Raw genomic sequence first — 121,896 nt, 5'->3', positions numbered from 1 at the left:
CCCAAACTAAGAAGTAATCAATACTTGGCCAGGTGGCTCAGTGGATAAAGTGTCCCGGCGCTCTGAGGTTGCGAGTTCAATCCCCAGTCAGGGCATGTACAAGTAATCAATGGGTACACGACTAAATGGAACAGTACACAACTAAATGGAACTAAGTGGAACAACTAGTTGCTTCTCTCTCTCCTTTGCCCTCCCTCTCAAATCAATACATTTTTAAAAATTTCCTCCCATTCTTAAGTGCCCTATCACCCAACACCAGCTAGCCAGTTCCACTCCCGAAAAAAACTGCTACCACCTTGTGCATTTATTTTTTCAAAGAACATTTTATCTGTTTATAAATCAATGCGTAGTTTTTTTCCAGAGTTGCAATTCCCAAAGACAGAGTCCCGTAGCAACATTATTACTGCTATCTGAATATTACAGAGGCAGAAGCTGAGACCTAGGGAGCCAGGATGAATGGCCTAAGGTCACACAGCAGGACAATCGAGGGTCTGAGTCTAAGAAGGGCTCTGACCTGGGCGGGCTCTGGGGCCCTGCTCTCCCTTTGAAACCTTCCCAGTATCCCCTTTGTGTTTGTGTCACTCTTTCCCTCCCCCCCTCCTACCTCTTCCTTCCCATTACTTCTCTTTCTATTTTAATCACTAATTCTCACCCACCAGAGAGTTGCTATATTTGAATCAGAGGTGGGAGGACCTTAAAGATGGAATCCAACTCCCACACATTACAGATGGGGAACCTGAGGCCCAGAAAGTCTCCACACATGCTCGGATTTCTAAGTTCAGCCTGTGCTCAGCTGTTCCCTTCTCCCTCACCCCCTCTACCTGCCCAACTCCCTCTCACCCTTGCACCCTGCAGAAGGGATCAAAAACACCTCATCAGTCTGCACCCTGCCTAGCAACGCCGTAACAGTCAAAATGTTGGCCCTGCTACCTTCTCTACTTTCCTGTGGCAGACAACATCTTACCCACCAGCCTTCCAATCTGCTGCTGTCTCGCCCCGGCTTACTTATTAGCTATTTATCCTTCGGTCGTGGGAGCCTGATCCCAAGCGCTCACAGCTTCTCCCTCATCTTCAACTTCACTGTCTCCCTGGCTAGACCGTGAGCTCCATAGAACAGCGCCTAGGCTTGTGTGGTGGTTCACCAAAGTCTCCAGGGTCTGGCGCTATGCTCGATTCCTCCACCGCAAGCACGATCGGCTCGGTGGGTCTTTGATGGAAGGATGAGTGAACGAGCGTTCCTGGCAGAGGAAGGCGTACAATTGAAAGCTGTGTGCAGGTAATAGCAACGATTCCTGCAGGAATACATTGAGGTGAAGGCAGAAAGTAATTGGGAGAAATAAAGTTAGGATATTCTCAGGGGCCTAATAAGCGCATCTTTGAACACCTGCGCCAAGCTCCGCGCTGAAGAAACACACAGACCTAGCAGGGCGCAGGGCCCTGATAAATAGTCCTGTGGAGATTCTCAGCATTTGAGTCTGGTGAAAGCCACGCCCACTCCCAAATCCACAGAAGCACCTACACAGCCTATTCTATATAAAATTTGGAGTGAGCCACAGCCCCCAGAAGCCCAGCCAGCCAAGGGCCACGGCTTAAATATCCCTAGTCTAGCGGGAGCGAGAACAATCAAATGAGTGCTCGGAACGCGAGCCAGGCCACGGCATTCGTGAGGGAGGAGCCGAGGGTTTCAGAAGTCACGGGGACAGGGACTTGGAGGCAGGGAAGGGACGGCGCTGTGAGGTCCTCGGGTCAGCTCGTCCCGCTTTCCACGCCACAAGAAGCGGAGCAAAGGTTTCAAGGCTGGCTCAGAAAGATGACGCAGAAGGGTGCGCGAGGCTCCGCCAATACACGACTGCCTCTACTCTGCCCGGTGCATTGTGGGGCTTAAAGACACCAGGAGGATCTTGGGCCTCGCGAGCGAGCGAGATTCACGCGGATGACAGAATTGGGCGATGAGAGGCTGGTAAAGCTTCACCTTTTCGGAGCAAAGCCCCGCCCCCTGGCTGTGATGGGCCAATCCCAGGGCCGTCATACCCTGGCTGCGGTGGATTGGTCGAGGGCTCACATGACCCAGCGGACAGCCGGGCACATGACCAAGCCGAGTTCTCTGCCACAAGCACGTGACCGAAGTGGCGGCCTCTGTGAAGCGGAGTTTTTTTTTTGTTTTGTTTTGTATTTTTCTGAAGCTGGAAACGGGGAGAGACAGTCCGAGAGACTCCCGCATGCGCCCGACCGGGATCCACCCGGCACGCCCACCAGGGGCGAGGCTCTGCCCACCAGGGGGCGGCGACCAGAGCCACTCTAGCGCCTGGGGCAGAGGCCAAGGAGCCATCCCCAGCGCCCGGGCCATCTTTGCTCCAATGGAGCCTCGGCTGCGGGAGGGGAAGAGAGAGACAGAGAGGAAGGAGAGGGGGCGGGGTGGAGAAGCAAATGGGCGCTTCTCCTGTGTGCCCTGGCCGGGAATCGAACCCGGGTCCCCCGCACGCCGGGCCGACACTCTACCGCTGAGCCAACCGGCCAGGGCCTGAAGCGGGGTTTTATCTGCGGGAAAGGGCTTGAGAAACCTAGACCGCCCCCCAAGCCGAGGTTCCGGACGGTCAAGCTCGCGGACTGCCGGCCTTCCGTACCGGCCTGTGCACGCGGCCGGCCGCTCGCTAAGTGAGAAGCCCGCCCGCCCACTGCGTCCCGGGTCTGACGATCAGAATGGTCTGGACCTCGGTTCCCTCGCCAGACACGTGGGCACAGCGTTGCCGGAAGACCACGGTGTCCGGACGCCTGCGCGAAGCAGGGTGCCTGGAAGTGCGCTGCGGGGTTTGGAGCGGGGACGCCGCCCCAGCTGCTCATAAGGATCACCGTGAATCCGGTGGTGGAGCGGGGCAGAGCCCCTGGCCTTGGGCTGACCTCAGCAACCAGTCGTAGATAGTAAGGATGGGGCGGTCCCGCACCTTCTGGGAGCGGGGTGCTGACTTCTACCTTAGTGAACGTGCAGCGGCAGTCTGGATTCAATAGCGTCCGCGAGGCCCAGAGACGGAGCGAGACTGCGCTGACGCTGCACAGCCTGGCAGTGGAGGAGCCAGGGTTGGACCGGCTAACCCCGCAGACCCTCCGCCAGGTGGCCCTTGCACCCTGAGAAGTAAGGGTGGACGGGCCAACTGGGAGCACCCGCCACCTTTCGGTGCGTAGTCACCCAAGCCCGGATGACACACTCTTTCCCTGCGGCTTCCTGCTCAAGATTTGGTCGCTGGAGAATGGGGCCAGCAGCTTCCCTGTCTCCGCTCCCCGCCCGGGCAGAACTCTCTGGTGTCCTGAGCCTCTTGCAGTAGGGGCGGGAGGGTGTCCGGCAGCGCCAGGAAAAGAAGAAGCTGAAGAAGTGAGGAGTTTGGAAGCCAGAACTGGAAAGAGGGGATGAGAAATGTGCAAAGGCACAAAGAGAAGCCACCATGCACAACTTAGTTTGTTCACTTCAACTTGGGGTGGTGAACACACAATACAATATACAGATGATGTGTTCTAGAATTGTACACCTGAAGCCTGTATCATTTTATTAACCAGTGTCACGCCAATAAATTCAATAAAAGGGTTTTTTTTGTAAATTTAACAAGTACCTGTTAAACATGGACTAGGTGCCAGCACTTTTCTAGGCACTGGGGACCTAGCATGAAAGGAGAAGTTGAAATCCCTGCCCTCATAGAACTTACTTTCTAGTGCAGGAAAGAAGGTAATATTCAGACTGTATTAGAAATCGTAAGTGCTTCTGGGGAAAAACTAAGACTGGGGAGAGGGCTTGTTGGGAAAACAGCTGTGGTTAGGCTGGCTGGCTTGTTTTCTGGCTGCAAGCAGTTTGCATGATTAGTGTGTGAGCATGTGGCTACAGGTATATACTTTCCCTCCTGGTCAGTTTTCCTGAACACTTGCCTGCCACCGTGAAGGGCCCAGTTTTCACCTGTTCACTTGCCCACCTTTGCAAGAATCCAGTAAATGGGAATAGCCCAATGCCTTTCAGCTCCACTGTTCTGTGGTCTGCCCGGATCCAATGTGAACCTGCCTGGACTCGACCACCAGTATTTCCAGGATAGGAAAGGTCTAGACAGGCGTCCCCAAACTACGGCCCGCGGGCCTCATGCAGCCCCCTGAGGCCATTTATCCGGCCCCCCGCCGCACTTCCAGCAGGACCACCTCTTTCATTGGTGGTCAGGGAAAGGAGCACTGTATGTGATGGCCCTCCAACGGTCTGAGGGACAGTGAACTGGCCCTCTGTGTAAAAAGTTTGGGGACCCCTGGGAGGTGGGGATACATTGGCATAAGGGTCAGGTGAGGCCTTCCTGAGAGGTGATTATGAAGGAAATGGAAAGACATCTAGGCTGAAAGCACAGCATGTGCAAAGACCCTGGGGTGGGCAAGAGCCTGCAATGGAGTGTGAGTTTGAGTTGTAGTAGCATTCAGAGACATAAATAGTAGCCACAAAATGGACTTGAAATGTATTTCTCAGATAAGGCCATCACAGGGTTCTATGACAGCCTTCCCACCACCATCCCCTGCAGGTTTTTACAGTTCTTACCAAACTGGACACACCCCAGGCTAATAAGGCAGTATGTCCTCTACTCCCAAAACCTCAGGCCCCACTGGCACCTCCATCAGCCCAGGGAAAGGCAGCAGCCCCTGCTCAGGGTCCTAGCACCCAGCCATCTTCCTTCCACCTTGCTTCTCCCATCCCTGATCCCTGCCCAGCCTGTGGAATCTTCACGGGGAAAACCTGGCTCAGACTGGTGCATCTTCCTCTGCACCATTCACGGCCCACATCTCGGTGCTCCAAGCCGCTGCACAGGATCCATGCCGGTGCTTAGGCGGCCGAAGGGGATGAAATCACCGCACTGCATTTCCTGGTTTAGGGCTGCACACACATGTGCAGTTTCCACAGCACAGAGGGGACTGCAGCTCTGCAGACGGCATGGCCAGTTCAGAACTCCCTTTCCCAGCGTCCCAAAGCGACCTGCCAGCCCCATCAGCACGTCTAGTCCCTCGGCTCCTGGTCTGGCATGTTCATTGAGGGCAGAAGATACGAAATCTTACCTCCTGTGCCTGCAACTTCTGCTGCAGCCGTCAGAGGCAGATGAAACTGTTGGCAGATTCCTCACATTTCTTAAAGATTTTATTGATACTAGAGAGAGGAGAAAAAGATAAGGTGGGAGGAGCATCAACTCTAGCTGCTTCCCGTGTGTGCCTTGACCAGGCAAGCCCAGCGTATCAAACCAGCGACCTCAACCTTCCAGGTCAGTGCTTTATCCACTGCGCCACTACAGGTCAGGTAGGACCCTCACAGTTAATGATGAGGCTCTATGCCACTTCAGTATGAAAGTGAACAATATGATGCCGCATTAGGGCACTGAAACTAGCACGTTGCCATTGCACACGAGGGATTTGCTGAAAGTTAATAACTTGGTGCCACATCAGACACACGGGTCTTTGACCCACTGTTTTGTGGAGAACACAGTGAGGGACTTGCCAAAGCAGTGATTTACTCCATGGCCATGGGAAGTCTGAGACAACTTCATCTTCTGGTCGATGGAGTTCTAGTGTTTTTCTATCCATAGTTCTGAAGCTTCCATGATGCAGGATTCAGGGTCCTGGTCACATCATTAAGCTGTCTCTAGGACAGCAGTGCATTAACCCTCTAGGCCCACAGTGGTCAGCAAACTCATTAGTCAACAGAGCCAAATATCAACAGTACAACGATTGAAATTTCTTTTGAGAGCCAAATTTTTTAAACTTAAACTATATAGATAGGTACATTCCTTATCGAGGTAGCGCCCACACGTGGTATTTTGTGGAAGAGCCACACTCAAGGGGCCAAAGAGCCGCATGTGGCTCACCAGATGCAGTGTTCTCACCAGGGCTAGGGCCACTGGAGCAAGTTAGCACAGATTGGGTGGCTCAAACAATAGGAATATACTCTCACACAGTTCTCAAGGCTAGACATCTGAGATCCAGGTGTCAGTAGGGCTGGTTCCTTCTGGAGACTGAGGGAGACTCTGTCCCAGGCCTCTTTCCAGCCCCTGGGGTTGCTGGCAACCCTTGGTGTCCTTGGCTTGTAGTGCGCGCTCTTCCTCCCGATGTGGGTCTGGGTGACTGGGTCCAGGTTTCCCTCTTTTTAGAACACCAGTCATTGGGTTTAGGGTCCTGCACTAATCTAGAACGAAATCTCATTACATCTGCAAAGACCCCATTTCCAAAGGTCGCACTCATGGGTACCAGGGGTTAGGACTTCAATATTTTGGGAGATATAATTCAACCCACAACTCACAGCTTCCCAAACCTCCAGCTGCCCCACAAAGCGACTCTTTGTGAGGGAGCATCAAGGGCTTTGAACGTTCATCGCCTCTACTCGGTCTTGGGAATAAAGGGGATGGGGTCCAGCCCAACCAGAGCGCACGCGGTGGCCTTTGCTGGGGACACAGGCAGTTCTTACATAAGAGTAGGGGCAAGGGCACTGCCAGGGGTTTAGAGAGCCTTTGCCAATGGGAGGGCGGCGGGATACAGGCTGGGGCACGGGCTACCATTTTTCTCTGGCCATCACCAGGGCTCGCCCTGGACGAATGACTCAGATGACCTTGGGAAGGTGAGCTCTGTGGCGCTACCGGGATGGTTAGGGAAGCGGGTGCGGGAGGGGCCTCTTGCAGCGGGAGATTCCGCTGTGCGTGTCCTCCTCTGGGCCACGAGAGGGCGCCAAGAGACTGCTCTGTTCCTTCACGGGGCGCTTCCCCTCCTGCTCGGCAACTGCCCGCAGCTGGGCTCATAACCTCCGGGAGCTCTTACCCTGACCTGAAACAATGGACTGGGAACCGAGACAGAAAATGGGGTAGATCCTGGGAGGAGCTGCACCAGAGAGCACCCTGTAGCCCAGTGCCCTGGGATCAAACCCTGTGCTGGCTGCGGCTGGGAAGGTCAAAATCCAAAGTGTGCACTGTGAACTGGCCACTGCTGCCACAGCCAGCACCTAATTCCTTGGGGTAAGGCACTGGGTTCATAGTCATCACCAGCACCTTGCTGGGAAATGAACCCATGGAAAAGAATGAATGAGTGAATAAATGAGTGAATTGGCAAGCCCAGTGTGGAATTTGGAGGGAGGGGAGGGGCAGTCCCAGGCTCAGAGTCTGAAAGCGCTGGGCCAGCGAAGATTCCGCTACGGCGCTCTGGCCACCCGGGTTGGGATGAGGAAGGGGAAAGCGGGGGATGCAGATGCTGACCCAACTTGGGCTTGAAGAGCCACCAGCTCAGAACTTTAAAGAGAGGGGTGGGGGAGGGGATGCGGTCTCCTCCGTGGAGACAGTTTATCTCTAATTTCCGTTAAAATGCAAGTGCCTCTTGAGCAGCCACTTTCATCCCCTGTCAAGTTAGAACGAATCCCGTCTCCAGCACCCCCTGCCCGCTGCCAATTGAAAGACGATTTCACTGGGGACAGGAGACAGCTGAGATGCCAAATCCAGCAAACCATGGGAGCACCAAGTTTGGGTGGGGGGACCACGGACCACGTTTCACCCAGGGTTGACCGGCCGGGGGCATGATGGACGTAGGGGACACCAGAGGGGCACCTCACAAGAAGACTCTGTCACCTTTCAGCCCAGAGTAGTCTGGCCAGCCCCCAGGATAGGAATTTAGAGTGCCCAGCACCCTGTGTATGTACAGTAGCACTCAAATCTATGTTGACCACTCATTATTATATACAACAAACACCTTTAGAAAACAGAGAGGCCTGTGTCCTTCTAGATTGGTCAATGTAAGAATCCTTGTGGATGGATTGATTGCTCAGGCTCTCTGACTTCCAGCCCCTTAGAAGAGATCAACACTTCTAGTGTCTGCCTGTCATACAGGGCTGCCAATCCCGGGGCTGCCAATCCCGGGGCTGCGGCCCTGTTGCTCTGGCCGGGGGCCAGGTTGCAGATGCCCGAGTCGCTCGGCTTCTGGAGCGGCTGTGTCTCCAGGTCGGTGCTGACTCACGGTGCAGCTCCCAAGCAGGCTGTCCCTCTGCCAGGTCGCTGCTGGATTTCTGGGTCTCAGATGGTATGAGTCCAGTTTGGACTTCACTGACCTGCACCTAACAGAATTTCCTCTTCGTCCCTGTTCCTACCCCAAAGGACATGGGATGGGGGGACCTAGGAGGGTGCCTAGCACTGAGTGAGCACTCAGGGTTAGCTGGTGGTGGTGATATTATTCATTACCGTTATGATTATAGCATAAACTCATCATAGATGCTTTCACTCTTCCTGGAAGGTTATTTCGATCTGCTTGGGCTTATTACCCAAGGGTGGACTGCAGGGCAGGAGGATGGGGTATTCTCTTTCCTCCTCCATTAGCTCCTTAAAGACAAGAATCATCTGATTAATCTTCATGTTCCGGCAGCTGCTGGAGCCTTCTGGTAATTGGGCAAGGATACTTTTATGTTTCAAAGTTTTCCAAAGATGATTTGGGGAAATCAAATCATCCCATCATCTTTCCACCAATCAGGACTCAGCTCTCTGACTGTGCACTTGGATATAAAAATAACACCTTTGGCTTCCCTTCCTCCACACAGTTTAAGAAGCAAGTTATGAATCTGAACTATCAAAGGCCACTTAAAATAAACTGTCATCTCTAAACCGAGAATGTGGGCCACCTGAATTGTGGCTCTAATGTCATTTCAGTGGAAGGAAGGAGGTCCAGGTGGATGGGAGCTGGGGGACCCTTCACCGGCAGGCCTCTCAGCCCCCTGCCTGTGTGGACTCGGGTGCTGAGGCCTAAGAATGACGGCGCCAGCCCCAGCTGCCAGTGCAGCGTCACTGTTCTAGGTGGATGCCCTCACATGGTCTCCCTCTTGGTCCCCCCATCCTGGAGGGAATTATGTCATTAGCAGCCCAGGACCCACTGTTAAGGTGTCCTCTCCTGGCTTTACCTAACATTGCCCCTGCAGTCAGGGCTCCAGCTGCAACCTTCAGGTCCTCTGCCTTTGGAGAGGCTACTTCCTGGGCTGGGAATGCCCCCTGCCAACCTCCCGTTTCCAGTCTATCCACGTGACACGTGCCTGGTACACGCCCCACATCTCCTCCACTTCTGATACATGTCCTGAAAAATGTTCTCACTTTCTCCATGGATATATGAAAACATATGTCATGACTACATATTTTACTACTTAATACATTGTAGTCATTCATTCGTTCAATGAAAGAACACAGGCTAAAACGATTAGAACAATGTCGGGCACAAGCAAAGTGCTCAAAACGTTAGCTATCTTCATGAACACCATTCATTCATTCATTTGATATTTATGGAGTGTCTCGGTCCTACGTTGTTCGCTGTGGCCGCAGTAATAAACAAGACAAAACAGAGCCTCTTGACACCGCACCCCAATCTACGCGCCGAGTGCCCATCTTTAAGGATTTGAGGTGCGGAGACGCGAGGGTCCTGCCCAATGTTAGGACTACAAGTCCCAGAAGGCTGCACGGCGGCATCGCCGGGGCCCACCGGCGCGCGTGCGCAACGTCAGGACGCCAGGGCCACGAGCGGGCGTTAGTGGCTGCAGCGGGCGGCCGGCGGGCGGGGCGGGGCCGGCGGGCGGTGGTCTTTAGGGCGGAGCCGCTGCCCACTTGTCTCAGTCGGCCGCGGGCTAGCCGCGGTCTGCGTGCGGCACCCGTTCTTCTATAGCTCGCCCGCTCTCTCGTTCTCTCGCTGTCGCGCGCACTCTCGGCCGCTTTCTCAGCGCTGCCTGCGGGTCCCGAGCGCGGCGTCATGTCGGAGCCCGGGGGCGGCGGCGGCGAGGACGGCTCGGCCGGCCTGGAGGTGTCGGCCGTGCAGAACGTGGCCGACGTGTCGGTACTGCAGAAGCACCTGCGGAAGCTGGTGCCGCTGCTGCTGGAGGACGGCGGCGAGGCGCCGGCCGCGCTGGAGGCGGCGCTGGAGGAGAAGAGCGCCCTGGAGCAGATGCGCAAGTTCCTCTCCGACCCGCAGGTCCACACGGTCCTGGTGGAGCGCTCCACGCTCAAAGGTGCGGCCGACGACGCCCGCGGGGCTGGCTCCCGCCGCACCGGCCCGGCCCGGCCGGAGCCCCGCGCTGGCCCTGCGGGTGGCGGGAGGATGGGGCTGCCCCTGTGTCGCCGTCGCCCACAACAATGGGGTCGCTTTGTCTGTCGGGCCTTCAAGATGGCCGAGTTGGGTGGAGACAGCGTCTCCGGGGCCGAGCGCGGCGGGCGGCGGGCGGAGGCCGCATCCCAGCCTCCAGTGTCACATGAGCTTTTAGGTTTCGGTTTGCGTCCAGGCCAGCCCGGCTCCGGAGGGATGTGGCACTGGCAGACCCGCGGAGCCGTGGGCAGCCTGGTTCTGGCCCCTCCGGGGTCCGGGCGGAGGGGGGCGTCCAGGCAGTCGCGGCTGGAGGAGCGGTGGCGCACGGGCCTCCCCGCTCCTCTCCGTCAACGGCCCCGTCCCCTCCCTTCCTTGTGCGGACCCGGATGTGACAGGGCTGCGAGCCGGGCATCGCTTGAGGGTGAATGGCGTGCACAGGTCTGCCTGTTGGTCCTCACAGCGTCCATGCAGAGGACCAGTGGGAGTGTACCTCCCCGTGTCACACGCGAGGGAACGGATGAGGCTCAGGTGAAGTGAGCCAAGGTCACCAGCTATTCCTCGCCCATGAGATGCAGCGGCTCAGTTTCCAGTCGCTAGTCATACCTTATAATGTGTGTAATGCTTAGATGATCCTAATGATGACCTTGTGATATTTGAGTCTATTTTACAGATTAAAAAAAGAGAGAGAGAGAGAGAGATCCAGGTTAGGCAGCTAATGGGGAGAGGAGGCAAAAGGTGACCTCTCAAAAGCAAGGCTAGGTTGTCTTGAGAGTGGAGCTTGCCTTCAGGGAGGGTTTCTCATTAACTCTTTAAGACCACTTGGTAGAATACAGTGACAGCACGCATGGGTGTGGCACCGTCTGTCTGGAAACCCAAGGATGGAATTCAAGTAAATCTGAAGGTAATTTCTGAAAGGTTGTGTGTTGTCTGAAAATGTTCCCCAGCAGCATTTCATAACCTCCCACAGCTGTATGGTTCTGTCAGTAGGAGAGCCTATGCTCTTGGCCTCATCTGGACACACACTTAATGTTTCTTTCTGATAATTTGTTTCTTTCAAAGGCTAGTGTTCTCAGGAGAGGCTTCATTGTAACCTCTGCTTCTGCAGGAGGGTTGGAGGGTCAGATTGTGTGAAAATATTTTTTTTGGATCCCCACAGAATGTAAAGCAAAAAAGCCATTCAGCTGTATTTAGAGTTTTCATGAGTTAATGTTTCAGGTTTTCTGTTTTGATTGGCTTTATGTTTTACTGAATGGAAACCCACTAGTGTCTTTATTTTTAAACAAACACAGTTAACTCATCTACTCTTTTTTAAAAAGAGTGCATAGTCATGGTAGAAAAATTTAAAGTATACAGATAAAATTATAATCACCTGAAATCCTTCAACCCAGCTATCACCACTGTCAGCATTTTTGGTGTCTGTCTTTCTGGTCTTTTTTCATCGAATACACATTATTAAAATAATTTTTAATCTGTGTTGTTTAATTTATTGTATTTTCAGTAATTTGACCTTGGTTAATTCTTTTTCTTCTTTTTTTTTTTTTATATTTATTGTGTTGACATGGTTTCAAGTCCTTGGCTAATTCTTGATTATATTTTCATTGCACTGTTGATGTATTGAAATCAGTGATTTCTACATGAGGCTTCCATTTATTTCTTCTTCTTTTTTTTTTTTTTTTTTTTTTGAAAAAAAAATTGTGTCGTTCTTTGCTTCTAAACTGCTTGCTTGTAAGTAATTCACTTTTCTTAAACATTTTAGGATTGGCCTTTGCTAATTATCTGGTGGAATCCTATTTCTCTAGTATGCTTTCTAGTTAATGCAGATCCTCTATCCGTGACTTCTTGATGGGCACATTTTCCTTTTTCAGCAAAATGAATAACCAGGCATCCAGCTCTTGGCTCCATAATGACTTGCACTTTTGAACGTTGACTGAGGAAAGAGAATGTCTAAAATTGAAACCCTATCTCATTCCTACATTTATAAAAATTCCTTAAGTATTTCAAGTAATTCAGTCTGTCTGTAATTTATTTTTCACTTACAAACATTCTCTAAGGAAAGATGATGTGGTCCTGTCACCCTTATTAGCATCCTGGCTACTCTAGCGTAATTGAGATACAAGTACAGACCCAGATCAAGTGGTAGGAGTGCTTTTTTCCAGGTGGTTTTTATGAGTTAGTGTTGGCATTTGTACATTTAAGCAAATATGAGCATTCAGTAGTAACTACAGTGACAAGGTAGGCTTGCATCATAATATGGAAAACAACTTTGAATTATTTAAACTGAATAAAGACCACCACCAACAATGAAATCATAATTAATTTAATGAACTGGGCAAATTGCTTTTGTTTCACCCACCTACCCACCCCCATATATTTTTTTTATTTTATTTTTTTGTATTTTTCTGAAGCTGGAAACAGGGAGGCAGTCAGACAGACTCCCGCATGTGCCCGACCAGGATACACCTGGCACGCCCACCAGGGGGCGATGCTCTGCCCATCCCGGGCATCGCTCTGTTGCGACCAGAGCCACTCTAGCGCCTGAGGCAGAGGCCATGGAGCCATCCCCAGCGCCCGGGCCATCTTTGCTCCAATGGAGCCTTGGCTGCCGAAGGGGAAGAGAGAGACAGAGAGGAAGGAGAGGGGGAGTGGTGGAGAAGCAGATGGGTGCTTCTTCTGTGTGCCTTGGTTGGGAATCAAACCCGGGGCTTCCACACGCCGGGCTGATGCTCTACCACTGAGCCAATCGTCCAGGGCCTAAATGTAAGTATTTTATTAAAGTACAGCATTACTTAAAATGTAGAATAAAGTTGTGAATTTAATAGTTTATTTTGATAGTGAAGAATTGGGGCCCTGTCCAGTTAGCTCAGTTGGTTAGAGCGTTGTCCCAAAACACCAAGGTTGTGGGTTCAATTCCCCAACAGGGTACACAGGAAGTGACCAATGAATGCACAACTAAGAGAACAAACGAATGCTTCCCCCACTCCTCTTCTTCCCTTCCTCTTTGTGTCTCCAAAATCAATTAAGAAAAAGAAGAATTGCAGAGTTGGTGGGAAAGGGAAAGTTAAACTGTAGCAGCTCCTTATTTTAAAAAGAATCTTTCTGTAATCCCTGGTGTGTGGAATACTGTTTTCCTTTTCTTTTCTGAACATAGTGTTCTTCTCAAATTGTGAACAGATGGGGACTCGTTACTGAACAGGGGTTTTACCGTATTGATGTTTTGTAGCACTTTTCCTCAGGGGCATTTTGGTTGTGCTTTCACGTTAGAGGTTGGGTGGTGTAGACAGAACAGGTGACGGGTGCTCCAGTTTGCAGAGGGGGCCTGTGTGTGGACTCCAGCTCCTTAGTGACTAGGTTGAGATCCGGTGCTGTGCTGTAGGTTTTATTTTTGTTTTCGTACTCAGGTCTAAAACTTGAATTTAGAAGTTTAAGCCTGAAGATTGTGGCTGCATTTTGTCCGCAGCAATTCTGTGCTTAGAATTCCAGTCTTCCCTGAGGTACCTGGTTGAGGGGATCTCACCTCTTCCTCAGACAGAGGTGGCTCGTGATTGGAATCTGAAAGCGGGCAGGTGCCTTTTACAGCACTCAGCTTCTTAGGGCTATGATGGTCTGGAAAGTAGTGTGGGGAGTGTGTGTGTGTATTTTAAAAAATTGTTTGTCTGAGGACAAATTTCCCAAAAAGATGAAGAAATACAGTAGATTGATGACTAAAACGTGTTAGTGTTTGGTCTTTGCTTAGCCACCAAAATGGTTAATAAAATAGTTAATAAGTTAACAGGGAGAATTTTCTTTTCTTTTTTTTTTTTTGCATTTTTCTGAAGCTGGAAACAGGGAGAGACAGTCAGACAGACTCCCGCATGCGCCCGACCGGGATCCACCCGGCACGCCCACCATGGGGCGACGCTCTGCCCACCAGGGGGCGATGCTCTGCCCATCCTGGGCGTTGCCATGTTGCGATCAGAGCCACTCTAGTGCCTGGGGCAGAGGCCAAGGAGCAATCCCCAGCGCCCGGGCCATCTTTGCTCCAATGGAGCCTTGGCTGTGGAAGGGGAAGAGAGAGACAGAGAGGAAGGTGCGGCGGAGGGGTGGAGAAGCAAATGGGCGCTTCTCCTGTGTGCCCTGGCCGGGAATCGAATCCAGGTCCTCTGCACGCTAGGCCGACGCTCTACCGCTGAGCCAACCGGCCAGGGCCTAACAGGGAGAATACTCTATGGCCGCTTGCTGTCTTGGCATGTCGGTCAGGAGTCCAGCAACCTGGGCTCTTACTGTCCTGGTCCTGTGCTGCCCTACACCCTTTATAGGACATATCAGTCTGCAGCAAGACAAGTCTGAGTGTGCAGTGTAGCATAGTGAATGAGATTTATGTACAGAAAATAAAACATTATCCTCACTTCTTTTTAAAAATAAAGATGGATAGAAATGGTTCATCAGCATCATAGACCATCTGGCTCACAGCAGCAGAGAGCTAGTCCCACCTCCTCTGCCCTGAAGGAGGAAATTGAAACCCAGATTTTCAGACCCAGTTAGAAATAAGATGTTTTGGGGGGTTTTTTGTTTTTTTTAATTTTTATATTTTATTTATTTATTTACAGAGACAGAGAGAGGGATAAATAGACAGGAACAGAGAGAGATGAGAAGCATCAATCATCAGTTTTTCGTTGCGACACCTTAGTTGTTCATTGATTGCCTTCTCATAGGTGCCTTGACCGCGGGCCTTCAGCAGACCGAGTAACCCCTTGCTTGAGCCAGCGACCTTGGGTCCAAGCTGGTGAGCTTTGTTCAAACCAGATGAGCTGGTGCTCAAGCTGGCGACCTCGGGGTCTTGAACCTGGGTCCTCCGCATCCCAGTCTGACGCTCTATCCACTGCACCACCGCCTGGTCAGGCAGGAATAAGATATTTTAAGGAGAATTCAATTTTTTGGTATTTATTAAAATAGGAATGTTTGTTTTCATTTATTTCATATCAATAATTTCTTTTGAATTAGTATTAGCCTTAAAAAATATTAAATCTTGAGTCCCTTAGGCATTGTAGGTTACTGGTTTTTCAACTCCTTATTTTTTTTCTGGAAATATCAAATGAACCCCAGCTTTACATTATGTACAAGTATTATGTGAGGTTTAACTCTCCCTTCATATTCCTAAAAATATTGTAAATGGAAGTGTTCGGGTGGAAGAGAAAACTGACTTTCTTACCAGTCGGTAACATTGTCCCAGAGCCCAGAGTGGTTGTGGCAAAAAGGGTGGACATTGAGGTGACAGGAGAAAGCACCAGAGACCAGAAAGGGAAAACTAAAGTCACCACCTGCGGGAAAAAGTGAAGGACATATATGATAGTAATTGGCCAGAATCATGGGATGGTGGCATGGGTTTTTTTCTATTGTTTTGTTTTTAACTTTTTAAAAAATTTATTGATTTTTAGAGAGAGAGGAAGGGAAAGAAAGAGAGACAGAAACTTCAGTCTGTTCCTGTGTGTGCCCTGACCAGGGATCAAACCTGCAACCTTTGTGTAGCGGGACAGTGCTCTAACCACTGAGCTATCTGTCCATGGTGGCTTGTTTTTATTTTAAAGGAGAAGAAGATGAAAGACAGAGAACCAGAAACTTGTAACAAGTAATTTGGTAGTGTGGGCGGTCCAGAGAAAAGTCAGGACTGGCTTCACTCCCAGATGAGGAAGAGACTTGCCCTGTGGCTGGAGAAGGTTAGGAGGCAAGCATGCGGGAGGGATGCCCACGGGGCGGCCGCACCTGGCCCTTCACCAGCTCGCTGCATCCCTTTTCCAACTGCTCATTCACCGACTCTGTGGGAACATCACCAGTCTGCCCGAGACAGGTAGTTTGAGTCTTAATTAAGGTCACTGAATGAGCACTGTTTTCTGTTTCATTAAATGAGCCATAATACTTACCTGATTTTCACAGTATAATGACACAAATCACTTGTGGTTTGAAATAAACCAGTCCTTCTTTCAACAGGAACATACACAGATTAGTGCTAAATGACACTTTGAACAGCTCTAGAAATTTGGTAGACTCTCAGAGATTAGCCAAAGTCATGCCCACAGGTTGCTGTCACGGGTGGCCCAGCACTTCCTATCCTGGTACTTGGGTTCTGTGACTGGGTTAGCAGGCAGTGCAGGGGCCATCTTTGTGTATCGACTGATGCTGGTCAGCACCATTAGGAAACACTCAAATTTTACTGAAAGACATTACCTGATAAAACACAGTTTGTGTTTGTGTATAAGCTTCTAAATATAGCAGGATTAATAGCCTTTTTGTTATTAAGAATTAACTATCAAGTGTCTTTTTCTCCTCTGAACAATTTTTGATGTTTCTGCAGAAACAGAACGTCCAATTATTGTTATTTGGAAGATGAAATCATTTTCAGAGAGGCAAAAAGGTTAAATTATTTGATGGCAGTTTATAAAACAATGTTGCAGATTAACTCTGGGAAGTCAGACATACTCAGACTTCATTTAATCTCTGGTGGCGCACATAGGAATTTTTAAAAATGAATCCAAAATGTATTCTGTGAGTGATTAATAACTTCCATTAGTTATTGCTATCAGGAGAAGGTAGGACTTTACAGAGCAGTTGGAGAGGACCCATTCGCATGTCGTTGTCTGGGGATTGTGTCATCAGGTCCCTGGGCCCCAGCCAGGCTCCACTGCACTGCAGTGTCCGGTGTGGGGCCAGCCGCCAGCAGGGCAGTGACTCATCGCCTGACCCGGCCGCTGCCCCGCCCCTTAGCCCAGTCTGCGTTAGGAAGTGCAGGCAGTGCCCTTAGTGCTGCCTCCAGTCAGTGTCATTTTACTTGTATAGGTGATGAATCTTCAGCCGGGAGGAAGAAATGATTCAAAGTTACATTCCAGGTTTTAAGTCAGTAATTTCCTTTGGTGATTCTAGAATATTACTTTTATTTTCTATCTGTTGGTTAAAAGTTGTTTTAGTCGTGTATTTTATATAAATTATAGAGCAATATAATGGAAAGTTTGGGAAATTAAAGGAGAATAGATTCCGTAATCCCACCACCCCGACAGCTGTCTTAGTCGGGCTGTTGCCTACACTCTTTGTCCAGTTGCTTGCATGGTGCAGGTTGCGGTCACGCGTGGGGTTGGTTTCAGACAGTATGATTTATATTACCTTGTGGTATATCCACATTTCAGTAGTTAAGAAAACTGAACTGATTTGTTTAGTTGATTTTTTGTTTTGTTTTTTTTTAGTCATTTTAAAAAACCAGTTTGTAAGTACCTAGCCCCCCCTTCTCTCCCCTTCCTAAAATTATTCCAGAAACAATATTTTGAAAAAGTTATTGCCTTATTGATATGGTAATATTTTATACACTTTAGATGTGGATTTTGTCTCATCTTAAAACTAATGAAGCAGGTAGAATTTGCTCAGGCCCTGTACCCTCAGATTTTCTAGTTTTTAGCACTTAAAGAAACTGTATGGACTCAATGGTAGAGCATCGGCACAGTGTGTGGATGTCCTGGGTTCGATTCCCAGTCAGGGCACCCAGGAGAAGTGACCATATGCTTCTCCACCCCTTTCCCTCTCCCCTTTTCTCTCGCTTGTCCCCTCTCTCCCTCTCTCATCCCCTCTCTTTCCCTCTTGCAGCCATGGCTTGATTGGTTCAAGCACATTGACCCTGGGCACTGAGGATGGCTGCATGGAGCCTCTGCCTCAGGCACTAGAAATAGCTTGGTTGTGAGCATGGCCCCAGATGGGCAGAGCATTGGCCCCAGATAGGAGTTGCTGGGTAGATCTTGGTCAGGACACATGCGGGAGTCCATCTATCTCCCCCCTCATCTCACTTGGGAAAGAAAAGAAAAAGCAAGAAAGGAACTGTCTAGACCACTTGATCTAATACCCACTCTGTCCTCTGCTGCCCATTTCACACCTCATGAACTTTTTTTTTTTCTTCTTTTTTTTTTTTGTATTTTTCTGAAGCTGGAAACGGGGAGAGACAGTCAGACAGACTCCCGCATGCGCCCGACCGGGATCCACCCGGCACGCCCACCAGGGGCGACGCTCTGCCCACCAGGGGGCGATGCTCTGCCCCTCCGGGGCGTCGCTCTGCCGCGACCAGAGCCACTCTAGCGCCTGGGGCAGAGGCCAAGGAGCCATCCCTAGCGCCCGGGCCATCTTTGCTCCAATGGAGCCTTGGCTGCGGGAGGGGAAGAGAGAGACAGAGAGGAAGGAGGGGGGGGTGGAGAAGCAAATGGGCGCTTCTCCTATGTGCCCTGGCTGGGAATTGAACCAAGGTCCCCCGCACGCCAGGCCGACGCTCTACCGCTGAGCCAACCAGCCAGGGCTCACACCTCATGAACTTGAAGGCCAGAGGAAGAAAATGACCTTCCCAAGAGCACATAGCTAAGTCTACCACCTTTGCTGTTACATCATGGTTTTAAAGTGAAGTCGAACCATGTATATATCATGTTAACTGATAATTCCTTTTTCTAACAGAGGTAGTCTGGGTAATTTGTCATTGCACAGATAATTGGACAAGGGCATTTAGGCCCCTAGTGCGTTAGTGCAAGATATAGAGGTTTGGGTTATTTCCCATTCTTATACATCTTTTATTTTCATTTTTCAATTTTGATTTTTAACTATTTAGAAATTTTGTTCACATGTAACTTGAGCTATCTTACTATTAAATTCAGTAAGCTTTTAAATGGCTCCTGGGCGTGGTGTTCACTGTGTGGCATCCAGCAAGATTCCCGCCCGTCAAGAGCTCACAGGTGGGGAGGAAGCCACATTCGGAAGCTGACCCCAGGCAGGATCTGTAAGGTGCTGTAGGAGCAGAGGGGAAGGCTCGGTGACCTAGGGTGCTTCTTAAACAGTGTTCTTGGTGACGGAGGGACCGCCTCTGTCGAGGTGACAACCCTGGGCTTGGAATCACAGACTTCTGAATTTTTACTGTGCCTTTCTAGCCCTGTGTCTCTGTGTCTGAGGGAAATTTGCTTCCATTCCTCACCTGGGAGACAAGGATGGGGATAGTCATGCCAGCCCCGTAGGACTGTCATGAGGGGTCAGGTGTGATGTACCTAAAGTAAAGTGCCTGTCACATAGCAAGTGAGCAGAATACATGGGGTGGTGGGTGGAGGTGACTTCTGTGTCTGGAGCATGGGGACAAGACTGGCCATAGGATAGGATGCACCACCCAGCTCTGCGCAGCTCGGGGGAGGGCTGGGAGCATTGGCCATACCACCCAGCTCTGTGACAGCTCAGGGGACAGGCCGGGAGAACTGGCTGTACCACCCAGCTCTGTGACAGCTCAGGGGACAGGCCAGGAGCAATGGCTGTACCACCCAGCTCTGTGACAGCTCAGGGGACAGGCCGGGAGCACCGGCTGTATCACCCAGCTCTGTGACAGCTCGGGGGACAGGCCGGGAGCAATGGCTGTACCACCCAGCTCTGTGACAGCTCGGGGGACAGGCTGGGAGCAATGGCCTTAGGACGTACCACCCAGCTCTGTGACAGCTCAGGGGACAGACTGGGAGCAATGGCTATACCACCCAGCCTCTGTGACAGCTCGGGGGACAGGCTGGGAGCACTGGCTGTACCACTCAGCTCTGTGACAGCTCGGGGGACAGGCTGGGAGCAATGGCCTTAGGACATACCCAGCTCTGTGACAGCTCAGGGGACAGTCCGGGAGCACCGGCTGTACCACCCAGCCTCTGTGACAGCTCAGGGGACAGGCCGGGAGCACCGGCTGTATCACCCAGCTCTGTGACAGCTCAGGGGACAGGCCGGGAGCACCGGCTGTACCACCCAGCCTCTGTGACAGCTCAGGGGACAGGCCGGGAGCACCGGCTGTATCACCCAGCTCTGTGACAGCTCAGGGGACAGGCCGGGAGCACCGGCTGTATCACCCAGCTCTGTGACAGCTCAGGGGACAGGCCGGGAGCACCGGCTGTATCACCCAGCTCTGTGACAGCTCAGGGGACAGGCCGGGAGCACCGGCTGTATCACCCAGCTCTGTGACAGCTCAGGGGACAGGCCGGGAGCACCGGCTGTATCACCCAGCTCTGTGACAGCTCAGGGGACAGGCCGGGAGCACCGGCTGTATCACCCAGCTCTGTGACAGCTCAGGGGACAGGCCGGGAGCAATGGCTGTACCACCCAGCTCTATGACAGCTCAGGGGACAGGCCGGGAGCACCGGCTGTATCACCCAGCTCTGTGACAGCTCAGGGGACAGGCCGGGAGCAATGGCTGTACCACCCAGCCTCTGTGACAGCTCGGGGGACAGGCCGGGAGCAATGGCTGTACCACCCAGCCTCTGTGACAGCTTGGGGGACAGGCTGGGAGCAATGGCCTTAGGACCTACCCAGCTCTGCACAGCTCAGGGGACAGGCTGGGAGCAATGGCTGTACCACCCAGCCTCTGTGACAGCTTGGGGGACAAGCTGGGAGCAATGGCCTTAGGACGTACCCAGCTCTGTGACAGCTCGGGGGACAGGCCGGGAGCACTGGCTGTACCACCCAGCTCTGTGACAGCTCAGGGGACAGGCTGGGAGCAATGGCCTTAGGACGTACCCAGCTCTGTGACAGCTCGGGGGACAGGCCGGGAGCAATGGCCTTAGGACGTACCCAGCTCTGTGACAGCTCGGGGGACAGGCTGGGAGCACTGGCCGTAGGACGTACCACCCAGCTCTGTGACAACTCGGTTAATACCGCCCACAACCCAGGCGTGCCAGGGCCGCCCAGTTTACAAAGCACAGAAATGGAGCTGTAGAGAAGTTAACCCCCTTGTCCAAGATCACCAGCAAAAATGTGACCAGGTCAGGAGTCAGAAAAAATGGGTAGGAAGGGAAATATAGGTAGAACCAATTCAGAATTAGAAATGTTGACAGGACTGTGATATGCTACTTACTGTGTTTGCAGAGGATGTTGGTGATGAAGGAGAAGAAGAAAAGGAGTTCATCTCCTATAACATCAACATAGACATTCATTATGGAGTCAAGTCCAACAGGTGAGTCGTATGAATGCACCTCAATCTCAGTTCTGAACTTGAGAAAATTAAATGTCTTCATTGACACAGATGAAGACATTAAAGAAGTACTCAAAAGATTTCTGCTCTATAAATTTAGTATATTTGATTTCATGAATTCACATTAAGAGGATTTTCAAAATAATATAAATTCCACAGTATTTTTACTTTAATCTCCATGTCATGGCCCCATTTTAGGTTTGACTTAATGTACTTACCATATCTAATACCACTCTCAGATTATATCTGAATTTTCATTACTATAAATAACTAGGGAACATTCTTAGATACAGGTGTGACTCTTTGTAGGATAAATCTCTAAAAGTGTTAGAGGGCGAGATGCAATGCATCGTTTTGAGTGCCTGTTACCAGATTTTCCACTGTCCAGAGAGCTGATGCCAATGTGTACTCCAGTAGACCTGTCCAGATTCAGATATGTATATGGTACGGTTGATTCTGGATTGGCTTTTAAAAACTTTGAATAATTTCAAGCTTACAGAAAAGTTTCATGAATAGTAACGTAGAACTCCCGGGTGTCAGTTAACATTTACCACGTTTGCATTCTCACTTTTCTCCTGCACCACTTGAGAGTTGGTTATAGATAGTCTGCCTCTTTCTCCCTAAAAACTTCAAGGTAGCCCTGGCCGGTTGGCTCAGCGGTAGAGCGTCGGCCTGGCGTGCAGAAGTCCCGGGTTCGATTCCCGGCCAGGGCACACAGGAGAAGCGCCCATCTGCTTCTCCACCCCTCCCCCTCTCCTTCCTCTCTGTCTCTCTCTTCCCCTCCTGCAGCCGAGGCTCCATTGGAGCAAAGATGGCTCGGGCGCTGGGGATGGCTCCTTGGCCTCTGCCCCAGGCGCTAGAGTGGCTCTGGTCGCGGCAGAGCGACGCCCCAGAGGGGCAGAGCATCGCCCCCTGGTGGGCAGAGCGTCGCCCCCTGGTGGGCGTGCCGGGTGGATCCCGGTCGGGCGCATGCGGGAGTCTGTCTGACTGTCTCTCCCCATTTCTAGCTTCAGAAAAAAAAGAAAAAAAGAAAAAGAAAAAACTTCAAGGTAGCTCCTAAGAACGAGGGCGTTTTTATTCTTAGCCTCAGTACAGTGATCAAGGTCAGGGTATGCCATGCTGGAGTACTGTTCTGCAGGCACCATCCATGTTGGCGTGTCTCCTACAGTCATTCTCCCATGGTCCAGAGCTTGTTCTGTGTCTGTCTGTCTGTGTCATCCTTTTTTGTGTCTCTCATGTCAGCGACATAAGTACAGACAGACTGGTGGTCATAGGGTCAGCCCTCCGCTGGGTTTGTCTGATGCTGGTCCATGATTAGATTCTGGTTGTACGTTTTTGGCAGGAATTCTGTTGCAACTTTGTTCTTTCTCCATGTGTCCCATCAGGAAGCTTCTTGACTTTAGAATATATTAAGTGTCACGTATAAAGTACTGGCCTGGGAACTAGAAAAGTCAAATAGTGATTTTCTTAAAGGTATTAATTCAACCAGCTTTGAGCATCTGCTGTACATAAGATATGGCAATAGGTATGCAAAGAAATAAAGCCTAGACCCTGTTCCCAAGAAGCTTGAGGTCTTTTGGGGGGAAGACGGGATCACACACCTGACTGTAACACTTGACAGACTCTCAGAGGTGGGGACTACCGTGAAACACGAAGGTTAGTGAGATTGCTTCTGATTAGGGAAGGTCCCTGTGGAAGAAATAATGCAGGAATTGGGGTTTGAGGCTTATTTGGAGTTTTCAGCAGCTGAATATAGATTTTTTAGCAAAGGCACAAAGGCACATAACACATTTGGAGAAGGGGACATCTAGTTAATAGTGACTTGGGGTGGGGAAAGGGGTGCACAGCAGGATACAACTGGGAGAGTGTGGGGGCCTGGAATGCCCATTTTTACCCTAACCTGCAGCTAACTTTGTTTATTCAAGTTGATAATGTGACTTAGTGACATATGTGAATGATACAAATTAGTATAAGACCAAATGTAAGTATATATGGCTTTTAACTTGCAGTTGCTAGGGAGGTTAGTTTTAATGAGGCCAAGGTTATCATGTAGCCCGCTTATGAGACAGATGACCTTTGCCTGGTTTCACGGTCCCATGCTACAACCATAATCTCGATTTGATTAGTGCTTATGTAAATGAATAAAGAAAGATAAGCACTGTGTTTCACTGTTAGGAAAACAGTTTATTCTATTAAGGATTTTTGAATAGGATTTTTAAATTGAAACGTTCCAATGAAATTTAATTTGCAACACAGGGAAGACTACAGTTATCGATCCTTTAGGAAGGAGACTTTCTGTTCTAGTTTCCTCTGCTTTCTCGTAGCTTGGCGTTTATTAAGCGCGCCCCAGTGATTGACGCAGACAAGCCCGTGTCCGCCCAGCTCCGCGTCCTGACGCTCAGCGAGGACTCACCGTATGAGACCTTGCACTCTTTCATTAGCAATGCTGTGGCACCTTTTTTCAAGTCCTACATCCGGGAGTCCGGCAAGGCAGACAGGTAAAAACCTTCTTGTTTGTTTGTTTGTTTAAATCAGATTTCCTGAATGTTCACAAGACACTGGGAGATGACCTAACATTCAGGACTCAAGAGGGTAAAGCTAACAACATAGAGGATATAAATCCATTGCGTTAATAAGATGTATGTCATTAATATTGTACAGACCTGAAACAAGAGCATGGTGTTGGAAACCAATAGTGCACTAAGGACTTTTGTTGTTGTTTTAAATTTTATTTATTGGTTTTTAGAGCGAGAGGAAGGGAGAGAGGCAGATATCAGTATGTTCCTGTGTGTGCCCTGGCGGGGGATCAAACCAACAACCTTTATGTATCAGGAAGGTGCCCTAACCCACCGAGCTGTCCGGCCAGTGTGTTAGTGCACTAAACCCACCAAGCTACCTGGCCAGTGTGTTAGTGCACTAACTTTTGAGATACTTTCTGTCTTCACAGGGATGGTGATAAGATGGCTCCTTCTGTTGAAAAAAAGATAGCAGAGCTTGAAATGGGACTCCTTCACCTGCAGCAAAACATTGAAATCCCGGAGATCAGCCTGCCAATCCATCCAATTATCACCAATGTTGCAAAGCAGTGCTATGAACGTGGAGAAAAGCCGAAAGTTACCGACTTTGGAGACAAGGTCGAAGACCCGACTTTTCTCAATCAGCTACAGTCTGGAGTCAACCGCTGGATCCGGGAAATTCAGAAAGTAAGAGCACAGCTTGAAAGTGTGTGTGAGTGCTTCTCCTCAAATCGGTGAGAAAACTGGCCTGAGACTTTGTCAGTGAGGTGGATCCTGCAGGGACTGGGGGCCATTCCTGCCTCTGGTCCCGGGACCGCCCAGCAGGGGCGGCTAGCCCAGGGACGTGCGAGTCTGTGTCCTCGCCCCGGGAGCGTTCATCTCACCTCTCTCTGACCTCTGCGCTCAGGTTAAACCACTGACCACTGATAGGCAGGAAATCTACTGGAAATATGAAAATTAAATGCTAATGCATGTGTTTACTTAACAATACTTGCCTACCTTTATTTATTTAGTTAGTTGAATCTGTTGGGGTAACACTGGTTTACAAAATTATACAGGTTTCAGGTGCCTGGTTCTACAACACATCTCTACACCGTGTTGTGTGTTCATCCCGCAAGTCAGGTCTCTGTCAGTCACCATTTATCTCCCTCCCGTCTCCTGTTGAACAATGAATATTCTCCCACGTGACTACGTTTACAGGTGACCAAGCTTGACCGCGACCCCGCCTCAGGCACCGCCCTGCAGGAGATCAGCTTCTGGCTGAACCTGGAGCGAGCGCTGTACCGCATCCAGGAGAAGCGCGAGAGCCCCGAGGTCCTGCTGACGCTGGACATTCTGAAGCACGGCAAGCGCTTCCACGCCACCGTCAGCTTCGACACCGACACGGGTGAGGCGCCTTCCTGGCTGCTTCCGGCTGTCCCCTGGTCCTGGGCAGTGAAGGGGACGTTGCCACATAGCCTCCTGTCCCAGGGTTTTGAGAACATGTGAGTGTGGATGGCCACGGGGGTCCCAGCCTGTCGCCCCTGTCCCCTGGGCCTGGGCAATGAAGGGGACGTTGCCACGTAGCCTCCCGTCCCTCCCAGGGTTTTGAGAACGTGTGAGTGTGGACAGCCACGTGCTTCCCTCAGCAGGCTGTGGTTTCACTGTGGAGTCAGGCGTGCTTTAGGCCAGTGGTTTCCAGCCTCGGGCCTGGGGACTGTCGCCTGTCTGCCAGAGTTTCATCCCAGCCCGCAGGAGAGTGAGCCACCGATGTGTGGAGATTATAGACCCCCACGAGCTTAGGCAAATTTGCTTATGCTCAGGGTGCACCTGTCTTAACGATCTCCGAGATAATCCTCCCGTTTTCACCGGCCCGGGTGTAAAAAGAGTGTGAACCCTGCTCTAGACAGTCCAGGCAGGAGGCCGATTGACACGAAGCAGAAGTTACTTGCCCACCGGGCTGTGGACAGGCCGCCGCTCAGTACTCTATCTTCCCCTTTTACCTGCTCCGCCCTCTGACTGCTCCCTCCCTGTTCTGAACGTGGGCGCAGGGCACTATGTTCTGCGTGGGCAGCAGTGTGAGCACGCAGTAGGCAGCGGGCCTGGCAAGGGCCGGGCACAGCCACGTTCCCGTGCGACTGTGCCCACCGGGGCCTGGGAGGGCCAGCATCGGGGCTGCAGCCGTGGCCGTGCTCTTGCCCTCCCGCCAAAGGGCGCGCTCCCGCGTTTCCAGTGTTAGAGGGGAATCGGGTAGAAATCATCTCACTGGCCACACAACACGTCGCCTGAGCATTTACTAATGCTGAAAAGTAAACATGGAATTTAAAAAACTTTTTCCATTGATCTGAGGTGGGGGCAGGGGGAGAGAGAGAAGCATCAGCTCGTTCCACTTGGTCTCCCATCCAAGTACTAACCAGGCCCGACCCTGCTTAGCTTCCAAGATCAGACGAGATCAGGCACGTTCAGGGTGGTATGGCTGTAGACATCTCGTTCCACTTGGTGTTTCGTTTAGCTGTGCACTCATTGGATGCTTTTCCTGTGTGCCCCGACCGGGGATTGAACCCATAACCTTAGTGTGCCAGGATGACGCCCTAATCGGTGAACCACCCAGCCAGAGCTACCTTGAAGGGTTTTGTAATACCTCTGAAGCCTTTTTGTATTTTTTTTTTTCTGAAGCTGGAAACGGGGGGAGAGAGTCAGGCAGAGCCACTCTAGCACCTGGGGCCGAGGCCAAGGAGCCATCCCCAGCGCCTGGGCCATCTTTGCTCCAATGGAGCCTTGGCTGCAGGAGGAGAAGAGAGAGACAGAGAGGAAGGAGAGGGGGAGGGGTGGAGAAGCAGATGGGCGCTTCTCCTGTGTGCCCTGGCCGGGAATCGAACCCGGGACTTCTGCATGCCAGGCCGACACTCTACCACTGAGCCAACCGGCCAGGGCCTAGATTTCTTTCTAACACTTTAAAAAAAAACACCTCATGCCAGAGGAAGTAAAAAAATTGATTCTGACCCAGGTTCTTCTGTCATGTCAATAACACATCTAACTTGAGCCATGGGTATAAAATTGTAATATTAGTGTTTTTAGACATGATATCATTCTAATTTCTCTAAACTTAATTGTTATTAGAACATTCAGATAATATAAAAAGCAAAAAGATGAAATGTGAGAGTGTCCCCCACAGCCGTTAGTGTGTGAGTTGACGGAATCTCTTTAACAAGCAAAAGGGAGGCGACACCAGGCTCATCCCATTAGTGACATAGCTTTTTTTTTTCTTTCAGATATTAAACAATTTCTGTGTCACTAAATCTTTAGCAACATCAAAATGTTCTGTCATGAGGACTCATTTTGGGCCCCTTACCTAGTATTAAGCCTGGACGGAATATCCTGTAGTTGTATTACTGTTTAATTGAGGCAACATTGACACACACCGTTATGTGAGAGTTGTATTACTTTATATGAAAACCACTGTCTGTCTGTCTGAATCCAGGTCTGAAACAGGCGCTGGAGACCGTGAACGACTACAACCCTCTGATGAAAGATTTCCCTCTGAATGATTTGCTGTCTGCCACTGAGCTGGACAAGATCAGGCAGGCTCTGGTGGCCATCTTCACCCATCTGAGAAAGATCCGGAACACAAAGTACCCCATTCAGAGGGCGCTACGCTTGGTGGAGGCCATTTCAAGAGACTTGAGTTCTCAGTTACTCAAAGTACTAGGCACCAGAAAGCTAATGCATGTTGCTTATGAGGAATTTGAAAAAGTACGTTTCCATCTGTCAAATACCAATCTCGGGGGCCCTGAGATGAAACCGAGCTTTAAAATAACAGGCGTCCCTTCTGAAATTACACCCTAGGTCATGGTCGCGTGCTTTGAAGTGTTTCAGACTTGGGATGATGAGTATGAGAAGCTGCAGGTGCTGCTGAGGGACATTGTCAAGAGGAAGAGGGAAGAGAACCTGAAGATGGTGTGGCGCATCAACCCCGCGCACCGGAAGCTGCAGGCGCGCCTGGACCAGATGCGGAAGTTCCGGCGCCAGCACGAGCAGCTGAGAGCCGTCATCGTCAGGGTCCTGCGGCCCCAGGTGTGCTCCCACTTGGGGGATCCTCACGCGCGGTCTGTTAGTGAGCCCCCTTTCTTTTTAGAATGAACTAGTTTCCGTTTTGCACTGTTAACACTTGTTCTTGTTAGTACTTCCGAATCAGTTTTCAAGTTGCTGCCGTTATCTTCAGTGTTCTGTGTCGCATACTTTCAGTCCAGGTCTTGAACAGTTTCCATCCATTCGTTCTCACTCTCAAGCTGCATGGACGTCAGGGCCAGGCCGGCAGGACTCTAAACCATAACTCACCATCGAACTACATAGCTTTGTGACTTGGACACATTCTTTAATTTTTCTCCAGATTCCGCATCTGCAAAATGTGGTGGACAATATTCCACATGCCTGAGGTTTATTAAAGTAACCAAATGATTCCTTTTCTTCATACGTGCACTTTTTTCTCTTCTCATCTCAACTTTCTCTTCTCCTCACCAGTGCTTCTCTTCTCTTACGAATCCCAGCCCAGAAATGCAAGGTGCATTGAAATTTCTAGGTAGCGGGGTTGGTAAATGGGTATGATAAAGCTGATATACAGCAAATGTTGATTGACTGAGTGTTAACTAAAACCCTAGGTAGGGGTGGAGTTGTTCAGGCCATAATTCTTTCAATCCTCCTGTAGTTGGAAAATCTTTGTAATAAAACATTAGGGGAATCCCAGTCTAGAAGTTGTGCTGTCTAGGAAGCTTCACACACTGATTGGGGTGCCTTGTGCCTGGGAGGCACCCCAATCCTCAGTAATGAACCCTCAGCACCCGTTCACTCGGTGTGGTACCAGTGTGTGTGTAGTGCGTGCTGGCATGAACGTTCACCTGTGTTGTGCTCAGGAGCATTTGGGGACTAGTGCCAAGTCCTCTAGCTTAGGGTTTTTTCCTTTCTTTTTCCATTGATTTGAGGGGGTGGGGAAGTCAACTTGTTGCACTTGATTATTCCATCTACCTAGGGCTTCTGAGCCCCTTTGCCAGGCACCTCCTCTCGTGCATCATTTATTTAAAGAGTGTTATATATTCTTTCCTTCTTTTTCTTTTTTCTTTTTTTTTAAGACAGGGAAATGAGAAGCATCAGCTCATAGTTGTGGCACCTTAGTTATTTATTGATTGTTTCTCATATGTGCCTTGACCGGGGGCGACAGCTGAGCCAGTGTCTTCGGGGTTCAAACCTGAGCCCTCAGCTCCCAGGTTGATGCTCTATCCACTGCACCACCACTGGTCAGGCCAGATTTTCAGTCTAGTAGGGCTCATTGGAGTCTCCGGTGTGGGTGTAATTTCCCAGCGCAGCCCTTCTCAGACTCCCGTTCCCGGAATCTTCCTTTAAATGTGGTGCTGTTCTCCCAGCAGCAGAGCTCCAGGTTTTCCTGCCTGGGCTTAGGGTGGGAGCCCCTCTCGGTGGGAGCCCCTCGTGCCGACACCCTGAGCCCACTGTCCTTGCCGGTGTGGCGGCACCGTGGGGGGAAACGCTGGCCAGGTTGCTGGCCGCCTGCAGTTCTTTTCCACTGTCCTGAAACAGGTTTGAACAGTTCTGTCCAGTGTTTGTCGTCATGTCGCCATTACCAGGAGACCTCAGAATGTCTTAAATGCTTAAAATGCTTACATTTACAGAAGTTATGACTCAGTAATTTATATGTTCCTCCATGAACACAAGATAACAAGATCTAGCCACAGGCCTAGTACCATAACTCTAAAGCAGAGACGAGCGTGAGTGAGACTTCGGGGTAGGACAGCTGCAATGTGATGGGTGGTGCAGACCGGTGACAGAGTCGGACAGCTGCCAACCGCTGTGACTGTCGCATTCGTAATTGTAGGACGTGATAAATTTTATACAGGGGATGATAAAAATAAGGCTTTTATTTTTCCCAAATTCACAGACTGTCTAGGTTTCATCCGAGACATCATGGACCCAGGTCAAGACCCCGCCTAGCGCTCTGGTCCTGTGGGAGTGGCTGTGAGCCGTGCAGGGCAGTCTGGGGCTCTCTGCTCGCTCCCAAAGCACGTGGGTGGAGAACTGAGTGGCGGACTCTGGTGTTCCTCCAGCTGTCCCTCGGTTGTGTACTTATCCGTAGGTTACAAATTAAGGTTTTAAAAATCAAAAAGGGAAACTACGTTGGACCCTGAGTTTGTACGTAGCACTCCTGTGAATTACTGCACTTTCATGGGCAGTTGAACTGCCGACTAAACATTGCAAAGGGAAATAGCAAAGCCCAGGTTTCAACACGTGTTAATTTTGCTTCGTAAGCAGAGAAACTCCGTTGTCAGATCTGCATAGTGCAGAGTGGAATGCACTCCGTCGTGATTTACTGGCTTTGTTGAGCTGTGGTTGTAAAGGGTCAGGTGTGCAGCAAAATACCAGTCTTCACCGGTAACCTACTGTCACGAACCCTTCCCTTCCCCTCAGGTCACGGCGGTCGCACAGCAGAATCAAGGGGAGGTGCCGGAGCCCCAGGACATGAAAGTAGCCGAGGTTCTCTTCGATGCTGCCGACGCAAACGCTATCGAGGAGGTGAACCTCGCCTACGAGAATGTCAAGGAGGTGGACGGCCTGGATGTTTCCAAAGAGGGCACCGAGGCGTGGGAGGCTGCGATGAAGAGATACGACGAGCGGATCGACAGGGTGGAGACCCGCATCACAGCTCGCCTCCGCGATCAGCTCGGCACCGCCAAGAATGCCAACGAAATGTTCAGGATCTTCTCCAGGTTTAACGCGCTGTTTGTCCGGCCCCACATCCGCGGAGCCATCCGCGAGTACCAGACCCAGCTGATCCAGCGCGTGAAAGACGACATCGAGTCCCTTCACGACAAGTTCAAAGTGCAGTACCCGCAGAGCCAGGCCTGCAAGATGAGCCACGTGCGCGACCTGCCGCCGGTGTCGGGCTCCATCATCTGGGCGAAGCAGATCGACAGGCAGCTGACCGCCTACATGAAGCGCGTGGAGGACGTCCTGGGCAAGGGCTGGGAGAACCACGTGGAGGGGCAGAAGCTGAAGCAGGACGGCGACAGTTTCCGCATGAAGCTCAACACGCAGGAGATCTTTGACGACTGGGCCCGCAAGGTGCAGCAGCGGAACCTGGGCGTCTCGGGTCGCATCTTCACCATCGAGAGCGCGCGGGTCCGGGGCCGCTCCGGGAACGTCCTCAAGCTCAAGGTCAACTTCCTCCCTGAGATCATCACCCTCTCCAAGGAGGTGCGGAACCTCAAGTGGCTGGGCTTCCGGGTGCCGCTGGCCATTGTGAACAAGGCCCACCAGGCCAACCAGCTGTACCCCTTCGCCATCTCCCTGATCGAGAGCGTGCGCACCTACGAGCGCACCTGCGAGAAGGTGGAGGAGCGCAGCACCATCTCGCTGCTGGTGGCCGGCCTCAAGAAGGAGGTGCAGGCCCTGGTCGCTGAGGGCATCGCACTGGTGTGGGAGTCCTACAAGCTCGACCCATACGTGCAGCGCCTGGCGGAGACTGTCTTCAACTTCCAGGAGAAGGTGTGTTCCTGGGCGGGAGCGTGGCGCGGCCACAGCTAACGGACCACGCCAGTCCCCCCCGTCAGCGTGCGGGCTTGTTACAGCAGGGCTGTGGGAGCTGACAGGGAGGGGCCCTCTCACTCTCCGCGCTGTTGGATGGGGTCGGGGCTTGAGAGAGGCCGGCCGGACGCCCTAGCTGAGAGCTCAGTGGAGGGATGACAGACGGATGCAGGAGGCGGGCAGGGAAAGGAGAGCTCGGTCACTGCTGTCTGGACGGCGGGCTCTCCACCCTGCTGTTCTCGCCCCGCCCCTGCTGCCAGGCAGCGGGGTGTCCAGGCTGGGGCTCCAGGGCAGTGAGCACATTTCACTCCCTGCTCCCAGACCTGCCCTCAGGTCACCCCTCCAAGAGCAGGAGGGGGTGGGGGGACAAGCCGACAGTCTCCATACATTCCCTCCCTCTCACTCCAGTAGGATCAGCTGTTTATGGAAGACCTCTGTCTCAAGCATTTGTTAATTGAGAATAAGTAAAATTAACAGGTGTTTTACAACTGAATACCCTTTCCTTTAGGTGGATGACCTGCTGATTATTGAAGAAAAAATAGACCTGGAAGTCCGTTCCCTGGAAACCTGTATGTACGACCATAAGACTTTCTCAGAGATCCTGAACAGAGTCCAGAAAGCCGTGGACGACTTGAACCTACACTCGTATTCCAACCTGCCCATCTGGGTCAACAAGCTTGACATGGAGGTGAGAGGGGGCCGTGGGAGGAGGGGGCCGCAGGAGGCCGAGGCCCGTTCTCTGCGTCAGCGTAGGGTGGTCCTGCTCCATATGCCCACCAGGTTGTTACTGGGAAGCTTTTCATAAGGACAGAGCTGTGTGGTGCTCACGGTACTGGCCGCTGTTCCATGGGGGAGGCAGGGCGTGTGAGGGAAGGGAGAACTCTCTGTTCCCGGGTGTGTGACAACCTGCTTGTCCTTCCTGCCCTCCTAACGTAGGGTGTCCTCCAGCCCCCCCCAGGCATTCTTCTCTGGTAACCTGCCCTTCTCCACCACACACGTTACAGAGAGATGCCCAACAACAAACACCGAGTCGAGGTGTGGGAAGTGGGGTTGGGGCAGCAGAGAGAGGATGTGTGTAGCGTACTTGTCACCACCCTTGGCTTTCTGTTTTGTTTTTGTTTTTTGATTTTCATTTATTGATTTTGGAGAGGAGAGAGAGAAAGGCGGGGGGTGACGGGAGAGCAGGAAGCATCAACTCATAGTTGCTTATCGTATGTGCACTGACTGGGCAAGCCCGAGGTTTCCAACCGGCGACCGCAGCATTCCAGGTTGACACTTTACCCACTGCAGCACCATGGGTCAGGCCCACTGGCCTTCTTGTTGGTGGACATCCCTGACAATCTCAGGAAGGAGGATATTTCCAAAGCTGTTTGTGGCTCATAGCTTTTTTCTTTCCTTCCCTTTTAGACCAAGTGGATAGACCAGTTGCAGCGTGTCCACACAGTGGGCACTAACAGCTAGCAGCCTCACTTGTCTGGGCCCACAGCAGGTCCTGTTTTCACACAGCTGCCCTCAGGGCATTACCCAGGGAGGCTGGCTCTTCCCACAGACAGACATCCTGTTGTAGGACAACTGTCTCACTCTGGATCAGAGAGGAGACTTTGATCATTTACTTGTGACAGAATGGCCGCTATGTAGGGTGACGGACTGATAATGGTGACCATTTCGCAATACATACAAATATCAAATCATTGTATTGTGCCGGAAATGAATACAACGTTACATGTCACTAATGCCTCAGTAAAAAGGAAAAGGAAATGGTTGACCTTCACATTATAGTTCTCCACTTTTGTCAGCAAGGCAGCCAGGCAGGAAAACACTTGTGAGTTTTCTATCATATTAAATACCGAGCCCTGCGTTTGTGTTCGTCTCCTTGTCCCCGATAAGCTTGGAGGACCAGTGGGCCGGCCCTCGGGAGGAGGGCACGGTCAGCCCCATGAGGCGTCACCTGAGCTGGAGGACGTGTGGAAGTGAGGCTCAGTGCAGCAAGGGGGTGGCAGTTAGTGACGCTTGATCTTTGGCCTGACACCTCTGCCTTCTGCTTACTGTGCTCTGGGAGCCGAATTGTGGAAGAATCGCTGTTCTTCAACGCTCCTTCCTCCCTCTGTAGATTGAAAGAATCCTGGGTGTCCGCCTGCAAGCTGGCCTGAGAGCGTGGACCCAGGTGCTGCTGGGACAGGCTGAGGACAAGGCGGAGGTCGACATGGACACGGATGCGCCGCAAGTCAGTCACAAGCCTGGCGGGGAACCCAAGATCAAAGTGAGTTTGCCAGAGCATGCCGTCTGCGAGTAGAGACACCTAGAACTGGCTTCACCTGCTCTGTTTTCTTTCTTTCAATGCTTAAAAAGTGTTTTCATTTTGGATATTATAGATATTTATCCCCAGAGCATACATTTTAACATACTGAGATTCAGGAAAGCAGATGAATGTGTCCGAGTGCTAGAGCCATCCGGTGGAGATGGGGGGCTGGGGGTGTTCCTGATGAGGTCCGGCACTGGTGGTGACGGGGACGTACCGACGGTGGGCCTGCATCCGTGTCACCGAGCCTGACAGCTAAGGCCGGCCTGTGTCCCCACTTCAGTGTCACTGGCCTCTCAGGGACCATGGTCACTCTGTCAAGAGGTCATCACGTACCCCACATCAGATGGAACTTCACTGAGCACCGCGTGCGAAGGTCCTACCCTTGGACATATCAGCCTTCGGGGCGCAGGCCCCAGACACGGCGTGTGGACAGTCACACCTGGTCAGAGAGCCGCGCGTGGTTCACTGAAGTGCTGTAGCTGAGGGAGAGGGTGACGCATCGTCACCATGTTGTTGAACTAGATTGCTGAGCGAGGCATGACCTCTTCCCTTCGCAGAATGTCGTTCATGAGCTCAGAATAACCAATCAGGTCATCTACCTGAATCCGCCCATTGAAGAGTGCAGGTACAAGCTGTACCAGGAGATGTTTGCCTGGAAGATGATTGTGCTGTCTCTCCCCAGGATCCAGAGTCAGAGGTACCAGGTGAGCCACCTGACCAGGCCGCCCCTCGGGCTGTCTGTGTGCTTTGTTCTCCTGGTCACTTCCCACTTTGTCCCTCCTGTGGTCCCTCCTGGGAGTGACCCCTCACCCTCCAGCCATCTGGTCTCCCTGCCCCTTGGCGGTGCCTACTGCTCTGCCAGCGCTGTTTGCCCGGGGGCACCGGACTCCACCCCGCAGGTTGGCTTCCCAGCCCAGGAGAAGTGAGAGCTGCAGGACCGGAGGGCACACTCCCTTCGGGATGCACTTTTTCTTGGCTCTCTCGGTTCCCTCCCTCCTTGCTGGCAGGTCCCCTCTCCTGGTTCTTTGCTTCCCCTCATCCAGCCTCTCGCTGTCCAGGGAGAGGTCCTCCCCACAACTCTGCTCCCTCCGGGCGTCGGCCTCAGATGCCAGCTGTGTGCTGCCAGCTCCAGGCCTTCTGTCCTGCTGCCCCCGTGGCCGCTCCGCCGGGCCCTCTGATGGTCGTGTGGACTGGGCGTCTCCCGTCCCCTCCCTCAAGTTTGCTCCTCCCCAGTCTTCTTAGTCCCATCCTTCAACTCGCTCAGGCCCAAAACCGTGCGTTCATTCCTGCCCCAGCTCCCGCGAGGCCCCGTTCTCTTGCTCAGAAGACTGCGTTTCCCTCCTGACTGGTCTCTGTCTGCCTTGCCCCTAACACCTGTTTTCTGCACGACGGCCAGAGTCGGGCTGCATGCTGATCCTGACACTGCTCCTCCCAGGGCCTGTTAGTGGCCTCCTGTCCCTCTGAGCACAAAAGCTCGTGTCAGCTGCAGCTTGCTGGGCACCACGTGGTAGTGGCGTTTGCCTCCCCCTTGCCGGCTCCGCTCTGGCCACACTGGACTCTTGCTCGTCCTCACATGCCGGGCAGACTCTTGGCACTTGCTGATCTCTGCTCGCAATCCCTGGTGGCAAAGTTCACATGGCTCTCTACCTCCCTGCTGGTCTTTGCCACAGTGTCCCCTCCTCACTGAGGCCTTCCCGGACCTCCCCTGCCCCACACTGCTGCCCTCCGCTTTCCTACGTTTCCTTACAGTACTTCTCAGCATCCAGCACCCTGTACATTTCCCATTTCCCATTTCCCCAGTTGTCTCTCAGAGGCTGTTATCTGTTGATTGTACCCACAATAGTGTCGTCAGCTCCATGAGCCAGGCTGGTGTAAAGCTTTGGTTGTGGTCACGTCACCTTGGACGCTGCCCTCAGGGCCCCTCTCAGAGGAGAGATGCCGCCCCTGGGGCCCACTCTGGGGCCGGCTGTCCACTCCTACGGCTGGCATGCTCTCGGCCATGTTGTGCCAGTGGTGATGCCATGTCTTCTAGCTTGTGGTTAATCTCTTCCTTTCATTGGCTTGACGAATTAAATGTAACTAGGCTTCTGGCCTCCTGTGACTAAGTAAGCGGATGTTCTCCCTAAACGCTGTTTTCGTTGTGGGCTGTTCTCCCGTTCACTCTGAGAAGTGGCGCTGAGATGAACAGTCCTGCAGACACTTTTGTTCGCGGTCATCTCCGGCTTTGCTTGGCTAGGTGGGCGTACATTACGAGCTGACTGAAGAAGAGAAATTCTATCGGAACGCTTTAACACGGATGCCCGACGGCCCCGTGGCCCTGGAAGAGTCCTACTCCGCAGTCATGGGCATTGTAACTGAAGTCGAGCAGTACGTCAAGGTGAGAAGCTCCAGATTCCTCCTTTCACGCGTAGCAGTGTGCGCTGTGGGGAATGTGGAGGTGCAGTGTGGTGAATGTGGAGGTGCAGTGTGAAAACCGACTGGCACCCGACTGTGGTCTTTGTCTGCAGGTTTGGCTTCAGTATCAGTGCTTGTGGGACATGCAGGCCGAGAACATCTACAACAGACTCGGGGAAGATCTCAACAAGTGGCAGGCTCTCCTGGTCCAGATAAGGAAGGCCAGAGGGACGTTCGACAACGCAGAAACCAAGAAGGAGTTTGGACCGGTAGTCATAGATTACGGCAAGGTGAGAGCCCTGCTGTCTAGGTGGAAGGTGCCGGGCGTTCGAAGGTAGCCTCTCTCTCTCTCTCTGACTGAAAGGAAGTGGGAGTGCGGACATCCGCTGAAAGAATGGGCGCTCTGTCTTGTGCTCACTCACCTGCAGGTGCAGTCCAAGGTGAACCTGAAGTATGACTCTTGGCATAAGGAGGTTCTCAGCAAGTTTGGGCAGATGCTCGGCTCCAACATGACAGAATTCCACTCCCAGATCTCCAAGGTAAGGACCCGCACCCCGCACCCGCCAGTGTAGGAGTCTGCCGGCTGACCTGGGCCCGAGTTACATTCTCTGTTCTCTCAACAGTCTCGCCAAGAGCTGGAGCAGCACTCCGTGGACACGGCCAGCACCTCCGACGCAGTGACCTTCATCACCTACGTGCAGTCTCTGAAACGGAAGATCAAGCAGTTTGAGAAGCAAGTTGAGGTGAGCTCTAGGAAGAGTTCAGGTTCTCACGGTGCTCTGACTCGCCACCAGCCCCGCAGGCGCATTGGTCGGGCGCTGCATCCCAGAACACCTGTGCTGTACCCCCATGTGCTTGTTAACGTGCGGGCACAGCCACCCAGGCATCTGCAGTCTGAAACGCTGTGCAGGTGATTCCTCTGCATATGAGGTTTGAGAACCTGTGCTTTTTGTCTTGTAAGGTCTTTTAGTTGTTGATCATCAAATCGTCAACCTTGAATTTCCTTTCTGTGATTTGGGAGGGAAGGTGAAGGACAGCTCCAGGGCACAGTGACCCTCATCGCCCTCTGGGTGCAGCCGGGTGCAGAGCAGGCGTGCCAGGACGGTTCTCTCTGGTGACCACAGCACTCCGTGGGCCTCTGGAGAAGGCACACATGTTGCTGTCTGTCCTGTAGCCACTGTGGTTCCCGTCACAGGCTCTGATGGTGGTTTCCTTACTGTTAAAAGGTAAACTGAATTGTTTCCTTAATAACTCTCAAAGCTCTACCGCAACGGTCAGCGCCTGCTTGAAAAGCAGAGGTTCCAGTTCCCGCCGTCCTGGCTGTACATCGACAATATCGAGGGCGAGTGGGGCGCCTTCAACGACATCATGCGGCGGAAGGACTCGGCCATTCAGCAGCAGGTGGCGAACCTGCAGATGAAGATCGTCCAGGAGGACCGGGCCGTGGAAAGCCGCACCACCGACCTGCTGACCGACTGGGAGAAGACCAAGCCTGTCACAGTGAGTCTGGCCCCGCCGGTCCCGCGGGTCCCTAAACCAACCACACGGTCTGGTGTCTTTCTTTCGAACTAAAAGGCATTGCCGTGGTTTAGCTTTCTAGTACTGAAGACTTTCTCTTTTGCAATTAAAAAGCAGTACTTAGAGATAGTGTAGTTGAAAATGTTAATAGCAGGTTCAGCCTCTCAACCCAGACCCTTCCATGACAAGCCCCTCAGTCAGGAGCTGGTTTTAAAGATCAAAGTGTTTCTGCTCTGAAGTTATCCTCTTACTTAATGCACTCAAAAATAGGAATTTAATTCCTCATGGGCGCAGGCAGAGTCTCACGCTGCTGCTGGCTCTGTGCCGTGGAAGGCCCCTTCTCTGTCATTGACATCACAGTTGTTGGCCTTCTCTCCCCAGAACCTTCCAAACCCGGTCTTCTTGGCTTGTCCAGTATTGGTCGAGCTCTGACTTGGTCCTAGGAGTCACATCGGGCATGGGGGTACAGTAGTGAACAAAAAGGACAGGAGTTCTCTCCCGTGAGAGACGGATAAGGACAGAGGGCAGGGAAGCATGGGTTTTCAGTCATGGTGACATGTGCCGTGGGCAGGGCGAGGGCCTGGCGAAGGGGTGCCCATGGTCCAGCGCTGTGTCGGGGAAGGCCGTGCAGGAAGGTGCTGTGTGTGTGGAGCCTGGACCTGGGCGGTGGGCACGTCATGCGGGCAGCCTGCAGCCGGGTCGGCTGGGGACACGATCCCAGGCCAGGTGAGTGGGTGGCGGCAGAGCCAGTCCTGTTACTCATTTAGGAACATAACACGTATAAACCTGGATAAGAAAGGTATTGAGTACCCCGAGTTAACCTGGTCTTGTCGTTGGAGGAGGCCAGTTTTCCACACCAGGCCTGGTGGCCAGTGTCGCTGCCCACCGTCTGCTAGTCCCAGAGGTTCCTTGTCTGTATTTGATTTGGGTTCAAGGAGCCCTTGTCTTAATATCGTCTCAGAAGCAAATTAAGTGAGGGATGAGTATTGATCAGTAGGCAAGGTTCTCTTCACCAGAACCTGACTGGCTCTCACCACCTCCCCTGTTGGTGACGTGTTGTGTTGGGACCGTCACTGGTGTTTCCCGTCGCCACTCTGAGTCTTCGCCATGGAGGGAGGCATGTCACGGCGCGAATACTGGCGCAGAGGCCACCCGTGGGTCGGTGCCTGGTTCTCAGGCCTCCCCGGAGAACCGTGTGACAGCTGTGTTGGGGAGGGTGTGGCTGGCTGTCCCAGGGGCCTGTCCCCTCAGATCTCAGATCGGGCGTGTCAGCCCTTCCTCTCCCAGGCCCCCACCTTCCTCGTTTATATCTTCACACGTCAGGTGTGGCGTGGACGTTGCACTCGCAACGTGAGTGTGGTGTGAGCACAGGTTTCTGGAGCTCGACAGGCTCCCCGGCCCCAAGGTCTGCCTGTCTCGGACCCGCGCTGCAACTCTGCGCTGTCTGCTTTCAGGGCAACCTCCGGCCGGAGGAGGCGCTGCAGGCGCTCACCATTTACGAGGGCAAGTTCGGCAGGCTGAAGGACGACCGGGAGAAGTGTGCCAAGGCCAAAGAGGCCCTGGAACTGACGGACACGGGGCTCCTGAGCGGCAGCGAGGAGCGCGTCCAGGTAGGGGCCCTCCGAGGTGGGGGCAGGAACGCGGCTCCTCGTGCCGACTCGGCCCGTGACTGGCCACGTCCTGACGCGGTGTCCATTTCTAGTCTCACGGCGGCACCGTTCTCACTCGCAGGTGGCCTTAGAGGAGTTGCAGGACCTCAAAGGCGTCTGGTCCGAGCTCTCCAAGGTGTGGGAGCAGATCGATCAGATGAAGGAGCAGCCGTGGGTGTCTGTGCAGCCCCGGAAGGTAGGCCTCCACAGGGCAGGTGCTGTGTCCCCTCGGACAGTGCATGGCACACTGGACTAGAGACTTGTGCACCAGGAGCTGTCGGGAGTTCTCATGACATCACGGGTCACTCCTCGTGTCATTTTCCTTACCCTTCAGCCTAACATAAAACTCCTTCTAAACCCATTTTTTAAAAACACTTAATGGAACGTTGCAAACTTGGTGGTGTCTCTCTTGGCAGCTCCGACAAAACCTCGACGGCCTCCTGAACCAGCTGAAGAACTTCCCGGCGCGCCTGCGTCAGTACGCGTCCTACGAGTTTGTCCAGAGGCTGTTGAAGGGCTACCTGAAGGTAGGTGCCGGGCTGCGGTGGCCATGCGGGCCCCCGGGAGCTGCCCTGGGTGACTCTGCCGGCTCTCTCCGCAGATCAACATGCTGGTGATTGAGCTGAAGTCCGAGGCCCTGAAGGACCGCCACTGGAAGCAGCTGATGAAGCGGCTGCACGTGAACTGGGTGGTGTCGGAGCTGACCCTCGGCCAAATCTGGGATGTCGACCTGCAGAAGAACGAAGCCGTCGTCAAGGACGTGCTGCTGGTGGCCCAGGGGGAGATGGCCCTGGAGGAGTTTTTGAAGCAGGTAAATGATAGGACACTTCGGGTCATGAGTCAGGCCGTCACACAGATTTGAGCTCTGTAGAAAGGTAGCCTCCTCCATGGTCCTTTTTGTCCCTGGAACACTTGGTTGCTTATGTAGCAGGTGAATGCCCACAGTGATAACGTGCTTCCCTGGTTTTAATCCAGATAAGAGAAGTGTGGAATACTTACGAATTAGACTTGGTCAACTATCAGAACAAGTGTCGCCTGATCCGTGGCTGGGACGACCTCTTCAACAAGGTCAAAGAGCACATCAACAGCGTCTCCGCCATGAAGCTGTCTCCCTACTACAAGGTATCGTTGTCAGAGAAACTCCTTCCCTGGCCAGAGCTTCCCCTGCCCGGTCACTAATGCCTTCTGAGGACAGGTCCCAGATGCCTGCTGTTCAGACTGCAGCCCCATGCCTGGCCAGACCTTAGCCGCATTTTTAGTGAGTTCTGCCCTTCCTGTGCTCGGAGTGAAAGCTGAGGGGCTGAGCCCTCCCTTGCGTCTGCCGCCAGGTTTTCGAGGAGGATGCCCTGAGCTGGGAAGACAAGCTGAATCGCATCATGGCCCTCTTTGACGTGTGGATTGATGTGCAGAGGCGCTGGGTCTACCTGGAAGGCATCTTTACGGGCAGCGCCGACATCAAGCACCTGCTACCCGTGGAAACCCAGCGTTTCCAGAGGTGAGGCCTCGGGCAAGACCGGACAGATGGGGCTGGGGGCCGGGCCGCTCCCCACCCCAGGCTGACCTCACTTTCTGCCTGATCTGTAGCATCAGCACGGAGTTTTTGGCGCTAATGAAGAAAGTATCCAAGTCTCCCCTTGTGATGGACGTTCTGAACATCCAGGGGGTGCAGAGGTCCCTGGAGAGACTGGCGGACCTGCTGGGGAAGATCCAGAAGGCGCTGGGGGAGTACCTGGAGCGCGAGCGCTCCTCCTTCCCCAGGTGAGGCCTGTCGTGTGGAGGCGGCAGCGGGCAGCATGTGGAGGCAGCGGCGGGCGGCGGACAGCATGTGGAGGCGGCAGTGGGCGGCACTGTTTTCTCCCGGCCCCCCTCCTGGGCCTGCACGGCACTCACTTTTGGCAGCTAGGGTTTTGGTAAAGTCCTTTCACGCACTGGTTCCTGGTGACAATAATTCTGGACTTTCTACCTGGGGTTGGTTTACTGAGCTTCCTTTAGCCTCTCGTCCACCCTCCAAGGCAGATCGCACCTCCTAACAATCCAGTTCTGGTTGTTTCCTGAGTGGCACCTCTGCCTTTCTGAGTAGCTTGCTTCCTGTGCATTAGACAGGTTTATAAAGAACGATCCATGGAGTAAGGCGAGTGCGGTGAGAGGTCTGGAGGTCCTCCCCAGCGTCCTGTCGGCGGGGGCGTGCGTTCTCCGGGCGCGTGCTGCCGGGCGCCTTCCCTCCCTCCCTGTGCAGTGGTGCCGGATTCCCCTCGTTTGTCTACACGGAGCGTTTTAGGAATTTGAATGCTGTTTTAATTCTAGGTTCTACTTTGTGGGTGATGAAGATTTGCTTGAAATCATTGGAAACAGCAAGAATGTAGCTAAATTACAGAAACACTTCAAGAAAATGTTCGCGGGCGTGTCGAGCATCATTCTGAATGAGGACAGCTCCGTCGTGCTGGGCATCTCGTCCCGCGAGGGAGAGGAGGTACAGTGCGCCTGTGCTTGAGGCTCAGGAAGCTTCTCTCCTGTTGGCACGGCCTAATTCTTACGTCTTCCTTCAGGTTATATTTAAAAGCCCCGTGTCCATTACTGAGCACCCCAAAATCAACGAGTGGCTCACACTGGTGGAAAAGGAGATGAGAGTCACACTGGCCAAACTTCTGGCTGAGTCTGTGACAGAAGTAGAGATTTTTGGTAAAGCAACTTCCATTGACCCCAACACCTACATCACCTGGATCGATAAATACCAGGTACCGGGGAGAAGCGGGCAGGCCAGGTGGGGCCGAGGGGAGGCGAGGCTCTGAAGTGACCCTCTTGGACCCGCGTCTCATGTGTTTCAGGCCCAGCTTGTGGTGCTGTCGGCCCAGATAGCCTGGTCTGAGAACGTGGAGACGGCGCTGAGCAGCATGGGCGGCAGCGGGGACGCGGCGGCCCTGCACTCGGTGCTGAGCAACGTGGAGGTCACCCTGCACGTGCTGGCCGACTCCGTCCTCATGGAGCAGCCCCCTCTCCGCCGGCGGAAGCTGGAGCACTTGGTTAGCCCCCACCCCCACGTCGGGCTCTAAGCCTTCCACCCAGGCAGTGGAAGCACACTTACGAAGTGTTCTGAGTGCACGAGGGAGGACTCTGGGTGGCACACGATGGCCCTGGGGTGGGTGCGGGGCTCTGTGTCCCGCTGAGGAGAAGCCGGGTCATATGCACGCACCGTCCCGTAGAGGGGGTGCTGCCCTGAGCAGGGTCTTCCACTCGTCACCTCCTCTCAAGGAGGCGCAGAGGCAGCAGGCCTGGAGCTCACACAGCTCTGAGCTGGGTCCCCAGTGGCTGGGCTCTGCCCCAGGGTGCAGCAGAGACTGGGGACAGAGACAGTTGTTCTCCCGTTGGGGTTTATGCTGATTGCGGAGTTTTGACCAAGCGCGGTGTCTCCGTGTTCACTGCTGCTCGGTTCTGTGCCATTGCCCTGCACGGATAAGCCTTTCCGAGGGTGCCTTGCGTCCTGGGTGTGGTAAGGACAGGCCCAGCTCTCGTTCGCTCTCCCAGCGGTTATCCGCACCGCACAGAAGGCTCTGCTCTGCTCTGCTCTGCTCTGCTTGGGGCGGACAAGCTCTCACAGCGGTCTCTCTGCAGATCACAGAGCTGGTTCACCAGAGAGATGTCACCAGATCCCTGATCAAAAGCAAGATCGACAACAGCAAGTCTTTCGAGTGGCTCAGCCAGATGCGGTTCTACTTTGACCCGAAGCAGACAGACGTGTTACAGCAGTTGTCAATCCAAATGGCAAACGCCAAGTTTAACTATGGCTTTGAGTACCTGGGTGTCCAGGACAAGCTGGTCCAGACGCCCCTCACTGACCGCTGCTACTTGACAATGACTCAAGCCCTGGAGGCCAGGCTGGGCGGGTCCCCGTTTGGTAAGTTATTCCACAAACCTGGGTGGATGGTGTTCCACAGCAAGTGTTTTTAAAGATTAATTGAATGATTTAAATGCATTTCTTAATTATATAGCTACTGTTCTAAAAACTTTAAATTTGTTTGCATTTATGACACACACTGTTTAAAATGAATTGCTTTACAATTATCTTGAAGCTGAAGCCAGGTTTCCCACTGAGGATCGCTCAGGTGCTGTGTGCTTTCTCTCACGTGACAGGGCCCGCCGGCACCGGGAAGACTGAGTCCGTCAAAGCCCTCGGCCATCAGCTGGGGCGCTTCGTGCTGGTTTTCAACTGTGACGAGACCTTTGATTTCCAGGTGAGGCACTTTGCAGATTCACCCAAACTCCGCGGGCCCAAGAGCCAGGTGGGGACTGCCGTGCTCGTGCCTCTCGGAGCCGTCGGCCACCGCTCTGAGGGGCCTCGGAGGCCTCTAGAGACGGGTGTCGTGGAACCCAGCACATGCACTTTGATGAGCTTCCTGTTTTGAGTCCTTCCTGTTTTTTTCAAATGTTTATTTTATTGATTTTAGAGAGAGGAAGGGGGAGAGAGAAAGAGGCAGAGGCACAGGAACATGGCTCTTTCCTGTATGAGCCCTGACTGGGGCTAGAACCGGCAACCTCTGTGCTTCAGGACGATGCTCTAAGCAACTGAGCTATCCAGCCAGGGCCAGAGCTTTCTCTTTAGTGTAACTTCTTAAAGCAGCAGTTCTCAACCTGTGGGTCGCGACCCTGGCTGGGGTCGAACGACCAAAACACAGGGATCGCCTAAAGCCATCGGAAAATAAGGCCATCAGAAAATACATATTTATTATGCAATACATTTTTAAATAAAATATGTATTTCCGATGGCTTTAAGCAACCCCTGTGTTTTGGTCGTTCGACCCCCGCCGGGGTCACGACCCACAGGTTGAGAACCATTGTCTTAAAGGGTAGTTTCTTAAAGAAATGGTTAGTACCTGTAGCTGGTAATAAACAAATGTTACAGAAAAGGTTTTTTACAACAGAAAGGGACAGAATAAAGATAACAGCTCTGTCATCAGGACGGGGGCACAGGTGGAAAAGGTGTGATGGTTCCTCCCGTACACCGGGGGTCACTGTTGGTTATGAGGCACTGGCTGTGGTGCACGGGCCCTCACCTCCCCTGTGAATTCGATTTCATCCTCATGGCTGCCTGAGGGGGAGGCACTAGGTCCCCACTCCAAAGATGAGCAGCCGTGGGTTCCCAGGTGGGACTTGCCCTGCTCAGGGTCAGACATCACCAGAGTCAGGATTTGAACCCTGTAAAGCCAGCGTGAGGCAGCTGGGTTAGCCCCTTCCTTTCTTCCCGTTTCAGGCAATGGGACGCATCTTTGTGGGGCTGTGCCAGGTGGGAGCGTGGGGCTGCTTCGACGAGTTCAACCGCCTGGAGGAGCGGATGCTGTCGGCCGTGTCCCAGCAGGTGCAGTGCATCCAGGAGGCCCTGCGGGAGCACTCCCACCCCAACGTCGACAAGGGTAAGGCTTCCCTCCTCCCGCACACGGCCCTCAGCACGTGGGGGAGGCGCCCTCTGCCCTCTGCCGCGTCTGTGATCACAAGCGGGAGGGCATTTGATCAGCTCCCAGGACTCGCTGTTGCAGGCAGGGTGGGGAGTCCGGGGGCAGATGGCAGGGAAGACCTGGGGTGGCTCCCCGTCAGCAGCCCATCGAGCGGCCCTGAGCCCCTCCCACAGTGAGGGTGGGCCTGCGTGGGCCCTCCGTGCCCCCCTCGCCGCCCTGGGTTCCCTGGCCTCCCCGGGCCCCCCTCGCCTCCCAGGGCCCAGCCTCCCAGCCGTCCCAGCCGTCCCAGCCGCCTGTTGGGCCGCGTTCTTCCTCGAGCCTGGGGAAGGAGCGCCACGATAGCGCCTGCGGAGAGGCCGGAGGGCGGTCTGCAGTCCTGCCTGTGGGCTACGAGGCCGGTGGGGAAGTGGGTGCTTTGTCATTTGAGATTTTTAAATATATATCTTTCAACATCATGAATCTTAACACCCTCATCTGATTTTCAGCCTCTGCCCCCATTACTTGTGAGCTGCTAAACAAACAAGTCAAGGTGAGCCCAGACATGGCCATCTTCATCACCATGAACCCTGGCTACGCAGGCAGGTCCAACCTGCCCGACAACCTGAAGAAGCTGTTCCGGAGCCTGGCCATGACCAAGCCCGACCGGCAGCTGATCGCCCAGGTCATGCTCTACTCACAGGGCTTCCGCACGGCCGAAGTCCTCGCCAACAAGATCGTCCCCTTCTTTAAGTGAGTGGCTCAGTTACTCCTCGTCACCTTCCAGCCCGCGCTAAATGTGCCCATTTATCTGTTTTATTTTATTTTTTTAAATTTTTAAAATTTTTTTGTATTTTTCTGAAGCTGGAAATGGGGAGAGACAGTCAGACAGACTCCCGCATGCGCCCGACCGGGATCCACCCGTCACGCCCACCAGGGGCGACGCTCTGCCCACCAGGGGGTGATGCTCTGCCCTTCTGGGGTGTCGCTCTGTTGCGACCAGAGCCACTCTAGCGCCTGGGGCAGAGGCCAAGGAGCCATCCCCAGCGCCCGGGCCATCTTTGCTCCAATGGAGCCTCGGCTGCAGGAGGGGAAGAGAGAGATAGAGAGGAAGGAGAGGGGGAGGGGTGGAGAAGCAGATGGGTGCTTCTCCTGTGTGCCCTGGCCAGGAATCGAACCCGGGACTTTTGCATGCCAGGCTGACACTCTACCACTGAGCCAACCGACCAGGGCCTGTTTTATTTTTTTAATGTGCCTCTTAAAGTTCACCTCTGATTACAGCACATCTTTCCTCGTATTCTCTGATTTCTTGACGTTTGATGCGGTTGTTACTTAAGTTCACGTCGTTTAGAGGCCGGTTTCTTTTCTAGGCTGTGTGATGAGCAGCTGTCCTCCCAGAGCCATTACGACTTTGGGCTCCGGGCTCTGAAGAGCGTGCTGGTGAGCGCAGGCAACGTGAAGAGGGAGAGGATCCAGAAGATCAAGAGGGAGAAGGAAGAGCGAGGAGAAGTGGTGGACGAAGGAGAGATTGCCGAAAATCTGCCGGAGCAGGAGGTGTGTCTACGGGCTCTTCTACCCACTGAGACCTTGGACACTGTTTGATGACCATGTGGGCGCTCTCTGTGCAATGCACCGGAGCTGGGGTGGGCAGAGAAGACTGTCCACACAGAGGACGGGGCTGTGAGGGGTGTGCCAGGTGGGCCCTGCAGGAGAGGCGTCCCTGCAGATCCGGCAGTGGGCCTGCAGGGACTGTGTCCGCCCAGAGGGTGGGAGTGTGACGGGGCTGTGCCCCGCAGATCCGGCAGTGGGCCTGCAGGGACTGTGTCCGCCCAGAGGGTGGGAGTGTGACGGGGCTGCGCCCCGCAGATCCGGCAGTGGACGTGCGGCCAGACCCCTGCCCTGGAGCTCAGCCCCTTCTCCCCACGCAGATTCTCATACAGAGCGTCTGTGAGACGATGGTGCCTAAGCTGGTGGCGGAAGACATCCCGCTGCTCTTCAGCCTCCTGTCAGACGTGTTCCCCGGGGTCCAGTACCACCGCGGGGAGATGACCGCACTTCGAGAGGAGCTGAAGAAAGTGTGTCAGGAGATGTATCTGACGTACGGAGACGGGGAAGAAGTCGGCGGAATGTGGGTGGAAAAGGTAACCAGATGGTTCTGTGGTCGGGAGCTTCCACGCCCTCGCCGGCTGCAAGGAGGATGACTGCAGAACTCCGCGGGCACGGAGACCCGTGTGACAGAACTGTCCTCGAGGGCTGGGGCACCTCTGCCGGTTTATGCAGATTTGCCCCTAAGCCAGTTTGGACTTTCTTTTTATTTATTTATTTGTTTGTTTTTTTTTTCATTTTTCCGAAGCTGGAAACAGGGAGGCAGTCAGACAGACTCCTGCATGCGCCCGACCGGGATCCACCCGGCATGCCCACCAGGGGGCGATGCTTTGCCCCTCTGGGGCGTCGCTCTGTTGCGTCCAGAGCCATTCTAGCGCCTGAGGCAGAGGCCACAGAGCCATCCTCAGCGCCCGGGCCATCTTTGCTCCCATGGAGCCTCAGCTGTGGGAGAGGAAGAGAGAGACAGAGAAGGAGGAGAGGGGGAGGGGTGGAAAAGCAAATGGGCGCCTCTCCTGTGTGCCCTGGCCGGGAATCGAACCCAGGACTCCTGCACGCCAGGCCGACGCTCTACCGCTGAGCCAACTGGCCAGGGCCTGGTTTGGACTTTCTTAACTTGCACTTAGAGATAGCAACACTTACCTGAGAGTTTCACTTACACCCATAGCTGTTCTCTGATAAGGCCGGCTAGAGGGTGCTGACAGTGGAGAAGGTTTGTGCCGATGGAAGCTGTTCCAGGACTGTGCAGTCCTGTGGATTAACAGCGTAAATCTGACCAGCACGTGACGTGCGTACTACAAGGTTGGCCTTGTCCTTCCTCTGGGAGGTTCACTTAAGGAAGTGTTTCGTTCACACAAGCTGTGTGTGCTGAGCCTCAGGTGGCTCTGCTGCATTAAACCAGCACTCCCCATGGTCTCTCCCCTTCTCAGAAACCTGTGTGTCCTTTTGGGGAGCTGGTGAACATCTCCTGTCCCACAGTTCCCCCTCTTCCTGGTTTAGCAGAGAACTCCCCACGGTGTTGTTAAAACTGTGGTAGATGTGGCCTCTGCGAAGTGTCTCTTTTTAAAAGATTTCTGTGCATTCCCTTAAGTTACACCACACATCTCTCTCTGGTTACCGTGGGACGTGGCTAAGAACTGGCCGCCTCTCTCTGGAATGGTCATGGTGCTGGTGTCCGGCCCGCAGGTTCTCCAGCTCTACCAGATCACCCAGATCAACCACGGCCTGATGATGGTGGGGCCCTCGGGCAGCGGGAAGAGCACGGCCTGGCGTGTGCTGCTGAAGGCTCTGGAGAGGCTCGAGGGCGTGGAGGGCGTGGCCCACATCATCGACCCCAAGGCCATCAGCAAAGACCACCTGTATGGCACCCTGGACCCCAACACCAGGGAGTGGACGGATGGGCTGTTCACGCACGTGCTGAGGAAGTAAGTGCCCCTGGTCGGTGTTGTATCCCAGTGAGCGTGGGGCTCGGTCCCCGTCCCCTCAGCGGTCCGTGATCCTGCAGCCAGCGCCTGAGCCCATGAGCGGACCCTCGAGGGTCTGTCTCGGGTTGAGTGTTCCAAGTCTCAGCCCCGAGGGTCCGTCACGGGGTGAGTGTCCTGTGGCCCAGATCCCCCAGGGTCCCAGAACCCCCGAGGGCCCATCACGTGGGAGCGTTCTGAGCTCAGCCCCGAGTGGCCTGCTGTGCCCCTCCCGCCAGGATCATCGACAACGTGCGAGGCGAGCTGCAGAAGCGCCAGTGGATCGTCTTCGACGGCGACGTGGACCCTGAGTGGGTGGAGAACCTGAACTCGGTGCTGGACGACAACAAGCTGCTCACTCTGCCCAACGGCGAGCGCCTCAGCCTCCCCCCCAATGTGAGCAGCCCCCCCCCCCCCCGTGTCGGTGTGGGCCACGGTCTATGCCGGCAGCAGGTCCCCAGGGTCTAAGGGAGCGACCGTCAGTCTGCGTACCAGATGTTGTCCGTCCCCATGCCCACGAGGACGTTGTCAGAGGACTTGACATAACTGCCCACTCTGTTGAATGTTTGTTTTTACAGAGACAGAGAATTAGAGGGATAGATAGGGACAGACAGACAGGAACGGAGAGAGATGAGAAGCGTCAGTCATCAGTTTTTCGTTGCGACACCGTAGTTGTTCACTGATTGCTTTCTCATATGTGCCTTGACCGCGGGCCTTCAGCAGACTGAGTAACCCCTTGCTCGAGCCAGCGACCTTGGGTCCAAGCTGGTGAGCTTTGCTCAAACCAGATGAGCCTGTGCTCAATCAAGCTGGTGACCTCAGGGTCTCGAACCTGGGTCGTGTGCATCCCAGTCCAACGCTCTATTTACTGCATCACCACCTGGCCAGGCAACTCTGTTGAATGTTATGCACACTCATCCCTTCCTGCAGCCCCAGAAGGTGGGGTACAGTCAGGATCCCTGAAGCTCTCATGCATGAGGTAGTGGATGGGGAGTTTTCAGGCTGTCCTTTGGGAGGGCCCTTGGTCCGGGTCCTGGACGCCCTGGCTGCAGGTGAGGAAGGCAGGGGCCCGGCGTGGGTCTGTGCTCATCCTCACCCCAGTGTTCTTGAAACACTGTCATGTGTGGGCCCTGCTCCAGGTGCTGAGGGCACGGGAGCAAGCAGCATAGACAGGACCCTGCCATGCTCGGGCGCACAGCCTGACAGATGGCCAGGATGCATGGTGACGTGCTGAGGAGCGTGTGCCCTGGGAGAGGCCGTCAGTGTTGGCAGGTGGAGGTCGGCCGAGGCATCACCGGGCAGGCGGCTTTGGTGGAGATTGAGGGGGTGAGCTCTGGGCTCCCGGGCATTCTGGGAGAAGAGACGGGGCCAGAGGAGCAGTGGGTGCACCCGGTGTGCGCGGGGCCGACTGGGGGCAGCTGGCTGGTGTGGCGTGAACTGGAGCAGAGGTCTTGTGAGACCACAGAGACACGGGCACAGTCAGGTCAGGCTTTGGGAGTCCATGTGAGGACTGAGCTTGCCCACTGGGTGCGTCAAAAGCATGAGAGAGACTGGGTTGGGATGATGTCACTGTTTGTGGACAAAGACCCCTCTGGCTGTGGTTTGGACAGTTGAAGGGGGCAGGCTGGGCCAAGGGGACCTTTGGAGGCTGCGTGGTCCCCTGGCGCAGCCATGGGGGTGGGCTGGAAGTGAAGGAGTTAGGGGGTGGCCGAGTAGTGATGTAAGTCGTATGGCCAGGATTTCTCGATGCACTAGATAGAGGTGGGTGTGAGAAAGGAGTGGAGTGTGGCCCAAGGTGTTTGGCTGGAGCTGCCTCTGTCACACAGACTCAGTGGCTATCACTTTAGAATCAGCCATGGGTGCTAGTGCCGGTCCGGAAGTGCACCCCCTCAGGCCCCTCTTGATCTGACTTGTCAGGATGTTTTCTCAGAGCTCATTGTCCCGTGGATGCTAACTGTTGTCAGAACGTGACCAACCCGGAGGCATAGCACCGTGGTGGGCCCTGGAGTCAGGCATCTGGGCTGAATCGGGGCCCCCTCGTCTGTGGCACGGGGACACTGCGGGCCTGCCCAGGCACTGGCCAGGGCTGAGTGGGTTCTGCCAGGAGTGCTAACCAGGGTCAGTGGGTGTCCACTGCTGGCGTCCCCTTCGAGGGAGCTGTGGCCTCTCCCCCGAGAGCCGCTGCTTCGGGTGTCACTGCTGTCCCCACCTCACGTGTCTCCTGCCCAGGCTCTCTCAGGGAGGAGTGACGGCTGTTGCAGGGAGGTGAACCATAGACGTTTCTACATTTAATTAGATTTAGGCCCTGGCTCAGTGGGTAGAGTGTCGTCCCCCCAGGCAGGGATGTTGGAGAGCAGCCAGTGAGAGCACAACTAAGTGGAACGCCTGATTGGAGCAATGAGTTAGTGCTCCCCCAATCAAAAATTAGATTTAAGTGGCCCTTTCAAGTGTTAGAGTTTCAGTCTCCAGGTTCCTACCAAACCTGCGTCACTCACTCTGCTGCGCGTTTCCTCTCGAGGTGCGCATCATGTTCGAGGTGCAGGACCTGAAGTACGCCACGCTGGCCACGGTGTCGCGCTGTGGCATGGTCTGGTTCAGCGAGGACGTGCTCAGCACGGACATGATCTTCAACAACTTCCTCGCGCGGCTGCGCAGCATCCCGCTGGACGAGGGCGAGGACGAGGCCCAGCGCCGGCGGAAGGGCAAGGAGGACGAGGGCGAGGAGGCTGCGTCCCCGATGCTGCAGGTACGCAGGGCCCGCGTCTGCGTGTTGCCCCCCAGCACGCATGCACACACGCCGCGCGTCTGGTCCCCGTGGGCCCCGAGGTGCTGACGGGCAGTCACTCCTCTGCGGAGGCCGGTGTTCTCTCGAGGTCTGTCTCACACTGGCCCCTAAGGAAGCCCGGCTGCCGCGGCTGCCGAGGGGCCGACCCAGGAAGACGAGGAGAGCTCTCAGTTCTCTCTCCTGCTGCCGACAGATGGAAGTCTGCCCTTCAGGGTCGGTGTGGGACCCAGTGCTCCTGGGAAGTGTGATGTTTGAGAATGAGGACTGGTCGCTAGACTTTATACTTCATTTTTTAATCCAACATTTTTTCTCCAGAGGTCACATGACTCTGGGCTTCGGTAGACAGGACGAAAACGCCCAGCTCTGAAATGTGTTCGCGGCATCTCCCCTCTCTGGCAGATCCAAAGGGACGCGGCCACCATCATGCAGCCGTACTTCACATCCAACGGCCTGGTCACCAAGGCCCTGGAGCACGCCTTCAAGCTGGAGCACATCATGGACCTGACCCGCCTCCGCTGCCTGGGCTCGCTCTTCTCCATGCTGCACCAGGCCTGCCGCAACGTGGCGCAGTACAACGCCAACCACCCGGACTTCCCCATGCAGGTCGAGCAGCTGGAGCGCTACATCCAGGTCAGGGGCCTTCCGAAACGGCATGCCCAGGGCCGTGCGCTCTCCCCTTGGGCGGACCGGGGAAGGGGCGCCTGGTGTCCCACGTCCAGAGACGCAGTAGCCACTCTCGGGACCAATGTTGCCGTGAATGTCTGGTCTGTTGTTGCTGAAACTCCACAGAAGACAAGTTTTGCTTCCTCCTTCCACAGCGGTATCTGGTTTACGCCATTCTCTGGTCCTTGTCTGGGGACAGTCGGCTGAAAATGAGGGCAGAGCTGGGCGAGTACATTAGAAGGATCACGACTGTGCCCCTGCCCGCTGCCCCCAACATCCCCATCATTGACTATGAGGTAAGTGGGCCGAGGGCACCCCCCACTCCCCCCACCCCCCGCCATGTTGCTCTACGTCATCCTGGAGTGGCCTCACCGTGGACTTGGCCCTGGCCCTCCACTCCATAAAGGCAGCTTCTCTCTGTAGTGGTATGCTGTACCAGGGGCACAAAACTGAGTGTCTCGTCAGAGAGGCAGCACGGTGACCATGCCCCGTCTCTGTGTAGGTGTCCATCAGCGGAGAATGGTCGCCATGGCAGGCCAAGGTGCCACAGATTGAAGTGGAGACACACAAGGTGGCGGCCCCTGACGTTGTTGTACCAACCCTGGACACAGTCCGCCACGAAGCCCTCCTGTACACCTGGCTGGCCGAGCACAAGCCACTGGTCTTGTGTGGCCCCCCTGGGTCCGGCAAGACCATGACGCTTTTCAGCGCCCTCCGGGCCTTGCCTGACATGGAGGTAATGAGGCCGGGAGGTGGGCAGCGGGGATGTGGGTGGGTCGGTCCTGCAGTAGTTGATTGGTCTCTTCCCTCTAAAGGTTGTGGGCCTGAACTTCTCCAGTGCCACCACCCCAGAGCTCTTGCTGAAGACTTTTGATCACTACTGCGAGTACAGGCGCACTCCTAATGGGGTCGTCTTGGCACCCGTTCAGCTTGGGAAGTGGCTGGTGCTGTTCTGTGATGAGATTAATTTGCCAGACATGGATAAATACGGGACGCAGAGGGTCATCTCCTTCATCAGACAGGTGTGCTTCCCTCTTGAGCCCGTGCTCCCCACGTTTCTCGTTCACATCTCCTAATGTGCCCCCTCCTGCTTCCTTCAGATGGTAGAACACGGAGGCTTTTACCGAACCTCAGATCAAACCTGGGTGAAGCTGGAGAGAATCCAGTTTGTCGGGGCTTGTAACCCACCCACGGATCCTGGGAGAAAGCCCCTCTCTCACAGGTAATACCCTGCTCTGCCGATGTCACCAGCCTCCTCAGTTCTGGTGGCTTTAAACCCAGCAAGACAAAAATCTGGGTCTAATTATTAGAAGGTAACAAACTGCTGACATCTTGGGGTCCCTGCCTGGCTGCAGGATGGGGGCACACTGGGAAATGACAGTGTTGACCTCTGAGCAGTGGGTAACTGCCCAGACCTATTTGCAGGACTGTGTCCGATCCATCTTTGCCTGATTCTTTTTCAAGTATTTTGCATCTGCTGTTATGTATCAGACCCAGGCCTGAGCAATTGGCCTGTGTAGGTGGGCACATCGCTCCTCGGGACTGGGCCAGGGCAGGGCGCTGCGCTGGGCGCACCACATCTCCTGGCGGGCTGAGCTTGGCTGCCTTTGCGCAGGTTCTTGCGCCACGTGCCAGTGGTGTACGTGGATTACCCAGGACCCGCCTCCTTGACGCAGATCTACGGCACCTTCAACCGGGCCATGCTGCGGCTCATCCCATCACTGCGCACGTACGCGGAGCCACTCACCGCCGCCATGGTGGAGTTCTACACTATGTCGCAGGTAGGCGGCGTCTCCACGCTTCTGGTCGCGGAGGGTCTCTGCTAGAAGTTGGAGCTGTGGTCAGAGCCCTGTTTACCCAAGAGCCTTTCTCCAAAGTCTGTCACCCAGGCGGCCCCTCTGCACAGGTGCTGGCTGCACACGTTTCCGTGCTGCTCGCTCCTGGCTGTCTGTGTCTGCACACTGCACGTGCACCAGCATCCTCTTTGCAGCTGGGACTATGCTGTGCAGTCTCTAAATGGACATGTTCACTCATCTCAGCCAGACAGACGTGCAGTGTGACCATTCCTCTGCAGTGTGTAGGGACAGCCGATTGTCACATGCCTCCCACCGCCACCTGCAAGGCCTCTGCCCACAGCCTCGTTAGCATTTTGAATGTTTATTACACACAGCAGTGTGCCCACTGCATGAACAGAGTGGTTGCCCTCTGCATCTCCCATGAAGCCTCCCCCTAGCCCGCCCCCTCGGGGTTGTGGGGAACCGCCCCCGGCATGCTGCAAACATCCCGTTTTCACTTGCTCTTCATTTTGTATAATTGTGGGGTTTTGCTACAGAATTTTTAACGTCATTGTAAATCTTTAATTGTTTCTGCTTTTAGTTTCAATCCTGTTTTTAATTGGAATCATACTTAAGAAGACTTTCCTTCCCTTAACTTAGGAATTATATTTTAAAAATGTTTTCAGAGGAATTTTCTGTAGTTTCATTTGTTTTTTCAATATAAAATGAGCAATTTGGATCTGTGTTCTGAATACTTGTCCAGTTGTTCCAACATTATTTTATTCATCCTTAAGTGTTCCAGGGTCTAGATTTAAAAAAAAAAAAAGTAAAGTTTTTTTAAACTATTTTATTATTTTCATTTATTGATTTTTTGAGCGGGAGGAAGGGAGAGACAGAGCACACACATAGATTTGTTGTTCCACTTATTTACACATTCATTGGTCAATTCTTTTTTTTTTGGTAAGTAAAAGGAGGGGAAAGAGTGAGACACACTCCTGCATGGTCCCAACCAGGATCCATTGGGCGGCCGCTGCTTGACTCAGCCAAGCTATTTTTAGTACCTACGGCTGATGCTCGGACCAACCGAGTTATCCTCAGTGCCCGGGCCTACACTCGAACCATTTGAGCCACTGGCTAAGGGAGGGAAAGAGAGAGAGAAGGGGGAGAAGGAGGGAAAGGGAAGCGGATGGTCACTTCTCTTATGTGCCCTAACCAGGGATTGAGCCCAGGACCCATACGCTCGGCTGACACTCAATCCTCTGAGCCATTCAGCCAGGGCCCATTGGTTGATTCTTGTTTGTGTCCTGATCAGGGATTGAACATGCAACCTTGGTGTATCAGAACAAGGCTCTAACCAACTGAGCTGTCCCGGCCAAGGACTTAGTCTCATTTTTAATATAAAAATTTTATTTAGGCCCTGGCCGGTTGGCTCAGTGGTAGAGCGTCGGCCTGGCATGCAGAAGCCCCGGGTTCGATTCCCGGCCAGGGCACACAGGAGAAGCACCCATCTGCTTCTCCACCGCCCCCCCTCCTTCCTCTCTGTCTCTCTCTTCCTCTCCCGCAGCCGAGGCTCCATTGGAGCAAAGATGGCCCGGGTGTTGGGGATGGCTCCTTGGCCTCTGCCCCAGGCGCTAGAGTGGCTCTGGTTGTGACAGAGTGACACCCCGGAGGGGCAGAGCATCACCCCCTGGTGGGCGTGCCGGGTGGATCCCGGTCGGGCGCATGTGGGAGTCTGACTGTCTCTCCCCGTTTCTAGCTTCAGAAAAATACCCCCCCCCCAATTTTATTTAGCATTTGATCTTTTAACCATTTTTCATGCCTTAAGGTATTTATTGTGCTTTTTTCTCCTCTTAATTTGTTGATTTTAGAGAGAGGAGGGGAGAGAGAGACAGGAACATCAATCTGTTCCTTTATGTGCTCTGACCAGTGATCAAACCAGCAACTTCTGCTTTGGGAAGATGCTCTAATGAACTGAGCTACCAGCCAGGGCCACGCCTTAGGGTATTTACATGTGATTTCCATTTCTCTGATTCCCACAGGAGAGATTCACTCAGGACACACAACCCCACTACATCTATTCACCCCGTGAGATGACCAGGTGGGTGCGCGGCATCTTTGAGGCCCTGAGACCCCTGGAGACTCTGCCTGTGGAAGGCCTCATCCGGATCTGGGCGCACGAAGCCCTCCGTCTCTTCCAGGACAGGTGAGGCCAAGGACCCCGTTGGTGCCATGCGCCCCCGCCCCCCCCCTCCCCCCCGGTCCTTACGCCCCTCTGAGTTAGGGTTGGCGTGAGGCTGTGCTGGGCGTGGAAGGGACTGCGGCAGCAGGGGCCACCTGAGGTCTGGGAGTTGGTCACAACTGCCCTGGCAGAATGGGTCCCTGTGCCCTGTGAGTGCCCACCACGGGGTACCTGCGACCTTGGGGAAGCCACTTGAACCTCTTCGGGTGTCGAGTGGGCACCGCACGAGGTAGTTACCCGTGATGACCTGTCAGAGCGCAGAGTTCCTCGTGAGAGTGAGTGCCTTCCGACAGCGGCCTGGGCCAGGGTCGCCACAGCCGCTCCTCCTCGTCCCAGCCTCCTTGCCTCGCAGGGTCGGCCGTGAGCCTCCGGGACACTGGTCTCCCGTTGACTGCTGGCCACTTGTGTCGGCTCTCATGAGCCTCCAGTGTCCCTAGTTAAGTGACCGGCACTTAGGGGAGGGCATTGCTGGTGTCGACGGTGCAGGGTGTGTGGTCTGAGTCACAGTGAGTATCAGTGAAAAGCTGAGACCTTTTATCTTTTAAGGAAACTTGAAAGTTGTTGACCTTGTAAAATCAGAACCTTTTTCTTGCATTCTTTCTGGTTCTGTACCACCTTGTTTTTACCATAAATTCTCAATTTTTGTGGTTCCTGCCCTGTCAATTTTTCTTAAACTTCTGATCTTATGTATTTCAGCACTTTTGAGTCCTTTACAGAATTTTAGGTATATTTTAGGTTAGTAAGAAAAAGGTAGAGGTGTGTTATTTCAGTAAGCATCTGGTAAACAGTAAGTCTTTACTGGCCTGCTCCTAATGCAGCAGCCAGTTTCCTACCCGGGGAAACAGCAAGTCGTCGGGGACATGTGCCCGTGACAGGGACTCAGGCCGACGGAGGAGAGGTGCCGCGTGGGCGCGGGCAGGGCCCTGCGCCTGGTCAGCCTGAGCTTCCCGGTTGCCCATCAACAGCGGGGCTGGGACAAGCTCCTCCGGCCCCCGGTCATCTCCGGTGTGGGGGGCTAGCGACTCCTCACTCTGCTGGGCGAGCCCAGGTGGATAGCCGCCTCCAGACTGAGACAGACGTATTTGGCCATCACACCTGGGACCAGGTGTCCTGTCCACAGGTGGCTATTCTCACCCAGGCTGTCAGGTCTCCGTCTGCTGGTCACAGACCAGTGTTCGGGCCAGCACCCCTGTTCCGGGCCCCCCGGGGCCGCCTGACCACGAGCCGGGTGTGAGGTGTGGGGCAGCGCGAGGGCACGGAGCCCGGCGGCCCTGCCGTCCAGCGTTCCACCGCTTAAGATGCAGTCTTTTCTGTTGACATGTGAGCTACCTTCACTCTCCCTTTTTTAATTAGAAAAAGTTTGAGCTATAATGTAATTTTCAGAGATCCCCCAAAATACGAGGTAGTTTTGCTTAGGTTTAAATGTAGCCATAGCAGTTATGTGTCTTAGTTCTGATTGGCTGCAGTCACTACCTGACCTGCCTGTCCAGTGTCCCCTCGGGGCACCTAGAGGTCCCCACACACCTGTGAGGGTAGTCATCCCCACGTGTTTGCTCTGTTGTTTACAAGCCTTGTGCCTCCAGAGCTGTACACATTGCAGAGCCTTATTTCTGTCCCCTCAGTGCCCTGCGATACTCAGGACATTTACAGTAAATAAGCTTGCCTGGCCAGTGGTGGCACAGTGGGTAGTGTCGACAGGACGCCGAGGTCCCAGGCTCAAAACCCTGGGGTCGCTGGCTTGAGCAAGGGGTTACTGGCTCGGCTGAAGCAATCAGTGAACAACTAAAGTCACGCAACTACACGTTGATGCTTCTCACCTCTCTTCCTTCATCTCTTGTTCCCCCCTTCCTGTCTTTCTTGCTTAAAAAAAGAAAGAAAAAGCTTAGAAACTAAATCATATTTTTACTTTTAAGTTTAACATGAGTAAACCTATTTGAGGGAATTGTTTTAAGTGTCCTGGTGCCACAGTTCTGAGGGTTTTTAATTTAATAGTAAAGTTCTGGATTGCTTAAGCCATCTTGAGTTCAGGTTGTTAGGTTTCCGTATTTGTAGAAAATGAACATTTCTGGTAAGGACTGATCCCAGCCCTTGGCGTCACCTACAACACACACAAAACCGGGGGTTTCCTGCCCACGGCCTCGGGACTCAGCTGCTCTCCTCCCGACAGGCTGGTGGAGGACGAGGAGCGACGCTGGACGGACGAGAACATCGACATGGTGGCTCTGAAGCACTTCCCCAACATAGACAAGGAGAAGGCCATGAGCCGGCCCATCCTGTACAGCAACTGGCTCTCGAAGGTGACGCGCTCCCCGGCAACGCCCCTCCCCCGCCCAGAGTCCACACGAGCTCCTGACGCGTCTCCCTGAGCTGAAGTGTGCTGTCCAGGGCTGTAGCTGCACGTGCGATGGCGGGCTCCTCCACGGTCCCGGAGTGGCCCTGTCGCCTGCCCACCGTGGTGACTCCGGGCCAGCGGGTGTGGCTTCAGCGTGTGTGTGCCCACTCACAGCGGGTCACTGGGTGACCTGTGGGAAACTGGTTCCAACACTGATCCTGAGCGCAGTGGTGGCCAGCGTGGCTCTGTGGCTCCAGGTCATTCCCTTCTCTGGAAAGGACGCTGGACCTTACCATGCGTCCCGCTGGCAGGCCGCCCCGCCCCAGGCGTGTGGGGGCTCAGTCCGAGCGGGCCAGGCGAGTGCAGAAGCCCCTCGGGAGCGGGCTCGGAGGCCCCTGCGGGTCGGGAGGGGCATGCCGGGGGCGGGGCGGATGGCTGCGGGAGACCCCAGGCTTGCTCGGCCTGCGACACTGTTCTTTCACCTCCAGACTTGGTCCTCGCCCTCCTGAGTTCATGGGCAGCAGCTCCTCCCAGTGCTCGTCTTTGACTAGAGTCTCTTTTGAAAAACAAAAGTTCTTAAAGAAGTTTCACTTGAAGTTCATACTTCGTGGGTAGTTGTGTGTGTGAAGGGAGTCGTGGGCGCGTGCCCCCCGTTGTCCTGCTCTGTCTGTGGGCGACTGTCACGACAGGCTGCCTTGAGTGCACGGTCTGTGCCAGACCTCTGTCTGTCCACGGGGCCATGTGGCACTTCCTATGCCGCACAATTTGCCTGCAGGGATCGCCAGTTTGGCAGGCGACGTCCTCGCACCGGTTCTTCCATGGGGACAGACTGAGCCCTTGGCCTCTTCTCTTCCCGGTGACGTGTAGAATGGTTTGTCAGGTGGCAGCCAAACTGCAGCCCCTGGAGACTAACTGGGATTGGCTGAGTGCTGTGTCACTTTGGACAGGGGCGGTGCTTTCTGCCCTGCCTGTGGTCCCCTCGTTCGTGTGGGTCTGCTGTGCTGTCACCAGTGAGAGTCAGTGTCTTTATAAAGACCTCCCGTGTTTCACCTCCAGCCCCGGTTAACTAACACTTTCATTGCTGTTTGTAAACGATCTCTCCTTGCACTTTTAACAGCTCTTAGTATACGAAGTGTTGTTGACTTTGGTATAATAAGAATGATGACTTCTCCTCAGTAACTTCTCGGGTCTCACCTTTCTTCTGCAGGATTACATCCCAGTGGACCAAGAAGAGTTGCGAGACTACGTCAAAGCCAGACTGAAAGTCTTCTATGAGGAAGAGCTAGATGTCCCCCTGGTCCTGTTTAATGAAGTGCTCGACCACGTGCTCAGGATCGACCGGTGGGCTCCTTGTCCCCACTGCTCTCGGTTAACTGCCTGTGCCCACCCCCACCTCAGCCCTCCCTGCCAAGGACTCCCCGCTTTTCTGTCCCACGCCTGCCCACGGAGCAGCCCCCCGCCAGCCCCCAGCTCTGCACGCCTGCCGTGGTGGCAGCCCCTCCACCTCCTGCTACCCCTGCCCCTCCGCGTCGTCTGCTGTCTGGAGGGCAAGGCCTAACTTTTCACTGACCTCTGCATCCCACTGGACCTGGTAGATAACAAGTGCTTACTCTACAAGTTCAAGTTAAACCCATTAGAAATGTCACAGACTAAATCCTGGGAAAGTTCAGGACGTGAGTGTCAAAGGGAATGCAGCATAAAAGCCTTAACATGTGTTTTTTCTGATACTATTCCAGAATATTCCGCCAACCCCAGGGCCACTTGCTTTTGATTGGTGTCAGTGGAGCAGGAAAGACCACGCTGTCCCGTTTCGTGGCCTGGATGAACGGTCTGAGTGTGTACCAGATCAAGGTGGGTCAGCTTGTAGCCTTCTGACCCCGGCCGTGGAGTCCTGACTCCTGTGTGCAGCCCCCTGCGTGAGAGCGGCCTAACCTGCCCGCTGCTTCCGCAGGTCCACAGGAAGTACACCGGGGAGGACTTCGATGAGGATCTGCGGACAGTGCTGAGACGCTCCGGCTGCAAAAATGAAAAGATAGCGTTTATAATGGATGAATCCAACGTGCTAGACTCCGGATTCCTGGAGCGAATGAACACGCTTCTGGCCAATGGGGAGGTAGCTCAGTGACCTGTCGCCGTGTGTGATGTGGTGTGTGGTCCGGTTACGGGGACCGATCGGGCACGGTGCTGTTCTGTTCCCCAGGTCCCCGGTCTATTCGAAGGCGACGAGTATGCCACCTTGATGACGCAGTGCAAGGAGGGGGCGCAGAAGGAGGGCCTGATGCTGGACTCGCACGAGGAGCTGTACAAGTGGTTCACCAGCCAGGTCATCCGCAACCTGCACGTCGTCTTCACCATGAACCCGTCCTCGGAGGGGCTCAAGGACCGCGCGGCCACGTCCCCCGCGCTCTTCAACAGGTACACACCCGGCCCGGCTGTGGGTGGGAGGAGTGTCCTGCCCAGGGCGCGCCCTGCTCTCGGTTGCCGTGCTGAGATGCGGGCACGTTCTTCAGGTGTGTGTTGAACTGGTTTGGAGACTGGTCCACGGAAGCGCTCTATCAAGTTGGCAAAGAATTCACCAGTAAGATGGACCTGGAGAAGCCGAACTACATCGTGCCCGACTACATGCCGGTCGTGTATGACAAGCTGCCACAGCCGCCGTCCCACCGGGAGGCCATCGTGAACAGCTGTGTGTTTGTCCACCAGACTCTTCACCAGGTGCGTGACAGCTTCACCTGCCACAGAGGTCACTTCTGTCTCCTTAGGTCTGTCGCCCACATCCATTCTTCATGGCACTGCCCTCCTCCTTCCTCTAGGAAGCGCTTGCCCACTGCTGCCGTGCATCCAGGCCCTGTGCTGTCTAGACCAGAGGTCGGCACGCTGTCTGTAAAGGGCTGGGCAGTAATATTCCAGGCTTTGCCGGCAGGCGGGCGGGTCTCTGGCGCAGCGACTGGGCTCTGCTATTGTAGCGCAGAAGCCTGCAGTTAGCAGGTGGGCAGGTGGGCAAGCTGTGCCGCCCCAGCTTCGTGTACGGGTACACGGTGGCAGGAGCTCACCTGCCATGGCTGCTGGCCCTTGCTCCAGAGCTGCTGGCCGTCTGCTTCCAAGGCTTCCAGGGCTTCCAGAGTGTAGCCCAGCCTGGCTTCCTCTACGAGCTGCATCTCCTGTGCTCTGCCTCACACGTCCCCTTGCCCGAGGGACCGGAGCTGCTGGTGACGGAGCTGGTGCGGCCTCGCCTGCTAGCTGGCGTCTTGTCTCAGTGAAAATGAGCAGTAGTAATGGAGGAGGCGTGACTTGGGAATTACACGGGAATTACCCTCCCTGTGAAGCACGCCTCTGAGGTTGTTGTAACCTCCTTCCTCATCCTAGAGGAGTTTTAGGACAAAGCTTAGGTGTGCTTGTAGGAGGCTGCGCTAACACCAGCTCAAGTATTGTGGCTCCACCCACCATGTCACACAGACTCGGTCCACAGACAGAACAGCTACAGTTTGTTGAGATCAAACCACAGAGACCTCCCTGAAGAGTGAAGATTTCACTTTATCTTCCCAAAGGCTAACGCTCGGCTCGCCAAGCGTGGGGGCAGGACCATGGCCATCACACCCCGCCACTACCTGGACTTCATCAACCACTACGCCAACCTGTTCCACGAGAAGCGCAGTGAGCTGGAGGAGCAACAGATGCACCTGAACGTCGGGCTCAGGAAGATAAAGGAGACTGTGGACCAGGTATCCCGCCGGCCGGCAGCAGCTGCGGGCCGCAGTGAGGGCCCCGGGTGGCCCCTGTTAACGCCCCTCTGCCTGGGTGCTTGTTCTCTAGGTGGAAGAGCTGCGGCGGGACCTGCGGATAAAGAGCCAAGAGCTCGAAGTCAAGAATGCAGCGGCCAATGACAAGCTGAAGAAGATGGTGAAGGACCAGCAAGAGGCTGAGAAGAAAAAGGTGCTTGTTTCGGGCTCGCAGGAGCTGGGCCTGTCGGGCTGGGAGGAGAGCGGGAAGGGCGGGCCGGGGTGGCTTCGGGATCTGACAGGGTTTGGGGTGGGCGGTGCTCGGGGCGCGCTGAGGAGTGCAGTTGTGGGACCGCTCAGCAGATTCATGACGCTGACCCCTGAGCTGAGCCAGCCTTCTCTTCTAGGTCATGAGCCAAGAAATTCAGGAACAGCTGCACAAGCAGCAGGAAGTGATTGCAGACAAACAGATGAGCGTCAAAGAAGACCTTGACAAGGTGGAGCCCGCCGTCATCGAGGCCCAGAATGGTAGGGACGCAGACACGCAGTGCCCCAGAGCTCTGCTTTCTAGCTCTGCCTCCACGTGTGTAGTTTAGGGAGAGGGCATGGCTGCCCTCAGGATCTAGCACGGGCGCTTCCACAGTGTCCTCGGGACTATTCAGAGGCTTTTTTGGTACTTAAGATGGTCTTTGTTTTAGAGTTCATGCAGAGCTATTCTTTCACCAGAGCAGAGCCCTCGTGAGAAAAGTCACAAAATAAGCTTTATGTCCATTAGATTTTTTTGTGTTTGGTTGGTTGGTTTTTGTATTTTTCTGAAGTGAGAAGTGGGAGGCAGACACACTCCCGCATGCACCCGATCAGGATCCACCCGGCATGCCCACCAGGGGGTGATGCTCTGCCCATCTGGGGCATTGCTCCATTGCAACAGGAGCCATTTCAGTGCCTGAGGTGGAAGTCATGGAGCCATCCTCAGTGCCCAGGCCAACTTTGCTCCAATGGAGCCTTGGCTGCGGGAGGGGAAGAGAGAGACAGAGAAAGGAGAGGGGGAGGGGTGGAGAAGCAGATGGGCGCTTCTCCTGTGTGCCCTGGCTAGGAATCGAACCTGGAACTTCCACATGCCAGGTCGATGCTCTACCACTGAGCCAACTGGCCGGGGTCAAGCATTTTTATCCAACTTGAATTCCAGCAAGAAATACTCTGAAGTGCTCGGGGATGCCCTCTTGTGGTCATTTCTGAGAAGGCTGTGGTCAAGGCCAGGGGCTGCTGATTGAGGTGGTGACACCAGTCACTCCCCATTCCTTCTGCCACGTCCTTTGCACCAGGGTGGGGTTGGACGCCACAGTCTGCACAGTGATTGGAAGTGGCCTGACCCTGTGCCCCCTGCCTGGCAACATGGAACTTGTTCTGTGTAGCCTAGTCGGATGCTGTTTTCACCTTACAACACAGGAGGAATTAAAAGACACCGTGCAAACTACAGGTTTTTACTCAGAGGTGGATCCAAAGGAGACTCTTAGTTCTCTGCTGAGTGACCCCTCAGGTGTGTTAGTACAAGGCCAGGCTGCAGCCTGGCTGTGTTCCAGGGCTGCTGCCCCATGCTCTGTCCAGCGAGACAGACGGCTTCTATACTGTGTGGCCAGCGGGAAGCGTCTTTAAATTACATGAAATGCACAATTATAATGCTTGGCTCATAGCTGTGTCACTTTTTACATTTAACGTTTTAAAAATATTTCTGGAGGCCCTGGCCGGTTGGCTCAGTGGTAGAGCGTCAGCCTGGCGTGCAGAAGTCCCGGGTTTGATTCCCGGCCAGGGCACACAGGAGAGGCGCCCATCTGCTTCTCCACCCCCTCCCCCTCCCCTCCTCTCTGTCTCTCTCTTCCCCTCCCGCAGCTAAGGCTTAATTGGAGCAAAGATGGCCCGGGCGCTGGGGATGGCTTCTTGGCCTCTGCCCCAGGTGCTAGAGTGGCTCTGGTAGCGACAGAGCGACGCCCCGGAGGGGCAGAGTGTCGCCCCCTGGTGGGCGTGCTGGGTGGATCCCGGTCGGGCGCATGCGGGAGTCTGTCTATCCCCGTTTCCAGCTTCAGAAAAATACAAAAAATATATATATATTTCTGAAGGCTTTCATGAGGCATTTTTAAAGGCAAAATGCAAGTACAGTAAGTCTTCCTATTTTTTTTTAGTTGACTGGTTTTAGAGAGGGGAAGGGTGACGGGGGGTGGGGGATGGGAAGCATTCATTTGTTGCTCCACTTAGTTCTGCTTTCATTGGTTGCTTCCTGTGTGTGCCCTGACCGGGGACTGAACCCGCAACCTTGCTGTTTCAGGATGATGCTCTTAACCCACTGAGCTAGCAACAGGGCCCATGATTATTTAAAAGATAATCAACCCTCATGCTAGGTGACAGGAGCCACCTAGCTACTGAAGCTGTTGTGAAGGCTTCAGGACGGACAGTTGTCTGGTCTCCGCTCTCTGAGCCACTGTCCCTGTCCTGGTTGGAGTCCAGGCGTCTAGCTGTGTCTGGCTCCCTCCTCACCACGTGCTGTCTCCCCCCTTGCGTCTGTCTGTCTGCCGCCCTCAGCCGTGAAGTCCATCAAGAAGCAGCACCTGGTGGAAGTGCGCTCCATGGCCAACCCGCCCGCCGCCGTGAAGCTGGCGCTGGAGTCCATCTGCCTGCTGCTGGGCGAGAGCACCACGGACTGGAAGCAGATCCGCTCCATCATCATGCGGGAGAACTTCATCCCCACCATCGTCAACTTCTCCGCCGAGGAGATCAGGCGAGCACGCCGTCCAGAGCGTTCCTGGGGGTCCCGGGGGCAGTCATACCGTCACACCCGGGCCTGTCCAGGCCGTGTCCTCTCGGGGGAGCGGTTGGGCTTCCCCACGTTCCTGGCGGTGGTGTCTGGTCCCTTACCCCCCGCCGAGTCCTCGCTGCCACAGGGCCAGCCTTAGTCCGCTCCTGTCGGGAGAGGCAGAGGCAGGAAGGGCAGAGTCCTCAGCAGTGTCCCCTGTCACCTGGAGTGAGGGTCAGTGTGGCTCGTCCTCTGTGGTCACAGGGGCAGCAGGTGGCCTTTCCACTTTGGCTACTAAAGAGCGTCACATCCCTGGTGCCCGCGGTGCGCTTAGTGTGCGACTCCGCTTTCACAGTGACGCCATACGGGAGAAGATGAAGAAGAACTACATGTCCAACCCGAGCTACAACTACGAGATAGTGAACCGGGCGTCCCTGGCCTGCGGCCCCATGGTGAAGTGGGCCATTGCCCAGGTAAGGAGCACGGCGAGGGCGCCCGCGCACGGGGCTTCCTGTGCCGTCGCGCGTGAGTGAGAGCCTCCATCCACCCCTCAGCTCAACTACGCAGACATGCTGAAGCGCGTGGAGCCGCTGCGCAACGAGCTGCAGAAGCTGGAGGACGACGCCAAGGACAACCAGCAGAAGGCCAACGAGGTGGAGCAGATGATCCGCGACCTGGAGGCCAGCATCGCCCGCTACAAGGAGGAGTACGCCGTGCTCATCTCCGAGGCCCAGGCCATCAAGGCTGACCTGGCCGCCGTCGAGGCCAAAGTGAGTCCTGGGGCCGTGCACTCTCCACGGACGCCCCCGAGGGTCTGTCCCGGCATTGACACGCGGTGCTCGCAGGCCTCACTGAGGTCAGCGCCTGCTGACCTGCCGCACGAGCTCTGGTTCTCGACCCAAACAGACACGCCACGTGCAGCACACACACCACACTCACTGCCGGGGTCCAGCCCCGGGGGGAAGGATCCAGGGGTCCCACAGGAAGAGACGGCGTCGGCACGAATCGAGTGAGAGAGCCGAATTCTTTTCTTTCTCTTTATTCTCTAGTTAGCATTTACTGCCAGGCATCTCTCTCAATTGCTGGTCTAGCTTTCCTTTTATGCACACACACTAAGTTACAATCACATGATATTCAGAATACATTGATTAATCATTGTTTTTGTTTCACTATGGTTACATTTTCTAGGTAACAGTTAATTCATTTCTATAAACTGTAAGTCATTCAAAGTACAATTATACAATAACTTGAACAGCAATAACAATATTGATACAAACTTCCAAAAGGTCAGTACTGATTAATAACTCTACCTTGTCTAGGATACTATTGTCTAGTCAAATTTTATTTATTACTATATTCATACACTAATTAAGTTCTAACTTTACTTTTCTCAGAGTGTTCCACCACCTGCAGGTCAGGTATGCAAGAAGAATGGAAAGTTTCTTTACCACATGAGAAGGCTAGGGAGGAAAAGTGATGAATTAAGTGAAGGCTGAAAGGTGCTCTGTGTATAGTTACTGTTTCCTACCTATTCATAAGTCACAATCTATTCTTTCTAACATGATCAATAAAAAGAAGTTCTCCTACCAACTTAACCCTTTATGAGGGATATCATAGCCAGCCTCTTATGTCTATGAGCCCAGTTCAAGGGGCTTACAGGCTTTTCTGTGGAACTCACACCCTCTGTCTCATTTCCAAAGAAATTACTATGAATCTACAGGGAAAGCACGATACTATTATCCCTGTGCCATAAATGATAGCACACACCCAGAAAAGGGGGGATATAAGGCCAGATTAATTCAAAAAGGTCAAAAGGGGGAAGTATCGTTGTGCCTCTCCTCTGCGGTGACTTTGTCAACCCGCAGCTGTTAGTCTTCACTGCGGTGACTTTATTAACCAGCAGCCATTGGTCTTCTTCTGCTGTGACTTTGTCAACCAGCAGTTGTGGATCTTCTTCTGCTGTGACCTTGTTAGCCAGCACTAGTGGATCGGCTCCCGACAACTCACCAGTGAATCAGCGCTGTCCTGCTTATTTACTGAGCGGTTTAGAAGCCATCTGGGCAGGCCAGAGCCAGCACATCTCTCTCCCTCAGCCAGCTCCAAACCTGTTTGTTCTTCGGCCTGACTTCATCGGGGCGTCACTGGGGGCCCCCTTGTCAGGGCCTCCCATCCCCCACGTACCCACCATCACTCGGCCCACCGCCTCTGAGTCCTCAGGGTGCTCTATAACCTCTGCCACCAGCACCTCCCTGCAGGCCCTCTCCTGCTGTCCCGCCCTTCCCTCTTCCTGCCCGTCTGCTCACGCACGGCCGACACGCTGGCACTTAATTCTGGGCATTCACCTCATGCCCGATGGCTCCCTGTCTGTGCTCACCGGTCGTAGGGCCGGGCCCTGTTGACAGGCATGAGCTGGAGCCCATGCGTCTCTCCCACCGGCGAAGCCCTGCCCACAGCGTGGAGGAACGCATCGGGTCTGTGTGTAACCTGCCCGCTTCTCCCTCCAGGTGAACCGGAGCACGGCGCTCCTGAAGAGCTTGTCTGCTGAACGCGAACGCTGGGAGAAGACAAGTGAAACTTTCAAAAACCAGATGTCCACCATCGCTGGGGACTGTCTGCTGTCAGCGGCGTTCATCGCCTACGCGGGCTACTTCGACCAGCAGATGCGGCAGAACTTGTTCACCACGTGGTCCCACCACCTGCAGCAGGCCAACATCCAGGTACAGCCCCCGGGGCCCCCGTGAGGCCAGCCCAGCGTGTCGGGGACCCGGGTCGGCCCCACCCGGCCAGCGTGGGGACGAGCCGAGCTGACCAGCCCGCACCGCCCTGCCCCTCAGTTCCGCACAGACATCGCCCGGACAGAGTACCTGTCCAACGCGGACGAGCGCCTGCGCTGGCAGGCCAGCTCCCTGCCTGCTGACGACCTGTGCACGGAGAACGCCATCATGCTGAAACGCTTCAACAGGTGCGCGCGCACGGGCTGGGGGCTCCCAAGTGCTGTGTGCTGACCCCGTTTCCAGCGCCTCTTCATTTGGGGGGGACGACGTGGGGAGTGGACGAGTGTGCTGCCCGGTGTGCTCTCCTCCGACAGCCAGACCCATGTCCTCCTGTTCCCCTCAGTGTCTGTGCCGTCCTGCGGCCGTTAGAAACTGACAGGCAGGGGGCAGGGTTGTGTGTCGGGGGCAGTACAACAGAACATGGGAACGATGAAAACGCCCAGCTGGAGGTGTGTCACGGGATCGCTGCCTCGGTTTAGGAAGGCTGCAGGAAGGCAGCATGACCTGGCGCAGGTTTGGGGGGTGCTGGAGTCGCGGGTCCTCAGCACTGACCCCTGGCGGTCGCCACCTGCAGAAGCGCTCATGTTTCCTTTCTCTTTTTTAGAAGATTTATTCCCAGACTTCATTTTAATCTCTAAATGTCTGGGACCTTTGATCCCTGGCTGTAGGCTGAGGACCTCCTGTGTCATTTGATTTTGTGAGCGAGCCCTTGGGTCTCACACGGCTGCGCACTTGCCGAGTGCAGGTGGGAACGGTGTGCGCAGACCTGCTCTTGTCTCGGCGGAAATGCACACTTGGGGGTGATGTTGGGAGCCTGGGCGTGTGGGGCAGGCAAGCAGCCAAGATGGAGCCGCCTCGGCGCCCTTGTCAGGGCCGTGCACAGACAACGTGTGTCTCCAGGCAGAGGGCCTATGTGCTGGGGCGGCTCTGGCCAACAGGGAGGCTGTGAGCTGAGTGAGTGGGGTGAGCTCCCCTTCAGACACACTGGTCTGCGCACTCCCGAACCTTCCCACACAGACTGGAAACAGGTCCAGCGGGGGCTTCTCACTTCTCGTGGAGGCACATGTGTGCACGTTGCGTGTCCTTAATTTTATTTTTATTTTTTTACAGAGACAGAGAAGGTCAGAGAGAGGGATAGACAGGGACACAGACAGACAGGAACGGAGAGATGAGAAGCATCAATCATTAGTTTTTCGTTGCGCGTTGCAACACCTTAGTTGTTCATTGATTGCTCTCTCATATGTGCCTTGACCGTGGGCCTTCAGCAGACTGAGTAACCCCTTGCTCGAGCCAGCGACCTTGGGTCCAAGCTGGTGAGCTTTGCTCAAACCAGATGAGCCCTCACTCAAGCTAGCAACCTCGGGGTCTCGAACCTGGGTCTTCCGCATCCCAGTCCGACACTTTATCCACTGTGCCACCACCTGGCCAGGCACGTGTCCTTAATTTTTAATTGGCTGCGTGACCCTGAACAACTGCTTTAGCCTCGTTGTGCCTCCTTTTGCTTATTTGTAAACGTGGGTGCGACGGCAGTGCCCATCCCAGGCTTATCGCTGTGAGGGTGACATTACGTGGTGCTGTGACCTGCCAGGGCGCCTGGCACTTCATGTTGTGGCTGGTAGGTCTGGGCGCTGCCGTGGCGCGGACTTCCTGCTTTTGTCCCAGGAGTGTGCTGTGCGGAAGGGCAGGGACTGGCATGTAGGACAGAACCGGAGCCTCGTGTGCGGCTCAGGCGCGCTGCACCTGGGAGAGGGTCAGCTGCCTTGCTCGGCGTCTGCAGACCACGCCTGAGCGGAGCAGCAGCCCCTGCACCTGCCGGTGGACTCCACCCCCTCCCACCCCATGCTCTCCTTCCCCCTGCCCTCCACAACCTGCTCCTGCGACCCGTCCCCAGGTACCCGCTGATCATCGACCCGTCCGGGCAAGCCACGGAGTTCATCATGAACGAGTACAAGGACCGCAAGATCACGCGGACCAGCTTCCTGGACGACGCCTTCCGGAAGAACCTGGAGAGCGCGCTGCGATTCGGGAACCCCCTTCTGGTCCAGGTTCGTGCTCAGACCTCTGCAGGCCCCGCCCTGGGCCTTCCTCTCCTTCCTCTCCAGCTGCAGTTAGTTGTTTTCAAACCCGGCCGATATGGAATGAGACTGATGGTGTGTTACAAAGTGAGAGCTTCTTAACTCTGTAAGACGTCCTGTGCTAAAGCAAGGACGCAGCTTCGGGATTGTTCTGATAAAAAGTCCTGCTCAAGCAGTGCCTGTACCTTGGGTTCCCTAGTCCGGGACAGGAACATTCTGCAGTCTGTGCTATTCAAGTCGCTGCCCCTGCTGCTGTGTGGCTGCTGAGCGCCTCTGGCTTCAGTGACTAAGGGGTGGGGTTTTCATTAAAGGGACCACGGATGGCTGCCGGGCAGGTCTGGGTGGCGGGGGCTTCTGAGGTGGTGGTGTCTCGGCCGCTGCCCCATGACTTGGTGAACATGCCATTGATGACCTCAGGCTCTGTGTGTGCTGTAGGATGTGGAGAGCTACGACCCCGTGCTGAACCCCGTGCTGAACCGGGAGGTGCGGCGCACCGGAGGGAGAGTGCTGATCACCCTCGGGGACCAGGACATCGACCTGTCCCCATCCTTCGTCATCTTCCTGTCCACCCGCGACCCAACTGTAAGGAGCGAGGTCCCTCCCTCAGGAGAACACGCGGGGTGGGGGGCTGCGGTGGTGTAACCAAGCCTCCCCTCCCGGCAGGTGGAGTTCCCGCCAGATCTCTGCTCCCGGGTCACCTTTGTCAACTTCACGGTCACCCGCAGCAGCCTGCAGAGCCAGTGTCTGAACGAAGTGCTTAAAGCAGAAAGGCCTGACGTGGACGAGAAGCGTTCTGACCTTCTCAAGCTTCAAGGTGCGTGTCTGGACCCGAGCGCTCGGGCTGAGGCGGCGTGGGCCCGTCAGCCTCCTCGCGAGAGACGGTGAGGACGGCTGCTAACCAGACACGCGTTTCAGGGGAGTTCCAGCTGCGGCTGCGTCAGCTGGAGAAGTCGCTGCTGCAGGCTCTGAACGAGGTGAAGGGGCGCATCCTGGATGACGACACCATCATAACGACCCTGGAGAACCTCAAGAGGGAGGCCGCCGAGGTGACGAGGAAGGTCGAGGAGACCGACATCGTGATGCAGGAGGTGGAGACGGTATCCCAGCAGTACCTGCCGCTGTCCACCGCCTGCAGCAGCATCTACTTCACCATGGAGTCCCTGAAGCAGGTGACCGCGCGGGGCGCGTGCCAGGCGGGGGGGCCCTGCGCTCTCCGTGCGGCACTGACAGTGGCCTCGCTGCCCTGCAGATACACTTCCTGTACCAGTACTCCCTCCAGTTCTTCCTGGACATCTACCACAACGTCCTGTACGAGAACCCCAACCTCAAGGGCGTCACCGACCACACGCAGCGCCTCTCCATCATCACGAAGGACCTCTTCCAGGTACGGGGTCTGCGCTCGCCGGGGGGGGGGGGGGGCGCCATCATCACGAAGGACCTCTTCCAGGTACGGGGTCTGCGCTCGCCGGGGGGGGGGGGGGGGGGCATCATCACGAAGGACCTCTTCCAGGTACGGGGTCTGCGCTCGCGGAGGGGGGGGGGCATCATCATGAAGGACCTCTTCCAGGTACGGGGTCTGCGCTCGCGGAGGGGGGGGGGGCGGGCGCGGAGGCGGCTCCCGGGCAGCAGCGGCTCCTGTTCGTCCCCAGGTGGCCTTTAACCGCGTGGCCAGAGGCATGCTGCACCAGGACCACCTCACCTTCGCCATGCTGCTGGCTAGGATCAAGCTGAAGGGCACCGTCGGGTAAGCCAGGTCCTGGGGCGCGTCCTTGGTCGCTGCGCATGTGTCCCATCAGGCTGGGTTCTTCCCTGTAGGTCAGGGCAGCCCTCTCAGTGGCGGTAGAGCGAGTCTGAGATGCCCAACCCGCCCCTCCTTCCAGGGAGCCCACCTACGACGCCGAGTTCCAGCACTTCCTGAGGGGGAAGGAGACCGTCCTGGCGGCGGCCCCGACGCCCTCGGTCCCGGGCCTGACTGCCGAGCAGGTGGAGGCGGTCGTGAGGCTGAGCTCTCTCCCCGCGTTCAGGGACCTGATTGCGAAGGTTCAGGCCGACGAGGTGAGTGTCTGAAGTTCCTGCCCCGGGAAGCTGCAGCAAAGGCTTGTGTGTCAAGTAAACCTAGACCTTGGGTTGGCGCGTCTGCGTCATACACCTGCTGCCCACGCCACCCTCTGTGCCCACGCCCGGGGGCTGTGCACCATGCCACCCTCTGTGCCCACGCCCGGGGGCTGTGCACCACGCCACCCTGTGTGCCCACGCACGGGGGCTGTGCACCACGGCGATGCTACTGTTGTCTCCACAGCAATTTGGCATCTGGCTGGACAGCAGCTCCCCGGAGCAGACGGTGCCCTACCTCTGGAGTGAAGAGAGCCCTGCAAGTGAGCCCCACTGGCCTGCTCGGGGAAGGGACGCTGCCAGACGGCTTCCTTGTCCCTGAGAGAAGGGTCCCCGTTAGAGCACGAGCTGTCAGCCTAGATGGGGGAGAGCAGAAACCTGCTACTTCCTGCCCGACGCGTCCCTGACAGCTCAGAGGAGTGGGGGAGGGTCCTGCCCAACAGTTGGGGGAGAGGGTGTTAGCTGAGGCCCTAGGCTAGCCGGGCTCCTAGAGGAGGGGAGAGGGAGCCACCTGGCTACAGGCCACCAGGGTGGGCTGGCAATGATGTCACCTTCTGTAGACATCTGAGAATTCAGGTCTTCTCTGCCGTGCACGGCTGTCAGCGAAAAGTTGTTTAAGATCCTAACTGCCGCCGCTTCCACGGTGGTGTCACTGTGGGCGTGTCCAGGTGGGGGCAGTTCGCTGTCGTCACCAGCCCCCCTTCACGTGCCCTCGTTTCAGCACCCATTGGGCAGGCCATCCACCGCCTGCTCCTGATTCAGGCCTTCCGCCCCGACCGCCTGCTGGCCATGGCCCACGTGTTTGTTTCCACGAACCTTGGGGAGACCTTCATGTCCATCATGGAGCAGCCGCTTGACCTGACGCACATCGTGGACACAGAGGTGTGCCCGCCCCTCCGCTCTGGCCGCGGGGCTCTCCTCACTCCGCATGGGCCACGCTGTCCATGGGGACGCTCCAGCTGAGTGCCGCCTCCTTCCCTGCAGGTGAAGCCCAACACGCCCGTCCTCATGTGCTCCGTGCCCGGTTACGATGCCAGCGGGCATGTGGAAGACCTCGCGGCCGAGCAGAACACACAGATCACTTCCATCGCCATTGGTAAGTGTGCCCGGTTCGTCTCGGGCTGAAGCCCCGAGTTCACGGCACTGGGCCTGCCGCACTGACAGCTTTCTGGCACAGGCTCGGCGGAGGGCTTCAACCAGGCAGACAAAGCCATCAACACAGCTGTGAAGTCGGGCAGGTAGGTCCATTGCGTTTGCCCAGGGCACGGCCACCGTGCTCGGCCAGGAGGCTTGAGCGGCTGTGCTCTCCACCCGCAGGTGGGTGATGCTGAAGAACGTGCACCTGGCGCCAGGCTGGCTGATGCAGCTGGAGAAGAAGCTGCACTCGCTGCAGCCGCACGCCTGCTTCCGGCTCTTCCTCACCATGGAGATCAACCCCAAGGTGCGCAGCGGGCATGGCCGGGCGGCTGTGGGGCGGGGCAGCAGCGCCCAGAGCCAGGCCGCTGACGGGCACGGGTCTCCTGCAGGTGCCCGTCAACCTGCTGCGAGCCGGCCGCATCTTCGTGTTTGAGCCGCCCCCGGGCGTGAAGGCCAACATGCTGCGGACCTTCAGCAGCATCCCTGTCTCGCGGATATGCAAGGTAGGACTGCGCTGTCGGCCCGAAGCCAGACCGCCCCGCCCTCACCGACCAGGGGCTCATCACAGTGCTGCTCTCGCTTCTGTGAACGGCTGAGAGTCACATGTACGTGTCCCCGGGGCTTGTGTCGGGGCTGTGACACGCCCGTAGCAAAGCTCGCCAGAAACCAGCTTCGTGTCCCAGGTGCCTGGGAGTCCTCTGCTCCCAAGCACGGACCACCCGAGGCGAGCCAGTGCCCTCCTGGGCCCCAAGCACAGGCCGAGGCACGTGCGCAGGAAGGGGGTTCTTAGCGCTGCAGCTGGCCCTTGAACGTGACCTTCAGTCAGAAACCCAGGTGTAAGTTTTGACTCCCCCAAACCCTGCAGTCGGCCCAGTCCCTACAGGTTGGTTTCAGGGTTCCCTGTGGGTACAGCGATGCTCTGGTCCCCTTGATACAGTGGCGTGGAGCAGTGCACACAGCCCTCCATGCTACAGGAGCAGAACCCAGAGATGCGAAGAGCTGACTCTCTGTTTACTGAGAATCCACGTATGATTAGACCCACGCAGTCCCTGCCCACGTGTCCAAGGGTCAGCTGTGTTATCTTGTGCCGTGTGCTTTTCCTGGCATTTCTACAAAACTTGCCTTGTGTTAATTTTCTGTTGGCTGAATATTTTAACATTGTCATTGGGTCGTGTTTAGTATTTGTGTTAACTTGCTCCATAGTAAGCCCTGAAGTTCAGGGTGGTTCAGCACAAAAGCTCTTTAAAGCCTCGATTCTGACGAGGACCAACAGGATCTGATGATTCTGACGAGGCTCCTTCGATGGAAAGGGCGTTGCTCTCGGGTGAGTCCGCCCCTGATAACTTTCCTCCTGCAGTCTCCCAACGAGCGTGCTCGCCTGTACTTCCTGCTGGCCTGGTTCCACGCCATCATCCAAGAACGCTTACGATACGCACCCCTGGGCTGGTCAAAGAAGTATGAATTCGGGGAGTCGGACCTGCGGTCAGCCTGCGACACAGTGGACACGTGGCTGGACGACACGGCCAAGGCAGGTGTGGGCTGTGCCTCATCAGAGGGAGGGGAGCACTTGGAAACGGTCACGGTAGTGGTGGGGGCGGCGGGGACGACCTGCTACGTGTGAGGGGGAGCCTGGCGAGCCCCCCACGCTGCTGCACACTGATAGCCTTCCCTCCCCAGGGGCGGCAGAACATTCCGCCGGAGAAGATCCCGTGGTCCGCGCTGAAGACCCTGATGGCCCAGTCCATCTACGGCGGGCGGGTGGACAACGAGTTTGACCAGCGTCTGCTCAACACCTTCCTGGAGCGTCTCTTCACCACGAAGAGTTTCGACAGTGAGTTCAAGCTGGCCTGCAAGGTGGACGGGCACAAAGACATCCAAATGCCGGATGGCATCAGGTAGGGGCCGCCTCCTGTGACCAACCACTGAGATGCCGGGCAGCGTCCACTGTCGCCTGTGACGGCATCTCCACATGTGGCTTTCCAGGCGCGAGGAGTTCGTGCAGTGGGTGGAGCTGCTCCCCGACACCCAGACGCCCTCCTGGCTAGGCCTGCCCAACAACGCCGAGAGGGTCCTCCTCACCACCCAGGGTGAGCAGCCCGTGCGCCCGGGGAAGCCAGGGCCTGTCTGGGGGAGGCTGAGCCCCCACGTCTGCGGCCCAGGCGGTAGTGCTGCTCGGGCTGGGTATGGTCAGGCTCCAGTGAGGGGACGGGCTTGGGGGTGGTCTCAGCCGGAAGTTCAGGTTCACAGCACGGCCCCCATGCAGGCTGCTCCGTGTTCACACCAGCTCGGGGTCCTGAGGAGGCTCCCCTGGCCCCTGTCCTCCCCCGGACCCTGTCCTCTCCGGCCCCAGCGCCGGGACATCACCTGGTAGCTCTCTTTCTTCCGGACCTGCCTTGTCTGTGCTTTGAAAACTCCCTGTGGCCATGACATTTAAGTATTTAAGTCCTTTCTTCCTCCCACCACCCCCGCCCCTGCCCCGTGCCGCCGGGACCGCGCAGGTGTGGACATGATCAGCAAGATGCTCAAGATGCAGATGCTGGAGGACGAGGACGACCTGGCCTACGCGGAGGCCGAGAAGAAGGCGCGGGCGGATGCCACGTCCGACGGGCGCCCCGCCTGGATGCGGACGCTGCACACCACCGCCTCCAACTGGCTGCAGCTCATCCCCCAGACGCTCAGCCACCTCAAGCGCACAGTGGACAACATCAAGGTGGCGGGGCTGCCCAGCGTCCTGGGCTCGGGAGGCTCCCAGCGGGGCGGACGGGCGGACGAGCTGCTGTCTCAGGGCAGGCACACACCCACCCGACAGGCGACCCTCCGCCGTCCAAAGTACCAGGTGCCGGCCGCCTTCCAGGGGCTGCATCCGTGACCCTCCAGATGCCTTCGGTGGCGTCCGGGCTGCTGTCACCAGCAGGGCCTTGGCAGGTCGACCAGCCGCGCGGAGGTCGGGTCACCCTAGGGCAGGGGCCTCTGACCCTCTGGCCTTTTCTCCGGACGGCCGCAGGATCCCCTGTTCCGGTTCTTTGAGAGGGAGGTGAAGATGGGGGCAAAGCTGCTGCAGGATGTGCGCCAGGACCTGGCCGACGTGGTGCAGGTGTGCGAGGGGAAGAAGAAGCAGACCAACTACCTGCGCACGCTCATCAACGAGCTGGTGAAAGGTGGGCTCGGGGCTGGTGCCCCTCCCTGAGGGCACGGGCGGTGCCGTCACACACTGGGCGCTGGAGGGCAGGTGCAGAGTGGGTGGAGCGGGCCACGCGGGCATGCTCGGCACCCAGGGGGGGGCGGGCAGCTCTCCCAGTCTGCGCCCAGGGGCTGCAGGAACTGACGCCGGCCGGGGGTGCCTTTCCTGCAGGGATCTTGCCCCGGAGCTGGTCCCACTACACGGTGCCCGCGGGCATGACCGTCATCCAGTGGGTGTCTGATTTCAGCGAGAGGATCAAACAGCTACAGAACATCTCGCTGGCAGCCGCGTCGGGTGGCGCCAAGGAGCTGAAGGTGGTGCTGGCGCTCCGGAGAAGCGGGGGTGGGGGGGTCTGCAGCGGGGGACCATGTGGGGCTCGCTCCTCACCTGGGTGCTGCTCCCCACAGAACATCCACGTGTGCCTGGGCGGCCTGTTCGTGCCCGAGGCCTACATCACCGCCACCAGGCAGTACGTGGCGCAGGCCAACAGCTGGTCCCTGGAGGAGCTCTGCCTGGAGGTCAACGTCACCACCTCGCAGAACGCTGCCCTCGACGCCTGCAGCTTTGGGGTCACGGGTGAGTTGGGCATGCCGACCCTCGAAGTCCCCCTCCCTGCGCCCGGCCTGCAGCTCGGCTGGCACGCCCACGCGCGGGTGCCCGTGGTCCCAGAGGCCCTGTGGCCAGCAGCCCCGAGCCAGCCCCCTGATGGGTTGCTCCCGCCGCAGGTCTGAAGCTGCAGGGAGCCACGTGCAGCAACAACAAGCTCTCTCTGTCCCACGCCATCTCCACGGTCCTGCCCCTCACACAGCTGCGCTGGGTCAAGCAGACGAACGCGGAGAAGAAGGCGAGCGTGGTAGGTGGTGCCTCCCTGTCCCCGTGGCCAGGCAGGCATGGCGGTGTAAGCGGGCAGCGTCGTCCCCCTCCCACCCTGCAAGCGGCCCCACAGGAGAAGCCTGGTTCCCTCGGGCAGGAGGCCCTGACCACCTCCCTGCCGTCCCGACAGGTGACCCTGCCCGTCTACCTGAACTTCACCCGGGCAGACCTCATCTTCACGGTGGACTTCGAGATCGCCACCAAGGAAGACCCTCGCAGCTTCTATGAGCGTGGTGTCGCCGTCCTGTGCACGGAGTGAAGCCCCTTTGCCAGCCCCTGTAGCCAGAAAGAGTGTCAGCGTCTATCCTGCTGGCCACCTTCGGAGGGCACGGACTTGTGGAGGCAACGCTGTCGTTGAGGCAGAGGGACACGAGTGAGGCCGACGGGGGGACCATCGGGAGCAGGAGGGCCCTCATGTGGAGGGTCAAGAGCATGGCACGTTTCATGAAATAAAACACTAAGCACGAGCCACTCCTGCCTCTTTCATCTCCGTGCTGGGCTCCGGGAGCGCTCAGCGGCTGAACCGCGGACCTGGGCTGGGAGCCCCGGGGACAGGGCGGCCAGCCACGCCTCAGGAAGGTCTCGCCGCCCTGGGTCGGTACCCGACACCCCAGCCTGGACAGCTGGCCTGCTGCCCCCTTCGCGTCTCCTCCTTGGTACCTTGGTCCCACAGCTCCCGGGGCGGCGGCAGGTAGAGGAGGCTGGTAGAGGGCTGTCGTGTTCACGGGGCATGTGGGTGGCGTGGCCCTTCGCTGCCTCGCGAGGGCCTCGGGTTGACGGAAACCATTTGGGCCCCGTGAGGCATGGGACGTGCTCGGCCACCAGCAGAGTGAGAGTCTGAATCCTGGGTGCTCAAGCCCTGACCCCCAAACCTGGGGCCTGGGATTAGAGCCAGAGCTGCTGGCTCGGCCATGTCTGCGCGCCCCTGCAGGTCCCACGGCCTGGAGCTGTGTTCCATGGACGGTGGGGCCTTGTAAATGGCCCCCTGTGCAGTGGGAGCCTGGACGGGCGGCAGGCTCGCAGCCGAGGAGAGCCACCGAGTGGCCACCACGGGCGAGAGTCCCTGCCCACCCAGTGACAGGCGAGGGTCCTGAGCCCAGAGGCTGGTGGGAGCACAAGGGGAGGAACGCGCCCCGGGAAGCGAGAGGCCCAGCTGGGGGGAACGCAGGGCAGCTCCCCCCAGGGAGAAGGCAGCTGCAGCAGCTCAGCTACCGGCCCTGGACGCGGTCACCCAGGTAGGATCGGACAGTGCTCTCCCATCAAGGGCTGCCGTGTGCGCATGCGGAGGCCAAGGCACCTACTTGCTGCCCAGCCTCACACCTGAGGTGACAACACCCAGGTCAGAGCCTCCTGTGGCCTCAGCCCATCCGCCTCTCGCTGACGCCTTCCATGGGCCCAAGGGAGGACCCCCAAACTCTGCAACCCCCACTTATCCTGCAGCTGGAGAGTCAGGCTGGACAGTGGCCACAGCCCTACTTGTCCTCACCAGCAGAGGTGGCAGAAAGGGGACTCAGGGCCAAGTGGGGGCACATGACCAGAGCACCCACCCAAGGGGCCAACTCCACCCCACGTGCCACCTGCATCACCATGGAGGAGAGACGCAGACTAGGCCCATGTGCCACCAGCCACCAGGAGGGACAGGTGGCTCCTGTCCTCGGGAAGACTTTCTTTTATTGGCACTGGGCACAGTGTGGTCCCCAGACAGCGGCCATGGCTGCAGGCTCGGCCGCACGGTGCTGACACCAACTCTAGAATGGTTACTGGTCTGAGCCTGCAAGGAGGTGAAACAGTGAAACTGGGGGCAGCGTGAGGGGCACCGCCCCAAGACCACGCCCGTCCACGGCCCCACGGCACCAAAGCCGGCTATTTAGGACGCCCCTGCTGCAGCAGCAGCGGCAGGGGACAGGCACAGGAAGGAGAACAGGAGCTCTGCCCCAGAGCCCCCGCCACACTGCACCCACACCACGCTGGGCCCCGCCACACCCCGCCCACACCACGCTGGGCCCCGCCACGGCACACCACCCCGGAGCCCCCGCCACACCACGGCACACCGCCCCGGAGCCCCCGCCACACCACGGCACACCGCCCCGGAGCCCCCGCCACACCGCGCCCACACCACGCTGGGCCCCGCCACGGCACACCACCCCAGAGCCCACACTGCGCTCCTCCTCCCCGTCCCCACCGCGCCCACACCATGCTGGGCCCCCGCCACGGCACACCGCCCCGGAGCCCCCGCCACACCACGCTGGGCCCCGCCACGGCACACCGCCCCAGAGCCCCCGCCACACCACGCTGGGCCCCCGCCACGGCACACCGCCCCGGAGCCCCCGCCACACCACGCCCACACCACGCCCACACCACGCTGGGCCCCCGCCACGGCACACCGCCCCGGAGCCCCCGCCACACCACGCTGGGCCCCCGCCACGGCACACCACCCCGGAGCCACACCACGCTGGGCCCCCGCCACGGCACACCGCCCCGGAGCCCCCGCCACACCGCGCCCACACCACGCTGGGCCCCGCCACGGCACACCGCCCCGGAGCCCACACTGCGCTCCCCCCTCCCCGTCCCCACCGCGCCCCGAGCCACCACTCACCTGAGTCTGGGCCACATTCTGCGTCCTTCTCTTCTCAGGCTCTGACAGGAAAAGCTCCAGCTTCCGCTTGGGCAGTGGCCACGTGGGCCCCTTGTCCCTCACTCCCAAGCCTGGGTGGTGGCTGGGCACTTGAGCTCTGCCCTGAGGGTGCCAGCCCATCTCAGGGGGATCCACCGCAGGGAGGAGGGGTACCCAGTTTTCTGCCGTCATCCTGGAGCCCCCCAGAGACACAGAAATCCAAGCTGCCAACACTCGTGCCCCAGGGCTGCCGGCCTCTGCGGGCTGCATGCCCCCGTCATTGGTCCCCCGGGATGCAGGGGCCCCACTGGAAGCTTTGACAGCGAGGTCTGGAGTTGCTGACAAGAGAGGGTCTTCTAAAAAAAAAAAAGAGAGAGGGTCTTCTGAGTGAGCTGCAGGACTGCTGGACGTCGGCATGTGTGAAGGCCAGTAACATCCAAGGTCACGTCACCAGGAGGATGGACCTTGCAGTGGCAGGCCTTATCCTCCAGAACACCGTAAGGATCTAAAATCTGACAATCAAAGCACCTCTGAGCCAGGAGGCTGTCCAGCGGGGGCTCGAGGGGAACTCCTCATCTATACGAGTTATTCGTCACTGAAGTTGGCAAAGTTTGCATGATCTACCTTGCAAGTAAATCTTTTGTTTGTTTGTTTTGTTTTTTTCTGAAGTGATAAGCAGGAGGCAGAGAGACAGACTCCCACATGCGCTCGACCAGGATCCACCCAGCGTGCCCACCAGGGGGCGATGCTCTGCCCAGCTGAGGTGTTACTTGGTTGTTCAGCAACTGAGCTCTTCTTAGCACCTGAGGTGGAGGCCATAGAGCCATCCTCAGCGCCAGGGCCAACTTTGCTCCAATGGAGCTTTGGCCGCAGGAGAGGAAGAGAGACAGAGAGGAAGGAAAGGGGGAGGGGTGGAGAAGCAGATAGGCGCTTCTCCTGTGTGCCCTGGCCGGGAATCGAACCCAGGACTTCCACACGATGGGCTGATACTCTACCACTGAGCCAGCCAGCCAGCCAGGCCCACAAGTAAATCTTTTTTTTTTTTTTTTAATTTTTTGTATTTTTCTGAAGTTGGAAACGGGGAGGCAGTCAGACAGACTCCCACATGCACCAGACCGGGATCCACCCGGCATGCCCACCAGGGGGCGATGCTCTGCCCATCTGGGCCGACGCTCTACCACTGAGCCAAAAAGCTCTACACAGCATCCAAAAAGCCCGAGGGTCCACCACTGCTGGGACCCAGCCTGAGCCTGTCATTTAAAGCCCTTGTCCCAGCACGGGGTGCAGGCCTGGCATTCCCTCCTAACGTCCCTCCCAGGCCCTGTGTCCCTGGCGAAGGACACGCTCGGCCCTGTCCTGCTCCCTGGGCTCGCCTGCACAGACGAGCCCCTCGCTGCCCACTGCCTCTCCTACAGTGCGGCTGGAAGAAGCTGAAACGAGCACTGCAGCCCAGTCGCTCCCTGTTTCCAACAGTGCCGTGGCCTGTTCCCGACGGCCGAACGGGCAGCACATGTGAGCAGCAGGGAAGGAGGGACCGCCACCTCCTGCTCCCAGCGCAGTGACCACCGGCAGGAGAAAGCTTCGGAGCTTCCTGGCTACCTGGCAACAGCCCTCCGCACCCCGGACCTCGGTGTCAGAGTTTCCTTTTCCCTACTCTGCCTTTATTTTACCTTCCCGCACCGGTGCTCTTGAGGGAGGGGCCCTGCAGTGAGGGTCCCCAGGGGAGTCCGAGCTCGCTGGGCTCACCACCATCCCCCCCCTGCACTAGCGCCGCGAGCTGCTCTTCCGATCACTAGCTCCAGTGCTGTGTGGAGACCTCCTCCCCAAACCAAAACACTAAGAGCACCCACGGAGACTGGAAGGCAGTCAGGCTGACCGATACAATGAGTCCCCACATTATAAACATCTGACTTGCATACAGCTCACACGAACAGAGGGCCATGAGGGGCTACTGGTCATCAACTGCTGTTGGACGTCAGGGAAAACGATATCAGAGAGTTACACGACTCCCGTGGCAAAGAACTAACCAATGACACCCCTATGACACTAGAGCAGCAGGTGGTAGCATTTAGGGAGGAAAACAAGGACCTAGAAACTCCAGACCCCAAAAAGTTTTCTATAAAGGAGTCAGCTGATGTGTTTCATCTCACTGAAGCAGGAATGGCAAAGTTAGAGGAGCAAGATCCCGACACAGAGAGGTCACCAGAGTTTACCGCGCGGTTACCGAAGGCCTGACATGCTGCCTTGACGATGAGAAAAAGGGCCGTTTGCGATGAGAAAAAGGAAAGCTCTTGCAAACCGCCCTGGATGCTACACTTCAAGAAACGGACTCCAGCAGCAGAATCGACCCCTGACTCTCCAACACCAGACCCATCCTCGCCAACAGGTCCATCATCTTCTGCATCACCCAAGCTTGTTTAAGGTTGTATTTGAAAATGTTTAGCCTGACCTGTGGTGGCGCAGTGGATAAAGCGTCGACCTGGAACACGGAGGTCCCCGGTTCAAAAAACCCTGAGCTTACCCGGTCAAGGCACATATGGGAGTTGATGCTTCCTGCTCCTCCCCCCCCCCTTGTGTTTCCCTTCTCTCTCTCTCTCTCTCTCTCTCTCTCTCTCTCTCTCTCTCTCAAATGAATAAATAAAATCTTTAAAAAAAAAAAAAAAGAAAATGTTTAAGTATTTACATGCACAGAAAGGTGAAAGTAAATACTAGGTTAAGACAAACATTTAAGTTGCATTTAAGAGGTAAACATACCTGTTCCAACTTACACGCAAATTCAACTTAAGAACCAACCTCCGGAACCTCTCTCGTTCGTAGCCCAGGGACAGCCTGAATTAACCAGAGGCTCACACGCCCCCAGTGTCTCCCCACTCGCAGACAGCGTGCGTGGTCACGGCACTCACACAGGACCCAGGGCAGAGTCGGCGCAGGACCCTGTGGGCCGAGAAGACCCCGAGAGAGCTCACTTCCTTTTTGGACAGTTGACACTTATTTATCCCCCCAAAAAGGTAAATATGGAAATAAACACCGTAATCTGTAGGCAATTGTCATCGGTTCAGATTCAGAAAATGGTCAGGACCATTTGAATCACAAAGCCGGCACCCATTCCGTGACCCCCTTCTAATCCCCGGCCACAGAGCAGTTGTGGGGGTGCAGGTGAGGATGACAGTCACACTGTGAACGACCCAGCATCAGCTTTTACACACCGAGACACGTCAGGCTGGACGCTCACTCTGGGTTTGGGTGAGAATGACTTACCAGCGCTCAGAGCTGCTCTTCAAAGTGACCTGGTGTCTGGGACCCCGTGAGTCAGGCATTGACTACACCCTTCTCTGTTATTAGGGTTGATTTCTTAAATTTTATTTATTGATTTTTACTTTTTTAAAATTAATTTTTAGAGAGGAGAGAGAGAGAGAGAGAGGAGGGAGGAGCAGGAAACATCAACTCCCATATGTGCCTTGACCAGGCAAGCCCAGGGTTTTGAACCGGTGACCTCAGCATTCCAGGTCGACGCTTTATCCACTGCGCCACCACAGGTCAGGCTATTTATTGATTTTTAGATAGAGGAGAGAGAGACAGAGAGAGAGAGAAAGAGGGGGCAGAGTGGGAAGTATCGACTCGTAGTAGCGGCTTCCTATATGTACCTTAACTGGGCAAGCCCGGGGTTTCGAACTGGCGACCTCAGGATTGATTTTCATTTTGGTTGAGAATTTTGAAACTGACCGATTGTAAATGGGTGGTCTTGTCAACCCTCCAGGCAAACTACTTTGAGTCTTGTTTTCTTATTTTAAAAATGTTTGAAAGAGCAAAGACAATTTCAATATCAAAATGAAGTTTTTTCCCCCCAAAATATGGTGATACCACCAGACAGGGAGGGAACAGCCTGCCCTGAGGCTCAAGACCACTCCCCTCAGAAAGGTGTGGTGACAAGGCTAGCCCTGGGCAGGGCCCCGGGGACTTGGATTTTGGGATGGCCCTGTCATCCCCCACACAAGAGTAGCCACCTGCTTGTTCTCTAACTCGCCTCTCTCCAGACACCTTTCACAAAGTCCAAGTGGTTCTTTCTGTGATTAGCCTGGGGGGAAAGGCTTGAATAACTCTCTCAAGGGAGTCAGGAGGCAAGGGTGCCCCCCGCCCAGGCCGGTGCTCTCGGCCACACTGGACACTCGGAGGACAGTGGCCCTGGAGGGTGGGGGGTGACAAGGAGAAGCTTCTCGGAGCCTGGGCCATGGGGAACGGGAAAGCAGAATCAGGCATGCGCCGAGGAGACAGACTCAGCCACTAGCGTGACCACCAGCGCATTGGGAAGGGACAAAAACAGCCCATTGGCCCTCCACGGCAGCCTGGCTCTCTCTCTGCGCCCATCGGCCCTCCACGGCAGCCTGGCTCTCTCTCTGCGCCCAAAGCCGGAGGCCGTGGAGGAACCGGACTACCCGTCCCAGCCCTGAGGTCCAGGGTGTAGCCAGGCCTTGCTCAGTAAGGCATCAATACAGTGGCACCACACACGAGCACTTTAAATCATGAGCAATTTGAGAGATAAGCAGTCACTCACGGGATTTTCTGCTTTAAGTCCCAAGCAGATATTTGAATTATGGGTGTTGGGCAAATGAGTTTGTAAAATTTGTATTTTTTGAGTTTTGCTCACTTTTATTATTAAAAATGGCGCTGGGCAGCTGTTTGTGAAATTGCTAATTACCTTCCTGCTTGGGAGAGCCATTGTTATGCTAATGTCCTCTCCCCCTCCGCCAGCATCTTCTTTACATTCTGTCTTATTGTGTGTGTGTGTGTGTGTGTGTGTGTGTGTGTGTTATTTATTTATTTATTTATTATTTTTTTGTATTTTTCTGAAGTTGGAAACGGGGAGGCAGTCAGACAGACTCCCGCATTCACCCGACCGACCGGGATCCAACCGGCATGCCCACCAGGGGGCGATGCTCCGCCCATCTGGGGCATTGCTCTGTTGCAACCAGGGCCATTCTAGCACCTGAGGCAGAGGCCACAGAGCCATCCTCAGCGCCCGGGCCAACTTTGCTCCAATGGAGCCTCAGCTGCAGGAGGGGAAGAGAGAGACAGAGAGGAAGGAGAGGGGGAGGGGTGGAGAAGCAGATAGGCACTTCTCCTGTGTGCCCTGGCCGGGAATCGAACCCGGGACTCCTGCACGCCAGGCCGATGCTCTACCACTGAGCCAACCGGCCAGGGCACCTTGACTGTTTTGAGGATGACTTTCCTCCATCTGATTTATCTGATTCTTAAGAGCAGACTGGGAGACGGCCACAAGGCAAGGTGCCCTTCTCGTCACAAGGGGTAGCAAAGGCACTGCTGACACCAATGGCGCACCCCAGGTGTGATGCCCATCACCTTCCCGTCCCTTCCACACTGCCCGGCACCGAGCAGCGGGTCCCTGTCCCCTTGCACTTGGGGCTACAACCCAGCACACTGCTGCTCATTTCCTTCCGCTTTGGCCGGAACCAGCTCTGTTGGCTCCCAAGTCCCTTTTTTTTTTTTTTTTTTTTTTTTTTTGGTGACAGAGACAGAGAGAGACAGAGAGAGGGACAGACAGGCAGGAAGGGAGAGAGATGAGAAGCATCAATTCTTTGTTGCGACACCTTAGTTGTTCATTGATTGCTTTCTCATATGTGCCTTGACTGTGGGCCTTCAGCAGACCGAGTATCCCCTTACTCGAGCCAGCGACCTTGGGTCCAAGCTGGTGAGCTTTGCTCAAACCAGATGAGCCTGCGCTCAAGCTGGCAAGCTCGGGGTCTCGAGCCTGGGTCCTCCACATCCCAGTCCGATGCTCTATCAGTGGCTCCCATGTCCCTTTGATGAGGCCAAACCGACTTCATTTTGATCTCCAAAGGGACTCACACTGTGAGTACCTGTCCTCTCCCTAGGCTGAGTTTAGACAGAAGAACCAAAACAGTGAGATTACAGCCCACAGCGGAACCTTTCTCCCCTCCCCCGCCGGGTTTGGGCCAGGTCAGCGCCAACCTCCCGTTTTCTAGACCAGCAGGTTGGCACCAGGTAAAGACTTCTTACAACATTTTCATCAAAAGGCATCCCACACCCCTGGTAACAACAAACTTCAACTGTATGCTATAAGGCAACGAGGCCCCAGCCCCACTGTGCGCTCCTGTGCGTCCCGGTGTTTGCTGTGTGGACCCACGTGGAATCCCTCAGAGCCACCCACAAAGCATTTACACCTGGAGGCAGAAACCCAGGACCGAGCGGCATGACCTGTCACAAGTGTACAGCGTGCTCACCTTGGACTTGCCTCCGGCCTCACCCTGAACCTTGTGTCAAACCGGCAACCTCACCAGCTGTGTGGTTCGGGGAGTTACATGGCATGAGACCTGTGGAAGGTCTAGCACAGCTTTTTTTTTTTTTTTTTTTTTACAGAGACAGAGAGATAGATAGGGACAGACAGACAGGAACAGAGAGAGATGAGAAGGATCAATCATCAGTTTTTTGTTGTGGTACCTTAGTTATTCATTGATTGCTTTCTCATATGTGCCTTGACCACGGGCCTTCAGCAGACCGAGTAACCCCTTGCTCGAACCAGCAACCTTGGGTCCAAGCTGGTGAGCTTTGCTCAAACCAGATGAGCCTGCGCTCAAGCTGGAGACCTCGGGATCTCAAACCTGGGTCCTCCACATCCCAGTGCCAGGGGTCCCCAAACTTTTTACACAGGGGGCCAGTTCACTGTCCCTCAGACCGTTGGAGGGCCACCACATACAGTGCTCCTCTCACTGACCACCAGTGAAAGAGGTGCCCCTTCCGGAAGTACGGCGGGGGCTGGATACATGTGGCCCGTGGGCCGTAGTTTGGGGATGCCTGTAGCTCTATTCACTGTGCCACCACCTGGTCAGGCTAGCACAGCTTTTTTTTTTTTTTTTTTTTCTGAAGCTGGAAACGGGGAGAGACAGTCAGACAGACTCCCGCATGCGCCCGACCGGGATCCACCCGGCACGCCCACCAGGGGCGACGCTCTGCCCACCAGGGGCGATGCTCTGCCCACCAGGGGCGATGCTCTGCCCACCAGGGGCGATGCTCTGCCCCTCCAGGGCGTCGCTCTGCCGCGACCAGAGCCACTCTAGCGCCTGGGGCAGAGGCCAAGGAGCCATCCCCAGCACCCGGGCCATCTTTGCTCCAATGGAGCCTTGGCTGCGGGAGGGGAAGAGAGAGACAGAGAGGAAGGGGGGGCGGTTGGAGAAGCACTTCTCCTATGTGCCCTGGCCGGGAATTGAACCCGGGTCCCCCGCACGCCAGGCCGACGCTCTACCGCTGAGCCAACCGGCCAGGGCCACAGCTTTTTTGACAGTAGTATGAGGGTGTCACCCGGTTTACAGCTGGGGAAATTGAGGCTAATGACATCGGACTTGCCCAGGGCCACACGTGCACCACCCCAGGGACAGCCTGGCCCCAAGGCCCCGGGACTCAGCCTTCTCACCACCGCAGCTCCTCGAGCAGAGCAAAAACACTAACTCAAAACCCCTGAGGACTCTCCGCTGCCCCGCCTTCCTCAAAAACTGCAGAAAAACGCTCCTGTTACGGAGAATTCTTTGAAATCAGGACTACAGTTGAAGTCACCCCATTACGCAAACCTGTGTAATTCCTCGGCCCCTCCTCTGCACCTCGGCTCCGTGCACGGTCAGGGTGGGCTGGAAGGCGGCTCTCTGCTCCCGGAATCCCGTCTGCCTTGCAAGGTATATATCTGGTTTGGGCCTCTTTCTAGCCCCTCCCCCTCCCTGCTCCAGCTGAAAGTCCTTGACTCCAGGGTGCTGCAGTGACACACACCCGCCCCCCAGCAGCTCCTGGGGCAGCTCAGCCAAGGAGCTGAGCCTCCAGGTGAGCACTCCGGGCTGACGAGGAGACGGATGAGGGGGCATGGAGCTGGGAGCATGTCCCACAACTCTCTTGGGCTGTACGACCCAAGTGTCCCTCATGGAGAGTTCAGAAGTCGCTGCCTCTGCCCGAGAAACACCAGATCTCTACCTTCAAGTAAGCCCTGTCCATGAAGCTCTCACCCAAATGCCCACACCTGGTGGCGTCTGTCCGGGCGCATGCGTGCGTGCACACCCATGTGAACACACGCTCCGCGCCCACAGGTCATCTGGCCCTCAGCTCCACCCAGCACCTCCGGTGACCCCAGCAGTCATCTCCCAGCTCCTCCGGTGACCCCGGCGGTCATCACCCAGCTCCTCCGGTGACCCCGGCGGTCATCACCCAGCTCCTCCGGTGACCCCGGCGGTCATCACCCAGCACCTCCGGTGACCCCGGCGGTCATCTCCCAGCTCCTCCGGTGACCCCGGCGGTCATCACCCAGCACCTCCGGTGACCCCGGCGGTCATCTCCCAGCTCCTCCGGTGACCCCGGCGGTCATCACCCAGCTCCTCCGGTGACCCCGGCGGTCATCTCCCAGCACCTCCGGTGACCCCGGCAGTCATCTCCCAGCTCCTCCGGTGACCCCGGCGGTCATCACCCAGCTCCTCCGGTGACCCCGGCGGTCATCACCCAGCTCCTCCGGTGACCCCGGCGGTCATCACCCAGCACCTCCGGTGACCCCGGCGGTCATCTCCCAGCTCCTCCGGTGACCCCGGCGGTCATCTCCCAGCTCCTCCGGTGACCCCGGCGGTCATCACCCAGCTCCTCCGGTGACCCCGGCGGTCATCACCCAGCACCTCCGGTGACCCCGGCGGTCATCACCCAGCTCCTCCGGTGACCCCGGCGGTCATCACCCAGCACCTCCGGTGACCCCGGCGGTCATCACCCAGCTCCTCCGGTGACCCCGGCGGTCATCACCCAGCACCTCCGGTGACCCCGGCGGTCATCTCCCAGCTCCTCCGGTGACCCCGGCGGTCATCACCCAGCTCCTCCGGTGACCCCGGCGGTCATCACCCAGCACCTCCGGTGACCCCGGCGGTCATCTCCCAGCTCCTCCGGTGACCCCGGCGGTCATCTCCCAGCTCCTCCGGTGACCCCGGCGGTCACCTCCAGCTCCACGCCCTCAGACCTCACAGCCCAGCCTCCTCGGGGTCTTTCAGGGGAGTGGTCTGGATCAGACTCGCCCTCAAAGCCTCCAGAGGGAAAGCCACCCAACCCCTGGACTGCAGACCTCTGGCCTCCAGGACTGAGAGAATGCACCTCTGTTGTTTGAGGGGAGGGGAGTCAAGAGGGACAAGCATACGGTGATGAAAAATGATCTCACTCTGGGTGCTGGACACACAGCGCAGTCAACAGTTCAATTGCTCTCACTTATATGAGGAATCTAATGAACAAAGTGAACTGAGGAACCGAATAGAGGCAGAGGCGGGGCCACAGGGAGCAGAGGGACAGCAGTCAGAGGGAAGGGAGATGAAAGGACGGGATCAGAGAGGATGAAGGGATTAGTGAAAGTATATATATGTAACAGAGATATAGATAACAGGACAGCCAATCCTAGAGGGAAGGGGGAGGGGCTTAGGGGAAAGGGGAAAGGGGGTATAAAAAGGGACACAGGGCCTGACCAGGCAGTGGCACAGTGGATAGAGCATTGGACTGGGATGTGACCAGGCAGTGGCACAGTGGATAGAGCATTGGACTGGGATGTGAAGGACCCAGGTTCGAGACCCCGAGGTCGCCAGCTTGAGCCTGGGCTCATCTGGTTTGAGCAAAAGCTCACCAGCTTGGACCAAAGGTCGCTGGCTCGAGCAAAGGGTTACTCGATCTACCGAAGGCCCACGGTCAAGGCACATATGAGAAAGCAATCAATGAACAACTAAGGTGTCGCAATGCGCAACGAAAAACTAATGATTGATGCTTCTCATCTCTCTGTCCCTGTCTATCCCTCTCTCTGACTCTCTCTCTGTCTCTGTAAAAAAAAAAAGGGACACAGGGTTGGGGGGTGAGGAAGTTCTATTCAGTGGGACACTTGAATTCATGTAAACACAAATAAATTAAAATTAATAAAAATTTTAAAAAGTTCAAATGCTATGGAGATGTTTACCTGAAACTTATGTGTTCTTATGGACCAATGTTAAATTTAATTTCTAAATAAAAATAAATGAGCCTCGTTTGTCTGAAGCCAGCCAGCTTGTGGTCATGCGTTAGGGCTGCCACAGGAGAGGAATGTGCCCTGTTAAGTGCAAGGGTTGGTACTCTGAGAAAAATGACATGATCTTAAAGGGTTCTGTTCTTTTCATTTGAACTTCAGGAGAACAAGAGCAGAATATGGCGCGGTTTCCTCTGTGAGAAATGGGAGACGCACTGGTCTGGCGGGGGCCGGCGGTGGGGGAGGCTGGAGCCCGAATCCAGCATTTCGGCACCAAGGATGGGCAAAAGACCAGGCTAGACACGAAATCACCCTGAATCCCACCTTGGTTCCCAGAACTTCAATCATTTAAAGTGACACTCTTTCCAAAATGTGGGGAGAAATATCTCTACTGGGACCACAAAGAGAAAAAAATGGGGTAGGGGGAAAAACTAGGAAAAAGTCATTTTCTTTCCTTTTTTTAAAAAAAGTTTATTTATTCAATTTTCAGAGAGAGAGAGAGAGAGAGGAAAAGAGGGAGAGGGAGAGAGAGAGAAAGAAGGGAGGAGCAGGAAGCATCAACTCCCATATGTGCCTTGACCCAGTAAGCCCAGGGTTTCAAACCGGTGACCTCAGTGTTCCAGGTCAACTCTTTACCCACTGCACCACCACAGGGCAGGTTTGTTTGGTTTTTTTTGTTTGTTTGTTTGCTCTAATTTTTTTTTAAATTTATTCATTTTAGAGAGGAGGGAGGGAGGGAGGGAGGGAGAGAGAAAGAGGGGAGGAGCAGGAAGCATCAACTCCCATATATGCCTTGACCCGACAAGTGCAGGGTTTTGAACTGGTGACCTCAGTGTTCCCAGGTCGACGCTTTATCCACTGTGCCACCAGAGGTCAGGCAGTTTGTTTGTTTTTTAAAGACTATTTATTCAATTTTCAGAGAGAGAGAGAGAGAAGGAAAAAGTCATTTTCATAGACCTCACAGGTATCAAGAAGTCATAACCTGATAACCTGAAGCTTTAAAATGGAAAAGTTAGGGGAGCAACCAACTGTGAATCCTTGGCCCTGCCCCTTGTCCATCTTGGCCCCGCCCCCTTGCTCATCCAGACACCCAATCATGCTGCTGTGATTCTACAGCAGGAGGTTGAAAAACCCAAAAGCAAAACAGAAATGGAAGACAGGAGGGTGCATTTGTCACCCATCATCTGGCATCTTTTGATGGCTGGTTAAGTGTACCAGATATCAAAGGGTCGACGTGTTAATTTGACATTTTGTTAAAAGGTGAACATTTGACAAATTTCCCTAATGAATCTTTTTTTTTTTTTTTTTTTTTTTTTACAGAGGCAGAGATAGGGACAGACAGGAACGGAGAGAGATGAGAAGCATCAATCATCAGTTTCTCGTTGCGCGTTGTGACTTCTTAGCTGTTCATTGATTGCTTTCTCACATGTGCCTTGACTGCGGGCCTTCAGCAGACCGAGTAACCCCCTGCTGGAGCCAGCGACCTTGGGTCTAAGCTGGTGAGCTCTTTGCTCAAGCCAGATGAGCCCGCGCTCAAGCTGGCGACCTCGGGGTCTCGAACCTGGGTCCTTTCACATCCCAGTCCGACGCTCTATCCACTGCGCCACCACCTGGTCAGGCTTTTTTTTTTTTTTTTTTTACAGAAGCAGAGATAGACAGGGACAGACAGACAGGAACGGAGAGAGATGAGAAGCATCAATCATTAGTTTCTCGTTGCGCGTTGCGACTTCTTAGTTGTTCATTGATTGCTTTCTCATATGTGCCTTGACCGTGGGCCTTCAGCAGACCGAGTAACCCCTTGCTGGAGCCCAGCGACCTAGGGTCCAAGCCGGTGAGCTTTTTTTTGCTCAAACCAGATGAGCCTGCGCTCAAGCTGGCGACCTTGGGGTCTCGAACCTGGATCCTTCCGCATCCCAGTCCGACGCTCTATCTACTGCGCCACCGCCTGGTCAGGCCAGGCTTTTTTTTTTTTTTTTTAAGACTTTATTTATTCATTTTAGAGAGGAGAGAAGGAGGAGAGAGAGAGAGAGAGAGAAGAGGGGAGGAGCAGGAAGCATCAACTCCCATATGTGCCTTGACCAGGTAATCCCAGGGTTTTGAACCGGCGACCTCAGCATTCCAGGTCGACGCTTTATCCACTACGCCACCACAGGTCAGGCCCTAATGAGTCTTTTCAAACTTAACTTTGCACATAGAATGTCTAAGGCATTAGAAAAAAACACAGACTAGCAGAAACAATTTCTAAAAATAATACAAACGAAACGCCTGCCAACAAAGCAAGAACAGGAAAAAGATGATGGGTTGGGACCTTCCCCACACAGTCCCACACCCTGGGTCAGGGAGAGAGCAGCCCAGGCCTGCGAGCCCACCTCCACTCCTGGAGCCAGGCCCAGGAGGAGTGGCCGAGCGGGACGGGCCAGCTTCCTACCTGAGAGGTCTGCGAGCATCCGGGAGCAAGGACTGACTGCAAACGGAGCGTGGAGGTGACATTCGGAGAGCCAGCCGCTGAGAGCAGAGCAGGGTGGGGGAGCCCGCGGGCCTGGAGGGCAGAGGGCGGAGGAATCGGAGCAGACACAGCCAGCCCTTTGAGAAAGACGGTTTAGCTGACCTGCTCTCCTACCTGGACTACCGGAAGAAACATCACATGCCCCTTCTCTCTGTCAAAGAGAAAGCCGTTCAGCCCCCAGCCCCACCCCCACCGCCACCACGGGAAGAGGCGTGGTGGGGCTGCCGAGCTCGCAACACGTTGGCCTCAACTTAGCATTTCTACTTTAAAGGAAAAACATGTTTAAAACGTTCTCTTAACATTCAACAATTAACCAACAGTTCCAGTTCAAGAACAGGCGTCCTTTCCTGGCAGTAAATTTCTTCTGAAAGATTTCTTAAACTCCTCTTCCCAAAAGTGGTTTCCCAGCATACGTACATACATACATACACACACCCGCTATGTCATTCACACACACTTCTAACAAGAGCCCATCCTGGTGGGACACCTTCACCGTCTCCACAGCCAAGCCCGGGGCCAGGGGCTGTGCTCAGGAAGTACTCATTCATGTGTAATTGTCTAAGGGGAGAAGTCGGGGCTGAATGGGATCCCTCCTCCCAACTGCAGGTGGGTGCTCCAATGCGCATGCGTCTCCTTCTTTGGTAAGCTTGGTCTTCAGGGGGGACATTAAGGTCTGTATTTTGGTGCACAAATCATAAATTCCCTCCCTTCCTTCCTTCCTTCCTTCCTTCCTTCCTTTCTTCTTCCTTCCTTCCTTCCTTCCTTCCTTCTCCCTTCCTTCCTTCCTTCCTTCCTTCTACCTTCCTTCCTTCTCCCTTCCTTCCTTCCTTCCTCTTTCTTCTTTTCCCCCCTTCAGAACGCCTTCGTAACAAACTTGGTATTATTTTGACCAGACACGTTTTTTATACAATTGTTTTGAGATAGAACAAATTAAAAAGAAAAGTGGATTCCCGCCCCCAACCATTCTGCAATCTCCTGTCCCTATGCCACCTGGAAAAAAAGGGGGGGGGGTCAAAGCTTGTAACTCATGTTCAGACAATGTTGCCCAAGCCTTAAAGAGAAGAACGAGTTCCGATGCGTCCCCTTCTCGTTTTTCCTGGTATCTTTGAGCGGACCTCTCCAAAGTGCCTGGGCTCCTAGCACAGTCCATCGGATCACAAAGTTCTACACCCAAAAAAAGAAGAACCCCAGTTCAGGCTGGAGGAGTCCACAGAAAAGCATGTGCACAGCACCGTGGGGATCATATTTCTTGTTCTAAATCACTTTGCTATAGAGGAAACCACAGGTTAAAATAATATTTTGGAGAACTACTGAGCAGCTTTGCCTGCAGATGCTAATTAAGTGCAGGTTAATCCCAGGTGTTCTAGAATTCTGTGGGTTTGGGTGGTCCGGCGGGCCCACACTGCCCAAAAATAGGCTGGTTACTGAGGGCAAAGAAGGGGCAGTCCCCAGGACACCCTGCCACCACCACCTGGGCAGAGCTGGCCCGGGCCACTCCACTTTGGAAGTCAGCTGGGGCTGCCTCAATCCCTCATTCCTCATACCTGGGGGAAATGGAGGGACCCCACATCAGCACCCCCCCACACCAGGGGCTGCAAAGCAGGGACCCTAGCGCTAGAGGGTGGGGCGCCATCCTCAGTCTTCACTCCTCACAGTAGGGACCCCCTCACGGGGTGGGAGTGAGGTGTAGTGGTGCTGAAGGTCAGGGACACCCCCCACCCTCCTGGGGTACAACGTCCTCACTCCCACCAGGCAGGGACACCAGGCAGGAGCTCGGCTGGGCTGCCGGCGGCGGTGGGAGGGGACCTCAACCCCTTCTTTCTGGAGGAGGCACCCCTCTCCTATCCTGCTGGCATTTTTATTTTTTCTTAATTTTTTTATTTTTTAGCGAGAAAGAGACAATCAGACAGGAAGGGAGAGAGATGAGAAGCATCAGCTCGTATCTGCGCGCTTTAGTTGTTCTTGATCGCTTCTCATACGTGCCTGGACCAAGGGGAGCGGGAGGGGCTCAAGCCAAGAAAATGACTTCTAGCTCAAGCCAGGGACCTCAGGGTTTTGACCCTGGGACCTCAGCATCCCAGATCCATGCTCTATCTACAGCGCCACCACCAGTCAGGCTGGCCTGCACGTTTTTAACGAGCGCCCTCAGGGGATAGCAGCTGCGGAGAAAGACGCTGCAGGTGGCAGCACTTGGTCCGAGGAGCGCGCACCTGGCCAGCACACCTGGGCTCTCAGGGCCATGCCCTGCTGCCTGAGACTAGCGCGGGCCGGCCACAACTTCCCCGGCCCCCATTCAACCACCCAGGGTGGCAAGAAACTGGGGCGTGAGGGTGACCCCTAGTAGGGGTGCTGTCACTCAAGTTGGGCCACTGGCATCTGCTGGCCCCAGGTGATGCTTATTCAGAGCAGCTGGGGTTGGACTGCGAGGGTCCGTGCTCAGGGCACAGACTGACTGTCACTGCACCTACCTTCTGAATGGCAAGTCCATTCTGTGCCCAGAGTGGTTATCCCTGAGTCAAGAAGGAATGTCTTGGCCCTGGCCGGTTGGCTCAGTGGTAGAGCATCGGCCTGGCGTGCAGAAGTCTCAGGTTCGATTCCCGGCCAGGGCACAGAGGAGAAGCGCCCATTTGCTTCTCCACCCCTCCCCCTCTCCTTCCTCTCTGTCTCTCTCTTCCCCTCCCGCAGCCAAGGCTCCATTGGAGCAAAGATGGCCCGGGCGCTGGGGATGGCTCCGTGGCCTCTGCCTCAGGCACTAGAATGGCTCTGGTCCCGACAGAGCGACGCCCCAGATGGGCAGAGCATCGCCCCTGGTGGGCGTGCCGAGTGGATCCTGGTCGGGCGCGTGCGGGTGTCTGTCTGACTGTCTCCCCGTTTCCAGCTTCAGAAAAGTACAAAAAAAAAAAAGAATAAAAAAAAAGAAGGAACGTCTTGCAGGCGAGACCTGTGCTGTGTGACGTCACAGGCATCTCCATGGCACCTACGCACGCGGCCCGGGGAGCCGGGCTCCCTCCCGGTCAGCCCCACCGCTCCCCTGGCCTCTCCCGCCGTCCATGCTCACGCACGCTCACGGAGACCTTTTTTTTTTTTTTTTTTTTTTATTCTGAAGCTGGAAACGGGGAGAGACAGTCAGACAGACTCCCGCATGCGCCCGACCGGGATCCACCCGGCACGCCCACCAGGGGGCGACGCTCTGCCCACCAGGGGCGTGGCTGCGACCAGAGCCACTCTAGCGCCTGGGGCAGAGGCCAAGGAGCCATCCCCAGCGCCCGGGCCATCTTTGCTCCAATGGAGCCTTGGCTGCGGGAGGGGAAGAGAGAGACAGAGAGGAAGGGGGGGGGGGTGGAGAAGCAAATGGACGCTTCTCCTATGTGCCCTGGCCGGGAATCGAACCCGGGTCCCCCGCACGCCAGGCTGACGCTCTACCGCTGAGCCAACCGGCCAGGGCCGGAGACCTTTTCAAGGACATATTTTTGCCACTAAACCTTGAGTGACTCCCGTTCCCTGCGACGTCCACGCCCTTTCACGTGGCCCCACTCTCCCCTCCTGAGAGCTGCGCCAGAGGGGCGGCCTTGCCCACCTCTAGTTTCGGGAGGCACCGAGCTCCCTCCCCTCCCACCACCCACAGCTCTGACTTTGGCGGGAGAGGCATCTACCACCCCTCCTCCACCCCCGCTAGCTTAACCTCTACGCGGCTTAGTTTGGCACCTCCTTCAGGAAGCCTTCCTTGACCTCCATGAGCCCTCAGCAGGCCAGACCAGCCTCTCTAGGAAGTGTTGATTGCAACATGGCTCCTTAGAATGTCCTCCTCTGAGCCCAGGGACTTTCAATTCCAGTCTCCCCCATGGTCGGCACAGTAACTGTTCAACAATATATTTTGAATGAATGATGAACGGGTGAATTAAAGATGCCACAAATAATGTTAGCTGCTCTCATCTTTTATAAAGCAATTTTTGAAGTCAAGCAGTATGGATCTCCAACTTTGTCCTTTTTCAAGATTGTTTTGCTCTTCTGGAGCAAAACATTTCTATTCAAATTTTGGAATTGCCTTGTCAATTTCTGGGGGGGATGCCAGCTGGAATTTTGATAAGAATTGTGTTGAGCCTGACCTGTGGTGGCGCAGTGGATAAAGCATCGACCTGGAAATGCTGAGGTCGCTGGTTCAAAACCCTGGGCTTGCCTGGTCAAGGCACATATGGGATTTGATGCTTCCAGCTCCTCCCCCCCTTCTCTCTCTCTGTCTCTCTCTCCTCTCTGCCTCTCCTCTCTAAAATGAATAAATAAAATTAAAAAAAAGAATCATACACACTTACAAAATAAAACTTTATAAAAAATTTAAAAAAATTGTGTTGAGCCCTGGCTGGGTAGCTCAGATGGAGGGAGTAATGTCCAGATACACCAAGGTTGCGGGTTCGATCCCCAGTCAGGGCACATACAAGAAGCAACCAGTGCCTGACCTGTGGTGGCGCAGTGGATGGAGCATCGACCTGGAAACACTGAGGTTGCCGGTTCAAAGCCCTGGGCTTGCCTGGTCAAGGCACATATGGGAGTTGATGCTTCCTGCTCCTCCCTCCTTCTCTCTCTCTCTCTCTCTCTCTCCCTTCTCATAATGAATAAATAAAATCTTAAAAAAAAAAAAAGAAAAAAGAAAAAAAAAAAAAAAAAAAAAAAAAGAAGCAACCAGTGAATGCACATCTAAATGGAATAACAAATCGATGTTTCTGTCTTTCTCTCCCCCTCCCCCCTCTCTCTAAAATCAATAAATTAAAAAAATTAAACAGTAACAAAAAAAGGAATTGAGTTGAATCTGTGAACAACCTGGAGTGTATTCTTGACAATGTTATTTATACCTTCCAATCCACGAGCAGGGGATATCTTTTATTAAGTCTTCTTTGTTTTAACAAAGTTTTGTTGTTTTCCAAGTGTGATTCATACATTTGTTAAATTTATGTCTAAGTATTTTCAATGCTATTGTAAAAAATGAACTACTTTCTTAATTTTATTTTTGGGTTGTTCATTGCTAGTGTATAGAAATACAATTAATTTTTAAATATTGATCTTGTATGCTACAACCTCGCCAAACTTGTTCTAATAGGGGTGTGTGTGTGTGTGTGTGTGTGTGTGTATTCCTTATGATTTTCTATATACATAATCATGTCATCCACAAACAGAGATAATTTTTACTCCTTCCTGTCCAGTCAGGATGCCTTCTTTTTCCTTCTCTTGACTAATGGCCCAGGCTCCAACCTCCAGTGCAGTGTTGAATAGAACTGGCTAGAACGAATATCCTGCCTTATTCCGACTTGTGCATTTAATGATGGTACAAAGTACCTGAATTATGTCTGAGTTATAAAGACACTGTAAGGAACAGAAGCGCTTACAGATGAAACGATGTGGTGAAATCCAGGAGGTGCTTCCGAAAGCGGGGGGGGGGGGGGGGGGGGACACATTTCAGGGCTGGTGGTTCCATCCGCTCAACCATGTAACAAGCAGGTAGCTGATCTATCAATTCTTTGTCATTCTGATCTGTTAGGGTTTTTTTGTTTTTGTTTTTAAATCTGGAATGTAAAAAAATACAACAGTGCTTTTTTTAGAGCCGATTTCCATGTCTAGAATATTCATTGTTGACGTCAAGTGTTGAGGCCGTAAAGTACTTTCATAAGAAGATGATGTCTGTTCTAAGCGGACAGATAGCCTTGGCAGATGCTCCCTCTGCTCCCTGGCTCTGCATCTGATCACAGAATCTTTGTTCAGATTTTAATGGGGTTATTATTAGGCTGTGACTCACTGAAAGCCCTGCTTCCTGCAATGTTTGTTCCCAGGGAGGTGAAGTGATGTTCCTTCCTACAGAAGAGTCATCTGTAATCACACTTTCAAAGGTCGGAGCAGATCTTGAAGGCTTTAAAAAGGGAACAAAAGCTTTCCTAAATCACAGGTAGTCCTGGGTTACAAATGAGATAGGTTCTGTAGGTTTGTTCTTAAGTTGAATGTGTAAGTTGGAACAGGTACATTAACCTATTACTGTTTATTACTGTTAGTCTTTTTTTTTAATTTTATTTATTCATTTTTAGAGAGGAGAGAGAGAGACAGAGAGGAAGAGAGAGGAGACAGAGACAGAGAGAAGGGGGGAGGAGCTGGAAGCATCCACTCCCATATGTGCCTTGACCAGGCAAGCCCAGGGTTTCGAACCGGCGACCTCAGCATTTCCAGGTAGACGCTTTATCCACTGCGCCACCATGGTCAGGCTTACATTAACCTATTAAAGCAACTCAGACAGATGTTTGTCTTATTAATGTAGTATTTATTTTTACCTTTCTGACATTTTCAAACCTATAGAATCTATCTTGTTAGTAACCCGAGGACTGCCTCTATACAAAATTATTTAAACAAATTGCCACCCTACTCCCCTTTGTTGCAATGAGGTCAGCTTCATGTCAGCAGTCACCCCCTTCCAGGGGTCTCCCCAAACCTTGTCCTGCCAGCAGTGAGTCCCGCTGTCCTTATACTTCTGCTGGGGTCTTCACGGCCCTCTGTGTAGCTGCCATCGCTGCTTTGCTCTGCCTGCCTTCCGCAATGATGCTGTTTTCTGTGTGACCAGCAAACTGCGTGGGGCTGGTTCTTAGTGGGTGTCCAATAGAAACTTGATAACTATGTGCATGGCAGCGATAACTAGAGGTTCAGATGAGAGACAGTGAGGGTGGAAGTAGTCTGGAAAACTTCCTGGAGGAGGTGAGGCTTAGACTGCAGCTTGCTGGATGACAATGCACTTGAGGACAATATCTGTGGTAGAAGTGAGCCTGAGTATGGTGACCTCATAGGACAGGGAGGAAAGGTCCCACCTGAGTAGATGAGTCTTTGGAAGTAATGGCTGTCCGTTTTGTGTCAGGCACCTGCTAAGTTCACTTACCTAGAAAATGGCAGAACAGCCTTGAAGGTATTCTCTCTCTCCTTTAATATATATTTTATTGATTTTAGAGAGAGAAAAAGGGGGAGGGAGGGAGGGAGAGGGAGAGGGAGAGGGAGAGAGAGAGAGAGAGAGAGAGGAGCATCCATCTGTTCCTGTATGTGCCTGGACTGGGGATTGAACCAGCAACCTCTGCACTTTGGGATGATCCTCTAACCAACTGAACGAAGGTGCAATCTCTAATTTACAAATGAGATAAGAATGCAAGGATCCAGCAACTTGCTCAAGGTTACTTTTCTTTTTTTTTAAATTTAATTTTATTTTTTACATTTTTATTTATTCATTCTTTTTAGAGAGAGGAGACACAGAGAGAGAAAGAGAGAGAGGAAAGAGATAGAAAGACAGAGAGAGGGGCAGGAAGCATCAACTCCCATATGTGCCTTGACTAGGCAAGCCTGGGATTTTGAACCGGCGACCTCAGCATTCCAGGTGGACACTTTTACCCACTGTGCCATCACAAGGTCAGGCTACTTTTCTTTTTTTTAATGATTGATTTTAGATAAAGAGGAAGAGGGAGAGAGAAAGAGGCAGGCAGGCAGACACACAAAAATATTGATCTGTTCTTGCATGTGCCCTGACCAGGTATCGAACCCACAACATTTGTGTATCAGGACAACGCTCCTACCAACCAAGCTCTCCAGCCAGGGCTCAAGGTCACTGTGAACACCAGTAGACTGTCTTTTACATCCTTTTTTTTTTTTAATTTTGCTATTTAGGTATAGTGCATCATTAAATTCAGCCATTTTAAGTATTAATACATTTAAAGCTCTATGGATTTTAATAAATATGTACACCCACATAGTCATCACCTTAAGTTTTTGGACACTTCCAAATGTTCCCCCTGCCCCTTGACAATCAATCTCACTAGGACTGCTGGCCCCAGGCCACCCACTTACCCACTTTCTGATGTAGTTTGACTTTTCTAGAATTTTATGAAAATGAAATCACATAGCACGTAGCTTTTTGTGACTGGATCCTTCCACTCAGCGTAATTCTTTTCAGGACAATTCACATCTCAACACTACTGGGTGGGTCTTCCAATGGTGAACCTGGGTCTCCGGTTGCCTCGGCCTCTGATGATTTTAGTTCCTTGTCCAGATGTTGCAAAGCCTTTGTGACATGTACTTCTGTTCAGTAGGCTACTGTGAATAAACAAGGATTTAATGATTGTTGCTAACATAAATTCAATTGGTTTTTGTATCTTGATCTTCTATCCTGGGACTTTGCTAAATTCACGTATTAGTTCTCAGACTGTTTCTGTAGGTTCCTCAGTGCTTGTCTACAACCAAGTCACCTGTGAATAAATTTCATCTTTTCCAGTCCACTCCCATCTTTGCTTTTCAAGAACTGACTCCTCTCCTCAGCAGGAGGGGACTAGACACATTGGGCTGAACCAGGTGAGGGACCCCTGGGGGTGTTTTTGTGGGATGCCAGCATGGTGTGTCTGCCCCCTCACTGGGCTGGGCACCCTCCTTCTGGGCGGTCCCATTCTCAGTACAGAGGTTACCAGGGACAGTTCCGGATACACAGTAATTGTCTGTTTGCCAGAAATGCTTTTATAAAGGCCCCCAGTTTGCAGACTCCCTCAAATGCCTGCTGCTTTGAGTTGAAGGCAATCTTGCGTGTTCTGAGGAGACACAGAACCTCCCCTGCCCTGCCCTCCTTGGCCCAGTTGCCCCAGTCCACCCCCTTCCTCCAGCTGCTGACCTCTCAGTAGGCACAACAGCAAAGAGCCTATGGGCTTTGGAGTTAACTGTGGCCTCAAATACTGGTAACTCAATTGAAGTAATTCCTAAGAACTTCAGCCTCCGAGGATGTTAAGGCCTAAATGTGGTTAATGTTGACAGGGACTCAGACCACTGAGCGCTAGGGCACTGCCTTTCTCAGTGTGTGGGACCCCACGCTCTGCCTTGTCTGTTTGTTCCCATCACCTTTTAATAGGTGATCTCAGACTCCCAACCCAAATCCTATACGGACCTGCTACCAATTTTTCTAAAAATCAACTTCGTATTGTTAAGACTTGAATTCAGCCATCACCACCCCAAGCCCCCAGAAAACAGGTGCTCCCTTTCAAAGGTCACTCTTCCCACCTGCAGCTTAGCCACCAGCAGCCCTCTTGCCTGAAGCTCAATGAAGCAGAAAGAACAAGGCAAGGCATCAGGGAGACGGTGGTAAGCAGATTTGATCAATTACTGAGGCATTAGGCCAAGGTTTTAAGGGCTATATTTAGAATGTAAGGTGTTCCACAAAGGCCATCAAAAAGCAGCTTGGACATGAAAACCGTGAGGGAAAATGTTTATTAGAAAATGTATTACATGGAGACAGGAAGTGTCTGATCGACATCCTCCCACATCTGCCACCTGTGTACCCTGGAAGGTCCCAGGAAGACTCCGGTCAGTGTAAATGGTCTTGTGTTCCTTGAATCTTCTCCGAAGCAAGATGTGTACATCTAATACTCTTGTATACTGTCATCTAACCTCCCAGCCCGCCAAATAAAACATTTCCAAAAAAACCTTTTTTAATGTCTTATATTTGCCAGTCTTTTAAAAGCACAATGTCACTTGAGCACATTTCCATTCACAAATCTTGCTCTGAGTTAGTTTTGAAAGGCTTTACAACATGCCAAGTCAGCTTATATTTTTGCTACTCTAAACACCACTTTTCTTTGGAAACAAGCCCTACAGATAGTTACTGCCATCCAGTAGGCTGGGCTCAGCATACTAATTTCTAGAGGCCATACATGCAGTCAATAGCTATAGGGATGGAAGGTTCAGAAAGCAGGTCCTAGGGGATGCAAGTTGTTTTAACCTCGTATGCGTATCTCAGGACACTTCAGTGACAAAAGCTTTGTCTACCTAGGAATCCACTTGAGAGCTCAACACTTTAGACCACAAAACTAACATTAGGTCACACACACAACAAAAAACCTCACTCTGCTAAAATAAGCCAACGTGAAACTAAAGAAACTAGCTCTTCTTTAGTGCCAAAGTATCACAGTATCATACACTTGGAAGTGGAAAGAGACCTTATTCTTTCCTTAAGTAGTTGTCATGCCATACAGACTTTTTAAATGTTAACAAAAATAAAGAAAAAAGTCCTTGAAAATATATTATCCAAGGGAATGAAGGTGAAGAATTGAGCATGTGAGTCATTCCTTGGGCGAGCTTAGTCCACTTCCTCCATGCGTGACGTGTCATCGTCCCCCTCCAGGGGCGGCATCTCTTCCGTCACAGCAGCGCTGCTCTCCTCCGCCGCGGGGTCGTCCTCATCGATACCTTTTCAGAAATAAAAGCCATGTTTAGTTTCCTTATAGACCAGCTACTACCACCAGCATTCTCGCCAGCTCCAAGGCCGGGCACTGCAGTCCAGGGCACAGGCCCCTTAGTCCCCCTCTCCAGCCCTTGTGGGTCAGGAGGCTTATTTATCTGTCTCTTCAACGTGGGACTTGTGTTCGCCAAGCTGGATGAGATAATCCAATTGTGCTTAGCTAAAATTTACCCCCTTTCAACAGTCAAGTTTAAGTGTTTCTGACAACACTGGCTTACCAAGCCCGAGTTTGATCATCCTGTAGATCCGATTGGCGTGTGTCTGGGGGTCCTCCAGGCTGAAGCCCGACGACAGCAGGGCAGTCTCGTAGAGGAGGATGACCAGGTCCTTCACAGACTTGTCGTTCTTGTCTGCCTCCGCCTTCTGCCTCAAGGTCTCGATGATGGAATGGTCGGGGTTTATCTCCAGGTGTTTCTTCGCTGCCATGTAGCCCATTGTGGAGTTGTCTCTCAGGGCTTGAGCCTTCATGATTCTTTCCATGTTCGCCGTCCAGCCGTATGTGCTTGTGACAATGCAGCATGGGGATGTCACCAATCGGTTTGACACGACCACCTGTAGTCAAAGTATTAAAATGATGACCAAGCTCAGGCTGAAGTTTTCTACCCACTAAGAGAACTTAGAAGTAAGGGACCATGTGTGGCTTAACTTTGAAAAACGCCAAACATTACCCAAAACCTATGTATTCTTACTCATCAATGTCACCGTTCATTTTCTAAATAAAATAAATCTATATTCTAGATTAAAAAAAAAAAATCCCCAAACCAAAATCCACCTAACATTTTTCTAAAGCAGGATACATTAAATTCACATACCTTTTCTACTTTTTTCTCCAAGATGTCCTTCATGATTTTGCAGAGGTTTTCAAACTTAGTTTTTTTCTCTTCTTGTTTCTTTTTCTCTTCTTCATCTTCTGGAAGTTCCAAGCCCTCTTTGGTGACTGACACTAAAGTCTTCCCCTCAAACTCCTTCAGCTGCTGCACACAGTACTCGTCGATAGGCTCGATCATGTAGATCACTTCCAGGCCGTGCTTCCGAAGCCGCTCCACAAAGGCTGAGTTAGCGACCTGGTCCTTGGTCTCCCCTAGCAATGAAAGATTCTTCTCAGACTTTCCACAGGAAGCGGTTTCATTCCCTTTGACTTTTGCTATCTAGTCAGATCAAACCCCCAGATGTGGCCGGCTCGTATTAACTGTATATGCAGGGCCACCGTCGTAGAAACACTCACAGTTCCTAGGAGGTTACAAGAACACGACTTACACACTTACTGCCCATTACCTGTGATGTAGTAGATGTGTTTCTGGTTCTCCTTCATTCTGGTGCAATAGTCCTTGAGGGAAACCATCTCATCACCAGAAGCAGACGTGTAGTATCTCAACAGCTCTGAGAGCTTCTTCCGATTTTGAGAGTCCTCATGTATTCCAAGCTGAAAGATAACATTAGCTTTAGAAAAAATTGTTCTGCATTAAAAAAAATGTGTATTTAAAATTTAAGCCAGTTTCATTATTGCTATTAGTGCTCAAGCACGTTTATACCAACCTTAATGTTTTTAGAGAACTGCTCATAAAACTTTTTGTAGTTCTCCTTATCTTCTGCCAGTTCAGTGAACAGTTCCAAGCATTTTTTTACCAAATTTTTCCTGATAACTTTCAAAATTTTGCTTTGTTGCAACATCTCCCGGGAAATATTTAGAGGGAGATCCTCAGAGTCCACCACACCTCTAATGAAGTCTGAAAGAATGAATATAAAGACAAAAGTCACTCTAGTGACAAAAAATCAAATAGGTAAACTCCACCAACCAAAGATGAGTGAATCCCCCTACCCAGGACACAGTCTAAAGTCGAGGTCCCGCCTGTTAAGAGCCTCGTCCTGCAGTACTAAGGCTGCGGGTTCGATCTCCAAAGCACAGAGGAAAAATGATCAATAAATGCACATCTAAGTGAAACAACCCCCACCCCAAAACAGACAGCATGAATTTTTAATTTAACCAGTGACAGTGACCACTCTTTAAACCCAACTCTACTTACTCAGATACTCAGGGATCAGCTCCTCGCAGTTATCCATGATGAAAACTCGGCGAACGTACAACTTAATGTTGTTCTTTTTCTTTCTGTTTTCAAAGAGGTCAAACGGAGCACGTCTTGGGACAAAAAGAAGAGCTCTGAATTCCAACTGTCCCTCAACTGAAAAATGCTGTAATAAAACACACGTGAAGTCATGGTCAGGTCAAGCATGGGCAGGTCGTAACAGAGGGCTGTGGGCGAGGGCCTGACGTTTCCGGCAGAGCCTGCAGGGGCAGCCCGGTTTGGACACTCAGCAGTCTCTCACCTTTACTGCCAGGTGATCCTCCCAGTCGTTAGTCAGGCTCTTGTAGAACTCCCCATATTCTTCATTAGTGATGTCGTCTGGATTTCTGGTCCATATTGGCTTTGTTTTGTTCAATTCTTCTTGATCGATGTACTTCTCCTTGATCTTCTTCTTCTTCTTCTTGTCACCATCCTTCTTTTCTTCTTCCTCTTCGTCAGAACCAACATCTTGGATTTCAGGTTTGTCATCAGATTCCTTTTCTTCTTTTTCTTTCTCTTCCTCTTTCTCCTCCTTTTCTTCAGCCTCATCATCACTGACTTCCTTATCTCGTTCCTTCTCCACCTGCAAAAACAGGACAAAATCTCAATCTGAATGAAAAAATTAAATGGAGCAGGCAGACTACAGCAAAGCCCAAATTAGCTAAGCTAAGAAACATTAACCAAGAAACCTCTCATCAATACTTGATGTATTTAACTAAATATAGCCCTGGGTACCTGCTGCACAGTAAAACAGAACTTCAGACTAGTCCAATCCAGTCAATTATTGCAAACTTGGGTCTCTGCCTTAACAACAGATCTTTTGAACTAAGGACATTCAGAAACTTACAAAAAGAGTGATGGGGTAGCCAATGAATTGAGAGTGTTTCTTCACGATCTCCTTGATCCTTCTCTCCTCCAAGTATTCAGTCTGATCCTCCTTCAGGTGCAGGATAACCTTAGTTCCACGACCCATGGGTTCCCCTAGAAGGGAAACAGGGAAACCAATTCAACTTCAATTTTGTGGCAAATCAAGGTAAAAAATTCACAATCTATTCAGCTCTGAATACCGCACTTCACACTTCTTGAACAAGCCTACAAAGCAGAGTTCACAGTTACTGGATGGAGTAGCTGCAGTTAGCCACCTCGCCCATAACTGCGATCTCAGGCTTTGCTCTACCACCTGCCCACCAGCTTGTTCCCCAACTCAGGCCAATCTCACAGCCTCTTCCGGAGGTCCAGTGCTTCCCCACCCTACTTCCAGACCACTGACTTCATCAGCACAGCACGCCACCAGGAGCCTACCTGTGTCAGTCCTAACTGTGAACGATCCTCCTGCAGAAGACTCCCAGGCATACTGCTCGTCGTCATTATGTTTGGTGATGACGGTCACCTTTTCAGCAACCAAATAGGCCGAGTAAAACCCGACACCAAACTGGCCAATCATAGAGATATCAGCACCAGCCTGCAAAGCTTCCATGAACGCTTTGGTTCCAGACTTAGCGATGGTACCCAGGTTATTGATCAAATCGGCCTTGGTCATTCCAATTCCAGTATCCACAATAGTGAGGGTTCGATCTTGTTTGTTTGGAATGAGATTAATGTGTAGCTCTTTCCCAGAGTCTAGTTTACTGGGATCCGTCAAGCTTTCATATCTGATCTTATCCAGAGCCTATCAAAAAATACATATGGGTAAGCACAACCGCCCCTAGGTGGTGAAAATTACGCGGAACCCAAAAAGCCCAGCTCTGCGGGAAATCGACTTACGTCTGACGAATTTGAGATCAGCTCCCTCAGAAAGATCTCCTTATTCGAGTAGAAAGTGTTGATGATCAGTGACATCAACTGGGCGATCTCCGCCTGGAAGGCGAACGTCTCCACCTCCTCCTCCTCCATCGGCTGGTCGTGGGCCTGGGTGTCCTCGGGCATCTGCAGGCGACAGGCGCCGGCCGGTTGGAGCCCCGCAGCGCGTCCCCCACGGCGCCGCCGGGGATCCCGGAGACGCCGAGTCGCAGGAACCCGAGAACGGGAGGCGGCCGACAAAAGGATGACCTCATTCCTCCCACCGCGCCGCTGCGGCAGCGCGCGCCCGCCCGCGGGGCCCTCGCTCGCGGGCCTCGGACCCCGGGCGGCCGCCGCGCTGTGGCTCGGCCGGGACGCCCCGCCAGCCCCGGGACAGCCCTCCCGCCGGGCCCCGCGCCGCCGGGCCGGCCATCATCGCATCGGGCCCGAGGCCTCCGGGGCGGAGCGAGGCCGCCCGCCCCCCAAGCGCGGCCGAGGGTCCCCCGGCCGCTGGGCCGCACTGCCCGCCCCCCAAGCCCCCCGTCCCCCCGACCGCCCCCTCACCTTGGCTAAGCGATGGCACAGGATCCGCAGGGACGCAACACCAGATCGCAGAAGCAACTGGCGCGCAGTCCCCGCGCCCTCCTTATATAGACTTGGGCCCGCCCTACGTGCGCGGCGCCTTTTCCAGAAGCCTCCCGAACCTTCCGGAAGAACCCTCCCCAACCTCCGCCGCGGGCCGCGCGCCCGCGCCTGCGCCTGCGCCATGGCCGCCGCCCACGCCTCCTCGCCGCCGCCGCTGCAGCGCGGCTGCGCAGCCGGGAATTCTCGGGAAGGTCCCGCGCCTGCGGGGCCGCCGCCCCAGTCCGGCCCCCCGTGCGTTGTCCGTCCTGCGTCCCGACAGCTCGCGCGGGCGGGAGGGGACCCCGTAGGCGCGGGGTTGGACCGGGACCGGGGCCGGCGCTCGCGCTGCGGTGAAGTCCGTAAAAGTGAACTTGTCATTCTTGCGAGTCCCCATGGCGGGTCAGCTGCGGGGATTAAATGGAAGGCGGATCCCCCGATTCCCGCTGGCGGCCCTCGCGGCCTCGGAACCGGGTCGCCCAGCGTCAGAGGGGCCGGTGCCAAGTTCAGGGCCTGGAGGCCGTAGGCAGGGGCGAGGGTTAGTGAGTCGAGGCCCCGGGTCACGTTTAGAGCCTTGGGGTCAGAGCAGCCGTGGTGGATCCGGGGCCAGCGTTGGGGGTCGGGACCGCATCTCTTCGGGCAGCAGGCTCAGGTCCCTGAAACTCGGGGGACACGTGCCTGCTGGCGCCTCGGGCGGGGCCAGCCCGACGTGTGAGGGCCGACCCGGGAGGCCACCCGGATTCGGGTTTCTGCCTTCGCTGGAAGGGCGCTCCACCGCCCCCACCTGGAGGGGCGCGCTGTCCGGACCCAGGGAGGCGCTGAGCGCCCGCCCCCGGCGTTCGGCGCAGATCCCGTCCCCACGTCCCCCGGCACGCGGGCCGCGCTGAAACAGAGTACATGGAGTCCCGAGTTCTTCAAACCCACGCTCAACCCCTTGGTGTCCCAAAAGCCACGCCCTTCCCATTTTGAGGGTCCCTTAGTCTGAAATCCTGGCATTGGGTGAATAAATGCGCGCACCCCCAGCTACACCCATCATAATAAACTCCATCTTTTTTACTTATTTTACGTAATTTTAGGTATCCATATCAAGTATCTAATTCATGGCTAGAGTGATTACCTAGCGCCAAAAGCCAATTTCTAAGTGGGAATTGGCAATGTGCTCTGGACCCCCTGCCAGGTGAGAGGTGTGACACTCGCTGGGGCAGAGGGGTCCTTAGACCTGGCCAGCTCCGCAACTCAGTGACGGAAGAGTAAGGAGCCCAAGCGCTCCGGCTTGGCCGAGCTTCTCCAGCACCATCCCCCACTCTGTGGCTGCCTTTGTCTGTAGCTCCTCCCACTGCTGGCCCTCCTCCCTCCAACCCGGGCCTTCGGGAACAATCTGGAAGCTCTTGACGATGTAAACAAACCTGACAGAGCACCCACCACTGGCTTGTCTCCAGGGTAACCCAGCTTTTCCAGGAACGGGATTTTCAAACTAGGGTTGGAGACCCCTCTGGAGGGTGCGAAATGAACGCGGGGCGTCCTGACTCGCGTTAAAAACAGGAAAACTAGGATAATGGAAGCTACCAGCCACGTGGTGGGGTTTGGGGGCATTTGCTGGGGCACGCTGCAGATTGTATGTCTGACCCCAGCTGAGTCAGAAGTTCGCAGCCCGGGTTTCCCCTGCGGCCCGGGCTGGGGGCGGACGAGGGGGGCAGCGGAGGAGGAGGAAGAGGAAAGGGGCCCAGCTGAAGCGGCAGGTTTCCTGTCGCCACCGTGGGCAGTGAAAGGTCACCACGCAGCGGTGGTGGCGGGCGCCTCCTCCACTCCTGACATGGAGGCCTGATTCCCTTCTTCCTTTCGACCCTGCTTCTGCGGTGGTTCTGAGGTTTAAGATTGCTGGTAGATGCTTTCAGACTCCAGTGGTGAGATTCTCCGTCCCTGGAGCGCTCACCGTCCCTCTCCTCCAGGACTCTGTTTCCCAGCACGATCCAGTTTTGTGGTCCCTCCTACATTCCCGATCCCCTATCCTCCAGCTCTTCCCGGCCAGCCTCAGGTCCCTGTCCTCTGACCCCCGGGAGCATCATCGCCCTCCTGTAGGCCTCTGCCTCTGTTCCACCGTCAGCATGCTGCGCTCTCCCTTCGGCCGCTGGAGGCTCCTGCCTCCTGCGCAGACTCTCGTTCCCGCTCTCCCCACCTGACCTGTTGCTGGAGCTTCTGGAACAGGACTTGTGTGCAGAGGACTCAGAAGTCCAGGCCAGCATCCTTCCAGCTCCCGATCTGGACGCCGATGCCTCTTCCCTCACCTACCTGGCTACCGTGCAGGGCTCACTGGCCAGGTGCTGGTCCAATGGTTTTCTAGAACCCCAAGCATCTCCACAGGGATGAGCCCTACCATGTATGTCTCTTAAATATCTCTTGAATCTGTCCACTTCTCTCCGCTGTCACCCCCACTCACCTCCCTAGGCCTTCTCACCGTTGCCCACCCACCCATCAGCTCATCTGGAAGACCTCCACAGCCACCTGACTGCTCCTTGCCTCTGATCCGATCTGCCTCCACGGGCCAGCCAGACTGAGTTTTGAGAACAGAGATCAGCCTCCTCCTCCACACACTCCCCACACCTTCCATGACGTCCCCATCACGCCTAGGGGAAAGACTGCGCCTTAGCCAGGACAGCCCCTGCAGGGGCACCCACCTACCCATTTGTCCTTAGTTTCCAGGGCGCTCTGTCAATCTCCTTTTTGAACTGCATTCTATGATCCACCCCACAGGAAGGCCACTCCCCCTATTTCTTCTAATTAAAATCCTAGTGGAACTTCAGCTCTGTTTCCCTAGGGACCCCTTCCCACCCTCACCTTGCCTTTTTTTTTTTTTTAATTTTTTTTAAATTTTTTTATTTTTTACAGAGACAGAATGAGTCAGAGAGAGGGATAGACAGGGACAGACAGACAGGAACAGAGAGAGATGAGAAGCATCAATTATCAGTCTTTCATTGCGCCTTGCAACACCTTAGTTGTTCATTGATTGCTCTCTCATATGTGCCTTGACCGTGGGCCTTCAGCAGACTGAGTAACCCCTTGCTCGAGCCAGCGACCTTGGGTTCAAGCTGGTGAGCTCTTGCTCAAACCAGATGAGCCCACGCTCAAGCTGGCGAGCTCAGGGTCTCGAACCTGGGTCCTCTGCATCCCAGTCCGACGCTCTATCCACTGCGCCACCGCCTGGTCAGGCCTCACCTTGCCTTCTTGCCAGGCCCTACTGACCCTCGGGTAGGGAAAGCTGCTCAGAACTTGGGCATCTCCTTCCCCGCTAGAGCCACACAGCGCGCACGTCACTGAGCCCTTGGAGCTCCGCTTGCCCCCACCTCGCTCCATTGTCTACCCTGCCTCCCCGGCTCAACTCTATATTTTTTCTTTTCTTTTCCTTATAACTTTATTTTCCTCTTTTGTTGAATTTATTGGGGTGACACTGGTTTCAACTCTGTATTTTTGTTTTTTCTGTTTTTTTTTTTAATGGGGGGGGGGACAGACAGAGACAGGAGCGGAGAGAGATGAGAAGCCATCACTCTTCGTTGCAGCACCTTAGTTGTTCATCGACTACTTTCTCATATGTGCCCTGACGGGGGGGGGGGAGCCCTCCAGCTGAGCCAGTGACCCCTTGCTCAAGCCAGCGGCCCTGGGCTTCAAGCCAGTGACCTTTGGGCTCAAGCCAGCAACACACAGCTCAAGCTGGTTGCCTCAGGGTCTCGAACCTGGGTCATCTGCATCCCAGGCTGATGCTCTATCCACTGCACCACTGCCTGGTCAGGCTGCTGCTGTTTGTTTGTTTGTTTGTTTGTTTAATTGACTTTAGAGAAAGAGGAAGGGAGAGAAAGAGAAACATCAATCTGTTCATGTACGTGCCCTGACCATGATCAAACCTGCAACCTTTGCTTACTGAGACAGTGCTCTCGAACCAACTCAGCTATCTGGCCTGGGCTCAACTCTGTATTTCTAACACATCTTCAGGTCCTGAAGATTTAGCTCCTAATTATTTGTTGAACTGTCGAAATGGCAAACTTTGCGTTTCAGAATGATGCTTTGACTAACCGAGCTACCCGCCGAGGGCCAAAGTGATATTGCTGTCAGGGGAAGCTGTTTCCTCCATCCGAAACCTTCAGTGTCCCTCCACTAAGGTGGGACACGAGGCACAGACTCTGAATCCAGGTGCCCTGGATTCAAATCCCAGCTCTGCTACTGCCTACCTGTGTGACCCAGGCAAGTCAGTTACCCTCTCTGTGCCTCCAACTCAGCACCTGTGAAAGGGGCATGAAAGTATCTCCCTCACAGGGTTGTTATAAGGCTACATGAGCTACTTCTAGTGTTGGAAATGGCCAAGACAGGGTCCGGCACACAGTAACTACTATTTACATGTCCATTAACATAAGTAACTTTCTAATTTCCCTTCGGACTTCTTTGGTCCATGGGTAATCTATAAGTGTGTTAGCTTCCAAATATTTGAAGGTTTTCCAGGTACCTTTTCATTATTGGTTTCTAATATTTCATTCCATTGGGATCAGAGATCACTTTGCATAATTTAAATTCTTTGAATTTTTTTTGTTTTTTGTATTTTTCTGAAGCTGGAAATGGGGAGGCAGTCAAACAGACTCCCGCATGTGCCCGACCAGGATCCACCCGGCATGCCCACCAGGGGGCGATGCTCTGCCCATCTTGGGGTGTCGCTCTGCCACAATCAGAGCCATTCTAGCGCCTGAGGCAGAGGCCACAGAGCCATCCTCAGCGCCTGGGCAAACCTTGCTCCAGTGGAGCCTTGGCTGCGGGAGGGGAAGAGAGGGAGAGGAAGGAGAGGGGGAGGGGTGGAGAAGCAGATGGGCGCTTCTGCTGTGTGCCCTGACCGGGAATCGAACCCGGGACTCCTGCACGCCAGGCCAATGCTCTACCACTGAGTCAACCGGCCAGGGCCAATTCTTTGAAATTTATTGAGTTATCTTGGTCAATGTTCTGTACACAAAATAATTATGCTGAGGGAAAGATACCAGTCACTTATATAAAACTTTAGAAAATGCACACTAGGCCCTGGCCAGGTAGGCTCAGTTGTTTGGTGTGTCATCCTGTTACGCCAAGATTGCAGGTCTGATCCCCAGTCAGGGAGCATACAACAATCAACCAATGAGTGCGTGGTTAGGTAGAACAACAAATCAATGTTTCTTTTTTATTTTATTTATTTATTTTTGAGAGAGACAGAGAGAGGTAGACAGGAAGGGAGAGAGATGAGAAGCATCAACTCGTAGTTACAGCTCCTCAGTTGTTCATTGATTGCTTTCTCATATGTGCCTTGACGGGGGGGGGGGGGCCGGCTCAAACTGAGCTAGTGACCCCTTGCTCAAGCAAGTGACCGTTAGGCTCAAGCCAACCACCATAGGATCATTTCAGTGATCCCACACTCAAGCTGGAGACCCTCAGCTCAACCTGGCGACCTTAGATTTCCACCTGGGTCCTCAGAGTCCCAGGTCGATACTCTGTCTACTATGTCACCACCGGTCAAGCAAATTAATGTTTTCTTCATCTCCTTTTCCCCTTCTCTCTCTAAAAATATATTTTTTTAAAGCCAACTAATTTATAGCATCAGAAGGCAGACCAGTGGCTGTGTTGGGGGGGGCAGGGGGCAGGCCTGAGGACACCAGGAGAGAGGGATATGAGGGCAGGAAGACACTTTGGCTTATGGATCTGTTCACTAGCTGCTTGGCAGTGATAGTTTCACAGGTGCATGCCCATGCTGAAATGTATCAGCCTGCACCGTAAACCTGTCCACTTCATAGTTCATGTCAATTATACCCCATAAAGCTACTTTTAAAAAAACATGCTTAGCTCTAGCCAGGTAGCTCAGTTGGTTAGAGTGTGGTCCCCATATGCCAAGGCTGTAGGCTTGATCCCAATGTGCATACAAGAATCAACCGCTTGGCCCTGGCCGGTTGGCTCAGCGGTAGAGCGTCGGCCTGGCGTTCGGGGGACCTGGGTTCGATTCCCGGCCAGGGCACATAGGAGAAGCACCCATTTGCTTCTCCACCCCCCCCCTTCCTCTCTGTTTCTCTCTTCCCCTCCCGCAGCCAAGGCTCCATTGGAGCAAAGATGGCCCGGCCCGGGCGCTGGGGATGGCTCCTTGGCCTCTGCCCCAGGCGCTAGAGTGGCTCTGGTCGTGGCAGAGCGATGCCCCGGAGGGGCAGAGCGTCGCCCCCGGTGGGCGTGCCAGGTGGATCCCGGTCGGGTGCATGCGGGAGTCTGTCTGACTGTGTCTCCCCATTTCCAGCTTCAGAAAATACAAAAAAAAAAAAAAAAAAAAAGAACCAACCGCCTGACCAGGCAGTGGCGCAGTGAATAGAGCGTCGGACTGGGATGCGGAAGGACCCAGGTTCGAGACCCCGAGGTCGCCAGCTTGAGCGCGGGCTCAACTGGTTTGAGCAAAAGCTTACCAGCTTGGACCCAAGGTCGCTGACTCCAGCAAGGGGTTACTTGGTCTGCTGTAGCCCCACGGTCAAGGCACATATGAGAAAGCAATCAATGAACAACTAAAGTGTCACAACGAAAAACTGATGATTGATGCTTCTCATCTCTCTCTGTTCCTGTCTGTCTGTCCCTCTCTCTGACTCTCTCTCTGTCTCTGAAAGAAAAAAAAAGAACCGACCAATGAATGCATGAATGGGTGGAACAACAAATTGATGTTTCTCCTGCTCTCTCTCTCTCTCTCTCTCTCTCTCTCCCACTCCTTTCTCTAAAATCAATAAAAAATTTAAAAAAATTAATTGATGTTTATTAGTTTGGTTGAGAGCATGGGCCCCAGATGAGCAGAGCATCAGCCCCAGATAGGAGTTGCCAGATGGATCCCAGTCTGGGCACATGCAGGAGTCTATCTCCTCTCCTCTTAAATAAAAAAAAGAAAAGAACTGATGTTTAGCTAGGACCTAGGAGATGTGTTTAGAATCAAGTCATATGGGAAATTCAGCGGTTCATACTTTGGGAAGAGGCACAGTTGACTCAGAGGACGATGGCGGCAGTTAAAGCACAGGATGCCGGGCCAGGGGCTTTATACGTGGCCCGAGGAGCACATTGGAGGCCTTCCCAGGAGCCCCAGTCAGACCTGCAGCCACTCAGACCGTGGTGTGGATGCAGTTGGGACTAGTGAGACCCAAGGCGGGCCTGTTCCTGCAGAGCTGGTGGGTGGAGGGGGGCGGGCTCGGGGGAGACCAAGGAGGTGACAGGCTGGGTGAGGCCATGGAGCCTGCTGGAGCCTATGTGGGTGGGGCTGTGGTCACCATGGGGTAGGTGACGGGGTCAGTGTCATCTGTGTTGGGCCTAAATGTCTGTGGGGCATCCAAGCGGAGGGGTGTCCAGTGACCAGGGCACTGGAGCTGTGAGCAAACACTGGTGGAAGGGACGGATGGGAAGGAAGAAGGAAGCGACCTGCATGTGCCTGGACAGGTACAGGACGCCTGAAGACAGCAGTGGAGCCCAGGAGCTGGGAACGGGGGGCGGAGCGGGGACTGGGAACAGGATAGCCTTCGGGGGGATGCTAGGGGGGCACCTGGGTGGTGGGCTTCTCTCTCCCACCTCCCCAGCCCCATCTGTGTCTCCTGGCCTGCTCTGAGTGTGGCAGGGGACAGGTGTGCACTGAGCCCTCCCCCATGCAGGAATCTCCGGCAGCATCCTCAGAGCTTACATCAAGGGTCCCCAAACTTTTTACACAGGGGGCCAGTTCACTGTCCCTCAGACCGTTGGAGGGCCAGACTATAAAAAAAACTATGAACAAATCCCTATGCACACTGCACATATCTTATTTTAAAGTAAAAAAACAAAACGGGAACAAATACAATATTTAAAATAAAGAACAAGTAAATTTAAATCAACAGACTGACCAGTATTTCAATGGGAACTATGGGCCTGCTTTTGGCTAATGAGATGGTGGTGCCCCTTCCGAAAGTGCGGCGGGGCCGGATAAATGGCCTCAGGGGGCCACATGTGGCCTGCGGGCCGTAGTTTGGGGACCCCTGGCTTACATCCTAGTGTGTGTGGGTTTGGGGGTGCGATCTATAAACAGGAAAACCAGGAATGGGGCCAATTCAGGTAGTTCTTTAGGCCTAAAGGAACTAGCAGTCCTGGCCATGAATCTGACCTTCTTCCCAGAAGCACCTTCATTTCCCCTTGAACTCACCTTCAATTCTGAGTCATCTGACTCATCCTTCAACCTCCACATTCTGACAGCTGCCAAGTCTGGTGGATGTTTCCTTTACAGCAGGGGTCCCCAAACTTTTTACACAGGGGGCCAGTTCACTGTCTCTCAGAGCGTTGGAGGGCCGGACTATAAAAAAACTATGAACAAATCCCTATGCACACTGCACATATTTTATTTTAAAGTAAAAAAACAAAACGGGAACAAATACAATATTTAAAATAAAGAACAAGTAAATTTAAATCAACAAACTGACCAGTATTTCAATGGGAACTATGCTCCTCTCACTGACCACCAATGAAAGAGGTGCCCCTTCCGGAAGTGCAGTGGGGGCCGGATAAATGGCCTCGGGGGGCAGGCTGTAGTTTGGGGACCCCTGCTTTACAGTGTCCTGTACTCTTCATGCTCAGGGTCACACCCTGCTTCAGGTCTCTGGCCACCACACTGTGGCCACCTTCAGCTGACTCTTGGTGGCTTCATCCATCTGGTCTCCCTTCCTGGTTTCATCTGTGCCCTTCTCAGTGCAGAAATGCCAGGGCTCCCAGGACACCGAGCCAGCACTCCCTCTCCAGGTGGCAAAGCCCAGAGCCCAGCTGCCTAGCACATCCTTCCTGGGGCCCCCCGCTCCTCCAGCCTCATCCTCCCCACTGCACACCGGATGTCGGACATCGGTGCTCTCAGGTCTCCTGATCCCGCGGGAGAGACACCCACAGGTTGTTCAGGCCCCACAGGCCCCGCCCACAACCCCACTCACTGTCCTGAGAAGGGGGGGCTGGAGTTGAAGAATAATCGGTAGGGAGACAGGAAGAACAGAACAGGAAGGTGTGTGGCGGGCTGGAGGGGAGGAGGTGCACCAAGAATATGCGTGCATGGTTTCTGGTCTCCCTCCTCTCCCCCCTCAGTCACCCCCCCATCCCCAGGCAGCGAGAATGACTGGCTACCTGAGAGGCGGGCCTGTCGCCCACATTCGGCCACTGCAGGGATTAATGCAGCAAGGCAGGGGCCTGACGTTCCGGCCCTGATCTTCACTCCGGACCCATCTCTGTCCACTCTCCCCAAACGTGCCCGGAATCTTAGGGCAGTTCCTCCGCCTCCAACACCTGTCACCTCTTCTGCAGGTCGACGCAGGTCCACCTCTGGTGGCCTAAGCTCTTTCCACAGCCCTTAGCCCACGGGGCCAAGCTGAAATCAGGCTTTGTCTTTCTGACCTCTTCGGCCCCCGAGCCCGGCTCAGACCTGGCACAGGAATGGGGGGAATAGATAACTGAGTATGGTAAACCCTCACCTTACCTCAGCGACAGGTTCTGAGAAACAGCACCGTGTAATGAAACCAGTTGTACCCTAGGCCCCTGGTCGGCAAACTGCAGCTCGTGAGCCATCTGGACCCTGGAGTGTGGCTCTTCCACAAAATACCACGTGCGGGCGCTACCTTGATAAGGAATGTACCTACCTATATAGTTTAAGTTTAAAAAACTTGGCTCTCAAAAGAAATTTCAGTCGTTGTGCTGTTGATATTTGGCTCTGCTGACTAATGAGTTTGCCGACCACTTCTAGGCTAATTGATATAAACAAGAGTTAAGTTCCTCCAGCCTATTTCTGGTCACAGAAACATCAACAAGTTTCTAAATGAAGACCCAAGACATTTCTAATATTAAACCCTGACGTAAATGTGAGCTTTACAGACCGCTAAGAACGATGAATACACACAAGCCAGATAATGATTTTCCAACCTGCTCGTTCCAGTTCAGGGTCACAGGAGGCTAGAGCCTCTTCTGACTGCTCAGAGAGAAAGGTAGGACCACCCTGGACAGGATGCTCCCATCGCAGGTGAGCTCACACCCACTCAACACTTACACTCACACTGAGACAGTGTAGACACGCCATTCACCTCCCATGCATGGCTCTGTGATGGGGGAGGAAACCGGAGGCCCTGGAGAAAACCCACGCACCCACGAGGACAGAGGGCACATTCCACGGACAGTGGCCCTGGACAGAAAACAGTTTTTTTTTACCTTTCCTCATCAACGTTAAAACGAAACCACCTTGAAGGAAAAGACCAAATCAAGGACCTGCTGTTCCCAAAGGAACAGGTTGGAATGCTTAGCCCAAAGGCAGTGGTTAGCCTCTGCCACCATCTAGTGGCCACTTGCTTCCTTGCATTTGGGGCCTCCAACTGGAAATGGCTTGAATGCTAGAGATTTCATGTTTTCTTGACTTGTGTGCAGGAGAATTGGGAAAGAGATAATTATGTGAGCTCCAGTCTAGATCACCATCATTAGCGTCTCACCCTGAAACGATCATGGCAAACCATCTGGCATTTCACTGATTAGGAACAAAACTGTCTTTGTGAGAGAACAGGAGGCAATTGATTGGTTGATTGATTGATTTTTAGAGGGAGGAGAGATAGAAAAATGGGAGAGAACCGGAACCATCAACTCAACCTCAGTGTTCCAGGTCGATGCTTTATCCACTGTGCCACCACAGGTCAGGAAGGAGGCAACTTTTTATATTAAAGAAAGTGTGTGTGTGTGCATGTGTGTGTGTGTGTGTGTTGTGCGCGTAGGGATCCAAGGAGGGAGTCCTGGGCAAGGGCTGGCTCTTGGCACAACCAAGGGCCGTGGGACACGTCCTTGGAAAAGGTTGGCTTGTGCATGGGCCAACAGAGCAGTTCATCGGGGCGGGAAGACTGGGTGGGGTGTGGGTGGCCCAGGCTGCGTGTGGCCCCTGTGGAGCGTGCTGGCATGATGCCTGTAAAGCCAGTCGGCCACCATCACAGCCGCCTGGCCCATGCAGAATCGCATTAGATTCGGACAGACGGTAATGAAACAATGGAGCCGAGAACTGGTGGGCTATTAGCTTTAATCCTAGCTTGCACCCAGCAGGCAAGAAATACACACAGTGGGAAAACACTTCCCTTTCCATTCAGGGCTCCCAAAGCCACTGACTTATCCAAGTTTCCAAGAATCAAAGGTTTCTAGCTCACCAGCCTTATTCACCTCTGTTCCCCATCTCCTTCTCTCTGCACAAACACTGCACAAACTGGCTTCTCCTTCAGCACTCCACCATTTTGGCTGCTTCTCCTCTCCTCCATGTGGCCTTTCTCTGCTCTCCTCTCTAATGCTAATCTCAGGAACTGAGCAAGAAAGAGCAAGCTCCGGGTCTGCCCCATTTTATAGTGTAGAAATCAAAACCTTTAATCCAATATACAAACAAGGAAGTCTCTGATACAAAGTCACTTATCTGAGGCATAAAGGGATTCCTCATGAGAGTGTACCACCCCACATCATGCAACAGTCAAGGGTGTGGGGAAAAGCTTAGTCTTAAAACTAAGCCTCAGGCTATAACGACCCAGCCTGCTTACAGCCTGTCCCCCACACCCAATACAAACTATAAGCGAGCAAACATATATATCATATTTACAAACTTATTTGACCAACAATGCCTCAGCCACATCCTGACCACTCAGCACTCAGAGCCTGTGAGAACAGAGCCCCACCCCGCCTGGAGTCTGCCGCACCCCGTGTCCACTTCTGCGAGAGCTGGGCACTCGGGCCCTCTGCCCTGCCAGTCCCACGGGCTGTCAGGGTTTTGGTGGCAGGGGAAGGAGACCTGCAGGCCGGCAGCCTGGAGGATGGCTGCCTGCCAGGTAGGGGAGGCTGCTGCTGCCCAGCACTGGTTCCTCCTCCTCCTCTTCTTACAGTGTCAGTACCCTGGTTTCTTCGTGAGGTGACCAACTAGTACCCCCACATACACAGGTTGGGCACTTGCCCCATCGGGTCAATTGCAGTACTGCATCGGATGCCCTGTGACTGACTGGTCTAGGACAGAGGACCAATCAGAGTCCTTCCTTGTGAGTTTTCTAACTCCAATGGGCAGAGAAGAGCTTACTTTCCGTTTCAGACTCAAGGGTATAAGGATGTGAGCCCGGCGCTGTAGAGGCCAGCAGGGAGAGTCAGAGGTTAGAGATGGACAGTGAGCAGCTTTCAAGAGCCAGCGTGGAAGCCCCTCCCCTCCCCCTGCACCTCCGCGTGGCTCGGGAGCAGAGAAGCCCTTTCTCATTAGGCTACTGCGATTGGGTTCCTGTTTCCTGCAACCAGAGGGGACCTGAATGACGCACCATGAAGCGTCCTCCAGTGTCGCCAGGAACTTGTTTTGGGGAAGGGGGTGGGAGGACCTAAGAGAGGACAGAGCTCAGTGTCTTCACAATGAAGAGATGGCACCTTCTCTGTTACTGAGACAGGCCCCCTGGGTCACAGAAGGAAAGGACTAATGACCGTTATGTGCTACTTTCGTTCCGTGGCAGACCCTCTCTGTGGTCTCTTCAGCCAAGCGCACAGCGTCTCCTCGGACGGCCCACGGGGGGGGGGGGGCTGGAAAGCGGAACTCACGCGGTCCCGGCTCTTCCAGCCGCCCTGTCCTGGCTGAGGGCCATAGCAACACAGTCTGTTACCACGGGGCTGGGGCTGGGGCGTGGGCTGGGGTGGAGAGGTGTGGTCTAACGGTTTGATACTTTTCCTTGTCTTTTAAGTTGCCTCGAATAATATTGAGAAGCTGGTCGAGGTATAAAAATAATGCGAAAGTTAAATAATGGATCTTATAAAAAATTTTCTCATTTCATTCTGGATAAAAATAAGAAAGTATTTCAAACATTCAAAAGTAATTTATAAGGTAGATGAAAATAAAAACAAGAAAAGAGAACAGGCATCGCTCATGTTCCCTCTAGGAGGCAAGAGATTTCTCATTTGACCTTCATTCAGCACACGCTGATCTGGGTCTGGGGGCTCCCAGACGCACCAGACCCAGGGGCTGCTCCCGGGGCTCACAGCTGGGGAGACAGACGCAGGCACGGGCGCTGCTAACCCCACACAAGTGTGATGATGGAAACAGGCTCAGGGGCTGGGAGCCCAGTGAGGGCTGGAGGAGGCTTCTGGGTGGCTGATGCCCCCTGAGCTGAGTTGTAAGGAAGCGCCAGCCGGCCAGGGCGGAGCAGGGGCGTGCCAGCCGGCGGGGACGTGTCAGAGGTACCTATGTGAGAGGCAGCGTGACCAGAGCGTGGCTGGGTGCCTGCGCCTGCACGGGGAAGCATGGTCTCCGTCCTGCAGAAGACAGTGGACAGTAGGGACACAGATCTGTGCTCTAGGTGGAGGCTGGTGGCTGGGTGGCATTGGGATTGGAGATTGACAGCCTCGCCCAGGGGACAGTCAGGAAGGCGTGGGTCCAGGCGGAGAAGGGGAGAGTTCCGGGACGGGGAGCCGGGCACGTGCCTCCTGCGCCTCCTGTCCTGGCACAGGCCTGAGTGCAGTCTGGCGTCTCCAGTTCCCTGGTCAGAAACAGACCTCCTGATCGATGGGGCGTGACCTCTAAAAGCAGCTGCCCTCACAGCTACTCAATTGCTCTGGAAAGTGACTTGGCTATTTTCACAGGAAAGGATATCAACCTTCATTTCGCTCAATGTATGTCAAGAGCTTTTGATTTTTCGGGAGCAGAACCGAGCCACCATCTGGTCAAGAACCTTTGGTCTGCAGCTGGCCCCAGGCAGGGAGCTCCTAGACAAAGAAATCCTGATGACACCGTCGTGACTAGTCACGACAAAGATGGAGCGAGCCAAGCAGCGGCGGAGGCCAGCTGGCTGACCCGCACGAGCTCCCTGGGCAGCTCATGTTTTGAGAGGGTGGACAAAGTGCAGATGAAGGTGAGTGAAAACCAGAGACACACCCCTGGAAAAGGACACGCCCCTGACAAGTACTGTCAGGAAGACGCGGTGGTTTGCCAGAAAGCCTGCGGAAAACAAAAAGGTCCTTAAAGTCATTCTTAGAGACAGCAGAACAGAGGAGGGAGAGATGCTCTGCTTAGGGGACCGGGAAGTGGAGGGATGCTAGGAGCAGGTGGAAACCCACACCCCCACACGCATACCAGGGCTGCGGCCCTGGCCAGCGACGTCAGCAAAGCGCAGGCTGTGTCTCCTGATAGGCTCAGCCCTCTAAGAGGGGCCTGGGGATGGCGATGCGGCAAACTACAGCTGGACAGATGGGTGCAGGGGAACAACCAGTCATGGCACACTCTCCTATTTCCATGTGGAGGGACTCCAGCTGCAGGAACAGGCATTCTCAACCTTTTGGAGGTATTAGCTTCCGGCGGGTGCCGAAACAAATGGTCACAAGCTGGGTGGCTTAAAGCAACAGAAGTCTCGGCCCTGGCCGGTTGGTTCAGTGGTAGAGCGTCGGCCTGGCGTGCGGAAGTCCTGGGTTCGATTCCCGGCCAGGGCACACAGGAGAGGCGCCCATCTGCTTCTCCACCCCTCCCCCTCTCCTTCCTCTCTGTCTCTCTCTTCCCCTCCCGCAGCCAAGGCTCCATTGGAGCAAAGATGGCCCGGGCGCTGGGGATGGCTCCTTGGCCTCTGCCCCAGGCACTAGAGTGGCTCTGGTTGCAACAGAGAGACGCCCCAGAGGGGCAGAGCATCACCCCCTGGTGGGCAGAGCGTCGCCCCCTGGTGGGCGTGCCGGGTGGATCCCGGTCGGGCGCATGCAGGAATCTGTCTGACTTGCCTCCCCGTTTCCAGCTTCAGAAAAATATTAATACAAAAAAGAAAAAAAAAAAAGCAACAGAGGTCTCTTCCCTCACAGCCTGGAGAGACCAGGAGTCCAACATCAAGGTGTCGGTAGGACCCGCCTTCCTCCAAAGACTCTAGGGGAGGGTCCTTCCTGGTCTCTTCCAGCGTCTGGTGGCCCCAGGCATCCTGGGCTGTGGCTGCCTCACACGACTCTCTGCCTCCACATTCACCTGGCCTCTTCCTGTGTCTGTGTCTCTCCTCTGTGTTTCTCTTTTTAAGGACACTGGTCATTGGATCTAGGGTCCACTTGGATAATCCAGGACAATCTCATCTCAAGGTCCTTAATTTAATTATAACCACAAAACCTCTCCTGCCCCAAATAAGGTGCCATTCACAGGTTTCAGAGATCAGGACATGAATGTATCTTTAAAATTATTTTTTAACTTTATTTATTTATTTTTGACAGAGACAGAGAGAGTCAGAGAGAGGGATAGATAAGGACAGACAGACAGGAAGGGAGAGATGAGAAGCATCAGTTCTTCGTTACAGCGCTTTAGTTGTTCATTGATTGCTTTCTCATATGTACCTTGACAGGGACGGGGGTGGGGGGACTACAGCAGACTGAGTGACCCCTTGCTCGAGCCAGAGACCTTGGGCTCAAGCTGGTGAGCCTTGCTCAAATCAGATGAGCCCGCGCTCAAGCTGGCGACCTTGGGGTTTCGAACCTGGGTCCTCCGCATCCCAGTCCAACGCTCTATCCACTGTGCCACTGCCTGGTCAGGCTAACTTTATTTATT

At 54.4% G+C, this 121,896-nt stretch overlaps 3 protein-coding genes across 3 annotated transcripts; 2 read left to right on the top strand and 1 right to left on the bottom strand.

Moving 5' to 3' along the window:
* The first annotated feature begins 9,262 nt into the window (after window positions 1-9,262).
* Window positions 9,263-76,922, top strand: DYNC1H1 (dynein cytoplasmic 1 heavy chain 1). The gene is made up of 78 exons (XM_066341913.1): window positions 9,263-10,012; window positions 20,962-21,049; window positions 23,392-23,565; window positions 24,015-24,270; window positions 24,784-24,970; window positions 27,044-27,315; window positions 27,409-27,636; window positions 30,037-31,113; window positions 31,661-31,840; window positions 33,263-33,412; window positions 34,012-34,158; window positions 35,691-35,831; window positions 35,962-36,138; window positions 36,277-36,387; window positions 36,472-36,591; window positions 37,109-37,348; window positions 38,821-38,976; window positions 39,098-39,211; window positions 39,432-39,542; window positions 39,617-39,826; window positions 39,991-40,137; window positions 40,344-40,510; window positions 40,600-40,773; window positions 41,320-41,485; window positions 41,562-41,750; window positions 41,841-42,035; window positions 42,625-42,907; window positions 43,144-43,244; window positions 44,261-44,420; window positions 44,948-45,191; window positions 45,809-45,992; window positions 46,367-46,579; window positions 47,727-47,965; window positions 48,241-48,397; window positions 50,520-50,747; window positions 51,186-51,416; window positions 51,605-51,745; window positions 51,952-52,185; window positions 52,265-52,471; window positions 52,550-52,671; window positions 53,065-53,230; window positions 55,264-55,427; window positions 57,631-57,760; window positions 59,003-59,136; window positions 59,532-59,646; window positions 59,747-59,908; window positions 59,996-60,210; window positions 60,306-60,510; window positions 61,344-61,517; window positions 61,609-61,728; window positions 61,922-62,042; window positions 64,089-64,284; window positions 64,655-64,772; window positions 64,854-65,069; window positions 66,804-67,016; window positions 67,134-67,261; window positions 68,965-69,118; window positions 69,584-69,730; window positions 69,812-69,962; window positions 70,064-70,317; window positions 70,398-70,532; window positions 70,798-70,892; window positions 71,029-71,203; window positions 71,448-71,523; window positions 71,982-72,142; window positions 72,245-72,356; window positions 72,438-72,498; window positions 72,578-72,701; window positions 72,787-72,900; window positions 73,755-73,925; window positions 74,075-74,292; window positions 74,381-74,484; window positions 74,896-75,107; window positions 75,402-75,555; window positions 75,750-75,892; window positions 75,986-76,154; window positions 76,304-76,431; window positions 76,582-76,922. Exons 1-78 carry the CDS (start codon window positions 9,757-9,759, stop codon window positions 76,708-76,710), a joined length of 13,941 nt encoding a protein of 4,646 aa, XP_066198010.1. The 5' UTR covers window positions 9,263-9,756; the 3' UTR covers window positions 76,711-76,922.
* A 259-nt stretch (window positions 76,923-77,181) lies between these two features.
* On the top strand, window positions 77,182-88,219 carry LOC136376167 (uncharacterized). The gene is made up of 11 exons (XM_066341991.1): window positions 77,182-77,280; window positions 77,445-77,686; window positions 78,323-78,977; window positions 80,539-80,695; window positions 86,840-86,910; window positions 87,171-87,268; window positions 87,357-87,428; window positions 87,517-87,588; window positions 87,677-87,748; window positions 87,837-87,908; window positions 87,997-88,219. Exons 1-11 carry the CDS (start codon window positions 77,182-77,184, stop codon window positions 88,217-88,219), a joined length of 1,833 nt encoding a protein of 610 aa, XP_066198088.1.
* A 12,852-nt stretch (window positions 88,220-101,071) lies between these two features.
* On the bottom strand, window positions 101,072-106,450 carry HSP90AA1 (heat shock protein 90 alpha family class A member 1). The gene is made up of 11 exons (XM_066388202.1): window positions 106,293-106,450; window positions 105,714-105,875; window positions 105,252-105,618; window positions 104,797-104,930; window positions 104,212-104,532; window positions 103,911-104,076; window positions 103,423-103,613; window positions 103,162-103,309; window positions 102,699-102,967; window positions 102,105-102,438; window positions 101,072-101,834 (listed from the first exon to the last, which is right to left on the bottom strand). Exons 2-11 carry the CDS (start codon window positions 105,873-105,875, stop codon window positions 101,725-101,727), a joined length of 2,202 nt encoding a protein of 733 aa, XP_066244299.1. The 5' UTR covers window positions 106,293-106,450; the 3' UTR covers window positions 101,072-101,724.
* Between the last annotated feature and the right edge of the window lie 15,446 nt (window positions 106,451-121,896).

This window comes from Saccopteryx leptura, chromosome 6, assembly GCF_036850995.1.
Source record: "Saccopteryx leptura isolate mSacLep1 chromosome 6, mSacLep1_pri_phased_curated, whole genome shotgun sequence".
In the NCBI taxonomy this organism is placed as follows: Eukaryota; Metazoa; Chordata; class Mammalia; order Chiroptera; family Emballonuridae; genus Saccopteryx; species Saccopteryx leptura.
This window is presented reverse-complemented; position numbering and strand designations above follow the sequence as displayed.

What these genes read in the sequence shown, in the direction of transcription:
- DYNC1H1 (XM_066341913.1), top strand. Translation starts at nt 9,757, where the DNA reads ATGTCGGAGCCCGGGGGCGGCGGCGGCGAGGACGGCTCGGCCGGCCTG. An exon ending in TCCACTCCCAGATCTCCAAG is followed by an intron (nt 36,388 to 36,471) that starts GTAAGGACCCGC and finishes TTCTCTCAACAG; the next exon opens with TCTCGCCAAGAGCTGGAGCA. An exon ending in TGAAGTGGGCCATTGCCCAG is followed by an intron (nt 64,773 to 64,853) that starts GTAAGGAGCACG and finishes TCCACCCCTCAG; the next exon opens with CTCAACTACGCAGACATGCT.
- LOC136376167 (XM_066341991.1), top strand. Translation starts at nt 77,182, where the DNA reads ATGTGGGTGGCGTGGCCCTTCGCTGCCTCGCGAGGGCCTCGGGTTGAC. An exon ending in CCTCCGCACCCCGGACCTCG is followed by an intron (nt 80,696 to 86,839) that starts GTGTCAGAGTTT and finishes CCTTGACTCCAG; the next exon opens with GGTGCTGCAGTGACACACAC. An exon ending in GTCATCACCCAGCTCCTCCG is followed by an intron (nt 87,269 to 87,356) that starts GTGACCCCGGCG and finishes GTCATCTCCCAG; the next exon opens with CTCCTCCGGTGACCCCGGCG.
- HSP90AA1 (XM_066388202.1), bottom strand. Translation starts at nt 105,875, where the DNA reads ATGCCCGAGGACACCCAGGCCCACGACCAGCCGATGGAGGAGGAGGAG. An exon ending in ACACATCTACTACATCACAG is followed by an intron (nt 102,968 to 103,161) that starts GTAATGGGCAGT and finishes TTTCATTGCTAG; the next exon opens with GGGAGACCAAGGACCAGGTC. An exon ending in GATGATCAAACTCGGGCTTG is followed by an intron (nt 101,835 to 102,104) that starts GTAAGCCAGTGT and finishes ATTTCTGAAAAG; the next exon opens with GTATCGATGAGGACGACCCC.